Source organism: Schistocerca gregaria, chromosome 8 (genome assembly GCF_023897955.1).
Source record: "Schistocerca gregaria isolate iqSchGreg1 chromosome 8, iqSchGreg1.2, whole genome shotgun sequence".
Lineage (NCBI taxonomy): Eukaryota > Metazoa > Arthropoda > Insecta > Orthoptera > Acrididae > Schistocerca > Schistocerca gregaria.
In genome coordinates this window covers 34,489,626-34,633,804 of record NC_064927.1, presented here as the reverse complement: position 1 = coordinate 34,633,804, position 144,179 = coordinate 34,489,626, and the positions used below count along the sequence as shown (strand labels likewise).

General features: G+C 47.0%; 1 protein-coding gene across 1 annotated transcript; it reads left to right on the top strand.

Annotated features, from left to right (window-relative positions):
* Positions 1-48,568: 48,568 nt before the first annotated feature.
* On the top strand, positions 48,569-128,024 carry LOC126284487 (uncharacterized). The gene is made up of 6 exons (XM_049983447.1): positions 48,569-49,704; positions 50,170-50,612; positions 60,974-61,919; positions 62,385-62,827; positions 82,539-83,225; positions 127,294-128,024. Exons 1-6 carry the CDS (start codon positions 48,569-48,571, stop codon positions 128,022-128,024), a joined length of 4,386 nt encoding a protein of 1,461 aa, XP_049839404.1.
* The last annotated feature ends 16,155 nt before the right edge of the window (positions 128,025-144,179 follow it).

The window sequence follows — 144,179 nt, the reverse complement described above, 5'->3', positions numbered from 1 at the left end:
AAAAAAAAAAAAAAAAAAGTGGTAGAGCACTGGTCTAATAAACGAGGGGTCGTAAGTTCCATCCTCACAGGAGAAAGATGAATTTTGGAAATCAGTTGCGCGTCGTGGCCGTATAGCAAACAGTATCTGTGATGACGAACAATTAGCGACAGGCGTTTTTTTAAGAATTACTCTCAGATGCGATTAAGGCGAATGCCGCAGATAAAGCATTTGCCAAAGCGGTACAGCATAAGGTGGGACGAGGCAGTCTGAATTACATTTTATAGATGTATTTCTCACATATCTCAAAGCCTCTCGCGATATTCGTCGTCGTCGTCGTCGTCGTCGTCGCCGCTTCTGCAGAAGTAGCAAATGGCAATCGTAGCAAATGCGGCGAGGGACGCCCTGCCTTCGATTCCGAATGCACAAAGTGTGTGGTCTTGTTTCTCAGTCATTATTTGGTCGGTCTCGTCAGAGGTTGAATGTAACGAATGGGTGGGAAAGAGCAAGGGGCAGCGGCTGTGTAGAACGAAAACACAAGTCCTCAGGGGTGTGAGCGTTTCGAGATGAGTCGTATACATGTAAATGTTGGTCGTCAGTGACCGTGTGGCCTAATGGATAAGGCGTCGGATTTCGGATCTGAAGATTACAGGTTCGAATGCTGTCACGCTTGTGTTTTTCCAGTTCTGAAAAAGAAACATAACGTTTTAATGTAGCAATTGAGCAGTACGAAACCGTCTGAATGTTGCTGTTGACCATTTTTTGCTTGGAGATGCTCTTGAGCTTGAAACACACACAACAAGACCGGTGTTAACTAGCGAAATGGTCGGCAGAGTGCCGACACCGCGAGTTTTGACTATCACTTGCACATCTAAAACAACGTCGGAAAGTAACTCGTTCGGCTTTTGAGTCACATAAAGTATGTGTGTTAATTTTGACGCCACTAGCTCTGCATGTTGTCATGCAATTTCTTTACCTCTCAGAAATGATTATGACATAAAAGTGAAGTACGTGACGAGTGTGACGTTAGGAAAACATTAGGCACCATGGAGAGATTCTGTATGGGACCACCCAACCCAAACGAGTACTGTGTGACGTGCTACCCGGCAGGTATTCACCGAGGTAGCCGGCTAGCTCAGTCGGTAGAGTATCAGACTCGTAATCCCAGGGTCGTGGGTTCGAGCCAGGCGCTGGGCGGAACGGAATTCTGTTCCGCTGCAGGTGTAAATTACCGTTTTTCTGATTAACGAGATTTAATGGAAATAGCAACTTTAAACTTTGCCTACGTCTCTGTCAGTCGGAAGGAAACTGTATTTGAAGGTGAAGGTGATTTTGTAGACATGTGTGAAAGACATGTTCTGAAATGCAAGTGTTGTTGTTTGGAGAGCACATCGGTTACGTGTCAGATGTGTAGCCAAGCAGTAATTTGTCGAAATAGCTGCAAATATTAGCCGGTAATATGAAGTGTTGTCAGCTAAAGTCTGATGATGCAGACGACCGTAAGGACGAAGTACCCAAGAGTACCACTAGGCCGCGCGTCTTTAGCTCAGTGGTAGAGCACTGGTCTAATAAACGAGGGGTCGTAAGTTCCATCCTCACAGGAGAAAGATGAATTTTGGAAATCAGTTGCGCGTCGTGGCCGTATAGCAAACAGTATCTGTGATGACGAACAATTAGGGACAGGCGTTTTTTTTAAGAATTACTCTCAGATGCGATTAAGGCGAATGGCGCAGATAAAGCATTTGCCAAAGCGGTACAGCATAAGGTGGGACGAGGCAGTCTGAATTACATTTTATAGATGTATTTCTCACATATCTCAAAGCCTCTCGCGATATTCGTCGTCGTCGTCGTCGTCGTCGTCGTCGTCGTCGTCGCCGCCGCCGCCGCTTCTGCAGAAGTAGCAAATGGCAATCGTAGCAAATGCGGCGAGGGACGCCCTGCCTTCGATTCCGAATGCACAAAGTGTGTGGTCTTGTTTCTCAGTCTATATTTGGTCGGTCTCGTCAGAGGTTGAATGTAACGAATGGGTGGGAAAGAGCAAGGGGCAGCGGCTGTGTAGAAAGAAAACACAAATCCTCAGGGGTGTGAGCGTTTCGAGATGAGTCGTATACATGTAAAAGTTGGTCGTCAGTGACCGTGTGGCCTAATGGATAAGGCGTCGGATTTCGGATCTGAAGATTACAGGTTCGAATGCTGTCACGCTTGTTTTTTTCCAGTTCTGAAAAAGAAACATAACGTTTTAATGTAGCAATTGAGCAGTACGAAACCGTCTGAATGTTGCTGTTGACCATTTTTTGCTTGGAGATGCTCTTGAGCTTGAAACACACACAACAAGACCGGTGTTAACTAGCGAAATGGTCGGCAGAGTGCCGACACCGCGAGTTTTGACTGGCACTTGCACATATAAAACAAGGTCGTAAAGTAACTCGTTCGGCTTTTGAGTCACATAAGGTATGTGTGGTAATTTTGACGCCACTAGCTCTGCATGTTGTCATGCAATTTCTTTACCTCTCAGAAATGATTATGACATAAAAGTGAAGTACGTGACGAGTGTGACGTTAGGAAAACATTAGGCATCATGGAGAGATTCTGTATGGGACCATCCAACCCAAACGAGTACTGTGTGTCGTGCTACCCTATAGGTATTCACCGAGGTAGCCGGCTAGCTCAGTCGGTAGAGTGTCAGACTCTTAATCCTAGGGTCGTGGGTTCGAGCCAGGCGCTGGGCGGAACGGAATTTTGTTCCGCTGCAGGTGTAAATTACCGTTTTTCTGATTAACGAGATTTAATGGGAATAGCAACTTTAAACTTTGCCTACGTCTCTGTCAGTCGCAAGGAAACTGTATTTGAAGGTGAAGGTGATTTTGTAGACATGTGTGAAAGACATGTTCTGAAATGCAAGTGTTGTTGTTTGGAGAGCACATCGGTTACGTGTCAGATGTGTAGCCAAGCAGTAATTTGTCGAAATAGCTGCAAGTATTAGCCGGTAATATGAAGTGTTGTCAGCTAAAGTCTGATGATGCAGACGACCGTAAGGACGAAGTACCCAAGAGTACCGCTAGGCCGCGCGTCTTTAGCTCAGTGGTAGAGCACTGGTCTAATAAACGAGGGGTCGTAAGTTCCATCCTCACAGGAGAAAGATGAATTTTGGAAATCAGTTGCGCGTCGTGGCCGTATAGCAAACAGTATCTGTGATGACGAACAATTAGCGACAGGCGTTTTTTTAAGAATTACTCTCAGATGCGATTAAGGCGAATGGCGCAGATAAAGCATTTGCCAAAGCGGTACAGCATAAGGTGGGACGAGGCAGTCTGAATTACATTTTATAGATGTATTTCTCACATATCTCAAAGCCTCTCGCGATATTCGTCGTCGTCGTCGTCGTCGTCTTCGTCGTCGCCGCCGCCGCCGCTTCTGCAGAAGTAGCAAATGGCAATCGTAGCAAATGCGGCGAGGGACGCCCTGCCTTCGATTCCGAATGCACAAAGTGTGTGGTCTTGTTTCTCAGTCTATATTTGGTCGGTCTCGTCAGAGGTTGAATGTAACGAATGGGTGGGAAAGAGCAAGGGCAGCGGCTGTGTAGAACGAAAACACAAATCCTCAGGGGTGTGAGCGTTTCGAGATGAGTCGTATACATGTAAATGTTGGTCGTCAGTGACCGTGTGGCCTAATGGATAAGGCGTCGGTTTTCGGATCTGAAGATTACAGGTTCGTATGCTGTCATGCTTGCGTTTTTCCAGTTCTGAAAACGAAACATAACGTTTTAATGTAGCAATTGAGCAGTACGAAACCGTCTGAAAGTTGCTGTTGACCATTTTTTGCTTGGAGATGCTCTTGAGCTTGAAACACACACAACAAGACCGGTGTTAACTAGCGAAATGGTCGGCAGAGTGCCGACACCGCGAGTTTTGACTATCACTTGCACATCTAAAACAACGTCCTAAAGTAACTCGTTCGGCTTTTGAGTCACATAAAGTATGTGTGTTAATTTTGACGCCACTAGCTCTGCATGTTGTCATGCAATTTCTTTACCTCTCAGAAATGATTATGACATAAAAGTGAAGTACGTGACGAGTGTGACGTTAGGAAAACATTAGGCACCATGGAGAGATTCTGTATGGGACCACCCAACCCAAACGAGTACTGTGTGACGTGCTACCCGGCAGGTATTCACCGAGGTAGCCGGCTAGCTCAGTCGGTAGAGTGTCAGACTCTTAATCCTAAGGTCGTGGGTTCGAACCAGGCGCTGGGCGGAACGGAATTTTGTTCCGCTGCAGGTGTAAATTACCGTTTTTCTGATTAACGAGATTTAATGGAAATAGCAACTTTAAACTTTGCCTACGTCTCTGTCAGTCGCAAGGAAACTGTATTTGAAGGTGAAGGTGATTTTGTAGACATGTGTGAAAGACATGTTCTGAAATGCAAGTGTTGTTGTTTGGAGAGCACATCGGTTACGTGTCAGATGTGTAGCCAAGCAGTAATTTGTCGAAATAGCTGCAAGTATTAGCCGGTAATATGGAGTGTTGTCAGCTAAAGTCTGATGATGCAGACGACCGTAAGGACGAAGTACCCAAGAGTACCGCTAGGCCGCGCGTCTTTAGCTCAGTGGTAGAGCACTGGTCTAATAAACGAGGGGTCGTAAGTTCCATCCTCACAGGAGAAAGATGAATTTTGGAAATCAGTTGCGCGTCGTGGCCGTATAGCAAACAGTATCTGTGATGACGAACAATTAGCGACAGGCGTTTTTTTAAGAATTACTCTCAGATGCGATTAAGGCGAATGGCGCAGATAAAGCATTTGCCAAAGCGGTACAGCATAAGGTGGGACGAGGCACTCTGAATTACCTTTTATAGATGTATTTCTCACATATCTCAAAGCCTCTCGCGATATTCGTCGTCGTCGTCGTCGCCGCCGCCGCTTCTGCAGAAGTAGCAAATGGCAATCGTAGCAAATGCGACGAGGGACGCCCTGCCTTCGATTCCGAATGCACAAAGTGTGTGGTCTTGTTTCTCAGTCTATATTCGGTCGGTCTCGTCAGAGGTTGAATGTAACGAATGGGTGGGAAAGAGCAAGGGGCAGCGGCTGTGTAGAACGAAAACACAAATCCTCAGGGGTGTGAGCGTTTCGAGATGAGTCGTATACATGTAAATGTTGGTCGTCAGTGATCGTGTGGCCTAATGGATAAGGCGTCGGATTTCGGATCTGAAGATTACAGGTTCGAATGCTGTCACGCTTGTGTTTTTCCAGTTCTGAAAAAGAAACATAACGTTTTAATGTAGCAATTGAGCAGTACGAAACCGTCTGAATGTTGCTGTTGACCATTTTTTGCTTGGAGATGCTCTTGAGCTTGAAACACACACAACAAGACCGGTGTTAACTAGCGAAATGGTCGGCAGAGTGCCGACAGAGCGAGTTTTGACTATCACTTGCACATCTAAAACAACGTCGGAAAGTAACTCGTTCGGCTTTTGAGTCACATAAAGTATGTGTGTTAATTTTGACGCCACTAGCTCTGCATGTTGTCATGCAATTTCTTTACCTCTCAGAAATGATTATGACATAAAAGTGAAGTACGTGACGAGTGCGACGTTAGGAAAACATTAGGCATCATGGAGAGATTCTGTATGGGACCACCCAACCCAAACGAGTACTGTGTGACGTGCTACCCGGCAGATATTCACCGAGGTAGCCGGTTAGCTCAGTCGGTAGAGTGTCAGACTCTTAATCCCAGGGTCGTGGGTTCGAGGCAGGCGCTGGGCGGAACGGAATTTTGTTCCGTTGCAGGTGTAAATTACCGTTTTTCTGATTAACGAGATTTAATGGAAATAGCAACTTTAAACTTTGCCTACGTCTCTGTCAGTCGCAATGAAACTGTATTTGAAGGTGAAGGTGATTTTGTAGACATGTGTGAAAGACATGTTCTGAAATGCAAGTGTTGTTGTTTGGAGAGCACATCGGTTACGTGTCAGATGTGTAGCCAAGCAGTAATTTGTCGAAATAGCTGCAAATATTAGCCCGTAATATGAAGTGTTGTCAGCTAAAGTCTGATGATGCAGACGACCGTAAGGACGAAGTACCCAAGAGTATCGCTAAGCCGCGCGTCTTTAGCTCAGTGGTAGAGCACTGGTCTAATAAACGAGGGGTCGTAAGTTCCATCCTCACAGGAGAAAGATGAATTTTGGAAATCAGTTGCGCGTCGTGGCCGTATAGCAAACAGTATCTGTGATGACGAACAATTAGCGACAGGCGTTTTTTTAAGAATTACTCTCAGATGCGATTAAGGCGAATGGCGCAGATAAAGCATTTGCCAAAGCGGTACAGCATAAGGTGGGACGAGGCAGTCTGAATTACATTTTATAGATGTATTTCTCACATATCTCAAAGCCTCTCGCGATATTCGTCGTCGTCGTCGTCGTCGTCGTCGTCGTCGTCGCCGCCGCCGCCGCCGCTTCTGCAGAAGTAGCAAATGGCAATCGTAGCAAATGCGGCGAGGGACGCCCTGCCTTCGATTCCGAATGCACAAAGTGTGTGGTCTTGTTTCTCAGTCTATATTCGGTCGGTCTCGTCAGAGGTTGAATGTAACGAATGGGTGGGAAAGAGCAAGGGGCAGCGGCTGTGTAGAACGAAAACACAAATCCTCAGGGGTGTGAGCGTTTCGAGGTGAGTCGTATACATGTAAATGTTGGTCGTCAGTGACCGTGTGGCCTAATGGATAAGGCGTCGGATTTCGGATCTGAAGATTACAGGTTCGAATGCTGTCACGCTTGTGTTTTTCCAGTTCTGAAAAAGAAACATAACGTTTTAATGTAGCAATTGAGCAGTACGAAACCGTCTGAATGTTGCTGTTGACCATTTTTTGCTTGGAGATGCTCTTGAGCTTGAAACACACACAACAAGACCGGTGTTAACTAGCGAAATGGTCGGCAGAGTGCCGACACAGCGAGTTTTGACTATCACTTGCACATCTAAAACAACGTCGGAAAGTAACTCGTTCGGCTTTTGAGTCACATAAAGTATGTGTGTTAATTTTGACGCCACTAGCTCTGCATGTTGTCATGGAATTTCTTTACCTCTCAGAAATGATTATGACATAAAAGTGAAGTACGTGACGAGTGTGACGTTAGGAAAACATTAGGCATCATGGAGAGATTCTGTATGGGACCACCCAACCCAAACGAGTACTGTGTGACGTGCTACTCGGCAGATATTCACCGAGGTAGCCGGTTAGCTCAGTCGGTAGAGTGTCAGACTCTTAATCCCAGGGTCGTGGGTTCGAGCCAGGCGCTGGGCGGAACGGAATTTTGTTCCGTTGCAGGTGTAAATTACCGTTTTTCTGATTAACGAGATTTAATGGAAATAGCAACTTTAAACTTTGCCTACGTCTCTGTCAGTCGCAAGGAAACTGTATTTGAAGGTGATTTTGTAGACATGTGTGAAAGACATGTTCTGAAATGCAAGTGTTGTTGTTTGGAGAGCACATCGGTTACGTGTCAGATGTGTAGCCAAGCAGTAATTTGTCGAAATAGCTGCAAATATTAGCCGGTAATATGAAGTGTTGTCAGCTAAAGTCTGATGATGCAGACGACCGTAAGGACGAAGTACCCAAGAGTATCGCTAAGCCGCGCGTCTTTAGCTCAGTGGTAGAGCACTGGTCTAATAAACGAGGGGTCGTAAGTTCCATCCTCACAGGAGAAAGATGAATTTTGGAAATCAGTTGCGCGTCGTGGCCGTATAGCAAACAGTATCTGTGATGACGAACAATTAGCGACAGGCGTTTTTTTAAGAATTACTCTCAGATGCGATTAAGGCGAATGGCGCAGATAAAGCATTTGCCAAAGCGGTACAGCATAAGGTGGGACGAGGCAGTCTGAATTACATTTTGTAGATGTATTTCTCACATATCTGAAAGCCTCTCGCGATATTCGTCGTCGTCGTCGTCGTCGTCGTCGTCGTCGTCGTCGCCGCCGCCGCCGCCGCTTCTGCAGAAGTAGCAAATGGCAATCGTAGCAAATGCGGCGAGGGACGCCCTGCCTTCGATTCCGAATGCACAAAGTGTGTGGTCTTGTTTCTCAGTCTATATTTGGTCGGTCTCGTCAGAGGTTGAATGTAACGGATGGGTGGGAAAGAGCAAGGGGCAGCGGCTGTGTAGAACGAAAACACAAATCCTCAGGGGTGTGAGCGTTTCGAGATGAGTCGTATACATGTAAATGTTGGTCGTCAGTGACCGTGTGGCCTAATGGATAAGGCGTCGGATTTCGGATCTGAAGATTACAGGTTCGAATGCTGTCACGCTTGTGTTTTTCCAGTTCTGAAAAAGAAACATAACGTTTTAATGTAGCAATTGAGCAGTACGAAACCGTCTGAATGTTGCTGTTGACCATTTTTTGCTTGGAGATGCTCTTGAGCTTGAAACACACACAACAAGACCGGTGTTAACTATCGAAATGGTCGGCAGAGTGCCGACACCGCGAGTTTTGACTGGCACTTGCACATATAAAACAAGGTCGTAAAGTAACTCGTTCGGCTTTTGAGTCACATAAAGTATGTGTGTTAATTTTGACGCCACTAGCTCTGCATGTTGTCATGCAATTTCTTTACCTCTCAGAAATGATTATGACATAAAAGTGAAGTACGTGACGAGTGTGACGTTAGGAAAACATTAGGCATCATGGAGAGATTCTGTATGGGACCACCCAACCCAAACGAGTACTGTGTGACGTGCTACCCGGCAGGTATTCACCGAGGTAGCCGGCTAGCTCAGTCGGTAGAGTGTCAGACTCTTAATCCTAGGGTCGTGGGTTCGAGCCAGGCGCTGGACGGAACGGAATTTTGTTCCGCTGCAGGTGTAAATTACCGTTTTTCTGATTAACGAGATTTAATGGAAATAGCAACTTTAAACTTTGCCTACGTCTCTGTCAGTCGCAAGGAAACTGTATTTGAAGGTGAAGGTGATTTTGTAGACATGTGTGAAAGACATGTTCTGAAATGCAAGTGTTGTTGTTTGGAGAGCACATCGGTTACGTGTCAGATGTGTAGCCAAGCAGTAATTCGTCGAAATAGCTGCAAGTATTAGCCGGTAATATGAAGTGTTGTCAGCTAAAGTCTGATGATGCAGACGACCGTAAGGACGAAGTACCCAAGAGTACCGCTAGGCCGCGCGTCTTTAGCTCAGTGGTAGAGCACTGGTCTAATAAACGAGGGGTCGTAAGTTACATCCTCACAGGAGAAAGATGAATTTTGGAAATCAGTTGCGCGTCGTGGCCGTATAGCAAACAGTATCTGTGATGACGAACAATTAGCGACAGGCGTTTTTTTAAGAATTACTCTCAGATGCGATTAAGGCGAATGGCGCAGATAAAGCATTTGCCAAAGCGGTACAGCATAAGGTGGGACGAGGCAGTCTGAATTACATTTTATAGATGTATTTCTCACATATCTCAAAGCCTCTCGCGATATTCGTCGCCGTCGTCGTCGCCGCCGCCGCTTCTGCAGAAGTAGCAAATGGCAATCGTAGCAAATGCGGCGAGGGACGCCCTGCCTTCGATTCCGAATGCACAAAGTGTGTGGTCTTGTTTCTCAGTCTATATTTGGTCGGTCTCGTCAGAGGTTGAATGTAACGAATGGGTGGGAAAGAGCAAGGGGCAGCGGCTGTGTAGAAAGAAAACACAAATCCTCAGGGGTGTGAGCGTTTCGAGATGAGTCGTATACATGTAAATGTTGGTCGTCAGTGACCGTGTGGCCTAATGGATCAGGCGTCGGATTTCGGATCTGAAGATTACAGGTTCGAATGCTGTCACGCTTGTGTTTTTCCAGTTCTGAAAAAGAAACATAACGTTTTAATGTAGCAATTGAGCAGTACGAAACCGTCTGAATGTTGCTGTTGACCATTTTTTGCTTGGAGATGCTCTTGAGCTTGAAACACACACAACAAGACCGGTGTTAACTAGCGAAATGGTCGGCAGAGTGCCGACACAGCGAGTTTTGACTATCACTTGCACATCTAAAACAACGTCGGAAAGTAACTCGTTCGGCTTTTGAGTCACATAAAGTATGTGTGTTAATTTTGACGCCACTAGCTCTGCATGTTGTCATGCAATTTCTTTACCTCTCAGAAATGATTATGACATAAAAGTGAAGTACGTGACGAGTGTGACGTTAGGAAAACATTAGGCATCATGGAGAGATTCTGTATGGGACCACCCAACCCAAACGAGTACTGTGTGACGTGCTACCCGGCAGATATTCACCGAGGTAGCCGGTTAGCTCAGTCGGTAGAGTGTCAGACTCTTAATCCCAGGGTCGTGGGTTCGAGCCAGGCGCTGGGCGGAACGGAATTTTGTTCCGTTGCAGGTGTAAATTACCGTTTTTCTGATTAACGAGATTTAATGGAAATAGCAACTTTAAACTTTGCCTACGTCTCTGTCAGTCGCAAGGAAACTGTATTTGAAGGTGAAGGTGATTTGTAGACATGTGTGAAAGACATGTTCTGAAATGCAAGTGTTGTTGTTTGGAGAGCACATCGGTTACGTGTCAGATGTGTAGCCAAGCAGTAATTTGTCGAAATAGCTGCAAATATTAGCCGGTAATATGAAGTGTTGTCAGCTAAAGTCTGATGATGCAGACGACCGTAAGGACGAAGTACCCAAGAGTATCGCTAAGCCGCGCGTCTTTAGCTCAGTGGTAGAGCACTGGTCTAATAAACGAGGGGTCGTAAGTTCCATCCTCACAGGAGAACGATGAATTTTGGAAATCAGTTGCGCGTCGTGGCCGTATAGCAAACAGTATCTGTGATGACGAACAATTAGCGACAGGCGTTTTTTTAAGAATTACTCTCAGATGCGATTAAGGCGAATGGCGCAGATAAAGCATTTGCCAAAGCGGTACAGCATAAGGTGGGACGAGGCAGTCTGAATTACATTTTATAGATGTATTTCTCACATATCTCAAAGCCTCTCGCGATATTCGTCGTCGTCGTCGTCGCCGCCGCCGCTTCTGCAGAAGTAGCAAATGACAATCGTAGCAAATGCGGCGAGGGACGCCCTGCCTTCGATTCCGAATGCACAAAGTGTGTGGTCTTGTTTCTCAGTCTATATTTGGTCGGTCTCGTCAGAGGTTGAATGTAACGAATGGGTGGGAAAGAGCAAGGGGCAGCGGCTGTGTAGAACGAAAACACAAATCCTCAGGGGTGTGAGCGTTTTTGAGATGAGTCGTATACATGTAAATGTTGGTCGTCAGTGACCGTGTGGCCTAATGGATAAGGCATCGGATTTCGGATCTGAAGATTACAGGTTCGAATGCTGTCACGCTTGTGTTTTTCCAGTTCTGAAAAAGAAACATAACGTTTTAATGTAGCAATTGAGCAGTACGAAACCGTCTGAATGTTGCTGTTGACCATTTTTTGCTTGGAGATGCTCTTGAGCTTGAAACACACACAACAAGACCGGTGTTAACTAGCGAAATGGTCGGCAGAGTGCCGACACAGCGAGTTTTGACTATCACTTGCACATCTAAAACAACGTCGTAAAGTAACTCGTTCGGCTTTTGAGTCACATAAAGTATGTGTGTTAATTTTGACGCCACTAGCTCTGCATGTTGTCATGCAATTTCTTTACCTCTCAGAAATGATTATGACATAAAAGTGAAGTACGTGACGAGTGTGACGTTAGGAAAACATTAGGCATCATGGAGAGATTCTGTATGGGACCACCCAACCCAAACGAGTACTGTGTGACGTGCTACCCGGCAGGTATTCACTGAGGTAGCCGGCTAGCTCAGTCGGTAGAGTGTCAGACTCTTAATCCCAGGGTCGTGGGTTCGAGCCAGGCGCTGGGCGGAACGGGATTTTGTTCCGCTGCAGGTGTAAATTACCGTTTTTCTGATTAACGAGATTTAATGGAAATAGCAACTTTAAACTTTGCCTACGTCTCTGTCAGTCGCAAGGAAACTGTATTTGAAGGTGAAGGTGATTTTGTAGACATGTGTGAAAGACATGTTCTGAAATGCAAGTGTTGTTGTTTGGAGAGCACATCGGTTACGTGTCAGATGTGTAGCCAAGCAGTAATTTGTCGAAATAGCTGCAAATATTAGCCGGTAATATGAAGTGTTGTCAGCTAAAGTCTGATGATGCAGACGACCGTAAGGACGAAGTACCCAAGAGTACCGCTAGGCCGCGCGTCTTTAGCTCAGTGGTAGAGCACTGGTCTAATAAACGAGGGATCGTAAGTTCCATCCTCACAGGAGAAAGATGAATTTTGGAAATCAGTTGCGCGTCGTGGCCGTATAGCAAACAGTATCTGTGATGACGAACAATTAGCGACAGGCGTTTTTTTAAGAATTACTCTCAGATGCGATTAAGGCGAATGGCGCAGATAAAGCATTTGCCAAAGCGGTACAGCATAAGGTGGGACGAGGCAGTCTGAATTACATTTTATAGATGTATCTCTCACATATCTCAAAGCCTCTCGCGATATTCGTCGTCGTCGTCGTCGTCGTCGTCGTCGCCGCCGCCGAAGCTTCTGCAGAAGTAGCAAATGGCAATCGTAGCAAATGCGGCGAGGGACGCCCTGCCTTCGATTCCGAATGCACAAAGTGTGTGGTCTTGTTTCTCAGTCTATATTTGGTCGGTCTCGTCAGAGGTTGAATGTAACGAATGGGTGGGAAAGAGCAAGGGGCAGCGGCTGTGTAGAACGAAAACACAAATCCTCAGGGGTGTGAGCGTTTCGAGATGAATCGTATACATGTAAATGTTGGTCGTCAGTGACCGTGTGGCCTAATGGATAAGGCGTCGGATTTCGGATCTGAAGATTACAGGTTCGAATGCTGTCACGCTTGTGTTTTTCCAGTTCTGAAAAAGAAACATAACGTTTTAATGTAGCAATTGAGCAGTACGAAACCGTCTGAATGTTGCTGTTGACCATTTTTTGCTTGGAGATGCTCTTGAGCTTGAAACACACACAACAAGACCGGTGTTAACTAGCGAAATGGTCGGCAGAGTGCCGACACAGCGAGTTTTGACTATCACTTGCACATCTAAAACAACGTCGTAAAGTAACTCGTTCGGCTTTTGAGTCACATAAAGTATGTGTGTTAATTTTGACGCCACTAGCTCTGCATGTTGTCATGCAATTTCTTTACCTCTCAGAAATGATTATGACATAAAAGTGAAGTACGTGACGAGTGTGACGTTAGGAAAACATTAGGCATCATGGAGAGATTCTGTATGGGACCACCCAACCCAAACGAGTACTGTGTGACGTGCTACCCGGCAGGTATTCACTGAGGTAGCCGGCTAGCTCAGTCGGTAGAGTGTCAGACTCTTAATCCCAGGGTCGTGGGTTCGAGCCAGGCGCTGGGCGGAACGGAATTTTGTTCCGCTGCAGGTGTAAATTACCGTTTTTCTGATTAACGAGATTTAATGGAAATAGCAACTTTAAACTTTGCCTACGTCTCTGTCAGTCGCAAGGAAACTGTATTTGAAGGTGAAGGTGATTTTGTAGACATGTGTGAAAGACATGTTCTGAAATGCAAGTGTTGTTGTTTGGAGAGCACATCGGTTACGTGTCAGATGTGTAGCCAAGCAGTAATTTGTCGAAATAGCTGCAAATATTAGCCGGTAATATGAAGTGTTGTCAGCTAAAGTCTGATGATGCAGACGACCGTAAGGACGAAGTACCCAAAAGTACCGCTAGGCCGCGCGTCTTTAGCTCAGTGGTAGAGCACTGGTCTAATAAACGAGGGATCGTAAGTTCCATCCTCACAGGAGAAAGATGAATTTTGGAAATCAGTTGCGCGTCGTGGCCGTATAGCAAACAGTATCTGTGATGACGAACAATTAGCGACAGGCGTTTTTTTAAGAATTACTCTCAGATGCGATTAAGGCGAATGGCGCAGATAAAGCATTTGCCAAAGCGGTACAGCATAAGGTGGGACGAGGCAGTCTGAATTACATTTTATAGATGTATCTCTCACATATCTCAAAGCCTCTCGCGATATTCGTCGTCGTCGTCGTCGTCGTCGTCGTCGTCGCTGCCGCCGCTTCTGCAGAAGTAGCAAATGGCAATCGTAGCAAATGCGGCGAGGGACGCCCTGCCTTCGATTCCGAATGCACAAAGTGTGTGGTCTTGTTTCTCAGTCTATATTTGGTCGGTCTCGTCAGAGGTTGAATGTAACGGATGGGTGGGAAAGAGCAAGGGGCAGCGGCTGTGTAGAACGAAAACACAAATCCTCAGGGGTGTGAGCGTTTCGAGATGAGTCGTATACATGTAAATGTTGGTCGTCAGTGACCGTGTGGCCTAATGGATAAGGCGTCGGATTTCGGATCTGAAGATTACAGGTTCGAATGCTGTCACGCTTGTGTTTTTCCAGTTCTGAAAAAGAAACATAACGTTTTAATGTAGCAATTGAGCAGTACGAAACCGTCTGAATGTTGCTGTTGACCATTTTTTGCTTGGAGATGCTCTTGAGCTTGAAACACACACAACAAGACCGGTGTTAACTAGCGAAATGGTCGGCAGAGTGCCGACACCGCGAGTTTTGACTGGCACTTGCACATATAAAACAAGGTCGTAAAGTAACTCGTTCGGCTTTTGTGTCACATAAAGTATGTGTGTTAATTTTGACGCCACTAGCTCTGCATGTTGTCATGCAATTTCTTTACCTCTCAGAAATGATTATGACATAAAAGTGAAGTACGTGACGAGTGTGACGTTAGGAAAACATTAGGCACCATGGAGAGATTCTGTATGGGACCACCCAACCCAAACGAGTACTGTGTGACGTGCTACCCGGCAGGTATTCACCGAGGTAGCCGGCTAGCTCAGTCGGTAGAGTGTCAGACTCTTAATCCCAGGGTCGTGGGTTCGAGCCAGGCGCTGGGCGGAACGGAATTCTGTTCCGCTGCAGGTGTAAATTACCGTTTTTCTGATTAACGAGATTTAATGGAAATAGCAACTTTAAACTTTGCCTACGTCTCTGTCAGTCGCAAGGAAACTGTATTTGAAGGTGAAGGTGATTTTGTAGACATGTGTGAAAGACATGTTCTGAAATGTGAGTGTTGTTGTTTGGAGAGCACATCGGTTACGTGTCAGAAGTGTAGCCAAGCAGTAATTTGTCGCCATAGCTGCAAATATTAGCCGGTAATATGAAGTGTTGTCAGCTAAAGTCTGATGATGCAGACGACCGTAAGGACGAAGTACCCAAGAGTACCGCTAGGCCGCGCCTCTTTAGCTCAGTGGTAGAGCACTGGTCTAATAAACGAGGGGTCGTAAGTTCCATCCTCACAGGAGAAAGATGAATTTTGGAAATCAGTTGCGCGTCGTGGCCGTATAGCAAACAGTATCTGTGATGACGAACAATTAGCGACAGGCGTTTTTTTAAGAATTACTCTCAGATGCGATTAAGGCGAATGGCGCAGATAAAGCATTTGCCAAAGCGGTACAGCATAAGGTGGGACGAGGCAGTCTGAATTACATTTTATAGATGTATTTCTCACATATCTGAAAGCCTCTCGCGATATTCGTCGTCGTCGTCGTCGTCGTCGTCGTCGTCGTCGTCGTCGTCGTCGCCGCCGCCGCTTCTGCAGAAGTAGCAAATGGCAATCGTAGCAAATGCGGCGAGGGACGCCCTGCCTTCGATTCCGAATGCACAAAGTGTGTGGTCTTGTTTCTCAGTCTATATTTGGTCGGTCTCGTCAGAGGTTGAATGTAACGGATGGGTGGGAAAGAGCAAGGGGCAGCGGCTGTGTAGAACGAAAACACAAATCCTCAGGGGTGTGAGCGTTTTGAGATGAGTCGTATACATGTAAATGTTGGTCGTCAGTGACCGTGTGGCCTAATGGATAAGGCGTCGGATTTCGGATATGAAGATCACAGGTTCGAATGCTGTCACGCTTGTTTTTTTCCAGTTCTGAAAAAGAAACATAACGTTTTAATGTAGCAATTGAGCAGTACGAAACCGTCTGAATGTTGCTGTTGACCATTTTTTGCTTGGAGATGCTCTTGAGCTTGAAACACACACAACAAGACCGGTGTTAACTAGCGAAATGGTCGGCAGAGTGCCGACACCGCGAGTTTTGACTGGCACTTGCACATATAAAACAAGGTCGTAAAGTAACTCGTTCGGCTTTTGAGTCACATAAAGTATGTGTGTTAATTTTCACGCCACTAGCTCTGCATGTTGTCATGCAATTTCTTTACCTCTCAGAAATGATTATGACATAAAAGTGAAGTACGTGACGAGTGTGACGTTAGGAAAACATTAGGCACCATGGAGAGATTCTGTATGGGACCACCCAACCCAAACGAGTACTGTGTGACGTGCTACCCGGCAGGCATTCACCGAGGTAGCCGGCTAGCTCAGTCGGTAGAGTGTCAGACTCTTAATCCCAGGGTCGTGGGTTCGAGCCAGGCGCTGGGCGGAACGGAATTCTGTTCCGCTGCAGGTGTAAATTACCGTTTTTCTGATTAACGAGATTTAATGGAAATAGCAACTTTAAACTTTGCCTACGTCTCTGTCAGTCGCAAGGAAACTGTATTTGAAGGTGAAGGTGATTTTGTAGACATGTGTGAAAGACATGTTCTGAAATGTGAGTGTTGTTGTTTGGAGAGCACATCGGTTACGTGTCAGAAGTGTAGCCAAGCAGTAATTTGTCGCCATAGCTGCAAATATTAGCCGGTAATATGAAGTGTTGTCAGCTAAAGTCTGATGATGCAGACGACCGTAAGGACGAAGTACCCAAGAGTACCGCTAGGCCGCGCCTCTTTAGCTCAGTGGTAGAGCACTGGTCTAATAAACGAGGGGTCGTAAGTTCCATCCTCACAGTAGAAAGACGAATTTTGGAAATCAGTTGCGCGTCGTGGCCGTATAGCAAACAGTATCTGTGATGACGAACAATTAGCGACAGGCGTTTTTTTAAGAATTACTCTCAGATGCGATTAAGGCGAATGGCGCAGATAAAGCATTTGCCAAAGCGGTACAGCATAAGGTGGGACGAGGCAGTCTGAATTACATTTTATAGATGTATTTCTCACATATCTGAAAGCCTCTCGCGATATTCGTCGTCGTCGTCGTCGTCGTCGTCGTCGTCGTCGCCGCCGCCGCTTCTGCAGAAGTAGCAAATGGCAATCGTAGCAAATGCGGCGAGGGACGCCCTGCCTTCGATTCCGAATGCACAAAGTGTGTGGTCTTGTTTCTCAGTCTATATTTGGTCGGTCTCGTCAGAGGTTGAATGTAACGGATGGGTGGGAAAGAGCAAGGGGCAGCGGCTGTGTAGAACGAAAACACAAATCCTCAGGGGTGTGAGCGTTTTGAGATGAGTCGTATACATGTAAATGTTGGTCGTCAGTGACCGTGTGGCCTAATGGATAAGGCGTCGGATTTCGGATATGAAGATCACAGGTTCGAATGCTGTCACGCTTGTTTTTTTCCAGTTCTGAAAAAGAAACATAACGTTTTAATGTAGCAATTGAGCAGTACGAAACCGTCTGAATGTTGCTGTTGACCATTTTTTGCTTGGAGATGCTCTTGAGCTTGAAACACACACAACAAGACCGGTGTTAACTAGCGAAATGGTCGGCAGAGTGCCGACACCGCGAGTTTTGACTGGCACTTGCACATATAAAACAAGGTCGTAAAGTAACTCGTTCGGCTTTTGAGTCACATAAAGTATGTGTGTTAATTTTGACGCCACTAGCTCTGCATGTTGTCATGCAATTTCTTTACCTCTCAGAAATGATTATGACATAAAAGTGAAGTACGTGACGAGTGTGACGTTAGGAAAACATTAGGCACCATGGAGAGATTCTGTATGGGACCACCCAACCCAAACGAGTACTGTGTGACGTGCTACCCGGCAGGCATTCACCGAGGTAGCCGGCTAGCTCAGTCGGTAGAGTGTCAGACTCTTAATCCCAGGGTCGTGGGTTCGAGCCAGGCGCTGGGCGGAACGGAATTCTGTTCCGCTGCAGGTGTAAATTACCGTTTTTCTGATTAACGAGATTTAATGGAAATAGCAACTTTAAACTTTGCCTACGTCTCTGTCAGTCGCAAGGAAACTGTATTTGAAGGTGAAGGTGATTTTGTAGACATGTGTGAAAGACATGTTCTGAAATGTGAGTGTTGTTGTTTGGAGAGCACATCGGTTACGTGTCAGAAGTGTAGCCAAGCAGTAATTTGTCGCCATAGCTGCAAATATTAGCCGGTAATATGAAGTGTTGTCAGCTAAAGTCTGATGATGCAGACGACCGTAAGGACGAAGTACCCAAGAGTACCGCTAGGCCGCGCCTCTTTAGCTCAGTGGTAGAGCACTGGTCTAATAAACGAGGGGTCGTAAGTTCCATCCTCACAGGAGAAAGATGAATTTTGGAAATCAGTTGCGCGTCGTGGCCGTATAGCAAACAGTATCTGTGATGACGAACAATTAGCGACAGGCGTTTTTTTAAGAATTACTCTCAGATGCGATTAAGGCGAATGGCGCAGATAAAGCATTTGCCAAAGCGGTACAGCATAAGGTGGGACGAGGCAGTCTGAATTACATTTTATAGATGTATTTCTCACATATCTCAAAGCCTCTCGCGATATTCGTCGTCGTCGTCGTCGTCGCCGCCGCCGCTTCTGCAGAAGTAGCAAATGACAATCGTAGCAAATGCGGCGAGGGACGCCCTGCCTTCGATTCCGAATGCACAAAGTGTGTGGTCTTGTTTCTCAGTCTATATTTGGTCGGTCTCGTCAGAGGTTGAATGTAACGAATGGGTGGGAAAGAGCAAGGGGCAGCGGCTGTGTAGAACGAAAACACAAATCCTCAGGGGTGTGAGCGTTTTTGAGATGAGTCGTATACATGTAAATGTTGGTCGTCAGTGACCGTGTGGCCTAATGGATAAGGCATCGGATTTCGGATCTGAAGATTACAGGTTCGAATGCTGTCACGCTTGTGTTTTTCCAGTTCTGAAAAAGAAACATAACGTTTTAATGTAGCAATTGAGCAGTACGAAACCGTCTGAATGTTGCTGTTGACCATTTTTTGCTTGGAGATGCTCTTGAGCTTGAAACACACACAACAAGACCGGTGTTAACTAGCGAAATGGTCGGCAGAGTGCCGACACAGCGAGTTTTGACTATCACTTGCACATCTAAAACAACGTCGTAAAGTAACTCGTTCGGCTTTTGAGTCACATAAAGTATGTGTGTTAATTTTGACGCCACTAGCTCTGCATGTTGTCATGCAATTTCTTTACCTCTCAGAAATGATTATGACATAAAAGTGAAGTACGTGACGAGTGTGACGTTAGGAAAACATTAGGCATCATGGAGAGATTCTGTATGGGACCACCCAACCCAAACGAGTACTGTGTGACGTGCTACCCGGCAGGTATTCACTGAGGTAGCCGGCTAGCTCAGTCGGTAGAGTGTCAGACTCTTAATCCCAGGGTCGTGGGTTCGAGCCAGGCGCTGGGCGGAACGGAATTTTGTTCCGCTGCAGGTGTAAATTACCGTTTTTCTGATTAACGAGATTTAATGGAAATAGCAACTTTAAACTTTGCCTACGTCTCTGTCAGTCGCAAGGAAACCGTATTTGAAGGTGAAGGTGATTTTGTAGACATGTGTGAAAGACATGTTCTGAAATGCAAGTGTTGTTGTTTGGAGAGCACATCGGTTACGTGTCAGATGTGTAGCCAAGCAGTAATTTGTCGAAATAGCTGCAAATATTAGCCGGTAATATGAAGTGTTGTCAGCTAAAGTCTGATGATGCAGACGACCGTAAGGACGAAGTACCCAAGAGTACCGCTAGGCCGCGCGTCTTTAGCTCAGTGGTAGAGCACTGGTCTAATAAACGAGGGATCGTAAGTTCCATCCTCACAGGAGAAAGATGAATTTTGGAAATCAGTTGCGCGTCGTGGCCGTATAGCAAACAGTATCTGTGATGACGAACAATTAGCGACAGGCGTTTTTTTAAGAATTACTCTCAGATGCGATTAAGGCGAATGGCGCAGATAAAGCATTTGCCAAAGCGGTACAGCATAAGGTGGGACGAGGCAGTCTGAATTACATTTTATAGATGTATCTCTCACATATCTCAAAGCCTCTCGCGATATTCGTCGTCGTCGTCGTCGTCGTCGTCGTCGCCGCCGCCGAAGCTTCTGCAGAAGTAGCAAATGGCAATCGTAGCAAATGCGGCGAGGGACGCCCTGCCTTCGATTCCGAATGCACAAAGTGTGTGGTCTTGTTTCTCAGTCTATATTTGGTCGGTCTCGTCAGAGGTTGAATGTAACGAATGGGTGGGAAAGAGCAAGGGGCAGCGGCTGTGTAGAACGAAAACACAAATCCTCAGGGGTGTGAGCGTTTCGAGATGAATCGTATACATGTAAATGTTGGTCGTCAGTGACCGTGTGGCCTAATGGATAAGGCGTCGGATTTCGGATCTGAAGATTACAGGTTCGAATGCTGTCACGCTTGTGTTTTTCCAGTTCTGAAAAAGAAACATAACGTTTTAATGTAGCAATTGAGCAGTACGAAACCGTCTGAATGTTGCTGTTGACCATTCTTTGCTTGGAGATGCTCTTGAGCTTGAAACACACACAACAAGACCGGTGTTAACTAGCGAAATGGTCGGCAGAGTGCCGACACAGCGAGTTTTGACTATCACTTGCACATCTAAAACAACGTCGTAAAGTAACTCGTTCGGCTTTTGAGTCACATAAAGTATGTGTGTTAATTTTGACGCCACTAGCTCTGCATGTTGTCATGCAATTTCTTTACCTCTCAGAAATGATTATGACATAAAAGTGAAGTACGTGACGAGTGTGACGTTAGGAAAACATTAGGCATCATGGAGAGATTCTGTATGGGACCACCCAACCCAAACGAGTACTGTGTGACGTGCTACCCGGCAGGTATTCACTGAGGTAGCCGGCTAGCTCAGTCGGTAGAGTGTCAGACTCTTAATCCCAGGGTCGTGGGTTCGAGCCAGGCGCTGGGCGGAACGGAATTTTGTTCCGCTGCAGGTGTAAATTACCGTTTTTCTGATTAACGAGATTTAATGGAAATAGCAACTTTAAACTTTGCCTACGTCTCTGTCAGTCGCAAGGAAACTGTATTTGAAGGTGAAGGTGATTTTGTAGACATGTGTGAAAGACATGTTCTGAAATGCAAGTGTTGTTGTTTGGAGAGCACATCGGTTACGTGTCAGATGTGTAGCCAAGCAGTAATTTGTCGAAATAGCTGCAAATATTAGCCGGTAATATGAAGTGTTGTCAGCTAAAGTCTGATGATGCAGACGACCGTAAGGACGAAGTACCCAAGAGTACCGCTAGGCCGCGCGTCTTTAGCTCAGTGGTAGAGCACTGGTCTAATAAACGAGGGATCGTAAGTTCCATCCTCACAGGAGAAAAATGAATTTTGGAAATCAGTTGCGCGTCGTGGCCGTATAGCAAACAGTATCTGTGATGACGAACAATTAGCGACAGGCGTTTTTTTAAGAATTACTCTCAGATGCGATTAAGGCGAATGGCGCAGATAAAGCATTTGCCAAAGCGGTACAGCATAAGGTGGGACGAGGCAGTCTGAATTACATTTTATAGATGTATCTCTCACATATCTCAAAGCCTCTCGCGATATTCGTCGTCGTCGTCGTCGTCGTCGTCGTCGTCGCCGCCGCCGCTTCTGCAGAAGTAGCAAATGACAATCGTAGCAAATGCGGCGAGGGACGCCCTGCCTTCGATTCCGAATGCACAAAGTGTGTGGTCTTGTTTCTCAGTCTATATTTGGTCGGTCTCGTCAGAGGTTGAATGTAACGAATGGGTGGGAAAGAGCAAGGGGCAGCGGCTGTGTAGAACGAAAACACAAATCCTCAGGGGTGTGAGCGTTTCGAGATGAGTCGTATACATGTAAATGTTGGTCGTCAGTGACCGTGTGGCCTAATGGATAAGGCGTCGGATTTCGGATCTGAAGATTACAGGTTCGAATGCTGTCACGCTTGTGTTTTTCCAGTTCTGAAAAAGAAACATAACGTTTTAATGTAGCAATTGAGCAGTACGAAACCGTCTGAATGTTGCTGTTGACCATTTTTTGCTTGGAGATGCTCTTGAGCTTGAAACACACACAACAAGACCGGTGTTAACTAGCGAAATGGTCGGCAGAGTGCCGACACAGCGAGTTTTGACTATCACTTGCACATCTAAAACAACGTCGTAAAGTAACTCGTTCGGCTTTTGAGTCACATAAAGTATGTGTGTTAATTTTGACGCCACTAGCTCTGCATGTTGTCATGCAATTTCTTTACCTCTCAGAAATGATTATGACATAAAAGTGAAGTACGTGACGAGTGTGACGTTAGGAAAACATTAGGCATCATGGAGAGATTCTGTATGGGACCACCCAACCCAAACGAGTACTGTGTGACGTGCTACCCGGCAGGTATTCACTGAGGTAGCCGGCTAGCTCAGTCGGTAGAGTGTCAGACTCTTAATCCCAGGGTCGTGGGTTCGAGCCAGGCGCTGGGCGGAACGGAATTTTGTTCCGCTGCAGGTGTAAATTACCGTTTTTCTGATTAACGAGATTTAATGGAAATAGCAACTTTAAACTTTGCCTACGTCTCTGTCAGTCGCAAGGAAACTGTATTTGAAGGTGAAGGTGATTTTGTAGACATGTGTGAAAGACATGTTCTGAAATGTGAGTGTTGTTGTTTGGAGAGCACATCGGTTACGTGTCAGAAGTGTAGCCAAGCAGTAATTTGTCGCCATAGCTGCAAATATTAGCCGGTAATATGAAGTGTTGTCAGCTAAAGTCTGATGATGCAGACGACCGTAAGGACGAAGTACCCAAGAGTACCGCTAGGCCGCGCGTCTTTAGCTCAGTGGTAGAGCACTGGTCTAATAAACGAGGGATCGTAAGTTCCATCCTCACAGGAGAAAGATGAATTTTGGAAATCAGTTGCGCGTCGTGGCCGTATAGCAAACAGTATCTGTGATGACGAACAATTAGCGACAGGCGTTTTTTTAAGAATTACTCTCAGATGCGATTAAGGCGAATGGCGCAGATAAAGCATTTGCCAAAGCGGTACAGCATAAGGTGGGACAAGGCAGTCTGAATTACATTTTATAGATGTATTTCTCACATATCTCAAAGCCTCTCGCGATATTCGTCGTCGTCGTCGTCGTCGTCGTCGTCGTCGTCGTCGTCGTCGTCGTCGTCGTCGTCGCCGCCGCCGCTTCTGCAGAAGTAGCAAATGGCAATCGTAGCAAATGCGGCGAGGGACGCCCTGCCTTCGATTCCGAATGCACAAAGTGTGTGGTCTTGTTTCTCAGTCTATATTTGGTCGGTCTCGTCAGAGGTTGAATGTAACGGATGGGTGGGAAAGAGCAAGGGGCAGCGGCTGTGTAGAACGAAAACACAAATCCTCAGGGGTGTGAGCGTTTCGAGATGAGTCGTATACATGTAAATGTTGGTCGTCAGTGACCGTGTGGCCTAATGGCATAGTTGCGAGTCAGCCGCCGAGCGGGACGGACGTGTGGCGGAGCTGGACGTCTGGCTGTAGTAAACACAGGCTGAGTCGCTGCGTTTGAGGTTAGTGGTGCTGCTAAGCCGCTATTCGTGTTGCACTTGTATTCATGAAGTTCTAGAATGAATAGGTCGAATTATTTGAGGAAAGACACAATCAAGTTTACTTTCGATCGAAATTTCGTTCGACCTAAAGCATTTGAAATTAAAGCATGGTTTATCGAAAAAGTATTGATTAACGGTGATGATGTTGTCGGAGTTTATCTCTCGTTTGTGACAAATGCTGTGTATCTGAAGATGAAAAGTCCAGAATTATGTAGTTCCATTGTGGATCGTTGCGGAGGTAGCGTGAAGTTTAATCATTCTGATGGGAATGTGAGTGACGTTGCTGTTAGTCATGCTGGGTACGGGATTCGTACGATCAGAGTGTTTGAGCTCCCTTTTGAAATTCCGCCCGAAGAACTTAATGTTGCCCTTCGGCCTTATGGCAGAATTATTTCCAATGTGGCAGAAAGGTGGTCTGAAGCTCATATGTTTCCTGTCTTGAATGGCGTAAGGCAAATTAAGATTGAATTACAGAAGCATGTCCCCTCTTATCTTAATATTTGTGGGTATCGTGCTTTGATTATCTATGATGGGCAACCGCGGACTTGCGCTTTATGCAATTCCACGGAACACATTCGTGCAGAATGTTCACGGAGGCGTGTCCCGCAGTTACCGCGTGACGAGATGCCGAGTTCCGGCCCTGTTGTTGGTATGAAGTTGTCATACGCTGCCGCTGCTGACTTCCGCAGCCGAGGCGAGTCGGTGCCGCCTGTGCGCGGGGAGCCTGCTGCCTCGCGGGCGGTTGTCGATGATACTCCGGCTTCAAGCTCTAGATTTGCGGATGGTCTGCCGATCAGCTCCGCGCCCCTCGAATCTATGCCGACGCCAACTTTTTCCAACTCTCCCACTGTGGTTGCTCGTTCTTCCGCGGACTCGGCCGAAGATCCCCAAATACCCGCAACGGAGGTTTCCTTGCGTCGTCAGGATTCCCACCAACGTGAGGATATTGCCACTAGCTTCCGAGGAGTGGACGCTCCAGGCATCCACTCTGCGGGAACTATGAACGAAGATAGCAATCTGGACATTGGTTTCACGTTGGCGCCCACAGAAGACACTTGCGTCAAGGAAACCACAACGAGCGATAGTGTAGAATTGGAGACTGGGTTGCTACCAGTGGGAGCCATGGAAAAAGATGCGCCTCCTTCTGCCGTTGTGGAATGCGATACGCGGACTTTTGTCCGAAAAAAGGAACAGGCGACGTCAGACGTATCATCCGGTACTTCTCCTGACAGGTCGCAAACTTCATCTCCTGCTAGATCGCCGAAGAGATCTTCGAAGAAAGGCAAGAAGAGGAGATTGGCACACAAAGCAGCAGAGAGTTTAGCTCCTGCATTGCGGGAAAAGTTAAAACATTTAAGGGATAATGAACGACTACGAGAACAATGCCCAGTAGCACGAGTTAACGAGTGTACTGAAGCGGAGATGAGTCGTGCCGATGCAGATGATCTTCAACAACAACCTCGCGCACCGCTTGGCGTCGCAGGTTTGCAGACCGGCACTACTATGGATTTAGACCGAACTGTCTCAGGAAAAGGACTTGATTGGGCCGATGCCCAAGAAGATCGCACCGACCACGGAATGGAGATGGACCTGACACATGCTAGTGGCATTTAATTTTTTTTTTTTAATGTCTATTTTTCTTTCTGACAGACAGAATGGAATGGTACAGACGTGACTCTGCATGGGGTATACTTCATTAGCCAATTTCTTTTACCTGCACCTATGCCAACGGAACTGACATATAATGTGACCACGATCAATATCAATCGGATTCGCAGTGAAACGAAAGTCGCTTCTTTAAAAGATTTCCTTTACCAGTCGGATACTGATATAGCCCTCCTACAGGAATTTAATGTCCACAACTTTTATGTCCCAGGTTTTCAAGAGATTTTAAATATTGCACCGGAAGCCACATGTGGGACTGCGATCCTTGTCAAAGATGGTATTGATGTGAAGGATATCTGTCTGTTAGAAAATGGGAGGGGCATCAGTTGTAAAATTTTTACTACTACTGTTTTAAATGTATATGTCCCCTCTGGTAACAACGCTAGAGATGATAGGGCTAATTTTTTTAAGAACGATATGGTCTATTTACTTAAGGGGAATCCGGCGGAAGCTTTAATCGGTGGTGACTTTAATTGTGTACTTCACAAAAAGGATCAGCGACCAAATTTTAACTTCTCCAGGGAACTGGCGGCTTTGGTGACAAACATGAAGTGGACAGACGTGTGGGAAAGCAAATACCCCACGTTAGTCAAATTTACGTACATCAGTAGTCGCTCGCAAAGCAGAATAGACAGAATATACGTCACAGCAAACCTGGAAAATAAAATCAGTAGTATCGAAGTAATTCCCACTACCTTTTCGGACCATCTCGCAGTGAAATGCAGCATTCGGTTTCAGAAGCAAGGAACGTATTGGGGTCGCCCCTTATGGAAGCTGAATACCCATATGTTGTTCGAGGGTGCCCTCTCAAGAACAGTAGCGGAGGTATGGCAGGCTGCTCTACGTATGCGCCATAAATACAGCTCTCGCCTTGCGTGGTGGACCTCATGTGCTAAAAAGAAATTGAGATCATCCCTAATAGCTTACGGGAGGGAGCGAGCGATGTGGTCTCGCAATACCGTTGAATTTTACTATACATGCTTAAGGGAACTATCAGCTCAGCAGATGACTGATGAGGTTTTCATTGAAATAAAGAAGATCAAGGCTCACCTCATAAGTCTCAAGCGACAACAGCTGGAGGGTTTAAAAATTAAATCTCGTGTCCCGACAACGGTGGAGGACGAAAACGCATCGCTGTACCACTTACTCGAACATGAAAGAAATAGAAGACGAGCGTTTATTGCTTGTCTTAGAGTGGGCGATAACCGGGTGCTGACGGAACACTCTGACATTTTAAATGCAGTTTATGGATTTTATCGTACGTTATATACTGATACCCGGTATAATCTAGACTGTGCGAACGATTTGCTACGAACTACAGGTATCGACAACGTTATCAATGACGAGGACAATGTGTCCCTTACCACTGCGATCACATGTGAGGAGGTGTTTGATATACTTAAATATTCGCCTACCCGTAAGTCCCCAGGGCCTGATGGCTTGCCTGTAGAGTTTTATTGTAAATTTTGGCCTCTCATCGGTAATCAATTCACAGAAGTGATCAATGAAGTGTTGCAAGGTGTTACTGTTCCACGCGAGTTCAAAGAAAGCGTAACTGTGCTAATACCAAAGGGAAGGAACGCGACAGTTAAAGATCTCAATCAATTGAGACCAATATGTTTGATGAACTCGGATTATAAAATAATTGCACGTGTACTGAAGGAAAGACTGAGACCTCTAATGGAGAAGATCATAGGTGACCACCAAACCTGTCTCTCGGGGCGGAATATTTTTAAAACTGTTTGTGAATATAGGGATGTCTCTGCAATTTTTGCAACGTCATCCTCACAAGGAGGCCTTGCCTTTATCGACTTCTCAAAGGCTTTTGACAGGGTCAACCACTTATTTTTGTTAAGAACGTTGACCTATGTGGGTTTTAGTCAACATTTTGTGCAAGTTTTAATTAACATTGTTGAAGGCATCCAAACACAAGTGTCTGTAAATGGGCATTTCACTCCACCCATTGAAATTCGCAACGGCGTCCCGCAGGGAAGTCCTTTGTCAATGCTCCTGTATGTTGTTGCACTGGAGCCTTTACTAAGGAGACTCGATGTCGATCTTGAGGGCATCACGATATCTGGCGTTAACAACGTCACCAATGCATATGCTGATGACGTTGGAGTGGTTATTCGTAGTAACGAAGATTTAGAGAAATTAACTACGAATATTCAGATCTTTTGTGAAGCTACAGGCGCTAGGGTTAACGAGGTGAAGAGTTCGTTTTTAAATCTTAAAGGTCTTCAAGATGTCCGTTTGGAATGGGCACGCTCCGTCGATCGTCACACCGCTCTGGGTGTCACCTTTTACCGATGTCCGCTTCAGACCATGACCTACAATTGGAAGAAAGTACTGGATACAATCAGAGGAGCCACAATACTCAATCAGACCAGACATCTGAACATTAAACAACGAATCAGAATAATTAATTGGTCCATTTTATCAAAAGCTCTATATATAGGTCAAATATTGCCAGTTTCGAAACCCATTGCCAAACGTATAATGAGTATCATTTGCCGATTTATATGGACAGGGAATATTTTTAGAGTAGCAGTCGGTACAGTTACGTTACCTTCCGCTGAAGGTGGCCTAGGTTTAACAGATATATGGCGGAAGACTACGGCGTTATATATAAAGAGGACCCTACAAATTATAGAAAAACATCCACATAGTATTACAGCCAGGCTGTATCGACTCCTACAGCCAGAAAATTTACGTCCACCCATAAATATAGGCGGAATTAATTATAAATTGAAATATATTCGCCAGTTCTTTTTAGAGATTAGCTACATGGACAGTATTGTCACGAATCCACAATCAAGGAATTGCAGGAAATTAATGGAACTCTTAACAACGAAAGAACATGTCAACAAAATGGAGTGCAGATATCCCGACAAAGACTGGAAAAGAATTTGGGAAAATATTAGTAATCGTGAACTGTCTTCCGACATTCAGGCAACCTGGTACCGAGTTGTTAATAACGTAGTTTCCACTAACGAAAAGTTGCACTCCATTGGTCTTAGTGACACGATTGTGTGCACCCGATGTGACGCAGTTGACACATTGATCCACCGCTTTCTCTGTGGCGGATACGCCGAAATATGGAAGGGACTCCAACGGCGGGTAGCCTTTATAACCAGAACTGTTAGTACTGAGATCAATGTTGAAAAATTACTCTTCCCCGATGGTGTTTTCTTCCCTGTCCAGAAAACCAATGCTGTGTTGTGGTTGTTTGGCAATTATGTACATTACGTTATATCTGAACACGGCAATGACCGTGTTTTAGAATACGAATTATACGAACGAGCAAAATATTATCAGATATGTACGCGCAGGGACCACAAAAAAACTTTTGGTAACATGTTACACATTCTGTTTCAGAGACAAGGGATTGGATAATCATCTTAATAGCCCTCGTCTACGAAAAATGTAGTCACAGGCCAAAGTAGGGGATCGCTGTTGAGGGTGAAGTACGGTGGGGACTTCGTGTGCCCCAGGGCCGCTACGGTAGCCGTGAAGGCCTCGGACAGAACCCCGAAACGGCACTGCGGCTTCACACTTACTGCTGGATGAACCCCATATCTCCAGCAACTACTTTCATCTATGATGATTTTCCAGGATCTCGGTAATATCGGAAGGTGGTTTCGTTGCATACAATGCAGTGGAAGCTTCTTGCACGTGTTCCTCAGTTACAATCTTTCTATTGTTGTTTAATTTTTTCAGTATGAAGCAAGAGTGACAATTTATTAATTCCCAAGAAGCCTTAATTTTTCAATTTTTAGTTCTACGGAGGAGAAGCCTCACATGGCGAAGAAGCCAAACATCATTTCATTTCCCTAACTGTCACAGTAAATTTGAAAAAAAAAAAATCAGTCGATATAGCATAGAAGCTCGCCGAAGAAGGCATAAAAGGAGAGCGAATGGATGGGCTGTGTGGGGAGAAGGGAGGCCCAAAAAAAAATAAAAAAAAAAAAAAAAAAAAATGGATAAGGCGTCGGATTTCGGATATGAAGATCACAGGTTCGAATGCTGTCACGCTTGTTTTTTTCCAGTTCTGAAAAAGAAACATAACGTTTTAATGTAGCAATTGAGCAGTACGAAACCGTCTGAATGTTGCTGTTGACCATTTTTTGCTTGGAGATGCTCTTGAGCTTGAAACACACACAACAAGACCGGTGTTAACTAGCGAAATGGTCGGCAGAGTGCCGACACCGCGAGTTTTGACTGGCACTTGCACATATAAAACAAGGTCGTAAAGTAACTCGTTCGGCTTTTGAGTCACATAAAGTATGTGTGTTAATTTTCACGCCACTAGCTCTGCATGTTGTCATGCAATTTCTTTACCTCTCAGAAATGATTATGACATAAAAGTGAAGTACGTGACGAGTGTGACGTTAGGAAAACATTAGGCACCATGGAGAGATTCTGTATGGGACCACCCAACCCAAACGAGTACTGTGTGACGTGCTACCCGGCAGGCATTCACCGAGGTAGCCGGCTAGCTCAGTCGGTAGAGTGTCAGACTCTTAATCCCAGGGTCGTGGGTTCGAGCCAGGCGCTGGGCGGAACGGAATTCTGTTCCGCTGCAGGTGTAAATTACCGTTTTTCTGATTAACGAGATTTAATGGAAATAGCAACTTTAAACTTTGCCTACGTCTCTGTCAGTCGCAAGGAAACTGTATTTGAAGGTGAAGGTGATTTTGTAGACATGTGTGAAAGACATGTTCTGAAATGTGAGTGTTGTTGTTTGGAGAGCACATCGGTTACGTGTCAGAAGTGTAGCCAAGCAGTAATTTGTCGCCATAGCTGCAAATATTAGCCGGTAATATGAAGTGTTGTCAGCTAAAGTCTGATGATGCAGACGACCGTAAGGACGAAGTACCCAAGAGTACCGCTAGGCCGCGCGTCTTTAGCTCAGTGGTAGAGCACTGGTCTAATAAACGAGGGGTCGTAAGTTCCATCCTCACAGGAGAAAGATGAATTTTGGAAATCAGTTGCGCGTCGTGGCCGTATAGCAAACAGTATCTGTGATGACGAACAATTAGCGACAGGCGTTTTTTTAAGAATTACTCTCAGATGCGATTAAGGCGAATGGCGCAGATAAAGCATTTGCCAAAGCGGTACAGCATAAGGTGGGACGAGGCAGTCTGAATTACATTTTATAGATGTATCTCTCACATATCTCAAAGCCTCTCGCGATATTCGTCGTCGTCGTCGTCGTCGTCGTCGTCGTCGCTGCCGCCGCTTCTGCAGAAGTAGCAAATGGCAATCGTAGCAAATGCGGCGAGGGACGCCCTGCCTTCGATTCCGAATGCACAAAGTGTGTGGTCTTGTTTCTCAGTCTATATTTGGTCGGTCTCGTCAGAGGTTGAATGTAACGGATGGGTGGGAAAGAGCAAGGGGCAGCGGCTGTGTAGAACGAAAACACAAATCCTCAGGGGTGTGAGCGTTTCGAGATGAGTCGTATACATGTAAATGTTGGTCGTCAGTGACCGTGTGGCCTAATGGATAAGGCGTCGGATTTCGGATCTGAAGATTACAGGTTCGAATGCTGTCACGCTTGTGTTTTTCCAGTTCTGAAAAAGAAACATAACGTTTTAATGTAGCAATTGAGCAGTACGAAACCGTCTGAATGTTGCTGTTGACCATTTTTTGCTTGGAGATGCTCTTGAGCTTGAAACACACACAACAAGACCGGTGTTAACTAGCGAAATGGTCGGCAGAGTGCCGACACCGCGAGTTTTGACTGGCACTTGCACATATAAAACAAGGTCGTAAAGTAACTCGTTCGGCTTTTGTGTCACATAAAGTATGTGTGTTAATTTTGACGCCACTAGCTCTGCATGTTGTCATGCAATTTCTTTACCTCTCAGAAATGATTATGACATAAAAGTGAAGTACGTGACGAGTGTGACGTTAGGAAAACATTAGGCACCATGGAGAGATTCTGTATGGGACCACCCAACCCAAACGAGTACTGTGTGACGTGCTACCCGGCAGGTATTCACCGAGGTAGCCGGCTAGCTCAGTCGGTAGAGTGTCAGACTCTTAATCCCAGGGTCGTGGGTTCGAGCCAGGCGCTGGGCGGAACGGAATTCTGTTCCGCTGCAGGTGTAAATTACCATTTTTCTGATTAACGAGATTTAATGGAAATAGCAACTTTAAACTTTGCCTACGTCTCTGTCAGTCGCAAGGAAACTGTATTTGAAGGTGAAGGTGATTTTGTAGACATGTGTGAAAGACATGTTCTGAAATGTGAGTGTTGTTGTTTGGAGAGCACATCGGTTACGTGTCAGAAGTGTAGCCAAGCAGTAATTTGTCGCCATAGCTGCAAATATTAGCCGGTAATATGAAGTGTTGTCAGCTAAAGTCTGATGATGCAGACGACCGTAAGGACGAAGTACCCAAGAGTACCGCTAGGCCGCGCCTCTTTAGCTCAGTGGTAGAGCACTGGTCTAATAAACGAGGGGTCGTAAGTTCCATCCTCACAGGAGAAAGATGAATTTTGGAAATCAGTTGCGCGTCGTGGCCGTATAGCAAACAGTATCTGTGATGACGAACAATTAGCGACAGGCGTTTTTTTAAGAATTACTCTCAGATGCGATTAAGGCGAATGGCGCAGATAAAGCATTTGCCAAAGCGGTACAGCATAAGGTGGGACAAGGCAGTCTGAATTACATTTTATAGATGTATTTCTCACATATCTGAAAGCCTCTCGCGATATTCGTCGTCGTCGTCGTCGTCGTCGTCGTCGTCGTCGCCGCCGCCGCTTCTGCAGAAGTAGCAAATGGCAATCGTAGCAAATGCGGCGAGGGACGCCCTGCCTTCGATTCCGAATGCACAAAGTGTGTGGTCTTGTTTCTCAGTCTATATTTGGTCGGTCTCGTCAGAGGTTGAATGTAACGGATGGGTGGGAAAGAGCAAGGGGCAGCGGCTGTGTAGAACGAAAACACAAATCCTCAGGGGTGTGAGCGTTTTGAGATGAGTCGTATACATGTAAATGTTGGTCGTCAGTGACCGTGTGGCCTAATGGATAAGGCGTCGGATTTCGGATATGAAGATCACAGGTTCGAATGCTGTCACGCTTGTTTTTTTCCAGTTCTGAAAAAGAAACATAACGTTTTAATGTAGCAATTGAGCAGTACGAAACCGTCTGAATGTTGCTGTTGACCATTTTTTGCTTGGAGATGCTCTTGAGCTTGAAACACACACAACAAGACCGGTGTTAACTAGCGAAATGGTCGGCAGAGTGCCGACACCGCGAGTTTTGACTGGCACTTGCACATATAAAACAAGGTCGTAAAGTAACTCGTTCGGCTTTTGAGTCACATAAAGTATGTGTGTTAATTTTCACGCCACTAGCTCTGCATGTTGTCATGCAATTTCTTTACCTCTCAGAAATGATTATGACATAAAAGTGAAGTACGTGACGAGTGTGACGTTAGGAAAACATTAGGCACCATGGAGAGATTCTGTATGGGACCACCCAACCCAAACGAGTACTGTGTGACGTGCTACCCGGCAGGCATTCACCGAGGTAGCCGGCTAGCTCAGTCGGTAGAGTGTCAGACTCTTAATCCCAGGGTCGTGGGTTCGAGCCAGGCGCTGGGCGGAACGGAATTCTGTTCCGCTGCAGGTGTAAATTACCGTTTTTCTGATTAACGAGATTTAATGGAAATAGCAACTTTAAACTTTGCCTACGTCTCTGTCAGTCGCAAGGAAACTGTATTTGAAGGTGAAGGTGATTTTGTAGACATGTGTGAAAGACATGTTCTGAAATGTGAGTGTTGTTGTTTGGAGAGCACATCGGTTACGTGTCAGAAGTGTAGCCAAGCAGTAATTTGTCGCCATAGCTGCAAATATTAGCCGGTAATATGAAGTGTTGTCAGCTAAAGTCTGATGATGCAGACGACCGTAAGGACGAAGTACCCAAGAGTACCGCTAGGCCGCGCCTCTTTAGCTCAGTGGTAGAGCACTGGTCTAATAAACGAGGGGTCGTAAGTTCCATCCTCACAGTAGAAAGATGAATTTTGGAAATCAGTTGCGCGTCGTGGCCGTACAGCAAACAGTATCTGTGATGACGAACAATTAGCGACAGGCGTTTTTTTAAGAATTACTCTCAGATGCGATTAAGGCGAATGGCGCAGATAAAGCATTTGCCAAAGTGGTACAGCATAAGGTGGGACGAGGCAGTCTGAATTACATTTTATAGATGTATTTCTCACATATCTGAAAGCCTCTCGCGATATTCGTCGTCGTCGTCGTCGTCGTCGTCGTCGTCGTCGTCGTCGTCGTCGCCGCCGCCGCTTCTGCAGAAGTAGCAAATGGCAATCGTAGCAAATGCGGCGAGGGACGCCCTGCCTTCGATTCCGAATGCACAAAGTGTGTGGTCTTGTTTCTCAGTCTATATTTGGTCGGTCTCGTCAGAGGTTGAATGTAACGGATGGGTGGGAAAGAGCAAGGGGCAGCGGCTGTGTAGAACGAAAACACAAATCCTCAGGGGTGTGAGCGTTTTGAGATGAGTCGTATACATGTAAATGTTGGTCGTCAGTGACCGTGTGGCCTAATGGATAAGGCGTCGGATTTCGGATATGAAGATCACAGGTTCGAATGCTGTCACGCTTGTTTTTTTCCAGTTCTGAAAAAGAAACATAACGTTTTAATGTAGCAATTGAGCAGTACGAAACCGTCTGAATGTTGCTGTTGACCATTTTTTGCTTGGAGATGCTCTTGAGCTTGAAACACACACAACAAGACCGGTGTTAACTAGCGAAATGGTCGGCAGAGTGCCGACACCGCGAGTTTTGACTGGCACTTGCACATATAAAACAAGGTCGTAAAGTAACTCGTTCGGCTTTTGAGTCACATAAAGTATGTGTGTTAATTTTGACGCCACTAGCTCTGCATGTTGTCATGCAATTTCTTTACCTCTCAGAAATGATTATGACATAAAAGTGAAGTACGTGACGAGTGTGACGTTAGGAAAACATTAGGCACCATGGAGAGATTCTGTATGGGACCACCCAACCCAAACGAGTACTGTGTGACGTGCTACCCGGCAGGCATTCACCGAGGTAGCCGGCTAGCTCAGTCGGTAGAGTGTCAGACTCTTAATCCCAGGGTCGTGGGTTCGAGCCAGGCGCTGGGCGGAACGGAATTCTGTTCCGCTGCAGGTGTAAATTACCGTTTTTCTGATTAACGAGATTTAATGGAAATAGCAACTTTAAACTTTGCCTACGTCTCTGTCAGTCGCAAGGAAACTGTATTTGAAGGTGAAGGTGATTTTGTAGACATGTGTGAAAGACATGTTCTGAAATGTGAGTGTTGTTGTTTGGAGAGCACATCGGTTACGTGTCAGAAGTGTAGCCAAGCAGTAATTTGTCGCCATAGCTGCAAATATTAGCCGGTAATATGAAGTGTTGTCAGCTAAAGTCTGATGATGCAGACGACCGTAAGGACGAAGTACCCAAGAGTACCGCTAGGCCGCGCCTCTTTAGCTCAGTGGTAGAGCACTGGTCTAATAAACGAGGGGTCGTAAGTTCCATCCTCACAGGAGAAAGATGAATTTTGGAAATCAGTTGCGCGTCGTGGCCGTATAGCAAACAGTATCTGTGATGACGAACAATTAGCGACAGGCGTTTTTTTAAGAATTACTCTCAGATGCGATTAAGGCGAATGGCGCAGATAAAGCATTTGCCAAAGCGGTACAGCATAAGGTGGGACGAGGCAGTCTGAATTACATTTTATAGATGTATTTCTCACATATCTCAAAGCCTCTCGCGATATTCGTCGTCGTCGTCGTCGTCGCCGCCGCCGCTTCTGCAGAAGTAGCAAATGACAATCGTAGCAAATGCGGCGAGGGACGCCCTGCCTTCGATTCCGAATGCACAAAGTGTGTGGTCTTGTTTCTCAGTCTATATTTGGTCGGTCTCGTCAGAGGTTGAATGTAACGAATGGGTGGGAAAGAGCAAGGGGCAGCGGCTGTGTAGAACGAAAACACAAATCCTCAGGGGTGTGAGCGTTTCGAGATGAATCGTATACATGTAAATGTTGGTCGTCAGTGACCGTGTGGCCTAATGGATAAGGCGTCGGATTTCGGATCTGAAGATTACAGGTTCGAATGCTGTCACGCTTGTGTTTTTCCAGTTCTGAAAAAGAAACATAACGTTTTAATGTAGCAATTGAGCAGTACGAAACCGTCTGAATGTTGCTGTTGACCATTCTTTGCTTGGAGATGCTCTTGAGCTTGAAACACACACAACAAGACCGGTGTTAACTAGCGAAATGGTCGGCAGAGTGCCGACACAGCGAGTTTTGACTATCACTTGCACATCTAAAACAACGTCGTAAAGTAACTCGTTCGGCTTTTGAGTCACATAAAGTATGTGTGTTAATTTTGACGCCACTAGCTCTGCATGTTGTCATGCAATTTCTTTACCTCTCAGAAATGATTATGACATAAAAGTGAAGTACGTGACGAGTGTGACGTTAGGAAAACATTAGGCATCATGGAGAGATTCTGTATGGGACCACCCAACCCAAACGAGTACTGTGTGACGTGCTACCCGGCAGGTATTCACTGAGGTAGCCGGCTAGCTCAGTCGGTAGAGTGTCAGACTCTTAATCCCAGGGTCGTGGGTTCGAGCCAGGCGCTGGGCGGAACGGAATTTTGTTCCGCTGCAGGTGTAAATTACCGTTTTTCTGATTAACGAGATTTAATGGAAATAGCAACTTTAAACTTTGCCTACGTCTCTGTCAGTCGCAAGGAAACTGTATTTGAAGGTGAAGGTGATTTTGTAGACATGTGTGAAAGACATGTTCTGAAATGCAAGTGTTGTTGTTTGGAGAGCACATCGGTTACGTGTCAGATGTGTAGCCAAGCAGTAATTTGTCGAAATAGCTGCAAATATTAGCCGGTAATATGAAGTGTTGTCAGCTAAAGTCTGATGATGCAGACGACCGTAAGGACGAAGTACCCAAGAGTACCGCTAGGCCGCGCGTCTTTAGCTCAGTGGTAGAGCACTGGTCTAATAAACGAGGGATCGTAAGTTCCATCCTCACAGGAGAAAAATGAATTTTGGAAATCAGTTGCGCGTCGTGGCCGTATAGCAAACAGTATCTGTGATGACGAACAATTAGCGACAGGCGTTTTTTTAAGAATTACTCTCAGATGCGATTAAGGCGAATGGCGCAGATAAAGCATTTGCCAAAGCGGTACAGCATAAGGTGGGACGAGGCAGTCTGAATTACATTTTATAGATGTATCTCTCACATATCTCAAAGCCTCTCGCGATATTCGTCGTCGTCGTCGTCGTCGTCGTCGTCGTCGTCGTCGTCGTCGTCGCCGCCGCCGCTTCTGCAGAAGTAGCAAATGACAATCGTAGCAAATGCGGCGAGGGACGCCCTGCCTTCGATTCCGAATGCACAAAGTGTGTGGTCTTGTTTCTCAGTCTATATTTGGTCGGTCTCGTCAGAGGTTGAATGTAACGAATGGGTGGGAAAGAGCAAGGGGCAGCGGCTGTGTAGAACGAAAACACAAATCCTCAGGGGTGTGAGCGTTTCGAGATGAGTCGTATACATGTAAATGTTGGTCGTCAGTGACCGTGTGGCCTAATGGATAAGGCGTCGGATTTCGGATCTGAAGATTACAGGTTCGAATGCTGTCACGCTTGTGTTTTTCCAGTTCTGAAAAAGAAACATAACGTTTTAATGTAGCAATTGAGCAGTACGAAACCGTCTGAATGTTGCTGTTGACCATTTTTTGCTTGGAGATGCTCTTGAGCTTGAAACACACACAACAAGACCGGTGTTAACTAGCGAAATGGTCGGCAGAGTGCCGACACAGCGAGTTTTGACTATCACTTGCACATCTAAAACAACGTCGTAAAGTAACTCGTTCGGCTTTTGAGTCACATAAAGTATGTGTGTTAATTTTGACGCCACTAGCTCTGCATGTTGTCATGCAATTTCTTTACCTCTCAGAAATGATTATGACATAAAAGTGAAGTACGTGACGAGTGTGACGTTAGGAAAACATTAGGCATCATGGAGAGATTCTGTATGGGACCACCCAACCCAAACGAGTACTGTGTGACGTGCTACCCGGCAGGTATTCACTGAGGTAGCCGGCTAGCTCAGTCGGTAGAGTGTCAGACTCTTAATCCCAGGGTCGTGGGTTCGAGCCAGGCGCTGGGCGGAACGGAATTTTGTTCCGCTGCAGGTGTAAATTACCGTTTTTCTGATTAACGAGATTTAATGGAAATAGCAACTTTAAACTTTGCCTACGTCTCTGTCAGTCGCAAGGAAACTGTATTTGAAGGTGAAGGTGATTTTGTAGACATGTGTGAAAGACATGTTCTGAAATGTGAGTGTTGTTGTTTGGAGAGCACATCGGTTACGTGTCAGAAGTGTAGCCAAGCAGTAATTTGTCGCCATAGCTGCAAATATTAGCCGGTAATATGAAGTGTTGTCAGCTAAAGTCTGATGATGCAGACGACCGTAAGGACGAAGTACCCAAGAGTACCGCTAGGCCGCGCGTCTTTAGCTCAGTGGTAGAGCACTGGTCTAATAAACGAGGGATCGTAAGTTCCATCCTCACAGGAGAAAGATGAATTTTGGAAATCAGTTGCGCGTCGTGGCCGTATAGCAAACAGTATCTGTGATGACGAACAATTAGCGACAGGCGTTTTTTTAAGAATTACTCTCAGATGCGATTAAGGCGAATGGCGCAGATAAAGCATTTGCCAAAGCGGTACAGCATAAGGTGGGACAAGGCAGTCTGAATTACATTTTATAGATGTATTTCTCACATATCTCAAAGCCTCTCGCGATATTCGTCGTCGTCGTCGTCGTCGTCGTCGTCGTCGCCGCCGCCGCTTCTGCAGAAGTAGCAAATGGCAATCGTAGCAAATGCGGCGAGGGACGCCCTGCCTTCGATTCCGAATGCACAAAGTGTGTGGTCTTGTTTCTCAGTCTATATTTGGTCGGTCTCGTCAGAGGTTGAATGTAACGGATGGGTGGGAAAGAGCAAGGGGCAGCGGCTGTGTAGAACGAAAACACAAATCCTCAGGGGTGTGAGCGTTTCGAGATGAGTCGTATACATGTAAATGTTGGTCGTCAGTGACCGTGTGGCCTAATGGATAAGGCGTCGGATTTCGGATATGAAGATCACAGGTTCGAATGCTGTCACGCTTGTTTTTTTCCAGTTCTGAAAAAGAAACATAACGTTTTAATGTAGCAATTGAGCAGTACGAAACCGTCTGAATGTTGCTGTTGACCATTTTTTGCTTGGAGATGCTCTTGAGCTTGAAACACACACAACAAGACCGGTGTTAACTAGCGAAATGGTCGGCAGAGTGCCGACACCGCGAGTTTTGACTGGCACTTGCACATATAAAACAAGGTCGTAAAGTAACTCGTTCGGCTTTTGAGTCACATAAAGTATGTGTGTTAATTTTCACGCCACTAGCTCTGCATGTTGTCATGCAATTTCTTTACCTCTCAGAAATGATTATGACATAAAAGTGAAGTACGTGACGAGTGTGACGTTAGGAAAACATTAGGCACCATGGAGAGATTCTGTATGGGACCACCCAACCCAAACGAGTACTGTGTGACGTGCTACCCGGCAGGCATTCACCGAGGTAGCCGGCTAGCTCAGTCGGTAGAGTGTCAGACTCTTAATCCCAGGGTCGTGGGTTCGAGCCAGGCGCTGGGCGGAACGGAATTCTGTTCCGCTGCAGGTGTAAATTACCGTTTTTCTGATTAACGAGATTTAATGGAAATAGCAACTTTAAACTTTGCCTACGTCTCTGTCAGTCGCAAGGAAACTGTATTTGAAGGTGAAGGTGATTTTGTAGACATGTGTGAAAGACATGTTCTGAAATGTGAGTGTAGTTGTTTGGAGAGCACATCGGTTACGTGTCAGAAGTGTAGCCAAGCAGTAATTTGTCGCCATAGCTGCAAATATTAGCCGGTAATATGAAGTGTTGTCAGCTAAAGTCTGATGATGCAGACGACCGTAAGGACGAAGTACCCAAGAGTACCGCTAGGCCGCGCCTCTTTAGCTCAGTGGTAGAGCACTGGTCTAATAAACGAGGGGTCGTAAGTTCCATCCTCACAGGAGAAAGATGAATTTTGGAAATCAGTTGCGCGTCGTGGCCGTATAGCAAACAGTATCTGTGATGACGAACAATTAGCGACAGGCGTTTTTTTAAGAATTACTCTCAGATGCGATTAAGGCGAATGGCGCAGATAAAGCATTTGCCAAAGCGGTACAGCATAAGGTGGGACGAGGCAGTCTGAATTACATTTTATAGATGTATTTCTCACATATCTGAAAGCCTCTCGCGATATTCGTCGTCGTCGTCGTCGTCGTCGTCGTCGTCGTCGTCGTCGTCGCCGCCGCCGCTTCTGCAGAAGTAGCAAATGGCAATCGTAGCAAATGCGGCGATTGACGCCCTGCCTTCGATTCCGAATGCACAAAGTGTGTGGTCTTGTTTCTCAGTCTATATTTGGTCGGTCTCGTCAGAGGTTGAATGTAACGGATGGGTGGGAAAGAGCAAGGGGCAGCGGCTGTGTAGAACGAAAACACAAATCCTCAGGGGTGTGAGCGTTTTGAGATGAGTCGTATACATGTAAATGTTGGTCGTCAGTGACCGTGTGGCCTAATGGATAAGGCGTCGGATTTCGGATATGAAGATCACAGGTTCGAATGCTGTCACGCTTGTGTTTTTCCAGTTCTGAAAAAGAAACATAACGTTTTAATGTAGCAATTGAGCAGTACGAAACCGTCTGAATGTTGCTGTTGACCATTTTTTGCTTGGAGATGCTCTAGAGCTTGAAACACACACAACAAGACCGGTGTTAACTAGCGAAATGGTCGGCAGAGTGCCGACACCGCGAGTTTTGACTGGCACTTGCACATATAAAACAAGGTCGTAAAGTAACTCGTTCGGCTTTTGAGTCACATAAAGTATGTGTGTTAATTTTGACGCCACTAGCTCTGCATGTTGTCATGCAATTTCTTTACCTCTCAGAAATGATTATGACATAAAAGTGAAGTACGTGACGAGTGTGACGTTAGGAAAACATTAGGCATCATGGAGAGATTCTGTGTGGGACCACCCAAACCCAAACGAGTACTGTGTGACGTGCTACCCGGCAGGTATTCACCGAGGTAGCCGGCTACCTCAGTCGGTAGAGTGTCAGACTCTTAATCCCAGGGTCGTGGGTTCGAGCCAGGCGCTGGGCGGAACGGAATTCTTTTCCGCTGCAGGTGTAAATTACCGTTTTTCTGATTAACGAGATTTAATGGAAATAGCAACTTTAAACTTTGCCTACGTCTCTGTCAGTCGCAAGGAAACTGTATTTGAAGGTGAAGGTGATTTTGTAGACATGTGTGAAAGACATGTTCTGAAATGTAAGTGTTGTTGTTTGGAGAGCACGTCGGTTACGTGTCAGAAGTGTAGCCAAGCAGTAATTTGTCGCCATAGCTGCAAATATTAGCCGGTAATATGAAGTGTTGTCAGCTAAAGTCTGATGATGCAGACGACCGTAAGGACGAAGTACCCAAGAGTACCGCTAGGCCGCGCCTCTTTAGCTCAGTGGTAGAGCACTGGTCTAATAAACGAGGGGTCGTAAGTTCCATCCTCACAGGAGAAAGATGAATTTTGGAAATCAGTTGCGCGTCGTGGCCGTATAGCAAACAGTATCTGTGATGACGAACAATTAGCGACAGGCGTTTTTTTAAGAATTACTCTCAGATGCGATTAAGGCGAATGGCGCAGATAAAGCATTTGCCAAAGCGGTACAGCATAAGGTGGGACGAGGCAGTCTGAATTACATTTTATAGATGTATTTCTCACATATCTGAAAGCCTCTCGCGATATTCGTCGTCGTCGTCGTCGTCGTCGTCGCCGCCGCCGCTTCTGCAGAAGTAGCAAATGGCAATCGTAGCAAATGCGGCGATTGACGCCCTGCCTTCGATTCCGAATGCACAAAGTGTGTGGTCTTGTTTCTCAGTCTATATTTGGTCGGTCTCGTCAGAGGTTGAATGTAACGGATGGGTGGGAAAGAGCAAGGGGCAGCGGCTGTGTAGAACGAAAACACAAATCCTCAGGGGTGTGAGCGTTTCGAGATGAGTCGTATACATGTAAATGTTGGTCGTCAGTGACCGTGTGGCCTAATGGATAAGGCGTCGGATTTCGGATATGAAGATTACAGGTTCGAATGCTGTCACGCTTGTGTTTTTCCAGTTCTGAAAAAGAAACATAACGTTTTAATGTAGCAATTGAGCAGTACGAAACCGTCTGAATGTTGCTGTTGACCATTTTTTGCTTGGAGATGCTCTTGAGCTTGAAACACACACAACAAGACCGGTGTTAACTAGCGAAATGGTCGGCAGAGTGCCGACACCGCGAGTTTTGACTGGCACTTGCACATATAAAACAAGGTCGTAAAGTAACTCGTTCGGCTTTTGAGTCACATAAAGTATGTGTGTTAATTTTGACGCCACTAGCTCTGCATGTTGTCATGCAATTTCTTTACCTCTCAGAAATGATTATGACATAAAAGTGAAGTACGTGACGAGTGTGACGTTAGGAAAACATTAGGCACCATGGAGAGATACTGTATGGGACCACCCAACCCAAACGAGTACTGTGTGACGTGCTACCCGGCAGGTATTCACCGAGGTAGCCGGCTAGCTCAGTCGGTAGAGTGTCAGACTCTTAATCCCAGGGTCGTGGGTTCGAGCCAGGCGCTGGGCGGAACGGAATTCTGTTCCGCTGCAGGTGTAAATTACCGTTTTTCTGATTAACGAGATTTAATGGAAATAGCAACTTTAAACTTTGCCTACGTCTCTGTCAGTCGCAAGGAAACTGTATTTGAAGGTGAAGGTGATTTTGTAGACATGTGTGAAAGACATGTTCTGAAATGTAAGTGTTGTTGTTTGGAGAGCACATCGGTTACGTGTCAGAAGTGTAGCCAAGCAGTAATTTGTCGCCATAGCTGCAAATATTAGCCGGTAATATGAAGTGTTGTCAGCTAAAGTCTGATGATGCAGACGACCGTAAGGACGAAGTACCCAAGAGTACCGCTAGGCCGCGCCTCTTTAGCTCAGTGGTAGAGCACTGGTCTAATAAACGAGGGGTCGTAAGTTCCATCCTCACAGGAGAAAGATGAATTTTGGAAATCAGTTGCGCGTCGTGGCCGTATAGCAAACAGTATCTGTGATGACGAACAATTAGCGACAGGCGTTTCTTTAAGAATTACTCTCAGATGCGATTAAGGCGAATGGCGCAGATAAAGCATTTGCCAAAGCGGTACAGCATAAGGTGGGACGAGGCAGTCTGAATTACATTTTATAGATGTATTTCTCACATATCTGAAAGCCTCTCGCGATATTCGTCGTCGTCGTCGTCGTCGTCGTCGTCGTCGTCGTCGTCGTCGTCGCCGCCGCCGCTTCTGCAGAAGTAGCAAATGGCAATCGTAGCAAATGCGGCGATTGACGCCCTGCCTTCGATTCCGAATGCACAAAGTGTGTGGTCTTGTTTCTCAGTCTATATTTGGTCGGTCTCGTCAGAGGTTGAATGTAACGGATGGGTGGGAAAGAGCAAGGGGCAGCGGCTGTGTAGAACGAAAACACAAATCCTCAGGGGTGTGAGCGTTTCGAGATGAGTCGTATACATGTAAATGTTGGTCGTCAGTGACCGTGTGGCCTAATGGATAAGGCGTCGGATTTCGGATATGAAGATCACAGGTTCGAATGCTGTCACGCTTGTGTTTTTCCAGTTCTGAAAAAGAAACATAACGTTTTAATGTAGCAATTGAGCAGTACGAAACCGTCTGAATGTTGCTGTTGACCATTTTTTGCTTGGAGATGCTCTTGAGCTTGAAACACACACAACAAGACCGGTGTTAACTAGCGAAATGGTCGGCAGAGTGCCGACACCGCGAGTTTTGACTGGCACTTGCACATATAAAACAAGGTCGTAAAGTAACTCGTTCGGCTTTTGAGTCACATAAAGTATGTGTGTTAATTTTGACGCCACTAGCTCTGCATGTTGTCATGCAATTTCTTTACCTCTCAGAAATGATTATGACATAAAAGTGAAGTACGTGACGAGTGTGACGTTAGGAAAACATTAGGCACCATGGAGAGATTCTGTATGGGACCACCCAACCCAAACGAGTACTGTGTGACGTGCTACCCGGCAGGTATTCACCGAGGTAGCCGGCTAGCTCAGTCGGTAGAGTGTCAGACTCTTAATCCCAGGGTCGTGGGTTCGAGCCAGGCGCTGGGCGGAACGGAATTCTGTTCCGCTGCAGGTGTAAATTACCGTTTTTCTGATTAACGAGATTTAATGGAAATAGCAACTTTAAACTTTGCCTACGTCTCTGTCAGTCGCAAGGAAACTGTATTTGAAGGTGAAGGTGATTTTGTAGACATGTGTGAAAGACATGTTCTGAAATGTAAGTGTTGTTGTTTGGAGAGCACATCGGTTACGTGTCAGAAGTGTAGCCAAGCAGTAATTTGTCGCCATAGCTGCAAATATTAGCCGGTAATATGAAGTGTTGTCAGCTAAAGTCTGATGATGCAGACGACCGTAAGGACGAAGTACCCAAGAGTACCGCTAGGCCGCGCCTCTTTAGCTCAGTGGTAGAGCACTGGTCTAATAAACGAGGGGTCGTAAGTTCCATCCTCACAGGAGAAAGATGAATTTTGGAAATCAGTTGCGCGTCGTGGCCGTATAGCAAACAGTATCTGTGATGACGAACAATTAGCGACAGGCGTTTTTTTAAGAATTACTCTCAGATGCGATTAAGGCGAATGGCGCAGATAAAGCATTTGCCAAAGCGGTACAGCATAAGGTGGGACGAGGCAGTCTGAATTACATTTTATAGATGTATTTGTCACATATCTCAGAGCCTCTCGCGATATTCGTCGTCGTCGTCGTCGTCGTCGTCGTCGTCGTCGTCGTCGCCGCCGCCGCTTCTGCAGAAGTAGCAAATGGCAATCGTAGCAAATGCGGCGATTGACGCCCTGCCTTCGATTCCGAATGCACAAAGTGTGTGGTCTTGTTTCTCAGTCTATATTTGGTCGGTCTCGTCAGAGGTTGAATGTAACGGATGGGTGGGAAAGAGCAAGGGGCAGCGGCTGTGTAGAACGAAAACACAAATCCTCAGGGGTGTGAGCGTTTCGAGATGAGTCGTATACATGTAAATGTTGGTCGTCAGTGACCGTGTGGCCTAATGGATAAGGCGTCGGATTTCGGATATGAAGATCACAGGTTCGAATGCTGTCACGCTTGTGTTTTTCCAGTTCTGAAAAAGAAACATAACGTTTTAATGTAGCAATTGAGCAGTACGAAACCGTCTGAATGTTGCTGTTGACCATTTTTTGCTTGGAGATGCTCTTGAGCTTGAAACACACACAACAAGACCGGTGTTAACTAGCGAAATGGTCGGCAGAGTGCCGACACCGCGAGTTTTGACTGGCACTTGCACATATAAAACAAGGTCGTAAAGTAACTCGTTCGGCTTTTGAGTCACATAAAGTATGTGTGTTAATTTTGACGCCACTAGCTCTGCATGTTGTCATGCAATTTCTTTACCTCTCAGAAATGATTATGACATAAAAGTGAAGTACGTGACGAGTGTGACGTTAGGAAAACATTAGGCACCATGGAGAGATTCTGTATGGGACCACCCAACCCAAACGAGTACTGTGTGACGTGCTACCCGGCAGGTATTCACGGAGGTAGCCGGCTAGCTCAGTCGGTAGAGTGTCAGACTCTTAATCCCAGGGTCGTGGGTTCGAGCCAGGCGCTGGGCGGAACGGAATTCTTTTCCGCTGCAGGTGTAAATTACCGTTTTTCTGATTAACGAGATTTAATGGAAATAGCAACTTTAAACTTTGCCTACGTCTCTGTCAGTCGCAAGGAAACTGTATTTGAAGGTGAAGGTGATTTTGTAGACATGTGTGAAAGACATGTTCTGAAATGTAAGTGTTGTTGTTTGGAGAGCACATCGGTTACGTGTCAGAAGTGTAGACAAGCAGTAATTTGTCGCCATAGCTGCAAATATTAGCCGGTAATATGAAGTGTTGTCAGCTAAAGTCTGATGATGCAGACGACCGTAAGGACGAAGTACCCAAGAGTACCGCTAGGCCGCGCCTCTTTAGCTCAGTGGTAGAGCACTGGTCTAATAAACGAGGGGTCGTAAGTTCCATCCTCACAGGAGAAAGATGAATTTTGGAAATCAGTTGCGCGTCGTGGCCGTATAGCAAACAGTATCTGTGATGACGAACAATTAGCGACAGGCGTTTTTTTAAGAATTACTCTCAGATGCGATTAAGGCGAATGGCGCAGATAAAGCATTTGCCAAAGCGATACAGCATAAGGTGGGACGAGGCAGTCTGAATTACATTTTATAGATGTATTTCTCACATATCTCAAAGCCTCTCGCGATATTCGTCGTCGTCGTCGTCGTCGTCGTCGTCGTCGTCGTCGCCGCCGCCGCTTCTGCAGAAGTAGCAAATGGCAATCGTAGCAAATGCGGCGAGGGACGCCCTGCCTTCGATTCCGAATGCACAAAGTGTGTGGTCTTGTTTCTCAGTCTATATTTGGTCGGTCTCGTCAGAGGTTGAATGTAACGGATGGGTGGGAAAGAGCAAGGGGCAGCGGCTGTGTAGAACGAAAACACAAATCCTCAGGGGTGTGAGCGTTTCGAGATGAGTCGTATACATGTAAATGTTGGTCGTCAGTGACCGTGTGGCCTAATGGATAAGGCGTCGGATTTCGGATATGAAGATCACAGGTTCGAATGCTGTCACGCTTGTTTTTTTCCAGTTCTGAAAAAGAAACATAACGTTTTAATGTAGCAATTGAGCAGTACGAAACCGTCTGAATGTTGCTGTTGACCATTTTTTGCTTGGAGATGCTCTTGAGCTTGAAACACACACAACAAGACCGGTGTTAACTAGCGAAATGGTCGGCAGAGTGCCGACACCGCGAGTTTTGACTGGCACTTGCACATATAAAACAAGGTCGTAAAGTAACTCGTTCGGCTTTTGAGTCACATAAAGTATGTGTGTTAATTTTCACGCCACTAGCTCTGCATGTTGTCATGCAATTTCTTTACCTCTCAGAAATGATTATGACATAAAAGTGAAGTACGTGACGAGTGTGACGTTAGGAAAACATTAGGCACCATGGAGAGATTCTGTATGGGACCACCCAACCCAAACGAGTACTGTGTGACGTGTTACCCGGCAGGTATTCACGGAGGTAGCCGGCTAGCTCAGTCGGTAGAGTGTCAGACTCTTAATCCCAGGGTCGTGGGTTCGAGCCAGGCGCTGGGCGGAACGGAATTCTTTTCCGCTGCAGGTGTAAATTACCGTTTTTCTGATTAACGAGATTTAATGGAAATAGCAACTTTAAACTTTGCCTACGTCTCTGTCAGTCGCAAGGAAACTGTATTTGAAGGTGAAGGTGATTTTGTAGACATGTGTGAAAGACATGTTCTGAAATGTAAGTGTTGTTGTTTGGAGAGCACATCGGTTACGTGTCAGAAGTGTAGCCAAGCAGTAATTTGTCGCCATAGCTGCAAATATTAGCCGGTAATATGAAGTGTTGTCAGCTAAAGTCTGATGATGCAGACGACGTAAGGACGAAGTACCCAAGAGTACCGCTAGGCCGCGCCTCTTTAGCTCAGTGGTAGAGCACTGGTCTAATAAACGAGGGGTCGTAAGTTCCATCCTCACAGGAGAAAGATGAATTTTGGAAATCAGTTGCGCGTCGTGGCCTTATAGCAAACAGTATCTGTGATGACGAACAATTAGCGACAGGCGTTTTTTTAAGAATTACTCTCAGATGCGATTAAGGCGAATGGCGCAGATAAAGCATTTGCCAAAGCGGTACAGCATAAGGTGGGACGAGGCAGTCTGAATTACATTTTATAGATGTATTTCTCACATACCTGAAAGCCTCTCGCGATATTCGTCGTCGTCGTCGTCGTCGTCGTCGTCGTCGTCGTCGTCGCCGCCGCCGCCGCTTCTGCAGAATTAGCAAATGGCAATCGTAGCAAATGCGGCGAGGGACGCCCTGCCTTCGATTCCGAATGCACAAAGTGTGTTGTCTTGTTTCTCAGTCTATATTTGGTCGGTCTCGTCAGAGGTTGAATGTAACGAATGGGTGGGAAAGAGCAAGGGGCAGCGGCTGTGTAGAACGAAAACACAAATCCTCAGGGGTGTGAGCGTTTCGAGATGAGTCGTATACATGTAAATGTTGGTCGTCAGTGACCGTGTGGCCTAATGGATAAGGCGTCGGATTTCGGATATGAAGATTACAGGTTCGAATGCTGTCACGCTTGTGTTTTTCCAGTTCTGAAAAAGAAACATAACGTTTTAATGTAGCAATTGAGCAGTACGAAACCGTCTGAATGTTGCTGTTGACCATTTTTTGCTTGGAGATGCTCTTGAGCTTGAAACACACACAACAAGACCGGTGTTAACTAGCGAAATGGTCGGCAGAGTGCCGACACCGCGAGTTTTGACTGGCACTTGCACATATAAAACAAGGTCGTAAAGTAACTCGTTCGGCTTTTGAGTCACATAAAGTATGTGTGTTAATTTTGACGCCACTAGCTCTGCATGTTGTCATGCAATTTCTTTACCTCTCAGAAATGATTATGACATAAAAGTGAAGTACGTGACGAGTGTGACGTTAGGAAAACATTAGGCACCATGGAGAGATTCTGTATGGGACCACCCAACCCAAACGAGTACTGTGTGACGTGCTACCCGGCAGGTATTCACTGAGGTAGCCGGCTAGCTCAGTCGGTAGAGTGTCAGACTCTTAATCCCAGGGTCGTGGGTTCGAGCCAGTCGCTGGGCGGAACGGAATTCTGTTCCGCTGCAGGTGTAAATTACCGTTTTTCTGATTAACGAGATTTAATGGAAATAGCAACTTTAAACTTTGCCTACGTCTCTGTCAGTCGCAAGGAAACTGTATTTGAAGGTGAAGGTGATTTTGTAGACATGTGTGAAAGACATGTTCTGAAATGTAAGTGTTGTTGTTTGGAGAGCACATCGGTTACGTGTCAGAAGTGTAGACAAGCAGTAATTTGTCGCCATAGCTGCAAATATTAGCCGGTAATATGAAGTGTTGTCAGCTAAAGTCTGATGATGCAGACGACCGTAAGGACGAAGTACCCAAGAGTACCGCTAGGCCGCGCCTCTTTAGCTCAGTGGTAGAGCACTGGTCTAATAAACGAGGGGTCGTAAGTTCCATCCTCACACGACGCACGCACGACGCGAGTGCTGTTCGAGATGTCGTTGAGAGAGGTTGCTTTACCTGCGAAGGGTGTGGCGGATCGACGCCCGTCGGGGCCAGCTCGGGCGACTGAGCTGATCCCGGTGGCGGCCCCATCCGGCCCCCCACTTATGACGAACCGGCTTACGACAACTGACCACGACAGGAATGACTCTTCGGATTCTGATGTGCTCTCTCGTGATCGAGTGTTCATCCTTATGAACAAACTCGCTCACGGGGATTCCTACCCGGGTCGAAAGGACGACGAGGCGACTATACTCGCCTTCTGTAACATTCGGAAGGGTGCCACTCTGCCGTACACGAGGCAGCAAGTGTCGGGTGTGCCACCGAGAGCCCCGCCGGTTGAATCGCGCGAGTCTGCGGTCCCGGCGGTGGCGGCCTCGGCGGGAGTTGCGCCGCTGGCCTCGACCACTGAAGAGGTCGATGTGCCCCCGGCTGCACCCCTGGTCCCCAAGACACGAGAAGAGCCCGTGGCTACGCTAGCTGCGGCCGCCGAGATGCAGGATATCGACCTGCCTGACGCAAATTTGGCTGAGGCCATTGCCGAGTCAGAGCGCCGTGACACTGACTCTGACGCTGCCCGTGCGCCCAGAAAGCGCCGGGCTATGACGCATGACGACTCCGACACTCCCTCTCAGACGTCCGACACAGCGAGGCCGCGGAAGAAGGCCTCGAGGGCTTCCCGCCCTTCCACCACGGAGTCTGGGACGACTATCGCGGGCTCCTCCGCGAGCGCCGCCTCGCCGAGACCGACGAAGACGCGGCGGCCCACTCGTCCACCTGCCACCTCCCGGCAGCCGGATGAGGATGGTTTTGTCGCCCCTCCCAGGCGGCGCACTGCCAGGGCTGCTGCGCTGCAGCAACCGACGCCTCTGCCGACCGCCAACGCGTTCGCGGGGGCCAGTGTGGACGCGACTGAAGATGGTGCCTCGCCTCCTGTGTCGGCCCAAAAGAAGCCCCCGCCCATCGTCATCCAATGGGCGGGAGGGTACAAGGAGTTCCAGCAAAAACTAGACAGGGCGGCCACGTCCGCCACTGTCAAGACTGCTGGCCGTGACCTCTACAAGGTCACGGTGTCCTCCAACGAGGAGTACCGCGCGGTGATGGACACCATCTCCAGAGATGGCCTCCCGTGCTACACGCACCCCTCTGAGACGCTCAAACTTCTGAAGGTGGTGTTCCGCCACCTTCCACTCAAGTTTGGGGCAGACTATCTTAGAGAAGAACTCGAAGACATGGGCTTCGGCGTCCGGTCCACCGGACTGATGAAGTCCCCGCGCACGCACCGCGACATGCCACTGTACCAGGTTGTCCTCGTCGACAACCTGGAAAATCGGAAGATTTTCCAGGTGCAGCGAGTCGGCCGGGTCAGGGTCGCGGTGGAACCTCTCCGAGCCAAAGGCAAGAGGGCCCAGTGCTTTTCCTGCCAGAGGCTCGACCATGTCTCCCGCTACTGCTCTATGTTGCCCCGCTGCGTCAAATGCGCGGGACAGCACGAGAGCAAGTCTTGCGGACTTGCCAAGGAAGAGAAGCCGACGTGCTGCAACTGCGGCGGCGCGCACGTTGCCAGCTACAGAGGCTGTTCGGCCTTTAAAAGGGGCCGAAACCACCGGAGCGGAGGGGCTGCTCCCTCTCGTAAGGTGCACCCATCCACCAGCTTTGCTGCCGCCACCAAGGGCGGACCATCAACCGCCACCGCCCGACGTTCGGAACTGGCGGCGGGCGAGACGAGGCAACCGGCCGCGCCGTCCCCGGCTTCGCCCGGGGGGGAGGCCAACCCAACACCCACGCAGAGCGCGCGTGTTGCCGCCCCGCGCAGGCGTCGCCGGCGCGCGGGCCGGGCCACCCATGCCGCTGCACGCCGGACTGCCGATGACACACTGCCGCAACAGACGACAGCACCTCGTGCTACGCCGCAACCGGCTGCCGACACTCCGCGGCAGTCGTCTACTACGGAGTTGCCGCAACCGGCCTCCCCAGTGGCGGAGGCCGCCCCAGCGGCCAACGCCGCCCCCTCGGCCACCGATGCAGCCGAGCTCCGTTCGCTCTTGCGGTCGTTGAGCCAGCTGCTAGAGCAGCTACCGGTGCTCGTCACCGCGGTCACGTCGGCCCTTCAGGCCGGCGTTGCAACCCCGCCGCGTCATGGATAATCGCCACATCCATGGCCTCACCGTTTGCGCTTTCAACGCAAACAGTTTGGTCCCCCAACAAGGGGAATTCAGGGAGTTCTTGCGCGACGAGGCAATTGACATCTGCCTCGTGTGCGAGACCTTTCTGAAGCCGGGGATACATGTCAAGGTGGCCAACTATCGGTGCTACCGCACCGACAGGTTGACGCATGGCGGGGGGACGGCTATTTATATCAAGGCGTCCCTCAAGCACCATGACGTCCCGCTTCCGCCCCTCACTGCAGTGGAGGCCACTGGGGTGGCTGTCACCACGACGGCAGGGGTGATCACCTTCGTTGCGGCCTACAGGCCGCCGAGGGGACTGCTTCAGGAGGCCGACATCGACGCCCTGCTGGCTCTGCGCGGGAAAGTCTTCATTGCGGGTGACTTGAATGCCAAGCCCACGCAGTGGAACTCCCGCGTTACCAATGCCAGCGGCCGCCGACTCCTCCGCGCCACACAGCGGCATGGCGCGATAGTACTGGGGCCTTATGATCACACTGTCTTCCCCCATCGAGGCCAGTCAGATGTGCTCGACATCGCCGTGCTCAAAGGTGTTGGGCACTTCACTTCGGCCACCGTTCGATGTGCCATGTCGTCCGATCACCTCCCGGTGGTCTTCGACATGGACGTCATCGGTGCATCTCTGCCGTCCGTCCGCCGCAACTTCCGTGGCATCGACGAGACGCGCTTCCGTGACGAGGTCCTTGCCCGACTCGAGGGCGCGCCAGATCCCGCTGTGCATGGGGCTGAAGAAGCGTTAGCCTACTTCACGCGGCACACACTAGCTGCGGCGGAGGCGGCCACCTCCAGGCGGCCGGACCGGCCGCGAGACATGTCGCGCCAACTCCCGCCGCCTATCCTGGAGGCGATAACAAACACGAATCGCCTCTTCCGGGAGTGGCAGCTCACACGGCAGCCAGAAACGAAGCGCCGCCTCAACAGGGCGCGACGCGAGATTCGGGCAGCCATCGATGAACATCGGAATCGGGACTGGGCGGGCTTGGTGGCCACCCTAACTACGACGGATGGTAGTGCCTGGCGGACCGCCAAGCGCTTCCTTCGTCGTCGCCAGCGAGTCCCGCCTCTCCATGCGGGCGCGGACGTTGTCTGCGAGCCGGATGCTAAAGCCAGCATCCTCGCGGACACGTTCGCAGAAAATTTTCGTCCTGTTGATGGTGTGCTCGATCCCGATCATGTTCGTCTGGTGGAGGATCGCCTGCCGGTCTTCCTCGCTGCAAGGGAGGCTGACGATGTGATCGAGGAGATAACACCCGAGGAAGTGGACCTGCAGCTCCGTCGCCTCAATCCGAGGAAGGCGGGTGGCACCGATGGTGTCACCAACCACCTGTTGAGGATGATACCGCCGGAGGTACACCAATCTCTGGCGGACATCTTTAACAGTATCCTCCGCACTGGGACCTTCCCTTCCGCATGGAAACATGCGGAAGTGGTTGCCATCCCCAAGAGCGGCAAGGATCCGCGACTGGCAGCGCACTACAGGCCGATCAGTCTGCTCCCGTCCCTCTCAAAAGTGTTTGAGAGGTTGTACGTGGAGCGGCTGCTGCGCATCGTGACAGAGCAGCAACTCCTTCCCGAGGAGCAGTTTGGTTTCCGGCGGGGCCACTCTACCACACAGCAGCTGTTGCGCCTCGTGGAGCAGGCGATGCGTGCGCTGGAGACGCGAGAGTACCTAGGGGCGGTACTTCTCGACGTCTCCAAAGCCTTCGACTGCGTGTGGCACGACGGCCTCGTGTACAAACTTTTTGTGCACGGGGTACCGACGTCGCACGTGGTCCTGCTGCGCTCGTATCTCTCGGGGCGCACTTTCCACGTCCGAGCTGATGAGGGCACATCCACCGACCGGCAGATTCGGGCGGGAGTGCCGCAGGGGTCGGTCCTCGGTCCCCTGCTGTACTCCCTGTACACCGCCGACGCCCCGCGGGTGGCACACGTGGAGTTGGCGCTTTATGCTGACGACACGGCGCTGTTCACCCGCAGCATGAACGCGGCCGAGATGCGCCGCCGCCTCCAGCTCGGATGTGACGTCCTGGGTGCCTGGTCCACGAAATGGCGCCTTAAGTTTAACGCTGCGAAGAGCCAGGCTGTCATCTTCAGCAGAAGGATGATGCCGCCGGACCTACCGCCGGTCACGATCATGGGGGGCCCCATTCCATGGTTGCGGACCGGCAAATATCTCGGGGTGACATTGGACAGACACCTGACGTGGCTGCCACACATCCGCGACGTCAGAGGGCGGGCAGTGGGGCGCCTTCGTGCGCTTTACCCATTCCTCAATCCCTCATCGACGCTTCCTCCACGCTACGGCCTCACCATGTATCTGTCCCTCGTCCGACCGGTACTGGAATATGCGGCCGTGGTGTGGGGTAACGCAGCAGCGACGCACATTGCGACGCTTCAACGCGTGCAAAATAGGGCGCTGCGACTTGCGCTCCACAAGCCGCCTCGCTACCCAGCAAGGCTGCTCCATGAGGAAGCGGGCATCCCTTTCCTGCGGGATCGCTTCCGGCAAATCGCCAGGGTGTTCTACAGCGATGCAGAACACTCTGCCAGTCGCCTGATTCGTGGTCTGGGCCGCCAGGTCCACCACAGGCCAACGACTCGATGGCCAGATCTACTGCGAGAGTAATTTCTCTCGCAGCACGATGTCGGTAACAAATATGGCGTCGCAATGACTGACGCCTAGTGAGGACAGCTCACTCTGTTAGGAATAAAAGCACCCTGAAGATGTCACTGCAGGAACAGCAGCACCGCTGCTTAACCTGCCCCTACACCTGGCATATGAAGCCAGCGTTTTACAGCCAGCCAGCCAGCCATCCTCACAGGAGAAAGATGAATTTTGGAAATCAGTTGCGCGTCGTGGCCGTATAGCAAACAGTATCTGTGATGACGAACAATTAGCGACAGGCGTTTTTTTAAGAATTACTCTCAGATGCGATTAAGGCGAATGGCGCAGATAAAGCATTTTTTTTTTTTTTTTAAAAAAACAAACTTTATTAATAATACAACATTAATTTAATTATACAACATCTTAATATATAACTAAGTATGATACAAAAGTCAAATACAGGAAACTATTCCCATACTATTAACCCACCACCTCAAATAATTAGTGGGTCCTTATTACAAACTACTAATTGGCAGTGTATTACTTGTGTGGCACTAACTACGGGCATGATTAATAAGTTACTTGTTAGACTACCTTACATGACTATTCTAGTGTGATCTGCAGTGTTACAGTATGTGCCAGCAGTTATGCATACAAACCTACTGTTATATAGCCTGCCCACCGAGCTAACCCCAGTGGGCGTGCCCCTGGCACTGGGCTGGCTACGACTTTTACTTCACTGCAGTCCCTACCTTGTTAGTATGTTAGTATTTCTAGTTCTTACTTAAGCTACTTTCTACTCAAAAAATAGTTGTGCGATAATTCCAATTCCGGGTAGTGCACCTGCCATCCTTGTCCGAAGACGCGGCGGATTCCAGCCATGAAATGGCTGGCCAGATCCGCGCCTGGCGGTAGTGCAGGTGCAACTCGGTCAAGTTCGGTTTGGTACTTGATTAGTTCCTTGCCCTAATAAAGTCCCTCATGACTTTCATCGAGATCTCATTTGCCAGACTGTTGAGGACTCTGAAAGTGTCGGCACGCCGCAGCAAGGTATATGTATCTTGGCTAGGAAGTTGCGCTCTAAGTTCACTTGCCACTCCATCATACAACGTGCAGTTGTAGATGACGTGTTCGGGAGTTCCTTCCGGAGCACCACAGTCACACGCTGGTGTCGCCTGTTTACCAAATCGGCAAAGGTATGCCGGATATGGCCCATGTCCTGTCAGGAAGTGCAGCAGACCCCTACTTGGCTGAAAGTATCCCATTTTTAATCTTTCTGCAACATCTGGAAGTAGCTCAAAAACTCGTCTCCCAGTTCCTTCCCCTTCCCACTGACTCTGCCATAGTTCCTCCCCCCTTCTCTTGATTGCGTATTTGTCCCCTACTTGCACACCCATGATTTCCCTAGTCTTTTCAAGCATTTGCCAAAGCGGTACAGCATAAGGTGGGACGAGGCAGTCTGAATTACATTTTATAGATGTATTTCTCACATATCTCAAAGCCTCTCGCGATATTCGTCGTCGTCGTCGTCGTCGTCGTCGTCGTCGCCGCCGCCGCTTCTGCAGAAGTAGCAAATGGCAATCGTAGCAAATGCGGCGAGGGACGCCCTGCCTTCGATTCCGAATGCACAAAGTGTGTGGTCTTGTTTCTCAGTCTATATTTGGTCGGTCTCGTCAGAGGTTGAATGTAACGAATGGGTGGGAAAGAGCAAGGGGCAGCGGCTGTGTAGAACGAAAACACAAATCCTCAGGGGTGTGAGCGTTTCGAGATGAGTCGTATACATGTAAATGTTGGTCGTCAGTGACCGTGTGGCCTAATGGATAAGGCGTCGGATTTCGGATATGAAGATTACAGGTTCGAATGCTGTCACGCTTGTGTTTTTCCAGTTCTGAAAAAGAAACATAACGTTTTAATGTAGCAATTGAGCAGTACGAAACCGTCTGAATGTTGCTGTTGACCATTTTTTGCTTGGAGATGCTCTTGAGCTTGAAACACACACAACAAGACCGGTGTTAACTAGCGAAATGGTCGGCAGAGTGCCGACACCGCGAGTTTTGACTGGCACTTGCACATATAAAACAAGGTCGTAAAGTAACTCGTTCGGCTTTTGAGTCACATAAAGTATGTGTGTTAATTTTGACGCCACTAGCTCTGCATGTTGTCATGCAATTTCTTTACCTCTCAGAAGTGACTATGACATAAAAGTGAAGTACGTGACGAGTGTGACGTTAGGAAAACATTAGGCACCATGGAGAGATTCTGTATGGGACCACCCAACCCAAACGAGTACTGTGTGACGTGCTACCCGGCAGGTATTCACCGAGGTAGCCGGCTAGCTCAGTCGGTAGAGTGTCAGACTCTTAATCCCAGGGTCGTGGGTTCGAGCCAGGCGCTGGGCGGACCGGAATTCTGTTCCGCTGCAGGTGTAAATTACCGTTTTTCTGATTAACGAGATTTAATGGAAATAGCAACTTTAAACTTTGCCTACGTCTCTGTCAGTCGCAAGGAAACTGCATTTGAAGGTGAAGGTGATTTTGTAGACATGTGTGAAAGACGTGTTCTGAAATGTAAGTGTTGTTGTTTGGAGAGCACATCGGTTACGTGTCAGAAGTGTAGCCAAGCAGTAATTTGTCGCCATAGCTGCAAATATTAGCCGGTAATATGAAGTGTTGTCAGCTAAAGTCTGATGATGCAGACGACCGTAAGGACGAAGTACCCAAGAGTACCGCTAGGCCGCGCCTCTTTAGCTCAGTGGTAGAGCACTGGTCTAATAAACGAGGGGTCGTAAGTTCCATCCTCACAGGAGAAAGATGAATTTTGGAAATCAGTTGCGCGTCGTGGCCGTATAGCAAACAGTATCTGTGATGACGAACAATTAGCGACAGGCGTTTCTTTAAGAATTACTCTCAGATGCGATTAAGGCGAATGGCGCAGATAAAGCATTTGCCAAAGCGGTACAGCATAAGGTGGGACGAGGCAGTCTGAATTACATTTTATAGATGTATTTCTCACATATCTGAAAGCCTCTCGCGATATTCGTCGTCGTCGTCGTCGTCGTCGTCGTCGTCGCCGCTTCTGCAGAAGTAGCAAATGGCAATCGTAGCAAATGCGGCGAGGGACGCCCTGCCTTCGATTCCGAATGCACAAAGTGTGTGGTCTTGTTTCTCAGTCTATATTTGGTCGGTCTCGTCAGAGGTTGAATGTAACGGATGGGTGGGAAAGAGCAAGGGGCAGCGGCTGTGTAGAACGAAAACACAAATCCTCGGGGGTGTGAGCGTTTTGAGATGAGTCGTATACATGTAAATGTTGGTCGTCAGTGACCGTGTGGCCTAATGGATAAGGCGTCGGATTTCGGATATGAAGATTACAGGTTCGAATGCTGTCACGCTTGTGTTTTTCCAGTTCTGAAAAAGAAACATAACGTTTTAATGTAGCAATTGAGCAGTACGAAACCGTCTGAATGTTGCTGTTGACCATTTTTTGCTTGGAGATGCTCTTGAGCTTGAAACACACACAACAAGACCGGTGTTAACTAGCGAAATGGTCGGCAGAGTGCCGACACCGCGTGTTTTGACTATCACTTGCACATCTAAAACAAGGTCGTAAAGTAACTCGTTCGGCTTTTGAGTCACATAAAGTATGTGTGTTAATTTTGACGCCACTAGCTCTGCATGTTGTCATGCAATTTCTTTACCTCTCAGAAATGATTATGACATAAAAGTGAAGTACGTGACGAGTGTGACGTTAGGAAAACATTAGGCACCATGGAGAGATTCTGTATGGGACCACCCAACCCAAACGAGTACTGTGTGACGTGCTACCCGGCAGGTATTCACCGAGGTAGCCGGCTAGCTCAGTCGGTAGAGTGTCAGACTCTTAATCCCAGGGTCGTGGGTTCGAGCCAGGCGCTGGGCGGAACGGAATTCTGTTCCGCTGCAGGTGTAAATTACCGTTTTTCTGATTAACGAGATTTAATGGAAATAGCAACTTTAAACTTTGCCTACGTCTCTGTCAGTCGCAAGGAAACTGTATTTGAAGGTGAAGGTGATTTTGTAGACATGTGTGAAAGACATGTTCTGAAATGTAAGTGTTGTTGTTTGGAGAGCACATCGGTTACGTGTCAGAAGTGTAGCCAAGCAGTAATTTGTCGCCATAGCTGCAAATATTAGCCGGTAATATGAAGTGTTGTCAGCTAAAGTCTGATGATGCAGACGACCGTAAGGACGAAGTACCCAAGAGTACCGCTAGGCCGCGCCTGTTTAGCTCAGTGGTAGAGCACTGGTCTAATAAACGAGGGGTCGTAAGTTCCATCCTCACAGGAGAAAGATGAATTTTGGAAATCAGTTGCGCGTCGTGGCCGTATAGCAAACAGTATCTGTGATGACGAACAATTAGCGACAGGCGTTTTTTTAAGAATTACTCTCAGATGCGATTAAGGCGAATGGCGCAGATAAAGCATTTGCCAAAGCGGTACAGCATAAGGTGGGACGAGGCAGTCTGAATTACATTTTATAGATGTATTTCTCACATATCTCAAAGCCTCTCGCAATATTCGTCGTCGTCGTCGTCGTCGTCGTCGTCGTCGTCGTCGCCGCCGCCGCTTCTGCAGAAGTAGCAAATGGCAATCGTAGCAAATGCGGCGAGGGACGCCCTGCCTTCGATTCCGAATGCACAAAGTGTGTGGTCTTGTTTCTCAGTCTATATTTGGTCGGTCTCGTCAGAGGTTGAATGTAACGAATGGGTGGGAAAGAGCAAGGGGCAGCGGCTGTGTAGAACGAAAACACAAATCCTCAGGGGTGTGAGCGTTTCGAGATGAGTCGTATACATGTAAATGTTGGTCGTCAGTGACCGTGTGGCCTAATGGATAAGGCGTCGGATTTCGGATATGAAGATTACAGGTTCGAATGCTGTCACGCTTGTGTTTTTCCAGTTCTGAAAAAGAAACATAACGTTTTAATGTAGCAATTGAGCAGTACGAAACCGTCTGAATGTTGCTGTTGACCATTTTTTGCTTGGAGATGCTCTTGAGCTTGAAACACACACAACAAGACCGGTGTTAACTAGCGAAATGGTCGGCAGAGTGCCGACACCGCGAGTTTTGACTGGCACTTGCACATATAAAACAAGGTCGTAAAGTAACTCGTTCGGCTTTTGAGTCACATAAAGTATGTGTGTTAATTTTGACGCCACTAGCTCTGCATGTTGTCATGCAATTTCTTTACCTCTCAGAAATGATTATGACATAAAAGTGAAGTACGTGACGAGTGTGACGTTAGGAAAACATTAGGCACCATGGAGAGATTCTGTATGGGACCACCCAACCCAAACGAGTACTGTGTGACGTGCTACCCGGCAGGTATTCACCGAGGTAGCCGGCTAGCTCAGTCGGTAGAGTGTCAGACTCTTAATCCCAGGGTCGTGGGTTCGAGCCAGGCGCTGGGCGGAACGGAATTCTGTTCCGCTGCAGGTGTAAATTACCGTTTTTCTGATTAACGAGATTTAATGGAAATAGCAACTTTAAACTTTGCCTACGTCTCTGTCAGTCGCAAGGAAACTGTATTTGAAGGTGAAGGTGATTTTGTAGACATGTGTGAAAGACATGTTCTGAAATGTAAGTGTTGTTGTTTGGAGAGCACATCGGTTACGTGTCAGAAGTGTAGCCAAGCAGTAATTTGTCGCCATAGCTGCAGATATTAGCCGGTAATATGAAGTGTTGTCAGCTAAAGTCTGATGATGCAGACGACCGTAAGGACGAAGTACCCAAGAGTACCACTAGGCCGCGCCTCTTTAGCTCAGTGGTAGAGCACTGGTCTAATAAACGAGGGGTCGTAAGTTCCATCCTCACAGGAGAAAGATGAATTTTGGAAATCAGTTGCGCGTCGTGGCCGTATAGCAAACAGTATCTGTGATGACGAACAATTAGCGACAGGCGTTTTTTTAAGAATTACTCTCAGATGCGATTAAGGCGAATGGCGCAGATAAAGCATTTGCCAAAGCGGTACAGCATAAGGTGGGACGAGGCAGTCTGAATTACATTTTATAGATGTATTTCTCACATATCTGAAAGCCTCTCGCGATATTCGTCGTCGTCGTCGTCGTCGTCGTCGTCGTCGTCGTCGTCGTCGTCGCCGCCGCCGCTTCTGCAGAAGTAGCAAATGGCAATCGTAGCAAATGCGGCGAGGGACGCCCTGCCTTCGATTCCGAATGCACAAAGTGTGTGGTCTTGTTTCTCAGTCTATATTTGGTCGGTCTCGTCAGAGGTTGAATGTAACGGATGGGTGGGAAAGAGCAAGGGGCAGCGGCTGTGTAGAACGAAAACACAAATCCTCAGGGGTGTGAGCGTTTCGAGATGAGTCGTATACATGTAAATGTTGGTCGTCAGTGACCGTGTGGCCTAATGGATAAGGCGTCGGATTTCGGATATGAAGATTACAGGTTCGAATGCTGTCACGCTTGTGTTTTTCCAGTTCTGAAAAAGAAACATAACGTTTTAATGTAGCAATTGAGCAGTACGAAACCGTCTGAATGTTGCTGTTGACCATTTTTTGCTTGGAGATGCTCTTGAGCTTGAAACACACACAACAAGACCGGTGTTAACTAGCGAAATGGTCGGCAGAGTGCCGACACCGCGAGTTTTGACTGGCACTTGCACATATAAAACAAGGTCGTAAAGTAACTCGTTCGGCTTTTGAGTCACATAAAGTATGTGTGTTAATTTTGACGCCACTAGCTCTGCATGTTGTCATGCAATTTCTTTACCTCTCAGAAATGATTATGACATAAAAGTGAAGTACGTGACGAGTGTGACGTTAGGAAAACATTAGGCACCATGGAGAGATTCTGTATGGGACCACCCAACCCAAACGAGTACTGTGTGACGTGCTACCCGGCAGGTATTCACTGAGGTAGCCGGCTAGCTCAGTCGGTAGAGTGTCAGACTCTTAATCCCAGTGTCGTGGGTTCGAGCCAGTCGCTGGGCGGAACGGAATTCTGTTCCGCTGCAGGTGTAAATTACCGTTTTTCTGATTAACGAGATTTAATGGAAATAGCAACTTTAAACTTTGCCTACGTCTCTGTCAGTCGCAAGGAAACTGTATTTGAAGGTGAAGGTGATTTTGTAGACATGTGTGAAAGACATGTTCTGAAATGTAAGTGTTGTTGTTTGGAGAGCACATCGGTTACGTGTCAGAAGTGTAGACAAGCAGTAATTTGTCGCCATAGCTGCAAATATTAGCCGGTAATATGAAGTGTTGTCAGCTAAAGTCTGATGATGCAGACGACCGTAAGGACGAAGTACCCAAGAGTACCGCTAGGCCGCGCCTCTTTAGCTCAGTGGTAGAGCACTGGTCTAATAAACGAGGGGTCGTAAGTTCCATCCTCACACGACGCACGCACGACGCGAGTGCTGTTCGAGATGTCGTTGAGAGAGGTTGCTTTACCTGCGAAGGGTGTGGCGGATCGCCGCCCGTCGGGGCCAGCTCGGGCGACTGAGCTGATCCCGGTGGCGGCCCCATCCGGCCCCCCACTTATGACGAACCGGCTTACGACAACTGACCACGACAGGAATGACTCTTCGGATTCTGATGTGCTCTCTCGTGATCGAGTGTTCATCCTTATGAACAAACTCGCTCACGGGGATTCCTACCCGGGTCGAAAGGACGACGAGGCGACTATACTCGCCTTCTGTAACATTCGGAAGGGTGCCACTCTGCCGTACACGAGGCAGCAAGTGTCGGGTGTGCCACCGAGAGCCCCGCCGGTTGAATCGCGCGAGTCTGCGGTCCCGGCGGTGGCGGCCTCGGCGGGAGTTGCGCCGCTGGCCTCGACCACTGAAGAGGTCGATGTGCCCCCGGCTGCACCCCTGGTCCCCAAGACACGAGAAGAGCCCGTGGCTACGCTAGCTGCGGCCGCCGAGATGCAGGATATCGACCTGCCTGACGCAAATTTGGCTGAGGCCATTGCCGAGTCAGAGCGCCGTGACACTGACTCTGACGCTGCCCGTGCGCCCAGAAAGCGCCGGGCTATGACGCATGACGACTCCGACACTCCCTCTCAGACGTCCGACACAGCGAGGCCGCGGAAGAAGGCCTCGAGGGCTTCCCGCCCTTCCACCACGGAGTCTGGGACGACTATCGCGGGCTCCTCCGCGAGCGCCGCCTCGCCGAGACCGACGAAGACGCGGCGGCCCACTCGTCCACCTGCCACCTCCCGGCAGCCGGATGAGGATGGTTTTGTCGCCCCTCCCAGGCGGCGCACTGCCAGGGCTGCTGCGCTGCAGCAACCGACGCCGCTGCCGACCGCCAACGCGTTCGCGGGGGCCAGTGTGGACGCGACTGAAGATGGTGCCTCGCCTCCTGTGTCGGCCCAAAAGAAGCCCCCGCCCATCGTCATCCAATGGGCGGGAGGGTACAAGGAGTTCCAGCAAAAACTAGACAGGGCGGCCACGTCCGCCACTGTCAAGACTGCTGGCCGTGACCTCTACAAGGTCACGGTGTCCTCCAACGAGGAGTACCGCGCGGTGATGGACACCATCTCCAGAGATGGCCTCCCGTGCTACACGCACCCCTCTGAGACGCTCAAACTTCTGAAGGTGGTGTTCCGCCACCTTCCACTCAAGTTTGGGGCAGACTATCTTAGAGAAGAACTCGAAGACATGGGCTTCGGCGTCCAGTCCACCGGACTGATGAAGTCCCCGCGCACGCACCGCGACATGCCACTGTACCAGGTTGTCCTCGTCGACAACCTGGAAAATCGGAAGATTTTCCAGGTGCAGCGAGTCGGCCGGGTCAGGGTCGCGGTGGAACCTCTCCGAGCCAAAGGCAAGAGGGCCCAGTGCTTTTCCTGCCAGAGGCTCGACCATGTCTCCCGCTACTGCTCTATGTTGCCCCGCTGCGTCAAATGCGCGGGACAGCACGAGAGCAAGTCTTGCGGACTTGCCAAGGAAGAGAAGCCGACGTGCTGCAACTGCGGCGGCGCGCACGTTGCCAGCTACAGAGGCTGTTCGGCCTTTAAAAGGGGCCGAAACCACCGGAGCGGAGGGGCTGCTCCCTCTCGTAAGGTGCACCCATCCACCAGCTTTGCTGCCGCCACCAAGGGCGGACCATCAACCGCCACCGCCCGACGTTCGGAACTGGCGGCGGGCGAGACGAGGCAACCGGCCGCGCCGTCCCCGGCTTCGCCCGGGGGGGAGGCCAACCCAACACCCACGCAGAGCGCGCGTGTTGCCGCCCCGCGCAGGCGTCGCCGGCGCGCGGGCCGGGCCACCCATGCCGCTGCACGCCGGACTGCCGATGACACACTGCCGCAACAGACGACAGCACCTCGTGCTACGCCGCAACCGGCTGCCGACACTCCGCGGCAGTCGTCTACTACGGAGTTGCCGCAACCGGCCTCCCCAGTGGCGGAGGCCGCCCCAGCGGCCAACGCCGCCCCCTCGGCCACCGATGCAGCCGAGCTCCGTTCGCTCTTGCGGTCGTTGAGCCAGCTGCTAGAGCAGCTACCGGTGCTCGTCACCGCGGTCACGTCGGCCCTTCAGGCCGGCGTTGCAACCCCGCCGCGTCATGGATAATCGCCACATCCATGGCCTCACCGTTTGCGCTTTCAACGCAAACAGTTTGGTCCCCCAACAAGGGGAATTCAGGGAGTTCTTGCGCGACGAGGCAATTGACATCTGCCTCGTGTGCGAGACCTTTCTGAAGCCGGGGATACATGTCAAGGTGGCCAACTATCGGTGCTACCGCACCGACAGGTTGACGCATGGCGGGGGGACGGCTATTTATATCAAGGCGTCCCTCAAGCACCATGACGTCCCGCTTCCGCCCCTCACTGCAGTGGAGGCCACTGGGGTGGCTGTCACCACGACGGCAGGGGTGATCACCTTCGTTGCGGCCTACAGGCCGCCGAGGGGACTGCTTCAGGAGGCCGACATCGACGCCCTGCTGGCTCTGCGCGGGAAAGTCTTCATTGCGGGTGACTTGAATGCCAAGCCCACGCAGTGGAACTCCCGCGTTACCAATGCCAGCGGCCGCCGACTCCTCCGCGCCACACAGCGGCATGGCGCGATAGTACTGGGGCCTTATGATCACACTGTCTTCCCCCATCGAGGCCAGTCAGATGTGCTCGACATCGCCGTGCTCAAAGGTGTTGGGCACTTCACTTCGGCCACCGTTCGATGTGCCATGTCGTCCGATCACCTCCCGGTGGTCTTCGACATGGACGTCATCGGTGCATCTCTGCCGTCCGTCCGCCGCAACTTCCGTGGCATCGACGAGACGCGCTTCCGTGACGAGGTCCTTGCCCGACTCGAGGGCGCGCCAGATCCCGCTGTGCATGGGGCTGAAGAAGCGTTAGCCTACTTCACGCGGCACACACTAGCTGCGGCGGAGGCGGCCACCTCCAGGCGGCCGGACCGGCCGCGAGACATGTCGCGCCAACTCCCGCCGCCTATCCTGGAGGCGATAACAAACACGAATCGCCTCTTCCGGGAGTGGCAGCTCACACGGCAGCCAGAAACGAAGCGCCGCCTCAACAGGGCGCGACGCGAGATTCGGGCAGCCATCGATGAACATCGGAATCGGGACTGGGCGGGCTTGGTGGCCACCCTAACTACGACGGATGGTAGTGCCTGGCGGACCGCCAAGCGCTTCCTTCGTCGTCGCCAGCGAGTCCCGCCTCTCCATGCGGGCGCGGACGTTGTCTGCGAGCCGGATGCTAAAGCCAGCATCCTCGCGGACACGTTCGCAGAAAATTTTCGTCCTGTTGATGGTGTGCTCGATCCCGATCATGTTCGTCTGGTGGAGGATCGCCTGCCGGTCTTCCTCGCTGCAAGGGAGGCTGACGATGTGATCGAGGAGATAACACCCGAGGAAGTGGACCTGCAGCTCCGTCGCCTCAATCCGAGGAAGGCGGGTGGCACCGATGGTGTCACCAACCACCTGTTGAGGATGATACCGCCGGAGGTACACCAATCTCTGGCGGACATCTTTAACAGTATCCTCCGCACTGGGACCTTCCCTTCCGCATGGAAACATGCGGAAGTGGTTGCCATCCCCAAGAGCGGCAAGGATCCGCGACTGGCAGCGCACTACAGGCCGATCAGTCTGCTCCCGTCCCTCTCAAAAGTGTTTGAGAGGTTGTACGTGGAGCGGCTGCTGCGCATCGTGACAGAGCAGCAACTCCTTCCCGAGGAGCAGTTTGGTTTCCGGCGGGGCCACTCTACCACACAGCAGCTGTTGCGCCTCGTGGAGCAGGCGATGCGTGCGCTGGAGACGCGAGAGTACCTAGGGGCGGTACTTCTCGACGTCTCCAAAGCCTTCGACTGCGTGTGGCACGACGGCCTCGTGTACAAACTTTTTGTGCACGGGGGTACCGACGTCGCACGTGGTCCTGCTGCGCTCGTATCTCTCGGGGCGCACTTTCCACGTCCGAGCTGATGAGGGCACATCCACCGACCGGCAGATTCGGGCGGGAGTGCCGCAGGGGTCGGTCCTCGGTCCCCTGCTGTACTCCCTGTACACCGCCGACGCCCCGCGGGTGGCACACGTGGAGTTGGCGCTTTATGCTGACGACACGGCGCTGTTCACCCGCAGCATGAACGCGGCCGAGATGCGCCGCCGCCTCCAGCTCGGATGTGACGTCCTGGGTGCCTGGTCCACGAAATGGCGCCTTAAGTTTAACGCTGCGAAGAGCCAGGCTGTCATCTTCAGCAGAAGGATGATGCCGCCGGACCTACCGCCGGTCACGATCATGGGGGGCCCCATTCCATGGTTGCGGACCGGCAAATATCTCGGGGTGACATTGGACAGACACCTGACGTGGCTGCCACACATCCGCGACGTCAGAGGGCGGGCAGTGGGGCGCCTTCGTGCGCTTTACCCATTCCTCAATCCCTCATCGACGCTTCCTCCACGCTACGGCCTCACCATGTATCTGTCCCTCGTCCGACCGGTACTGGAATATGCGGCCGTGGTGTGGGGTAACGCAGCAGCGACGCACATTGCGACGCTTCAACGCGTGCAAAATAGGGCGCTGCGACTTGCGCTCCACAAGCCGCCTCGCTACCCAGCAAGGCTGCTCCATGAGGAAGCGGGCATCCCTTTCCTGCGGGATCGCTTCCGGCAAATCGCCAGGGTGTTCTACAGCGATGCAGAACACTCTGCCAGTCGCCTGATTCGTGGTCTGGGCCGCCAGGTCCACCACAGGCCAACGACTCGATGGCCAGATCTACTGCGAGAGTAATTTCTCTCGCAGCACGATGTCGGTAACAAATATGGCGTCGCAATGACTGACGCCTAGTGAGGACAGCTCACTCTGTTAGGAATAAAAGCACCCTGAAGATGTCACTGCAGGAACAGCAGCACCGCTGCTTAACCTGCCCCTACACCTGGCATATGAAGCCAGCGTTTTACAGCCAGCCAGCCAGCCATCCTCACAGGAGAAAGATGAATTTTGGAAATCAGTTGCGCGTCGTGGCCGTATAGCAAACAGTATCTGTGATGACGAACAATTAGCGACAGGCGTTTTTTTAAGAATTACTCTCAGATGCGATTAAGGCGAATGGCGCAGATAAAGCATTTGCCAAAGCGGTACAGCATAAGGTGGGACGAGGCAGTCTGAATTACATTTTATAGATGTATTTCTCACATATCTCAAAGCCTCTCGCGATATTCGTCGTCGTCGTCGTCGTCGTCGTCGTCGTCGTCGTCGTCGTCGTCGTCGTCGTCGTCGTCGTCGTCGCCGCCGCCGCTTCTGCAGAAGTAGCAAATGGCAATCGTAGCAAATGCGGCGAGGGACGCCCTGCCTTCGATTCCGAATGCACAAAGTGTGTGGTCTTGTTTCTCAGTCTATATTTGGTCGGTCTCGTCAGAGGTTGAATGTAACGAATGGGTGGGAAAGAGCAAGGGGCAGCGGCTGTGTAGAACGAAAACACAAATCCTCAGGGGTGTGAGCGTTTCGAGATGAGTCGTATACATGTAAATGTTGGTCGTCAGTGACCGTGTGGCCTAATGGATAAGGCGTCGGATTTCGGATCTGAAGATTACAGGTTCGAATGCTGTCACGCTTGTGTTTTTCCAGTTCTGAAAAAGAAACATAACGTTTTAATGTAGCAATTGAGCAGTACGAAACCGTCTGAATGTTGCTGTTGACCATTTTTTGCTTGGAGATGCTCTTGAGCTTGAAACACAGACAACAAGACCGGTGTTAACTAGCGAAATGGTCGGCAGAGTGCCGACACCGCGAGTTTTGACTGGCACTTGCACATATAAAACAAGGTCGTAAAGTAACTCGTTCGGCTTTTGAGTCACATAAAGTATGTGTGTTAATTTTGACGCCACTAGCTCTGCATGTTGTCATGCAATTTCTTTACCTCTCAGAAATGACTATGACATAAAAGTGAAGTACGTGACGAGTGTGACGTTAGGAAAACATTAGGCACCATGGAGAGATTCTGTATGGGACCACCCAACCCAAACGAGTACTGTGTGACGTGCTACCCGGCAGGTATTCACCGAGGTAGCCGGCTAGCTCAGTCGGTAGAGTGTCAGAATCTTAATCCCAGGGTCGTGGGTTCGAGCCAGGCGCTGGGCGGAACGGAATTCTGTTCCGCTGCAGGTGTAAATTACCGTTTTTCTGATTAACGAGATTTAATGGAAATAGCAACTTTAAACTTTGCCTACGTCTCTGTCAGTCGCAAGGAAACTGCATTTGAAGGTGAAGGTGATTTTGTAGACATGTGTGAAAGACATGTTCTGAAATGTAAGTGTTGTTGTTTGGAGAGCACATCGGTTACGTGTCAGAAGTGTAGCCAAGCAGTAATTTGTCGCCATAGCTGCAAATATTAGCCGGTAATATGAAGTGTTGTCAGCTAAAGTCTGATGATGCAGACGACCGTAAGGACGAAGTACCCAATAGTACCGCTAGGCCGCGCCTCTTTAGCTCAGTGGTAGAGCACTGGTCTAATAAACGAGGGGTCGTAAGTTCCATCCTCACAGGAGAAAGATGAATTTTGGAAATCAGTTGCGCGTCGTGGCCGTATAGCAAACAGTATCTGTGATGACGAACAATTAGCGACAGGCGTTTCTTTAAGAATTACTCTCAGATGCGATTAAGGCGAATGGCGCAGATAAAGCATTTGCCAAAGCGTGACAGCATGAGGTGGGACGAGGCAGTCTGAATTACATTTTATAGATGTATTTCTCACATATCTGAAAGCCTCTCGCGATATTCGTCGTCGTCGTCGTCGTCGTCGTCGTCGCCGCTTCTGCAGAAGTAGCAAATGGCAATCGTAGCAAATGCGGCGAGGGACGCCCTGCCTTCGATTCCGAATGCACAAAGTGTGTGGTCTTGTTTCTCAGTCTATATTTGGTCGGTCTCGTCAGAGGTTGAATGTAACGGATGGGTGGGAAAGAGCAAGGGGCAGCGGCTGTGTAGAACGAAAACACAAATCCTCGGGGGTGTGAGCGTTTCGAGATGGGTCGTATACATGTAAATGTTGGTCGTCAGTGACCGTGTGGCCTAATGGATAAGGCGTCGGATTTCGGATATGAAGATTACAGGTTCGAATGCTGTCACGCTTGTGTTTTTCCAGTTCTGAAAAAGAAACATAACGTTTTAATGTAGCAATTGAGCAGTACGAAACCGTCTGAATGTTGCTGTTGACCATTTTTTGCTTGGAGATGCTCTTGAGCTTGAAACACACACAACAAGACCGGTGTTAACTAGCGAAATGGTCGGCAGAGTGCCGACACCGCGTGTTTTGACTATCACTTGCACATCTAAAACAAGGTCGTAAAGTAACTCGTTCGGCTTTTGAGTCACATAAAGTATGTGTGTTAATTTTGACGCCACTAGCTCTGCATGTTGTCATGCAATTTCTTTACCTCTCAGAAATGATTATGACATAAAAGTGAAGTACGTGACGAGTGTGACGTTAGGAAAACATTAGGCACCATGGAGAGATTCTGTATGGGACCACCCAACCCAAACGAGTACTGTGTGACGTGCTACCCGGCAGGTATTCACCGAGGTAGCCGGCTAGCTCAGTCGGTAGAGTGTCAGACTCTTAATCCCAGGGTCGTGGGTTCGAGCCAGGCGCTGGGCGGAACGGAATTCTGTTCCGCTGCAGGTGTAAATTACCGTTTTTCTGATTAACGAGATTTAATGGAAATAGCAACTTTAAACTTTGCCTACGTCTCTGTCAGTCGCAAGGAAACTGTATTTGAAGGTGAAGGTGATTTTGTAGACATGTGTGAAAGACATGTTCTGAAATGTAAGTGTTGTTGTTTGGAGAGCACATCGGTTACGTGTCAGAAGTGTAGCCAAGCAGTAATTTGTCGCCATAGCTGCAAATATTAGCCGGTAATATGAAGTGTTGTCAGCTAAAGTCTGATGATGCAGACGACCGTAAGGACGAAGTACCCAAGAGTACCGCTAGGCCGCGCCTCTTTAGCTCAGTGGTAGAGCACTGGTCTAATAAACGAGGGGTCGTAAGTTCCATCCTCACAGGAGAAAGATGAATTTTGGAAATCAGTTGCGCGTCGTGGCCGTATAGCAAACAGTATCTGTGATGACGAACAATTAGCGACAGGCGTTTTTTTAAGAATTACTCTCAGATGCGATTAAGGCGAATGGCGCAGATAAAGCATTTGACAAAGCGGTACAGCATAAGGTGGGACGAGGCAGTCTCAATTACATTTTATAGATGTATTTCTCACATATCTCAAAGCCTCTCGCGATATTCGTCGTCGTCGTCGTCGTCGTCGTCGTCGTCGTCGTCGCCGCCGCCGCTTCTGCAGAAGTAGCAAATGGCAATCGTAGCATATGCGGCGAGGGACGCCCTGCCTTCGATTCCAAATGCACAAAGTGTGTGGTCTTGTTTCTCAGTCTATATTTGGTCGGTCTCGTCAGAGGTTGAATGTAACGAATGGGTGGGAAAGAGCAAGGGGCAGCGGCTGTGTAGAACGAAAACACAAATCCTCAGGGGTGTGAGCGTTTCGAGATGAGTTGTATACATGTAAATGTTGGTCGTCAGTGACCGTGTGGCCTAATGGATAAGGCGTCGGATTTCGGATCTGAAGATTACAGGTTCGAATGCTGTCACGCTTGTGTTTTTCCAGTTCTGAAAAAGAAACATAACGTTTTAATGTAGCAATTGAGCAGTACGAAACCGTCTGAATGTTGCTGTTGACCATTTTTTGCTTGGAGATGCTCTTGAGCTTGAAACACACACAACAAGACCGGTGTTAACTAGCGAAATGGTCGGCAGAGTGCCGACACCGCGAGTTTTGACTGGCACTTGCACATATAAAACAAGGTCGTAAAGTAACTCGTTCGGCTTTTGAGTCACATAAAGTATGTGTGTTAATTTTGACGCCACTAGCTCTGCATGTTGTCGTGCAATTTCTTTACCTCTCAGAAATGATTATGACATAAAAGTGAAGTACGTGACGAGTGTGACGTTAGGAAAACATTAGGCACCATGGAGAGATTCTGTATGGGACCACCCAACCCAAACGAGTACTGTGTGACGTGCTACCCGGCAGGTATTCACCGAGGTAGCCGGCTAGCTCAGTCGGTAGAGTGTCAGACTCTTAATCCCAGGGTCGTGGGTTCGAGCCAGGCGCTGGGCGGAACGGAATTCTGTTCCGCTGCAGGTGTAAATTACCGTTTTTCTGATTAACGAGATTTAATGGAAATAGCAACTTTAAACTTTGCCTACGTCTCTGTCAGTCGCAAGGAAACTGTATTTGAAGGTGAAGGTGATTTTGTAGACATGTGTGAAAGACATGTTCTGAAATGTAAGTGTTGTTGTTTGGAGAGCACATCGGTTACGTGTCAGAAGTGTAGCCAAGCAGTAATTTGTCGCCATAGCTGCAAATATTAGCCGGTAATATGAAGTGTTGTCAGCTAAAGTCTGATGATGCAGACGACCGTAAGGACGAAGTACCCAAGAGTACCGCTAGGCCGCGCCTCTTTAGCTTAGTGGTAGAGCACTGGTCTAATAAACGAGGGGTCGTAAGTTCCATCCTCACAGGAGAAAGATGAATTTTGGAAATGAGTTGCGCGTCGTGGCCGTATAGCAAACTGTATCTGTGATGACGAACAATTAGCGACAGGCGTTTTTTTAAGAATTACTCTCAGATGCGATTAAGGCGAATGGCGCAGATAAAGCATTTGCCAAAGCGGTACAGCATAAGGTGGGACGAGGCAGTCTGAATTACATTTTATAGATGTATTTCTCACATATCTCAAAGCCTCTCGCGATATTCGTCGTCGTCGTCGTCGTCGTCGTCGTCGTCGCCGCCGCCGCCGCTTCTGCAGAAGTAGCAAATGGCAATCGTAGCAAATGCGGCGAGGGACGCCCTGCCTTCGATTCCAAATGCACAAAGTGAGTGGTCTTGTTTCTCAGTCTATATTTGGTCGGTCTCGTCAGAGGTTGAATGTAACGAATGGGTGGGAAAGAGCAAGGGGCAGCGGCTGTGTAGAACGAAAACACAAATCCTCAGGGGTGTGAGCGTTTCGAGATGAGTCGTATACATGTAAATGTTGGTCGTCAGTGACCGTGTGGCCTAATGGATAAGGCGTCGGATTTCGGATCTGAAGATTACAGGTTCGAATGCTGTCACGCTTGTGTTTTTCCAGTTCTGAAAAAGAAACATAACGTTTTAATGTAGCAATTGAGCAGTACGAAACCGTCTGAATGTTGCTGTTGACCATTTTTTGCTTGGAGATGCTCTTGAGCTTGAAACACACACAACAAGACCGGTGTTAACTAGCGAAATGGTCGGCAGAGTGCCGACACCGCGAGTTTTGACTGGCACTTGCACATATAAAACAAGGTCGTAAAGTAACTCGTTCGGCTTTTGAGTCACATAAAGTATGTGTGTTAATTTTGACGCCACTAGCTCTGCATGTTGTCATGCAATTTCTTTACCTCTCAGAAATGACTATGACATAAAAGTGAAGTACGTGACGAGTGTGACGTTAGGAAAACATTAGGCACCATGGAGAGATTCTGTATGGGACCACCCAACCCAAACGAGTACTGTGTGACGTGCTACCCGGCAGGTATTCACCGAGGTAGCCGGCTAGCTCAGTCGGTAGAGTGTCAGACTCTTAATTCCAGGGTCGTGGGTTCGAGCCAGGCGCTGGGCGGAACGGAATTCTGTTCCGCTGCAGGTGTAAATTACCGTTTTTCTGATTAACGAGATTTAATGGAAATAGCAACTTTAAACTTTGCCTACGTCTCTGTCAGTCGCAAGGAAACTGCATTTGAAGGTGAAGGTGATTTTGTAGACATGTGTGAAAGACATGTTCTGAAATGTAAGTGTTGTTGTTTGGAGAGCACATCGGTTACGTGTCAGAAGTGTAGCCAAGCAGTAATTTGTCGCCATAGCTGCAAATATTAGCCGGTAATATGAAGTGTTGTCAGCTAAAGTCTGATGATGCAGACGACCGTAAGGACGAAGTACCCAAGAGTACCGCTAGGCCGCGCCTCTTTAGCTCAGTGGTAGAGCACTGGTCTAATAAACGAGGGGTCGTAAGTTCCATCCTCACAGGAGAAAGATGAATTTTGGAAATCAGTTGCGCGTCGTGGCCGTATAGCAAACAGTATCTGTGATGACGAACAATTAGCGACAGGCGTTTTTTTAAGAATTACTCTCAGATGCGATTAAGGCGAATGGCGCAGATAAAGCATTTGCCAAAGCGGTACAGCATAAGGTGGGACGAGGCAGTCTGAATTACATTTTATAGATGTATTTCTCACATATCTGAAAGCCTCTCGCGATATTCGTCGTCGTCGTCGTCGTCGTCGTCGTCGCCGCCGCCGCTTCTGCAGAAGTAGCAAATGGCAATCGTAGCAAATGCGGCGAGGGACGCCCTGCCTTCGATTCCGAATGCACAAAGTGTGTGGTCTTGTTTCTCAGTCTATATTTGGTCGGTCTCGTCAGAGGTTGAATGTAACGGATGGGTGGGAAAGAGCAAGGGGCAGCGGCTGTGTAGAACGAAAACACAAATCCTCAGGGGTGTGAGCGTTTCGAGATGAGTCGTATACATGTAAATGTTGGTCGTCAGTGACCGTGTGGCCTAATGGATAAGGCGTCGGATTTCGGATCTGAAGATTACAGGTTCGAATGCTGTCACGCTTGTGTTTTTCCAGTTCTGAAAAAGAAACATAACGTTTTAATGTAGCAATTGAGCAGTACGAAACCGTCTGAATGTTGCTGTTGACCATTTTTTGCTTGGAGATGCTCTTGAGCTTGAAACACACACAACAAGACCGGTGTTAACTAGCGAAATGGTCGGCAGAGTGCCGACACCGCGAGTTTTGACTGGCACTTGCACATATAAAACAAGGTCGTAAAGTAACTCGTTCGGCTTTTGAGTCACATAAAGTATGTGTGTTAATTTTGACGCCACTAGCTCTGCATGTTGTCATGCAATTTCTTTACCTCTCAGAAATGATTATGACATAAAAGTGAAGTACGTGACGAGTGTGACGTTAGGAAAACATTAGGCACCATGGAGAGATTCTGTATGGGACCACCCAACCCAAACGAGTACTGTGTGACGTGCTACCCGGCAGGTATTCACCAAGGTAGCCGGCTAGCTCAGTCGGTAGAGTGTCAGACTCTTAATCCCAGGGTCGTGGGTTCGAGCCAGGCGCTGGGCGGAACGGAATTCTGTTCCGCTGCAGGTGTAAATTACCGTTTTTCTGATTAACGAGATTTAATGGAAATAGCAACTTTAAACTTTGCCTACGTCTCTGTCAGTCGCAAGGAAACTGTATTTGAAGGTGAAGGTGATTTTGTAGACATGTGTGAAAGACATGTTCTGAAATGTAAGTGTTGTTGTTTGGAGAGCACATCGGTTACGTGTCAGAAGTGTAGCCAAGCAGTAATTTGTCGCCATAGCTGCAAATATTAGCCGGTAATATGAAGTGTTGTCAGCTAAAGTCTGATGATGCAGACGACCGTAAGGACGAAGTACCCAAGAGTACCGCTAGGCCGCGCCTCTTTAGCTCAGTGGTAGAGCACTGGTCTAATAAACGAGGGGTCGTAAGTTCCATCCTCACAAGAGAAAGATTAATTTTGGAAATCAGTTGCGCGTCGTGGCCGTATAGCAAACAGTATCTGTGATGACGAACAATTAGCGACAGGCGTTTTTTTAAGAATTACTCTCAGATGCGATTAAGGCGAATGGCGCAGATAAAGCATTTGCCAAAGCGGTACAGCATAAGGTGGGACGAGGCAGTCTGAATTACATTTTATAGATGTATTTCTCACATATCTGAAAGCCTCTCGCGATATTCGTCGTCGTCGTCGTCGTCGTCGTCGTCGTCGTCGTCGTCGTCGCCGCCGCCGCTTCTGCAGAAGTAGCAAATGGCAATCGTAGCAAATGCGGCGAGGGACGCCCTGCCTTCGATTCCGAATGCACAAAGTGTGTGGTCTTGTTTCTCAGTCTATATTTGGTCGGTCTCGTCAGAGGTTTAATGTAACGGATGGGTGGGAAAGAGCAAGGGGCAGCGGCTGTGTAGAACGAAAACACAAATCCTCAGGGGTGTGAGCGTTTCGAGATGAGTTGTATACATGTAAATGTTGGTCGTCAGTGACCGTGTGGCCTAATGGATAAGGCGTCGGATTTCGGATCTGAAGATTACAGGTTCGAATGCTGTCACGCTTGTGTTTTTCCAGTTCTGAAAAAGAAACATAACGTTTTAATGTAGCAATTGAGCAGTACGAAACCGTCTGAATGTTGCTGTTGACCATTTTTTGCTTGGAGATGCTCTTGAGCTTGAAACACACACAACAAGACCGGTGTTAACTAGCGAAATGGTCGGCAGAGTGCCGACACCGCGTGTTTTGACTATCACTTGCACATCTAAAACAAGGTCGTAAAGTAACTCGTTCGGCTTTTGAGTCACATAAAGTATGTGTGTTAATTTTGACGCCACTAGCTCTGCATGTTGTCGTGCAATTTCTTTACCTCTCAGAAATGATTATGACATAAAAGTGAAGTACGTGACGAGTGTGACGTTAGGAAAACATTAGGCACCATGGAGAGATTCTGTATGGGACCACCCAACCCAAACGAGTACTGTGTGACGTGCTACCCGGCAGGTATTCACCGAGGTAGCCGGCTAGCTCAGTCGGTAGAGTGTCAGACTCTTAATCCCAGGGTCGTGGGTTCGAGCCAGGCGCTGGGCGGAACGGAATTCTGTTCCGCTGCAGGTGTAAATTACCGTTTTTCTGATTAACGAGATTTAATGGAAATAGCAACTTTAAACTTTGCCTACGTCTCTGTCAGTCGCAAGGAAACTGTATTTGAAGGTGAAGGTGATTTTGTAGACATGTGTGAAAGACATGTTCTGAAATGTAAGTGTTGTTGTTTGGAGAGCACATCGGTTACGTGTCAGAAGTGTAGCCAAGCAGTAATTTGTCGCCATAGCTGCAAATATTAGCCGGTAATATGAAGTGTTGTCAGCTAAAGTCTGATGATGCAGACGACCGTAAGGACGAAGTACCCAAGAGTACCGCTAGGCCGCGCCTCTTTAGCTTAGTGGTAGAGCACTGGTCTAATAAACGAGGGGTCGTAAGTTCCATCCTCACAGGAGAAAGATGAATTTTGGAAATGAGTTGCGCGTCGTGGCCGTATAGCAAACTGTATCTGTGATGACGAACAATTAGCGACAGGCGTTTTTTTAAGAATTACTCTCAGATGCGATTAAGGCGAATGGCGCAGATAAAGCATTTGCCAAAGCGGTACAGCATAAGGTGGGACGAGGCAGTCTGAATTACATTTTATAGATGTATTTCTCACATATCTCAAAGCCTCTCGCGATATTCGTCGTCGTCGTCGTCGTCGTCGTCGTCGTCGCCGCCGCCGCCGCTTCTGCAGAAGTAGCAAATGGCAATCGTAGCAAATGCGGCGAGGGACGCCCTGCCTTCGATTCCAAATGCACAAAGTGAGTGGTCTTGTTTCTCAGTCTATATTTGGTCGGTCTCGTCAGAGGTTGAATGTAACGAATGGGTGGGAAAGAGCAAGGGGCAGCGGCTGTGTAGAACGAAAACACAAATCCTCAGGGGTGTGAGCGTTTCGAGATGAGTCGTATACATGTAAATGATGGTCGTCAGTGACCGTGTGGCCTAATGGATAAGGCGTCGGATTTCGGATCTGAAGATTACAGGTTCGAATGCTGTCACGCTTGTGTTTTTCCAGTTCTGAAAAAGAAACATAACGTTTTAATGTAGCAATTGAGCAGTACGAAACCGTCTGAATGTTGCTGTTGACCATTTTTTGCTTGGAGATGCTCTTGAGCTTGAAACACACACAACAAGACCGGTGTTAACTAGCGAAATGGTCGGCAGAGTGCCGACACCGCGAGTTTTGACTGGCACTTGCACATATAAAACAAGGTCGTAAAGTAACTCGTTCGGCTTTTGAGTCACATAAAGTATGTGTGTTAATTTTGACGCCACTAGCTCTGCATGTTGTCATGCAATTTCTTTACCTCTCAGAAATGACTATGACATAAAAGTGAAGTACGTGACGAGTGTGACGTTAGGAAAACATTAGGCACCATGGAGAGATTCTGTATGGGACCACCCAACCCAAACGAGTACTGTGTGACGTGCTACCCGGCAGGTATTCACCGAGGTAGCCGGCTAGCTCAGTCGGTAGAGTGTCAGACTCTTAATTCCAGGGTCGTGGGTTCGAGCCAGGCGCTGGGCGGAACGGAATTCTGTTCCGCTGCAGGTGTAAATTACCGTTTTTCTGATTAACGAGATTTAATGGAAATAGCAACTTTAAACTTTGCCTACGTCTCTGTCAGTCGCAAGGAAACTGCATTTGAAGGTGAAGGTGATTTTGTAGACATGTGTGAAAGACATGTTCTGAAATGTAAGTGTTGTTGTTTGGAGAGCACATCGGTTACGTGTCAGAAGTGTAGCCAAGCAGTAATTTGTCGCCATAGCTGCAAATATTAGCCGGTAATATGAAGTGTTGTCAGCTAAAGTCTGATGATGCAGACGACCGTAAGGACGAAGTACCCAAGAGTACCGCTAGGCCGCGCCTCTTTAGCTCAGTGGTAGAGCACTGGTCTAATAAACGAGGGGTCGTAAGTTCCATCCTCACAGGAGAAAGATGAATTTTGGAAATCAGTTGCGCGTCGTGGCCGTATAGCAAACAGTATCTGTGATGACGAACAATTAGCGACAGGCGTTTTTTTAAGAATTACTCTCAGATGCGATTAAGGCGAATGGCGCAGATAAAGCATTTGCCAAAGCGGTACAGCATAAGGTGGGACGAGGCAGTCTGAATTACATTTTATAGATGTATTTCTCACATATCTGAAAGCCTCTCGCGATATTCGTCGTCGTCGTCGTCGTCGTCGTCGTCGCCGCCGCCGCTTCTGCAGAAGTAGCAAATGGCAATCGTAGCAAATGCGGCGAGGGACGCCCTGCCTTCGATTCCGAATGCACAAAGTGTGTGGTCTTGTTTCTCAGTCTATATTTGGTCGGTCTCGTCAGAGGTTGAATGTAACGGATGGGTGGGAAAGAGCAAGGGGCAGCGGCTGTGTAGAACGAAAACACAAATCCTCAGGGGTGTGAGCGTTTCGAGATGAGTCGTATACATGTAAATGTTGGTCGTCAGTGACCGTGTGGCCTAATGGATAAGGCGTCGGATTTCGGATCTGAAGGTTACAGGTTCGAATGCTGTCACGCTTGTGTTTTTCCAGTTCTGAAAAAGAAACATAACGTTTTAATGTAGCAATTGAGCAGTACGAAACCGTCTGAATGTTGCTGTTGACCATTTTTTGCTTGGAGATGCTCTTGAGCTTGAAACACACACAACAAGACCGGTGTTAACTAGCGAAATGGTCGGCAGAGTGCCGACACCGCGAGTTTTGACTGGCACTTGCACATATAAAACAAGGTCGTAAAGTAACTCGTTCGGCTTTTGAGTCACATAAAGTATGTGTGTTAATTTTGACGCCACTAGCTCTGCATGTTGTCATGCAATTTCTTTACCTCTCAGAAATGATTATGACATAAAAGTGAAGTACGTGACGAGTGTGACGTTAGGAAAACATTAGGCACCATGGAGAGATTCTGTATGGGACCACCCAACCCAAACGAGTACTGTGTGACGTGCTACCCGGCAGGTATTCACCAAGGTAGCCGGCTAGCTCAGTCGGTAGAGTGTCAGACTCTTAATCCCAGGGTCGTGGGTTCGAGCCAGGCGCTGGGCGGAACGGAATTCTGTTCCGCTGCAGGTGTAAATTACCGTTTTTCTGATTAACGAGATTTAATGGAAATAGCAACTTTAAACTTTGCCTACGTCTCTGTCAGTCGCAAGGAAACTGTATTTGAAGGTGAAGGTGATTTTGTAGACATGTGTGAAAGACATGTTCTGAAATGTAAGTGTTGTTGTTTGGAGAGCACATCGGTTACGTGTCAGAAGTGTAGCCAAGCAGTAATTTGTCGCCATAGCTGCAAATATTAGCCGGTAATATGAAGTGTTGTCAGCTAAAGTCTGATGATGCAGACGACCGTAAGGACGAAGTACCCAAGAGTACCGCTAGGCCGCGCCTCTTTAGCTCAGTGGTAGAGCACTGGTCTAATAAACGAGGGGTCGTAAGTTCCATCCTCACAAGAGAAAGATTAATTTTGGAAATCAGTTGCGCGTCGTGGCCGTATAGCAAACAGTATCTGTGATGACGAACAATTAGCGACAGGCGTTTTTTTAAGAATTACTCTCAGATGCGATTAAGGCGAATGGCGCAGATAAAGCATTTGCCAAAGCGGTACAGCATAAGGTGGGACGAGGCAGTCTGAATTACATTTTATAGATGTATTTCTCACATATCTTAAAGCCTCTCGCGATATTCGTCGTCGTCGTCGTCGTCGTCGTCGTCGTCGCCGCCGCCGCTTCTGCAGAAGTAGCAAATGGCAATCGTAGCAAATGCGGCGAGGGACGCCCTGCCTTCGATTCCGAATGCACAAAGTGTGTGGTCTTGTTTCTCAGTCTATATTTGGTCGGTCTCGTCAGAGGTTTAATGTAACGGATGGGTGGGAAAGAGCAAGGGGCAGCGGCTGTGTAGAACGAAAACACAAATCCTCAGGGGTGTGAGCGTTTCGAGATGAGTCGTATACATGTAAATGTTGGTCGTCAGTGACCGTGTGGCCTAATGGATAAGGCGTCGGATTTCGGATATGAAGATCACAGGTTCGAATGCTGTCACGCTTGTGTTTTTCCAGTTCTGAAAAAGAAACATAACGTTTTAATGTAGCAATTGAGCACTACGAAACCGTCTGAATGTTGCTGTTGACCATTTTTTGCTTGGAGATGCTCTTGAGCTTGAAACACACACAACAAGACCGGTGTTAACTAGCGAAATGGTCGGCAGAGTGCCGACACCGCGAGTTTTGACTGGCACTTGCTCATATAAAACAAGGTCGTAAAGTAACTCGTTCGGCTTTTGAGTCACATAAAGTATGTGTGTTAATTTTGACGCCACTAGCTCTGCATGTTGTCGTGCAATTTCTTTACCTCTCAGAAATGATTATGACATAAAAGTGAAGTACGTGACGAGTGTGACGTTAGGAAAACATTAGGCACCATGGAGAGATTCTGTATGGGACCACCCAACCCAAACGAGTACTGTGTGACGTGCTACCCGGCAGGTATTCACCGAGGTAGCCGGCTAGCTCAGTCGGTAGAGTGTCAGACTCTTAATCCCAGGGTCGTGGGTTCGAGCCAGGCGCTGGGCGGAACGGAATTCTGTTCCGCTGCAGGTGTAAATTACCGTTTTTCTGATTAACGAGATTTAATGGAAATAGCAACTTTAAACTTTGCCTACGTCTCTGTCAGTCGCAAGGAAACTGTATTTGAAGGTGAAGGTGATTTTGTAGACATGTGTGAAAGACATGTTCTGAAATGTAAGTGTTGTTGTTTGGAGAGCACATCGGTTACGTGTCAGAAGTGTAGACAAGCAGTAATTTGTCGCCATAGCTGCAAATATAAGCCGGTAATATGAAGTGTTGTCAGCTAAAGTCTGATGATGCAGACGACCGTAAGGACGAAGTACCCAAGAGTACCGCTAGGCCGCGCCTCTTTAGCTCAGTGGTAGAGCACTGGTCTAATAAACGAGGGGTCGTAAGTTCCATCCTCACAGGAGGAAGATGAATTTTGGAAATCAGTTGCGCGTCGTGGCCCTATAGCAAACAGTATCTGTGATGACTAACAATTAGCGACAGGCGTTTTTTTAAGAATTACTCTCAGATGCGATTAAGGCGAATGGCGCAGATAAAGCATTTGCCAAAGCGGTACAGCATAAGGTGGGACGAGGCAGTCTGAATTACATTTTATAGATGTATTTCTCACATATCTCAAAGCCTCTCGCGATATTCGTCGTCGTCGTCGTCGTCGTCGTCGTCGTCGTCGTCGCCGCCGCCGCCGCTTCTGCAGAAGTAGCAAATGGCAATCGTAGCAAATGCGGCGAGGGACGCCCTGCCTTCGATTCCGAATGCACAAAGTGTGTGGTCTTGTTTCTCAGTCTATATTTGGTCGGTCTCGTCAGAGGTTGAATGTAACGAATGGGTGGGAAAGAGCAAGGGGCAGCGGCTGTGTAGAACGAAAACACAAATCCTCAGGGGTGTGAGCGTTTCGAGATGAGTCGTATACATGTAAATGTTGGTCGTCAGTGACCGTGTGGCCTAATGGATAAGGCGTCGGATTTCGGATCTGAAGATTACAGGTTCGAATGCTGTCACGCTTGTGTTTTTCCAGTTCTGAAAAAGAAACATAACGTTTTAATGTAGCAATTGAGCAGTACGAAACCGTCTGAATGTTGCTGTTGACCATTTTTTGCTTGGAGATGCTCTTGAGCTTGAAACACACTCAACAAGACCGGTGTTAACTAGCGAAATGGTCGGCAGAGTGCCGACACCGCGTGTTTTGACTATCACTTGCACATCTAAAACAAGGTCGTAAAGTAACTCGTTCGGCTTTTGAGTCACATAAAGTATGTGTGTTAATTTTGACGCCACTAGCTCTGCATGTTGTCATGCAATTTCTTTACCTCTCAGAAATGATTATGACATAAAAGTGAAGTACGTGACGAGTGTGACGTTAGGAAAACATTAGGCACCATGGAGAGATTCTGTATGGGACCACCCAACCCAAACGAGTACTGTGTGACGTGCTACCCGGCAGGTATTCACCGAGGTAGCCGGCTAGCTCAGTCGGTAGAGTGTCAGACTCTTAATCTCAGGGTCGTGGGTTCGAGCCAGGCGCTGGGCGGAACGGAATTCTGTTCCGCTGCAGGTGTAAATTACCGTTTTTCTGATTAACGAGATTTAATGGAAATAGCAACTTTAAACTTTGCCTACGTCTCTGTCAGTCGCAAGGAAACTGTATTTGAAGGTGAAGGTGATTTTGTAGACATGTGTGAAAGACATGTTCTGAAATGTAAGTGTTGTTGTTTGGAGAGCACATCGGTTACGTGTCAGAAGTGTAGACAAGCAGTAATTTGTCGCCATAGCTGCAAATATTAGCCGGTAATATGAAGTGTTGTCAGCTAAAGTCTGATGATGCAGACGACCGTAAGGACGAAGTACCCAAGAGTACCGCTAGGCCGCGCCTCTTTAGCTCAGTGGTAGAGCACTGGTCTAATAAACGAGGGGTCGTAAGTTCCATCCTCACAGGAGAAAGATGAATTTTGGAAATCAGTTGCGCGTCGTGGCCGTATAGCAAACAGTATCTGTGATGACTAACAATTAGCGACAGGCGTTTTTTTAAGAATTACTCTCAGATGCGATTAAGGCGAATGGCGCAGATAAAGCATTTGCCAAAGCGGTACAGCATAAGGTGGGACGAGGCAGTCTGAATTACATTTTATAGATGTATTTCTCACATATCTGAAAGCCTCTCGCGTTATTCGTCGTCGTCGCCGCCGGCGCCGCCGCCGCCGCCGCCGCCGCCGCCGCTTCTGCAGAAGTAGCAAATGGCAATCGTAGCAAATGCGGCGAGGGACGCCCTGCCTTCGATTCCGAATGCACAAAGTGTGTGGTCTTGTTTCTCAGTCTATATTTGGCCGGTCTCGTCAGAGGTTGAATGTAACGAATGGGTGGGAAAGAGCAAGGGGCAGCGGCTGTGTAGAACGAAAACACAAATCCTCAGGGGTGTGAGCGTTTCGAGATGAGTCGTATACATGTAAATGTTGGACGTCAGTGACCGTGTGGCCTTTATTCTGGCTTTAGCCGTCGCCGCGGTCGGACGTGCTTGTTGTTTACTCCGCGTACGTTAGCGCTATCGCCGGTGTTTGGTGTTTACGTGAAGTTAGCTGTACATTTTCGCTGTTATTTTTTGAGTGGTGTCTCTGATAAGTGTTTTTATAGTGCTTTCGTCCGTTCCACGTTTCGTGCTTCGCCGCAATTTCGGTTGTTGCCGGAATTTCGTCGGAACCGACGACCATGTCTGACACCGTCAGGAAGAATACTTTAGTCTTCTCGTTCGAGAAAGGAACACGGCCGGTCCAACCCACTGCGCTGGAAATCCACGATTGGCTGACTGAGGTAATCGGTATTAATTCTGACTCTGTTCATACCACGCAATTAGATGCTGAAAAATACTGTGTCTTTGTTAAATTTCTGAACTCAGTGACAGTCGATAAGTTGCTTGCAAAATGGGGTAATTCCGTCGAATTTGTTCATCGAGACGGTTCAAAAAGTAATGTCTCTGTACGAAAAGCTGATATCATGTACACCAATGTCAGGATTTTGAATGTTCCAATTGAAATTGATAATCAGTTGATCAAGGACGCTCTATCTAAATATGGCGAAGTTAAATCTATCTATAACGAAAGATGGTCGAAGCTATACAAGATACAGTGTTTTAATGGCATTAGATCCGTTGAAATGGAGGTGAAAGCCAACATTCCGTCCCATATATCCGTTGCAGGCCATAAAGCACATGTTGTGTATTCTGGTCAGGAGCGCACGTGCAATATTTGCAATGAGACAGGTCATTTCCGACAAGATTGTCCGCGCCGTGTTTTTGTTCTTAGGAACAATCTAACACAGCGTCAAAAACTGACCCTCAGCGATGTCTTACCAAATAGCACTTCCCTTCTTTCGGTTAACGACAGTGGTGCATGTACTTCTGCAGTGCCCGCCATAACTACTACGGAGTTCCCTCCCCTGAGCGTCATTACATCACACCCTTCTGTTCCCGATTGCGATCTCCAGAATAAGAAGCGACCGTTGGAAACGACCGATGACGGCTCGGACGGCGAGTCCGCCCGTAATTCGCCTTCCACCCGCAAGCAGAAGCAGTGTAATGCGGATGTGCTCGAGGAAACAAACAGTACATGTATTGACGTGACGACAGCCGCTGAGGCAACCCGGCCGCTGTCGGCGGCTGAACAGGTACAAACGGTCCACGGAGGGGACGCAGTAACGATTGTCGCGGAGACGGAAGAGGCGCACTCCGAAGCACAAGAGGTGACGGAGCGGAACCCAACTCAAGAACTTACAGACCCACAAACCGCCGACTCAGTCAGTGCTCTGGAGCTAGTGACGGAAGAACAAGGAAATGGCACTCGTAAAAAGGACGCTGTTGAGGCAGCTTCGGTCACAACGGTGGTAAAGATAGACAATCCGAATGACGGCGCGTTGAACCAAGATGTCCGAAGACGCCGACTCAAACCGCTACCTACTCTCAAAGCTTCCCGTAACCAAAGCAAACAACAACCAGCACAAGAGGAAGCGACGGCCAAGAACGTCTTGTATGAAATCATCACGGAAAGACCTAAGGAGGTACCTTCAAGTGACATTAGTGATGCAAAGCCCCTCGGTAAAACTAAAACCCGAGATGTTCGGAATCCTGCACCAAAATGAGGCTGTAAGATGAAAAAAAAAGGGATTTTGTTGAACCAGTTTCATTTCTAATTGTACTACTGTCTTAGTCATATTTCAGAGGAACCAGATGAAGTGTTTACCGAGCTTCAAATACTGACTATTCTTTTAGATGTTTGTTTAAGCGGAGTCGTTTCTCTCTTTCTAGAAGCTGCACATCTCTTTTCTTTTTTTTATTAATATTTTGTTATCTTTTTAATCACTTATTTACTTTTTATGCAAACTAAATGTCCCAGGCATATACAATTACGACTATCAATATTAACAGGATTACATCCGTGACTAAAGTTACAGCGCTCAAGGATTATTTATATGAGTCAGGGACGGACATTGCTTTCCTACAGGAAGTAGTGCTGACTAATCTTACAGTGCCTGGATATTTGGCGATTTTAAATGTCTCACTTGACACCAACGTCGGTACAGCAATTTTAGTCAGGGAGGGGATTCCTGTCTCGGATATCGAGAGGTTGGACTCCGGCAGAGCGATAGGTATAAAAGTCTTTGGTTCTACCCTTATCAATCTGTATGCCCCTTCTGGCACATCCAATAGAATGGAAAGAGCACAGTTCTATAAAGAAGAAATCATTTATTTATTACGGAAAAACCCAAAAGATCATATAATAGGCGGTGATTTTAATTGTGTGATAAATAAGAAAGACCAGGTTCCGAATTTTAATAACTGCAGTGAACTGAAGCGTTTCGTCACTGTTTTACAGCTTAAAGATGCTTGGGAAATAATGTATCCCACTTTTGTGGCATTTACATTCCTAGGTCCTCACTCACGTAGCAGGATCGACAGACTCTACATATCGCAAAGTCTAGTTAGCTCCTTCATTAAAGCAGAGACGATTCCAGTTTACTTTTCTGATCATAGCTCCGTGCTAGCTTCCATCAACCTTACTGCGCAACCCACTCGCCGTTTTAGAAGTTCATGGCACCTTAATACGTCACTGATGCAGGACGACGGATTAGAAGAAAGTTTGACAGAAGCGTGGGCATTGTGCCTCCGCTCTGCAGATAGACACGTCTCAGTACTAGACTGGTGGTGCAACAGGGCAAAGCCTAAACTGAGAAAAGTTCTCATCCAGTATAGTGTACAACGATCGAAAGACTTGAAAAATTCCATCGAATTTTATTATACCATGCTGCGAAATTTATATGAGCAGGCAAACACTTCCAACGTCCGTCTGGCAGATATCAAGCAAACTAAGGCCAAATTGCTCAGTCTTAAAAGACAGCAGATGGAGGGTCTGAAATTAAAATCCAAGGCTAAGACAGTCGTGGAGGATGAACATGCTTCCTTGTACCATCTACTGAAGCACGAAAGAAACAGGAGACGCACCTTCATTGATGGACTTCAGTCTGAAACTGGCGAGACACTCACGACTCAGAGAGACATGGTCAATGCAGTGCACAAATATTACGAAGACCTATACACTGCCAACCCGGTATGTGAAGAGTCCTTCGATGAGTTCCTTAGTTACATAGCTCCACAGGTCTCGGACGAGGAAAACGAAGACCTTCTCGTTGAGTGTACTAACGAAGATATCCACAGAATCATCTGCAAATCTCCTCTGAGGAAATCGCCGGGACCGGATGGTTTGCCTGTTGAATTTTATAAACGATACTGGCCACTGATTGGTGACATGTTTACCCGAATGACGAACGAGGTGCTTCAGGGAAAGCATTTACCTGCTGTTTTTAAAGAGAGCACAATAGTACTAATCCCAAAAAATGCTGCAAAAAGAAACCTCAACAACTTTCGTCCTATCTCCCTGTTAAACTCTGATTATAAAATCATCGGCAGAATTTTAAACAACAGACTCTCTCAGTTGGCCAAAAAGATAGTAAGTCCATACCAGTCCTGTGTGCCTACCAAGAGCATTTTCAAAAGTATAGCTGAATATAGAGATATAATTGCCATCACTGCTGTGACCACCATAAAATGTGCTATCATGTTTATTGACTTCCAGAAAGCATTTGATCGTGTGGATCATAGATTCCTTAGTGCCACACTGAACAAAATAGGTTTTAGTGAGCGAGTCGTAAGTGTGATCAGCAATGTTGCAACAGGCATCAGCGCTTGTATATCAGTTAACTGCCAGAGGACAAAGCAGATTCAGATCAGGCGCGGCGTTCCTCAAGGAAGCCCCCTCTCCATGTTCCTATTCGTGCTTTCATTAGAACCTTTCCTCCGCAGTGTTCATGCCACTCTAACTGGCATCACATTATCTGGTCACCGAACAGTCATAAACGCCTATGCCGATGATGTCGGAGTCGTCCTGCGAAATCCCGACGACATTTTGAAATTGGAAACGCTAATTAAAAAGTACTGTAGAGTCTCCGGAGCAGGTGTCAACGCAAACAAAAGCAAACTCCTAAACCTGCGGGGTTTTCAACATACCACCTTAGCCTGGGCCACAATGGTCACCCAATGCAAAGCACTAGGAATAACACTGACACCTTGTCCGTTAAAAATGGCAGCTATCAATTGGAGAAATACGTCGGGACAACTTCTTGGAACAACAAGAGAAAACCTCCACCGTAACTTGAACCAAGTTCAGAGGGTGATTTTCATTAACCACTGCATTCTCTCCAGGAGTTACTTTATAGCACAGATCTTCCCACTACCGAAAATGATTGGAAAAAAGATAATGTCTACCATTGCCAGCTATCTTTGGAGAGGGGATATATTCAGAGTCGACGCAAAAACTGCGACCTTAGATCCCAGGAATGGAGGTTTGGGGTTAGTTGACATCAGAAATAAGGCGTCTGCGCTTTTTATAAAAAGGACCGCCACTATCCTTAGCGACCACGCTGATAGCATTACAACTAAATTATTTGAAGTTGTCAGGCCTGCCAGTTTACAGGCGCCGGTGAATGTGCAAAAAATAAATAACCGGCTCCAGTACGTTCGTGTATATTTTGTGGAATTCAGCTATCTCGGCGGTGTCATCATCAACTCACGACGGATCACGGCCCGCGATATTCTGTCCCATCGAAAGAAAATGGAGGGGAGAAACAAATTGGAAAGTAAATACCCACACACTGATTGGGACGCCATATGGAAAAATATTAATATGCGTGGTCTACCATCGGACGTCAAGTCAGCGTGGTATAAAACAGTGAATGAGACCGTAAGCACCAATGAAAGGTTACATGCAATCGGCGTTAGCGACACTAACCTATGTCTCAAATGTAAATTGATCGACACGTTAGTGCACAGATTCACGTGCGGTGGCAATCTACAACTCTGTAATTGGATTAGGGAACAACTGGCTTTTCTTACGAGATCTTCGGTGGAAAATTTTCCCCCTGTTACATTCCTCAGGCCTCAGACTTGCTATTTTCCAGCAGCAAAAAACAACTCGGTCCATTGGTTAATGGGACACTATGTGAATTACGTAATTAATCACCTGGGAAATGACAATTCCACTGATTTTTACATGTACTTGAAGTGTGCTTTTTATAACGCCCTGAAATATAAAGACCACAAGAAAAACTACGGCAATATGCTTAAAATTGTATTCGAGCGACTGGGCATTGGTTGACAAGCCAACGAGATAAACAAAAATCGTTTATTTAAGCGAAACGACGCTTAAACAAAAACAATTGGGGAGGAGTACACTTTTACAGTTTCATATTACAATCACTTATCTTCTGCTGGCAAAGAAGGCTATTTTGTTTATTGCACAGAAGAAGCCGAAGCCGAAAGCCAGTATCGCAGGGTTAAAGATAAATTGTTTTCTTATACATTCATTTTATGACTGAGAAGGAAGTCTCATTTGTTTCCATGGAAGGGAACATACTTTTTTATTATTATTATTAATCTCAAGAAGGAAAGGAGGCTATGGAATTAGTGCCTTAACATAAAATTCCTTCTTCACATTCCATGAAGATTTTTCTTTTACAATAAAAAAATAACAAACAAACAAAAATAATAATAATAACAATAAAAAAAACTAAACAGAAATTAAAAAAATAATATACAGGTTCAGGGTCCACTACTTCCCACAACTTTATTATATATTACAAAGAAGTATGCTAGGTTGCCGAGAAGCAGTGGATGAAAAAAAAAAAAAAAAAAAAAAATGATAAAGACACGCCTCAGCAACAGGACTGGGTGGAGACATCGCGGCCAGGCCTCGAGATTTTGACCCCTGCCCGCTTTGCCTCCGCCTGCCTCATGCTGCCAAGTTCCTTACAAAAAAAAAAAAAAAAAAAAATGGATAAGGCGTCGTAAAAAAAAAAAAAAAGTGGTTAAGGAGTCTGACTCGAAATCAGATTCCCTCTGGGAGCGTAGGTTCGTATCCTACCGGCTGCGTGCGATTTTGCGTAAAGAGGAGCAAATATTTTCACACACGTGAACGCGGTTGCAAACCAATGACGCCATCCTCAACAAGACGAAAATTTCCGTTTAACAATACTGAGTGTCGCGACGGCCGCTGCTTTCTGTGGCTACCGGTTCTCCTCTCACTGACGCTGGGACTGCAGAAAGCCGTCGCAGGCCCACGAGTGCGCTCCCGTCATTTTCTCGCGTCGACGCCGAGTTCGTGAGTACACAGACGTGCTTGGAAGCGTTGGACAGAGCCAACATTCATTTCTCTCTTTTTTAAGAATCGCAATTCAGTCATTCGAGTGCGGAAAAAGCAATGGTGCAGCGTTTCTTTTCTTAAGATCTCGCAGCTACTTGCAAGTAAGTCGACCACTTAAGACGACAGTAAACTAGCGTCAGCGGTAAGTCGGTGAAGTCGCCATTGGAGCCATAAGCCAGTAATTACGTCATGAGAATCACTCGCCCGCCACGCAGCTGTACGATAGCTCAGTCGGTAGAGCGTTTGATTTTCAACCAAAGGGTGTTGGGTTCAACGCCATGTCTAGGCGAAAATTAATACACTTTCGTAACGGCTAATGTGCTGGAAATGGAAACACTACAGAAGAGAGTGAGGCCACGCCGGTTAAAAAAAAAAAAAAAAAAAAAAAAAAAATGGATAAGGCGTCGGATTTCGGATCTGAAGATTACAGGTTCGAATGCTGTCACGCTTGTGTTTTTCCAGTTCTGAAAAAGAAACATAACGTTTTAATGTAGCAATTGAGCAGTACGAAACCGTCTGAATGTTGCTGTTGACCATTTTTTGCTTGGAGATGCTCTTGAGCTTGAAACACACACAACAAGACCGGTGTTAACTAGCGAAATGGTCGGCAGAGTGCCGACACCGCGAGTTTTGACTGGCACTTGCACATATAAAACAAGGTCGTAAAGTAACTCGTTCGGCTTTTGAGTCACATAAAGTATGTGTGTTAATTTTGACGCCACTAGCTCTGCATGTTGTCATGCAATTTCTTTACCTCTCAGAAATGATTATGACATAAAAGTGAAGTACGTGACGAGTGTGACGTTAGGAAGACATTAGGCACCATGGAGAGATTCTGTATGGGACCACCCAACCCAAACGAGTACTGTGTGACGTGCTACCCGGCAGGTATTCCCCGAGGTAGCCGGCTAGCTCAGTCGGTAGAGTGTCAGACTCTTAATCCCAGGGTCGTGGGTTCGAGCCAGGCGCTGGGCGGAACGGAATTCTGTTCCGCTGCAGGTGTAAATTACCGTTTTTCTGATTAACGAGATTTAATGGAAATAGCAACTTTAAACTTTGCCTACGTCTCTGTCAGTCGCAAGGAAACTGTATTTGAAGGTGAAGGTGATTTTGTAGACATGTGTGAAAGACATGTTCTGAAATGGAAGTGTTGTTGTTTGGAGAGCACATCGGTTACGTGTCAGATGTGTAGCCAAGCAGTAATTTGTCGAAATAGCTGCAAATATTAGCCGGTAATATGAAGTGTTGTCAGCTAAAGTCTGATGATGCAGACGACGGTAAGGACGAAGTACCCAAGAGTACCGCTAGGCCGCGCGTCTTTAGCTCAGTGGTAGAGCACTGGTCTAATAAACGAGGGGTTGTAAGTTCCATTCTCACAGGAGAAAGATGGATTTTGGAAATAAGTTGCGCGTCGTGGCCGTATAGCAAACAGTATCTGTGATGACGAACAATTAGCGACAGGCGTTTTTTTAAGAATTACTCTCAGATGCGATTAAGGCGAATGGCGCAGATAAAGCATTTGCCAAAGCGGTACAGCATAAGGTGGGACGAGGCAGTCTGAATTACATTTTGTAGATGTATTTCTCACATATCTCAAAGCCTCTCGCGATATTCGTCGTCGTCGTCGTCGTCGTCGTCGTCGTCGTCGTCGTCGTCGCCGCCGCTTCTGCAGAAGTAGCAAATGGCAATCGTAGCAAATGCGGCGAGGGACGCCCTGCCTTCGATTCCGAATGCACAAAGTGTGTGGTCTTGTTTCTCAGTCTATATTTGGTCGGTCTCGTCAGAGGTTGAATGTAACGAATGGGTGGGAAAGAGCAAGGGGCAGCGGCTGTGTAGAACGAAAACACAAATCCTCAGGTTTGTGAGCGTTTCGAGATGAGTCGTATACATGTAAATGTTGGCCGTCAGTGACCGTGTGGCCTAATGGATAAGGCGTCGGATTTCGGATCTGAAGATTACAGGTTCGAATGCTGTCACGCTTGTGTTTTTCCAGTTCTGAAAAAGAAACATAACGTTTTAATGTAGCAATTGAGCAGTACGAAACCGTCTGAATGTTGCTGTTGACCATTTTTTGCCTGGAGATGCTCTTGAGCTTGAAACACACACAACAAGACCGGTGTTAACTAGCGAAATGGTCGGCAGAGTGCCGACACCGTGAGTTTTGACTGGCACTTGCACATATAAAACAAGGTCGTAAAGTATCTCGTTCGGCTTTTGAGTCACATAAAGTATGTGTGTTAATTTTGACGCCACTAGCTCTGCATGTTGTCATGCAATTTCTTTACCTCTCAGAAATGATTATGACATAAAAGTGAAGTACGTGACGAGTGTGACGTTAGGAAGACATTAGGCACCATGGAGAGATTCTGTATGGGACCACCCAACCCAAACGAGTACTGTGTGACGTGCTACCCGGCAGGTATTCCCCGAGGTAGCCGGCTAGCTCAGTCGGTAGAGTGTCAGACTCTTAATCCCAGGGTCGTGGGTTCGAGCCAGGCGCTGGGCGGAACGGAATTCTGTTCCGCTGCAGGTGTAAATTACCGTTTTTCTGATTAACGAGATTTAATGGAAATAGCAACTTTAAACTTTGCCTACGTCTCTGTCAGTCGCAAGGAAACTGTATTTGAAGGTGAAGGTGATTTTGTAGACATGTGTGAAAGACATGTTCTGAAATGGAAGTGTTGTTGTTTGGAGAGCACATCGGTTACGTGTCAGATGTGTAGCCAAGCAGTAATTTGTCGAAATAGCTGCAAATATTAGCCGGTAATATGAAGTGTTGTCAGCTAAAGTCTGATGATGCAGACGACGGTAAGGACGAAGTACCCAAGAGTACCGCTAGGCCGCGCGTCTTTAGCTCAGTGGTAGAGCACTGGTCTAATAAACGAGGGGTTGTAAGTTCCATCCTCACAGGAGAAAGATGGATTTTGGAAATAAGTTGCGCGTCGTGGCCGTATAGCAAACAGTATCTGTGATGACGAACAATTAGCGACAGGCGTTTTTTTAAGAATTACTCTCAGATGCGATTAAGGCGAATGGCGCAGATAAAGCATTTGCCAAAGCGGTACAGCATAAGGTGGGACGAGGCAGTCTGAATTACATTTTATAGATGTATTTCTCACATATCTCAAAGCCTCTCGCGATATTCGTCGTCGTCGTCGTCGTCGTCGTCGTCGTCGTCGTCGTCGTCGTCGTCGCCGCCGCTTCTGCAGAAGTAGCAAATGGCAATCGTAGCAAATGCGGCGAGGGACGCCCTGCCTTCGATTCCGAATGCACAAAGTGTGTGGTCTTGTTTCTCAGTCTATATTTGGTCGGTCTCGTCAGAGGTTGAATGTAACGAATGGGTGGGAAAGAGCAAGGGGCAGCGGCTGTGTAGAACGAAAACACAAATCCTCAGGTTTGTGAGCGTTTCGAGATGAGTCGTATACATGTAAATGTTGGTCGTCAGTGACCGTGTGGCCTAATGGATAAGGCGTCGGATTTCGGATCTGAAGATTACAGGTTCGAATGCTGTCACGCTTGTGTTTTTCCAGTTCTGAAAAAGAAACATAACGTTTTAATGTAGCAATTGAGCAGTACGAAACCGTCTGAATGTTGCTGTTGACCATTTTTTGCTTGGAGATGCTCTTGAGCTTGAAACACACACAACAAGACCGGTGTTAACTAGCGAAATGGTCGGCAGAGTGCCGACACCGTGAGTTTTGACTGGCACTTGCACATATAAAACAAGGTCGTAAAGTAACTCGTTCGGCTTTTGAGTCACATAAAGTATGTGTGTTAATTTTGACGCCACTAGCTCTGCATGTTGTCATGCAATTTCTTTACCTCTCAGAAATGATTATGACATAAAAGTGAAGTACGTGACGAGTGTGACGTTAGGAAAACATTAGGCACCATGGAGAGATTCTGTATGGGACCACCCAACCCAAACGAGTACTGTGTGACGTGCTACCCGGCAGGTATTCACCGAGGTAGCCGGCTAGCTCAGTCGGTAGAGTGTCAGGCTCTTAATCCTAGGGTCGTGGGTTCGAGCCAGACGCTGGGCGGAACGGAATTTTGTTCCGCTGCAGGTGTAAATTACCGTATTTCTGATTAACGAGATTTAATGGAAATAGCAACTTTAAACTTTGCCTACGTCTCTGACAGTCGCAAGGAAACTGTATTTGAAGGTGAAGGTGATTTTGTAGACATGTGTGAAAGACATGTTCTGAAATGTAAGTGTTGTTGTTTGGAGAGCACATCGGTTACGTGTCAGATGTGTAGCCAAGCAGTAATTTGTCGAAATAGCTGCAAATATTAGCCGGTAATATGAAGTGTTGTCAGCTAAAGTCTGATGATGCAGACGACGGTAAGGACGAAGTACCCAAGAGTACCGCTAGGCCGCGCGTCCTTAGCTCAGTGGTAGAGCACTGGTCTAATAAACGAGGGGTTGTACGTTCCATCCTCACAGGAGAAAGATGGATTTTGGAAATAAGTTGCGCGTCGTGGCCGTATAGCAAACAGTATCTGTGATGACGAACAATTAGCGACAGGCGTTATTTTAAGAATTACTCTCAGATGCGATTAAGGCGAATGGCGCAGATAAAGCATTTGCCAAAGCGGTACAGCATAAGGTGGGACGAGGCAGTCTGAATTACATTTTATAGATGTATTTCTCACATATCTCAAAGCCTCTCGCGATATTCGTCGTCGTCGTCGTCGTCGTCGTCGTCGTCGTCGTCGTCGTCGTCGTCGCCGCCGCCGCCGCTTCTGCAGAAGTAGCAAATGGCAATCGTAGCAAATGCGGCGAGGGACGCCCTGCCTTCGATTCCGAATGCACAAAGTGTGTGGTCTTGTTTCTCAGTCTATATTTGGTCGGTCTCGTCAGAGGTTGAATGTAACGAATGGGTGGGAAAGAGCAAGGGGCAGCGGCTGTGTAGAACGAAAACACAAATCCTCAGGTTTGTGAGCGTTTCGAGATGAGTCGTATACATGTAAATGTTGGTCGTCAGTGACCGTGTGGCCTAATGGATAAGGCGTCGGATTTCGGATCTGAAGATTACAGGTTCGAATGCTGTCATGCTTGTGTTTTTCCAGTTCTGAAAAAGAAACATAACGTTTTAATGTAGCAATTGAGCAGTACGAAACCGTCTGAATGTTGCTGTTGACCATTTTTTGCTTGGAGATGCTCTTGAGCTTGAAACACACACAACAAGACCGGTGTTAACTAGCGAAATGGTCGGCAGAGTGCCGACACCGCGAGTTTTGACTGGCACTTGCACATATAAAACAAGGTCGTAAAGTAACTCGTTCGGCTTTTGAGTCACATAAAGTATGTGTGTTAATTTTGACGCCACTAGCTCTGCATGTTGTCATGCAATTTCTTTACCTCTCAGAAATGATTATGACATAAAAGTGAAGTACGTGACGAGTGTGACGTTAGGAAGACATTAGGCACCATGGAGAGATTCTGTATGGGACCACCCAACCCAAACGAGTACTGTGTGACGTGCTACCCGGCAGGTATTCACCGAGGTAGCCGGCTAGCTCAGTCGGTAGAGTGTCAGACTCTTAATCCCAGGGTCGTGGGTTCGAGCCAGGCGCTGGGCGGAACGGAATTCTGTTCCGCTGCAGGTGTAAATTACCGTTTTTCTGATTAACGAGATTTAATGGAAATAGCAACTTTAAACTTTGCCTACGTCTCTGTCAGTCGCAAGGAAACTGTATTTGAAGGTGAAGGTGATTTTGTAGACATGTGTGAAAGACATGTTCTGAAATGTAAGTGTTGTTGTTTGGAGAGCACATCGGTTACGTGTCAGAAGTGTAGCCAAGCAGTAATTTGTCGCCATAGCTGCAAATATTAGCCGGTAATATGAAGTGTTGTCAGCTAAAGTCTGATGATGCAGACGACCGTAAGGACGAAGTACCCAAGAGTACCGCTAGGCCGCGCCTCTTTAGCTCAGTGGTAGAGCACTGGTCTAATAAACGAGGGGTCGTAAGTTCCATCCTCACAGGAGAAAGATGAATTTTGGAAATCAGTTGCGCGTCGCGGCCGTATAGCAAACAGTATCTGTGATGACGAACAATTAGCGACAGGCGTTTTTTTAAGAATTACTCTCAGATGCGATTAAGGCGAATGGCGCAGATAAAGCATTTGCCAAAGCGGTACAGCATAAGGTGGGACGAGGCAGTCTGAATTACATTTTATAGATGTATTTCTCACATATCTCAAAGCCTCTCGCGATATTCGTCGTCGTCGTCGTCGTCGTCGCCGCCGCCGCTTCTGCAGAAGTAGCAAATGGCAATCGTAGCAAATGCGGCGAGGGACGCCCTGCCTTCGATTCCGAATGCACAAAGTGTGTGGTCTTGTTTCTCAGTCTATATTTGGTCGGTCTCGTCAGAGGTTGAATGTAACGAATGGGTGGGAAAGAGCAAGGGGCAGCGGCTGTGTAGAACGAAAACACAAATCCTCAGGGGTGTGAGCGTTTCGAGATGAGTCGTATACATGTAAATGTTGGTCGTCAGTGACCGTGTGGCCTAATGGATAAGGCGTCGGATTTCGGATCTGAAGATTACAGGTTCGAATGCTGTCACGCTTGTGTTTTTCCAGTTCTGAAAAAGAAACATAACGTTTTAATGTAGCAATTGAGCAGTACGAAACCGTCTGAATGTTGCTGTTGACCATTTTTTGCTTGGAGATGCTCTTGAGCTTGAAACACACACAACAAGACCGGTGTTAACTAGCGAAATGGTCGGCAGAGTGCCGACACAGCGAGTTTTGATAATCACTTGCACATCTAAAACAACGTCGTAAAGTAACTCGTTCGGCTTTTGAGTCACATAAAGTATGTGTGTTAATTTTGACGCCACTAGCTCTGCATGTTGTCATGCAATTTCTTTATCTCTCAGAAATGATTATGACATAAAAGTGAAGTACGTGACGAGTGTGACGTTAGGAAAACATTAGGCATCATCGAGAGATTCTGTATGGGACCACCCAACCCAAACGAGTACTGTGTGACGTGCTACCCGGCAGGTATCCACCGAGGTAGCCGGCTAGCACAGTCGGTAGAGTGTCAGTCTCTTAATCCTAGGGTCGTGGGTTCGAGCCAGGCGCTGGGCGGAACGGAATTTTGTTCCGCTGCAGGTGTAAATTACCGTTTTTCTGATTAACGAGATTTAATGGAAATAGCAACTTTAAACTTTGCCTACGTCTCTGTCAGTCGCAAGGAAACTGTATTTGAAGGTGAAGGTGATTTTGTAGACATGTGTGAAAGACATGTTCTGAAAAGCAAGTGTTGTTGTTTGGAGAGCACATCGGTTACGTGTCAGATTCGTAGCCAAGCAGTAATTTGTCGAAATAGCTGCAAATATTAGCCGGTAATATGAAGTGTTGTCAGCTGAAGTCTGATGATGCAGACGACCGTAAGGACAAAGTACCCAAGAGTACCGCTAGGCCGCGCGTCTTTAGCTCAGTGGTAGAGCACTGGTCTAATAAACGAGGGGTTGTAAGTTCCATCCTCACAGGAGAAAGATGGATTTTGGAAATCAGTTGCGCGTCGTGGCCGTATAGCAAACAGTATCTGTGATGACGAACAATTAGCGACAGGCGTTTTTTTAAGAATTACTCTCAGATGCGATTAAGGCGAATGGCGCAGATAAAGCATTTGCCAAAGCGGTACAGCATAAGGTGGGACGAGGCAGTCTGAATTACATTTTATAGATGTATTTCTCACATATCTGAAAGCCTCTCGCGATATTCGTCGTCGTCGTCGTCGTCGTCGTCGTCGTCGTCGCCGCCGCCGCTTCTGCAGAAGTAGCAAATGGCAATCGTAGCAAATGCGGCGAGGGACGCCCTGCCTTCGATTCCGAATGCACAAAGTGTGTGGTCTTGTTTCTCAGTCTATATTTGGTCGGTCTCGTCAGAGGTTGAATGTAACGGATGGGTGGGAAAGAGCAAGGGGCAGCGGCTGTGTAGAACGAAAACACAAATCCTCAGGGGTGTGAGCGTTTCGAGATGAGTCGTATACATGTAAATGTTGGTCGTCAGTGATCGTGTGGCCTAATGGATAAGGCGTCGGATTTCGGATATGATGATTACAGGTTCGAATGCTGTCACGCTTGTGTTTTTCCAGTTCTGAAAAAGAAACATAACGTTTTAATGTAGCAATTGAGCAGTACGAAACCGTCTGAATGTTGCTGTTGACCATTTTTTGCTTGGAGATGCTCTTGAGCTTGAAACACACACAACAAGACCGGTGTTAACTAGCGAAATGGTCGGCAGAGTGCCGACACCGCGAGTTTTGACTGGCACTTGCACATATAAAACAAGGTCGTAAAGTAACTCGTTCGGCTTTTGAGTCACATAAAGTATGTGTGTTAATTTTGACGCCACTAGCTCTGCATGTTGTCATGCAATTTCTTTACCTCTCAGAAATGATTATGACATAAAAGTGAAGTACGTGACGAGTGTGACGTTAGGAAAACATTAGGCACCATGGAGAGATTCTGTATGGGACCACCCAACCCAAACGAGTACTGTGTGACGTGCTACCCGGCAGGTATTCACCGAGGTAGCCGGCTAGCTCAGTCGGTAGAGTGTCAGACTCTTAATCCCAGGGTCGTGGGTTCGAGCCAGGCGCTGGGCGGAACGGAATTCTGTTCCGCTGCAGGTGTAAATTACCGTTTTTCTGATTAACGAGATTTAATGGAAATAGCAACTTTAAACTTTGCCTACGTCTCTGTCAGTCGCAAGGAAACTGTATTTGAAGGTGAAGGTGATTTTGTAGACATGTGTGAAAGACATGTTCTGAAATGTAAGTGTTGTTGTTTGGAGAACACATCGGTTACGTGTCAGAAGTGTAGACAAGCAGTAATTTGTCGCCATAGCTGCAAATATTAGCCAGTAATATGAAGTGTTGTCAGCTAAAGTCTGATGATGCAGACGACCGTAAGGACGAAGTACCCAAGAGTACCGCTAGGCCGCGCCTCTTTAGCTCAGTGGTAGAGCACTGGTCTAATAAACGAGGGGTCGTAAGTTCCATCCTCACAGGAGAAAGATGGATTTTGGAAATCAGTTGCGCGTCGTGGCCGTATAGCAAACAGTATCTGTGATGACGAACAATTAGCGACAGGCGTTTTTTTAAGAATTACTCTCAGATGCGATTAAGGCGAATGGCGCAGATAAAGCATTTGCCAAAGCGGTACAGCATAAGGTGGGACGAGGCAGTCTGAATTACATTTTATAGATGTATTTCTCACATATCTCAAAGCCTCTCGCGATATTCGTCGTCGTCGTCGTCGTCGTCGTCGCCGCTGCCGCCGCTTCTGCAGAAGTAGCAAATGGCAATCGTAGCAAATGCGGCGAGGGACGCCCTGCCTTCGATTCCGAATGCACAAAGTGTGTGGTCTTGTTTCTCAGTCTATATTTGGTCGGTCTCGTCAGAGGTTGAATGTAACGAATGGGTGGGAAAGAGCAAGGGGCAGCGGCTGTGTAGAACGAAAACACAAATCCTCAGGAGTGTGAGCGTTTCGAGATGAGTCGTATACATGTAAATGTTGGTCGTCAGTGACCGTGTGGCCTAATGGATAAGGCGTCGGATTTCGGATCTGAAGATTACAGGTTCGAATGCTGTCACGCTTGTGTTTTTCCAGTTCTGAAAAAGAAACATAACGTTTTAATGTAGCAATTGAGCAGTACGAAACCTTCTGAATGTTGCTGTTGACCATTTTTTGCTTGGAGATGCTCTTGAGCTTGAAACACACACAACAAGACCGGTGTTAACTAGCGAAATGGTCGGCAGAGTGCCGACACAGCGAGTTTTGACTATCACTTGCACATCTAAAACAACGTCGGAAAGTAACTCGTTCGGCTTTTGAGTCACATAAAGTATGTGTGTTAATTTTGACGCCACTAGCTCTGCATGTTGTCATGCAATTTCTTTACCTCTCAGAAATGATTATGACATAAAAGTGAAGTACGTGACGAGTGTGACGTTAGGAAAACATTAGGCATCATGGAGAGATTCTGTATGGGACCACCCAACCCAAACGAGTACTGTGTGACGTGCTACCCGGCAGGTATTCACCGAGGTAGCCGGCTAGCTCAGTCGGTAGAGTGTCAGACTCTTAATACCAGGTTCGTGGGTTCGAGCCAGGCGCTGGGCGGAACGGAATTTTGTTCCGCTGCAGGTGTAATATACCGTTTTTCTGATTAACGCGATTTAATGGAAATAGCAACTTTAAACTTTGCCTACGTCTGTGTCAGTCGCAAGGAAACTGTATTTGAAGGTGAAGGTGATTTTGTAGACATGTGTGAAAGACATGTTCTGAAATGCAAGTGTTGTTGTTTGGAGAGCACATCGGTTACGTGTCAGATGTGTAGCCAAGCAGTAATTTGTCGAAATAGCTGCAAATATTAGCCGGTAATATGAAGTGTTGTCAGCTAAAGTCTGATGATGCAGACGACCGTAAGGACGAAGTACCCAAGAGTACCGCTAGGCCGTGCGTCTTTAGCTCAGTGGTAGAGCACTGGTGTAATAAACGAGGGGTCGTAAGTTCCATCCTCACAGGAGAAAGATGAATTTTGGAAATCAGTTGCGCGTCGTGGCCGTATAGCAAACAGTATCTGTGATGACGAACAATTAGCGACAGGCGTTTTTTTAAGAATTACTCTCAGATGCGATTAAGGCGAATGGCGCAGATAAAGCATTTGCCAAAGCGGAACAGCATAAGGTGGGACGAGGCAGTCTGAATTACATTTTATAGATGTATTTCTCACATATCTCAAAGCCTCTCGCGATATTCGTCGTCGTCGTCGTCGTCGTCGTCGTCGTCGCCGCCGCCGCTTCTGCAGAAGTAGCAAATGGCAATCGTAGCAAATGCGGCGAGGGACGCCCTGCCTTCGATTCCGAATGCACAAAGTGTGTGGTCTTGTTTCTCAGTCTATATTTGGTCGGTCTCGTCAGAGGTTGAATGTAACGAATGGGTGGGAAAGAGCAAGGGGCAGCGGCTGTGTAGAACGAAAACACAAATCCTCAGGTTTGTGAGCGTTTCGAGATGAGTCGTATACATGTAAATGTTGGTCGTCAGTGACCTTGTGGCCTAATGGATAAGGCGTCGGATTTCGGATCTGAAGATTACAGGTTCGAATGCTGTCACGCTTGTGTTTTTCCAGTTCTGAAAGAGAAACATAACGTTTTAATGTAGCAATTGAGCAGTACGAAACCGTCTGAATGTTGCTGTTGACCATTTTTTGCTTGGAGATGCTCTTGAGCTTGAAACACACACAACAAGACCGGTGTTAACTAGCGAAATGGTCGGCAGAGTGCCGACACCGCGAGTTTTGACTGGCACTTGCACATATAAAACAAGGTCGTAAAGTAACTCGTTCGGCTTTTGAGTCACATAAAGTATGTGTGTTAATTTTGACGCCACTAGCTCTGCATGTTGTCATGCAATTTCTTTACCTCTCAGAAATGATTATGACATAAAAGTGAAGTACGTGACGAGTGTGACGTTAGGAAAACATTAGGCACCATGGAGAGATTCTGTATGGGACCACCCAACCCAAACGAGTACTGTGTGACGTGCTACTCGGCAGGTATTCACCGAGGTAGCCGGCTAGCTCAGTCGGTAGAGTGTCAGACTCTTAATCCCAGGGTCGTGGGTTCGAGCCAGGCGCTGGGCGGAACGGAATTCTGTTCCGCTGCAGGTGTAAATTACCGTTTTTCTGATTAACGAGATTTAATGGAAATAGCAACTTTAAACTTTGCCTACGTCTCTGTCAGTCGCAAGGAAACTGTATTTGAAGGTGAAGGTGATTTTGTAGACATGTGTGAAAGACATGTTCTGAAATGTAAGTGTTGTTGTTTGGAGAGCACATCGGTTACGTGTCAGAAGTGTAGCCAAGCAGTAATTTGTCGCCATAGCTGCAAATATTAGCCGGTAATATGAAGTGTTGTCAGCTAAAGTCTGATGATGCAGACGACCGTAAGGACGAAGTACCCAAGAGTACCGCTAGGCCGCGCGTCTTTAGCTCAGTGGTAGAGCACTGGTCTAATAAACGAGGGGTCGTAAGTTCCATCCTCACAGGAGAAAGATGAATTTTGGAAATCAGTTGCGCGTCGTGGCCGTATAGCAAACAGTATCTGTGATGACGAACAATTAGCGACAGGCGTTTTTTTAAGAATTACTCTCAGATGCGATTAAGGCGAATGGCGCAGATAAAGCATTTGCCAAAGCGGTACAGCATAAGGTGGGACGAGGCAGTCTGAATTACATTTTATAGATGTATTTCTCACATATCTGAAAGCCTCTCGCGATATTCGTCGTCGTCGTCGTCGTCGTCGTCGTCGCCGCCGCCGCTTCTGCAGAAGTAGCAAATGGCAATCGTAGCAAATGCGGCGAGGGACGCCCTGCCTTCGATTCCGAATGCACAAAGTGTGTGGTCTTGTTTCTCAGTCTATATTTGGTCGGTCTCGTCAGAGGTTGAATGTAACGGATGGGTGGGAAAGAGCAAGGGGCAGCGGCTGTGTAGAACGAAAACACAAATCCTCAGGGGTGTGAGCGTTTCGAGATGAGTCGTATACATGTAAATGTTGGTCGTCAGTGACCGTGTGGCCTAATGGATAAGGCGTCGGATTTCGGATATGATGATTACAGGTTCGAATGCTGTCACGCTTGTGTTTTTCCAGTTCTGAAAAAGAAACATAACGTTTTAATGTAGCAATTGAGCAGTACGAAACCGTCTGAATGTTGCTGTTGACCATTTTTTGCTTGGAGATGCTCTTGAGCTTGAAACACACACAACAAGACCGGTGTTAACTAGCGAAATGGTCGGCAGAGTGCCGACACCGCGAGTTTTGACTGGCACTTGCACATATAAAACAAGGTCGTAAAGTAACTCGTTCGGCTTTTGAGTCACATAAAGTATGTGTGTTAATTTTGACGCCACTAGCTCTGCATGTTGTCATGCAATTTCTTTACCTCTCAGAAATGATTATGACATAAAAGTGAAGTACGTGACGAGTGTGACGTTAGGAAAACATTAGGCACCATGGAGAGATTCTGTATGGGACCACCCAACCCAAACGAGTACTGTGTGACGTGCTACCCGGCAGGTATTCACCGAGGTAGCCGGCTAGCTCAGTCGGTAGAGTGTCAGACTCTTAATCCCAGGGTCGTGGGTTCGAGCCAGGCGCTGGGCGGAACGGAATTCTGTTCCGCTGCAGGTGTAAATTACCGTTTTTCTGATTAACGAGATTTAATGGAAATAGCAACTTTAAACTTTGCCTACGTCTCTGTCAGTCGCAAGGAAACTGTATTTGAAGGTGAAGGTGATTTTGTAGACATGTGTGAAAGACATGTTCTGAAATGTAAGTGTTGTTGTTTGGAGAGCACATCGGTTACGTGTCAGAAGTGTAGACAAGCAGTAATTTGTCGCCATAGCTGCAAATATTAGCCAGTAATATGAAGTGTTGTCAGCTAAAGTCTGATGATGCAGACGACCGTAAGGACGAAGTACCCAAGAGTACCGCTAGGCCGCGCCTCTTTAGCTCAGTGGTAGAGCACTGGTCTAATAAACGAGGGGTCGTAAGTTCCATCCTCACAGGAGAAAGATGAATTTTGGAAATCAGTTGCGCGTCGTGGCCGTATAGCAAACAGTATCTGTGATGACGAACAATTAGCGACAGGCGTTTTTTTAAGAATTACTCTCAGATGCGATTAAGGCGAATGGCGCAGATAAAGCATTTGCCAAAGCGGTACAGCATAAGGTGGGACGAGGCAGTCTGAATTACATTTTATAGATGTATTTCTCACATATCTCAAAGCCTCTCGCGATATTCGTCGTCGTCGCCGCTGCCGCCGCTTCTGCAGAAGTAGCAAATGGCAATCGTAGCAAATGCGGCGAGGGACGCCCTGCCTTCGATTCCGAATGCACAAAGTGTGTGGTCTTGTTTCTCAGTCTATATTTGGTCGGTCTCGTCAGAGGTTGAATGTAACGAATGGGTGGGAAAGAGCAAGGGGCAGCGGCTGTGTAGAACGAAAACACAAATCCTCAGGAGTGTGAGCGTTTCGAGATGAGTCGTATACATGTAAATGTTGGTCGTCAGTGACCGTGTGGCCTAATGGATAAGGCGTCGGATTTCGGATCTGAAGATTACAGGTTCGAATGCTGTCACGCTTGTGTTTTTCCAGTTCTGAAAAAGAAACATAACGTTTTAATGTAGCAATTGAGCAGTACGAAACCTTCTGAATGTTGCTGTTGACCATTTTTTGCTTGGAGATGCTCTTGAGCTTGAAACACACACAACAAGACCGGTGTTAACTAGCGAAATGGTCGGCAGAGTGCCGACACAGCGAGTTTTGACTATCACTTGCACATCTAAAACAACGTCGGAAAGTAACTCGTTCGGCTTTTGAGTCACATAAAGTATGTGTGTTAATTTTGACGCCACTAGCTCTGCATGTTGTCATGCAATTTCTTTACCTCTCAGAAATGATTATGACATAAAAGTGAAGTACGTGACGAGTGTGACGTTAGGAAAACATTAGGCATCATGGAGAGATTCTGTATGGGACCACCCAACCCAAACGAGTACTGTGTGACGTGCTACCCGGCAGGTATTCACCGAGGTAGCCGGCTAGCTCAGTCGGTAGAGTGTCAGACTCTTAATACCAGGTTCGTGGGTTCGAGCCAGGCGCTGGGCGGAACGGAATTTTGTTCCGCTGCAGGTGTAATATACCGTTTTTCTGATTAACGCGATTTAATGGAAATAGCAACTTTAAACTTTGCCTACGTCTGTGTCAGTCGCAAGGAAACTGTATTTGAAGGTGAAGGTGATTTTGTAGACATGTGTGAAAGACATGTTCTGAAATGCAAGTGTTGTTGTTTGGAGAGCACATCGGTTACGTGTCAGATGTGTAGCCAAGCAGTAATTTGTCGAAATAGCTGCAAATATTAGCCGGTAATATGAAGTGTTGTCAGCTAAAGTCTGATGATGCAGACGACCGTAAGGACGAAGTACCCAAGAGTACCGCTAGGCCGTGCGTCTTTAGCTCAGTGGTAGAGCACTGGTCTAATAAACGAGGGGTCGTAAGTTCCATCCTCACAGGAGAAAGATGAATTTTGGAAATCAGTTGCGCGTCGTGGCCGTATAGCAAACAGTATCTGTGATGACGAACAATTAGCGACAGGCGTTTTTTTAAGAATTACTCTCAGATGCGATTAAGGCGAATGGCGCAGATAAAGCATTTGCCAAAGCGGTACAGCATAAGGTGGGACGAGGCAGTCTGAATTACATTTTATAGATGTATTTCTCACATATCTCAAAGCCTCTCGCGATATTCGTCGTCGTCGTCGTCGTCGTCGTCGTCGTCGTCGCCGCCGCCGCTTCTGCAGAAGTAGCAAATGGCAATCGTAGCAAATGCGGCGAGGGACGCCCTGCCTTCGATTCCGAATGCACAAAGTGTGTGGTCTTGTTTCTCAGTCTATATTTGGTCGGTCTCGTCAGAGGTTGAATGTAACGAATGGGTGGGAAAGAGCAAGGGGCAGCGGCTGTGTAGAACGAAAACACAAATCCTCAGGTTTGTGAGCGTTTCGAGATGAGTCGTATACATGTACATGTTGGTCGTCAGTGACCTTGTGGCCTAATGGATAAGGCGTCGGATTTCGGATCTGAAGATTACAGGTTCGAATGCTGTCACGCTTGTGTTTTTCCAGTTCTGAAAGAGAAACATAACGTTTTAATGTAGCAATTGAGCAGTACGAAACCGTCTGAATGTTGCTGTTGACCATTTTTTGCTTGGAGATGCTCTTGAGCTTGAAACACACACAACAAGACCGGTGTTAACTAGCGAAATGGTCGGCAGAGTGCCGACACCGCGAGTTTTGACTGGCACTTGCACATATAAAACAAGGTCGTAAAGTAACTCGTTCGGCTTTTGAGTCACATAAAGTATGTGTGTTAATTTTGACGCCACTAGCTCTGCATGTTGTCATGCAATTTCTTTACCTCTCAGAAATGATTATGACATAAAAGTGAAGTACGTGACGAGTGTGACGTTAGGAAAACATTAGGCACCATGGAGAGATTCTGTATGGGACCACCCAACCCAAACGAGTACTGTGTGACGTGCTACTCGGCAGGTATTCACCGAGGTAGCCGGCTAGCTCAGTCGGTAGAGTGTCAGACTCTTAATCCCAGGGTCGTGGGTTCGAGCCAGGCGCTGGGCGGAACGGAATTCTGTTCCGCTGCAGGTGTAAATTACCGTTTTTCTGATTAACGAGATTTAATGGAAATAGCAACTTTAAACTTTGCCTACGTCTCTGTCAGTCGCAAGGAAACTGTATTTGAAGGTGAAGGTGATTTTGTAGACATGTGTGAAAGACATGTTCTGAAATGTAAGTGTTGTTGTTTGGAGAGCACATCGGTTACGTGTCAGAAGTGTAGCCAAGCAGTAATTTGTCGCCATAGCTGCAAATATTAGCCGGTAATATGAAGTGTTGTCAGCTAAAGTCTGATGATGCAGACGACCGTAAGGACGAAGTACCCAAGAGTACCGCTAGGCCGCGCCTCTTTAGCTCAGTGGTAGAGCACTGGTCTAATAAACGAGGGGTCGTAAGTTCCATCCTCACAGGAGAAAGATGAATTTTGGAAATCAGTTGCGCGTCGTGGCCGTATAGCAAACAGTATCTGTGATGACGAACAATTAGCGACAGGCGTTTTTTTAAGAATTACTCTCAGATGCGATTAAGGCGAATGGCGCAGATAAAGCATTTGCCAAAGCGGTACAGCATAAGGTGGGACGAGGCAGTCTCAATTACATTTTATAGATGTATTTCTCACATATCTCAAAGCCTCTCGCGATATTCGTCGTCGTCGTCGTCGTCGTCGTCGTCGCCGCCGCCGCTTCTGCAGAAGTAGCAAATGGCAATCGTAGCAAATGCGGCGAGGGACGCCCTGCCTTCGATTCCGAATGCACAAAGAGTGTGGTCTTGTTTCTCAGTCTATATTTGGTCGGTCTCGTCAGAGGTTGAATGTAACGAATGGGTGGGAAAGAGCAAGGGGCAGCGGATGTGTAGAACGAAAACACAAATCCTCAGGGGTGTGAGCGTTTCGAGATGAGTCGTATACATGTAAATGTTGGTCGTCAGTGACCGTGTGGCCTAATGGATAAGGCGTCGGATTTCGGATCTGAAGATTACAGGTTCGAATGCTGTCACGCTTGTGTTTTTCCAGTTCTGAAAAAGAAACATAACGTTTTAATGTAGCAATTGAGCAGTACGAAACCTTCTGAATGTTGCTGTTGACCATTTTTTGCTTGGAGATGCTCTTGAGCTTGAAACACACACAACAAGACCGGTGTTAACTAGCGAAATGGTCGGCAGAGTGCCGACACAGCGAGTTTTGACTATCACTTGCACATCTAAAACAACGTCGGAAAGTAACTCGTTCGGCTTTTGAGTCACATAAAGTATGTGTGTTAATTTTGACGCCACTAGCTCTGCATGTTGTCATGCAATTTCTTTACCTCTCAGAAATGATTATGACATAAAAGTGAAGTACGTGACGAGTGTGACGTTAGGAAAACATTAGGCATCATGGAGAGATTCTGTATGGGACCACCCAACCCAAACGAGTACTGTGTGACGTGCTACCCGGCAGGTATTCACCGAGGTAGCCGGCTAGCTCAGTTGGTAGAGTGTCAGACTCTTAATACCAGGTTCGTGGGTTCGAGCCAGGCGCTGGGCGGAACGGAATTTTGTTCCGCTGCAGGTGTAATATACCGTTTTTCTGATTAACGCGATTTAATGGAAATAGCAACTTTAAACTTTGCCTACGTCTGTGTCAGTCGCAAGGAAACTGTATTTGAAGGTGAAGGTGATTTTGTAGACATGTGTGAAAGACATGTTCTGAAATGCAAGTGTTGTTGTTTGGAGAGCACATCGGTTACGTGTCAGATGTGTAGCCAAGCAGTAATTTGTAGAAATAGCTGCAAATATTAGCCGGTAATATGAAGTGTTGTCAGCTAAAGTCTGATGATGCAGGCGACCGTAAGGACGAAGTACCCAAGAGTACCGCTAGGCCGTGCGTCTTTAGCTCAGTGGTAGAGCACTGGTCTAATAAACGAGGGGTCGTAAGTTCCATCCTCACAGGAGAAAGATGAATTTTGGAAATCAGTTGCGCGTCGTGGCCGTATAGCAAACAGTATCTGTGATGACGAACAATTAGCGACAGGCGTTTTTTTAAGAATTACTCTCAGATGCGATTAAGGCGAATGGCGCAGATAAAGCATTTGCCAAAGCGGTACAGCATAAGGTGGGACGAGGCAGTCTGAATTACATTTTATAGATGTATTTCTCACATATCTCAAAGCCTCTCGCGATATTCGTCGTCGTCGTCGTCGTCGTCGTCGTCGTCGCCGCCGCCGCCGCCGCCGCCGCTTCTGCAGAAGTAGCAAATGGCAATCGTAGCAAATGCGGCGTGGGACGCCCTGCCTTCGATTCCGAATGCACAAAGTGTGTGGTCTTGTTTCTCAGTCTATATTTGGTCGGTCTCGTCAGAGGTTGAATGTAACGAATGGGTGGGAAAGAGCAAGGGGCAGCGGCTGTGTAGAACGAAAACACAAATCCTCAGGTTTGTGAGCGTTTCGAGATGAGTCGTATACATGTACATGTTGGTCGTCAGTGACCGTGTGGCCTAATGGATAAGGCGTCGGATTTCGGATCTGAAGATTACAGGTTCGAATGCTGTCACGCTTGTGTTTTTCCAGTTCTGAAAGAGAAACATAACGTTTTAATGTAGCAATTGAGCAGTACGAAACCGTCTGAATGTTGCTGTTGACCATTTTTTGCTTGGAGATGCTCTTGAGCTTGAAACACACACAACAAGACCGGTGTTAACTAGCGAAATGGTCGGCAGAGTGCCGACACCGCGAGTTTTGACTGGCACTTGCACATATAAAACAAGGTCGTAAAGTAACTCGTTCGGCTTTTGAGTCACATAAAGTATGTGTGTTAATTTTGACGCCACTAGCTCTGCATGTTGTCATGCAATTTCTTTACCTCTCAGAAATGATTATGACATAAAAGTGAAGTACGTGACGAGTGTGACGTTAGGAAAACATTAGGCACCATGGAGAGATTCTGTATGGGACCACCCAACCCAAACGAGTACTGTGTGACGTGCTACTCGGCAGGTATTCACCGAGGTAGCCGGCTAGCTCAGTCGGTAGAGTGTCAGACTCTTGATCCCAGGGTCGTGGGTTCGAGCCAGGCGCTGGGCGGAACGGAATTCTGTTCCGCTGCAGGTGTAAATTACCGTTTTTCTGATTAACGAGATTTAATGGAAATAGCAACTTTAAACTTTGCCTACGTCTCTGTCAGTCGCAAGGAAACTGTATTTGAAGGTGAAGGTGATTTTGTAGACATGTGTGAAAGACATGTTCTGAAATGTAAGTGTTGTTGTTTGGAGAGCACATCGGTTACGTGTCAGAAGTGTAACCAAGCAGTAATTTGTCGCCATAGCTGCAAATATTAGCCGGTAATATGAAGTGTTGTCAGCTAAAGTCTGATGATGCAGACGACCGTAAGGACGAAGTACCCAAGAGTACCGCTAGGCCGCGCCTCTTTAGCTCAGTGGTAGAGCACTGGTCTAATAAACGAGGGGTCGTAAGTTCCATCCTCACAGGAGAAAGATGAATTTTGGAAATCAGTTGCGCGTCGTGGCCCTATAGCAAACAGTATCTGTGATGACGAACAATTAGCGACAGGCGTTTTTTTAAGAATTACTCTCAGATGCGATTAAGGCGAATGGCGCAGATAAAGCATTTGCCAAAGCGGTACAGCATAAGGTGGGACGAGGCAGTCTGAATTACATTTTATAGATGTATTTCTCACATATCTCAAAGCCTCTCGCGATATTCGTCGTCGTCGTCGTCGTCGTCGCCGCCGCCGCTTCTGCAGAAGTAGCAAATGGCAATCGTAGCAAATGCGGCGAGGGACGCCCTGCCTTCGATTCCGAATGCACAAAGTGTGTGGTCTTGTTTCTCAGTCTATATTTGGTCGGTCTCGTCAGAGGTTGAATGTAACGAATGGGTGGGAAAGAGCAAGGGGCAGCGGCTGTGTAGAACGAAAACACAAATCCTCAGGTTTGTGAGCGTTTCGAGATGAGTCGTATACATGTAAATGTTGGTCGTCAGTGACCGTGTGGCCTAATGGATAAGGCGTCGGGTTTCGGATCTGCAGATTACAGGTTCGAATGCTGTCACTCTTGTGTTTTTCCAGTTCTGAAAAAGAAACATAACGATTTAATGTAGCAATTGAGCAGTACGAAACCGTCTGAATGTTGCTGTTGACCATTTTTTGCTTGGAGATGCCCTTGAGCTTGAAACACACACAACAAGACCGGTGTTAACTAGCGAAATGGTCGGCAGAGTGCCGACACCGCGAGTTTTGACTGGCACTTGCACATATAAAACAAGGTCGTAAAGTAACTCGTTCGGCTTTTGAGTCACATAAAGTATGTGTGTTAATTTTGACGCCACTAGCTCTGCATGTTGTCATGCAATTTCTTTACCTCTCAGAAATGATTATGACATAAAAGTGAAGTACGTGACGAGTGTGACGTTAGGAAAACATTAGGCACCATGGAGAGATTCTGTATGGGACCACCCAACCCAAACGAGTACTGTGTGACGTGCTACCCGGCAGGTATTCACCGAGGTAGCCGGCTAGCTCAGTCGGTAGAGTGTCAGACTCTTAATCCCAGGGTCGTGGGTTCGAGCCAGGCGCTGGGCGGAACGGAATTCTGTTCCGCTGCAGGTGTAAATTACCGTTTTTCTGATTAACGAGATTTAATGGAAATAGCAACTTTAAACTTTGCCTACGTCTCTGTCAGTCGCAAGGAAACTGTATTTGAAGGTGAAGGTGATTTTGTAGACATGTGTGAAAGACATGTTCTGAAATGTAAGTGTTGTTGTTTGGAGAGCACATCGGTTACGTGTCAGAAGTGTAGCCAAGCAGTAATTTGTCGCCATAGCTGCAAATATTAGCCGGTAATATGAAGTGTTGTCAGCTAAAGTCTGATGATGCAGACGACCATAAGGACGAAGTACCCAAGAGTACCGCTAGGCCGCGCCTCTTTAGCTCAGTGGTAGAGCACTGGTCTAATAAACGAGGGGTCGTAAGTTCCATCCTCACAGGAGAAAGATGAATTTTGGAAATCAGTTGCGCGTCGTGGCCGTATAGCAAACAGTACCTGTGATGACGAACAATTAGCGACAGGCGTTTTTTTAAGAATTACTCTCAGATGCGATTAAGGCGAATGGCGCAGATAAAGCATTTGCCAAAGCGGTACAGCATAAGGTGGGACGAGGCAGTCTGAATTACATTTTATAGATGTATTTCTCACATATCTCAAAGCCTCTCGCGATATTCGTCGTCGTCGTCGTCGTCGTCGTCGTCGTCGCCGCTGCCGCCGCTTCTGCAGAAGTAGCAAATGGCAATCGTAGCAAATGCGGCGAGGGACGCCCTGCCTTCGATTCCGAATGCACAAAGTGTGTGGTCTTGTTTCTCAGTCTATATTTGGTCGGTCTCGTCAGAGGTTGAATGTAACGAATGGGTGGGAAAGAGCAAGGGGCAGCGGCTGTGTAGAACGAAAACACAAATCCTCAGGGGTGTGAGCGTTTCGAGATGAGTCGTATACATGTAAATGTTGGTCGTCAGTGACCGTGTGGCCTAATGGATAAGGCGTCGGATTTCGGATCTGAAGATTACAGGTTCGAATGCTGTCACTCTTGTGTTTTTCCAGTTCTGAAAAAGAAACATAACGTTTTAATGTAGCAATTGAGCAGTACGAAACCGTCTGAATGTTGCTGTTGACCATTTTTTGCTTGGAGATGCTCTTGAGCTTGAAACACACACAACAAGACCGGTGTTAACTAGCGAAATGGTCGGCAGAGTGCCGACACAGCGAGTTTTGATAATCACTTGCACATCTAAAACAACGTCGGAAAGTAACTCGTTCGGCTTTTGAGTCACATAAAGTATGTGTGTTAATTTTGACGCCACTAGCTCTGCATGTTGTCATGCAATTTCTTTATCTCTCAGAAATGATTATGACATAAAAGTGAAGTACGTGACGAGTGTGACGTTAGGAAAACATTAGGCATCATCGAGAGATTCTGTATGGGACCACCCAACCCAAACGAGTACTGTGTGACGTGCTACCCGGCAGGTATCCACCGAGGTAGCCGGCTAGCACAGTCGGTAGAGTGTCAGACTCTTAATCCTAGGGTCGTGGGTTCGAGCCAGGCGCTGGGCGGAACGGAATTTTGTTCCGCTGCAGGTGTAAATTACCGTTTTTCTGATTAACGAGATTTAATGGAAATAGCAACTTTAAACTTTGCCTACGTCTCTGTCAGTCGCAAGGAAACTGTATTTGAAGGTGAAGGTGATTTTGTAGACATGTGTGAAAGACATGTTCTGAAAAGCAAGTGTTGTTGTTTGGAGAGCACATCGGTTACGTGTCAGAAGTGTAGCCAAGCAGTAATTTGTCGAAATAGCTGCAAATATTAGCCGGTAATATGAAGTGTTGTCAGCTAAAGTCTGATGATGCAGACGACCGTAAGGACGAAGTACCCAAGAGTACCGCTAGGCCGCGCCTCTTTAGCTCAGTGGTAGAGCACTGGTCTAATAAACGAGGGGTCGTAAGTTCCATCCTCACAGGAGAAAGATGAATTTTGGAAATCAGTTGCGCGTCGTGGCCGTATAGCAAACAGTATCTGTGATGACGAACAATTAGCGACAGGCGTTTTTTTAAGAATTACTCTCAGATGCGATTAAGGCGAATGGCGCAGATAAAGCATTTGCCAAAGCGGTACAGCATAAGGTGGGACGAGGCAGTCTGAATTACATTTTATAGATGTATTTCTCACATATCTCAAAGCCTCTCGCGATATTCGTCGTCGTCGTCGTCGTCGTCGTCGTCGTCGTCGCCGCCGCCGCTTCTGCAGACGTAGCAAATGGCAATCGTAGCAAATGCGGCGAGGGACGCCCTGCCTTCGATTCCGAATGCACAAAGTGTGTGGTCTTGTTTCTCAGTCTATATTCGGTCGGTCTCGTCAGAGGTTGATTGTAACGAATGGGTGGGAAAGAGCAAGGGGCAGCGGCTGTGTAGAACGAAAACACAAATCCTCAGGGGTGTGAGCGTTTCGAGATGAGTCGTATACATGTAAATGTTGGTCGTCAGTGACCGTGTGGCCTAATGGATAAGGCATCGGATTTCGGATCTGAAGATTACAGGTTCGAATGCTGTCACGCTTGTAGTTCTGAAAAAGAAACATAACGTTTTAATGTAGCAATTGAGCAGTACGAAACCGTCTGAATGTTGCTGTTGACCATTTTTTGCTTGGAGATGCTCTTGAGCTTGAAACACACACAACAAGACCGGTGTTAACTAGCGAAATGGTCGGCAGAGTGCCGACACCGCGAGTTTTGACTGGCACTTGCACATATAAAACAAGGTCGTAAAGTAACTCGTTCGGCTTTTGAGTCACATAAAGTATGTGTGTTAATTTTGACGCCACTAGATCTGCATGTTGTCATGCAATTTCTTTACCTCTCAGAAATGATTATGACATAAAAGTGAAGTACGTGACGAGTGTGACGTTAGGAAAACATTAGTCACCATGGAGAGATTCTGTATGGGACCACCCAACCCAAACGAGTACTGTGTGACGTGCTACCCGGCAGGTATTCACCGAGGTAGCCGGCTAGCTCAGTCGGTAGAGTGTCAGACTCTTAATCCCAGGGTCGTGGGTTTGAGCCAGGCGCTGGGCGGAACGGAATCCTGTTCCGCTGCAGGTGTAAATTACCGTTTTTCTGATTAACGAGATTTAATGGAAATAGCAACCTTAAACTTTGCCTACGTCTCTGTCAGTCGCAAGGAAACTGTATTTGAAGGTGAAGGTGATTTTGTAGACATGTGTGAAAGACATGTTCTGAAATGTAAGTGTTGTTGTTTGGAGAGCACATCGGTTACGTGTCAGAAGTGTAGCCAAGCAGTAATTTGTCGCCATAGCTGCAAATATTAGCCGGTAATATGAAGTGTTGTCAGCTAAAGTCTGATGATGCAGACGACCGTAAGGACGAAGTACCCAAGAGTACCGCTAGGCCGCGCCTGTTTAGCTCAGTGGTAGAGCACTGATCTAATAAACGAGGGGTCGTAAGTTCCATCCTCACAGGAGAAAGATGAATTTTGGAAATCAGTTGCGCGTCGTGGCCGTATAGCAAACAGTATCTGTGATGACGAACAATTAGCGACAGGCGTTTTTTTAAGAATTACTCTCAGATGCGATTAAGGCGAATGGCGCAGATAAAGCATTTGCCAAAGCGGTACAGCATAAGGTGGGACGAGGCAGTCTGAATTACATTTTATAGATGTATTTCTCACATATCTCAAAGCCTCTCGCGATATTCGTCGTCGTCGTCGTCGTCGTCGTCGTCGTCGTCGTCGTCGCCGCCGCCGCTTCTGCAGAAGTAGCAAATGGCAATCGTAGCAAATGCGGCGAGGGACGCCCTGCCTTCGATTCCGAATGCACAAAGTGTGTGGTCTTGTTTCTCAGTCTATATTTGGTCGGTCTCGTCAGAGGTTGAATGTAACGAATGGGTGGGAAAGAGCAAGGGGCAGCGGCTGTGTAGAACGAAAACACAAATCCTCAGGGGTGTGAGCGTTTCGAGATGAGTCGTATACATGTAAATGTTGGTCGTCAGTGACCGTGTGGCCTAATGGATAAGGCGTCGGATTTCGGATCTGAAGATCACAGGTTCGAATGCTGTCACGCTTGTGTTTTTCCAGTTCTGAAAAAGAAACATAACGTTTTAATGTAGCAATTGAGCAGTACGAAACCTTCTGAATGTTGCTGTTGACCATTTTTTGCTTGGAGATGCTCTTGAGCTTGAAACACACACAACAAGACCGGTGTTAACTAGCGAAATGGTCGGCAGAGTGCCGACACCGCGAGTTTTGACTGGCACTTGCACATATAAAACAAGGTCGTAAAGTAACTCGTTCGGCTTTTGAGTCACATAAAGTATGTGTATTAATTTTGACGCCACTAGCTCTGCATGTTGTCATGCAATTTCTTTACCTCTCAGAAATGATTATGACATAAAAGTGAAGTACGTGACGAGTGTGACGTTAGGAAAACATTAGGCACCATGGAGAGATTCTGTATGGGACCACCCAACCCAAACGAGTACTGTGTGACGTGCTACCCGGCAGGTATTCACCGAGGTAGCCTTCTAGCTCAGACGGTAGAGTGTCAGACTCTTAATCCCAGGGTCGTGGGTTCGAGCCAGGCGCTGGGCGGAACGGAATTCTGTTCCGCTGCAGGTGTAAATTACCGTTTTTCTGATTAACGAGATTTAATGGAAATAGCAACTTTAAACTTTGCCTACGTCTCTGTCAGTCGCAAGGAAACTGTATTTGAAGGTGAAGGTGATTTTGTAGACATGTGTGAAAGACATGTTCTGAAATGTAAGTGTTGTTGTTTGGAGAGCACATCGGTTACGTGTCAGAAGTGTAGCCAAGCAGTAATTTGTCGCCATAGCTGCAAATATTAGCCGGTAATATGAAGTGTTGTCAGCTAAAGTCTGATGATGCAGACGACCGTAAGGACGAAGTACCCAAGAGTACCGCTAGGCCGCGCCTGTTTAGCTCAGTGGTAGAGCACTGGTCTAATAAACGAGGGGTCGTAAGTTCCATCCTCACAGGAGAAAGATGAATTTTGGAAATCAGTTGCGCGTCGTGGCCGTATAGCAAACAGTATCTGTGATGACGAACAATTAGCGACAGGCGTTTTTTTAAGAATTACTCTCAGATGCGATTAAGGCGAATGGCGCAGATAAAGCATTTGCCAAAGCGGTACAGCATAAGGTGGGACGAGACAGTCTGAATTACATTTTATAGATGTATTTCTCACATATCACAGAGCCTATCGCGATATTCGTCGTCGTCGTCGTCGTCGTCGTCGTCGTCGTCGTCGTCGTCGTCGTCGCCGCCGCCGCTTCTGCAGAAGTAGCAAATGGCAATCGTAGCAAATGCGGCGAGGGACGCCCTGCCTTCGATTCCGAATGCACAAAGTGTGTGGTCTTGTTTCTCAGTCTATATTTGGTCGGTCTCGTCAGAGGTTGAATGTAACGAATGGGTGGGAAAGAGCAAGGGGCAGCGGCTGTGTAGAACGAAAACACAAATCCTCAGGGGTGTGAGCGTTTCGAGATGAGTCGTATACATGTAAATGTTGGTCGTCAGTGACCATGTGGCCTAATGGATAAGGCGTCGGATTTCGGATCTGAAGATTACAGGTTCGAATGCTGTCACGCTTGTGTTTTTCCAGTTCTGAAAAAGAAACATAACGTTTTAATGTAGCAATTGAGCAGTACGAAACCGTCTGAATGTTGCTGTTGACCATTTTTTGCTTGGAGATGCTCTTGAGCTTGAAACACACACAACAAGACCGGTGTTAACTAGCGAAATGGTCGGCAGAGTGCCGACACCGCGAGTTTTGACTGGCACTTGCACATATAAAACAACGTCGGAAAGTAACTCGTTCGGCTTTTGAGTCACATAAAGTATGTGTGTTAATTTTGACGCCACTAGCTCTGCATGTTGTCATGCAATTTCTTTACCTCTCAGAAATGATTATGACATAAAAGTGAAGTACGTGACGAGTGTGACGTTAGGAAAACATTAGGCACCATGGAGAGATTCTGTATGGGACCACCCAACCCAAACGAGTACTGTGTGACGTGCTACCCGGCAGGTATTCACCGAGGTAGCCGGCTAGCTCAGTCGGTAGAGTGTCAGACTCTTAATCCCATGGTCGTGGGTTCGAGCCAGGCGCTGGGCGGAACGGAATCCTGTTCCGCTGCAGGTGTAAATTACCGTTTTTCTGATTAACGAGATTTAATGGAAATAGCAACTTTAAACATTGCCTACGTCTCTCTCAGTCGCAAGGAAACTGTATTTGAAGGTGAAGGTGAATTTGTAGACATGTGTGATAGACATGTTCTGAAATGTAAGTGTTGTTGTTTGGAGAGCACTTCGGTTACGTGTCAGAAGTGTAGCCAAGCAGTAATTTGTCGCCATAGCTGCAAATATTAGCCGGTAATATGAAGTGTTGTCAGCTAAAGTCTGATGATGCAGACGACCGTAAGGACGAAGTACCCAAGAGTACCGCTAGGCCGCGCCTCTTTAGCTCAGTGGTAGAGCACTGGTCTAATAAACGAGGGGTCGTATGTTCCATCCTCACAGGAGAAAGATGAATTTTGGAAATCAGTTGCGCGTCGTGGCCGTATAGCAAACAGTATCTGTGATGACGAACAATTAGCGACAGGCGTTTTTTTAAGAATTACTCTCAGATGCGATTAAGGCGAATGGCGCAGATAAAGCATTTGCCAAAGCGGTACAGCATAAGGTGGGACGAGGCAGTCTGAATTACATTTTATAGATGTATTTCTCACATATCTCAAAGCCTCTCGCGATATTCGTCGTCGTCGTCGTCGTCGCCGCCGCTGCCGCCGCTTCTGCAGAAGTAGCAAATGGCAATCGTAGCAAATGCGGCGAGGGACGCCCTGCCTTCGATTCCGAATGCACAAAGTGTGTGGTCTTGTTTCTCAGTCTATATTTGGTCCGTCTCGTCAGAGGTTGAATGTAACGAATGGGTGGGAAAGAGCAAGGGGCAGCGGCTGTGTAGAACGGAAACACAAATCCTCAGGGGTGTGAGCGTTTCGAGATGAGTCGTATACATGTAAATGTTGGTCGTCAGTGACCGTGTGGCCTAATGGATAAGGCGTCGGATTTCGGATCTGAAGATCACAGGTTCGAATGATGTCACGCTTGTGTTTTTCCAGTTCTGAAAAAGAAACATAACGTTTTAATGTAGCAATTGAGCAGTACGAAACCGTCTGAATGTTGATGTTGACCATTTTTTGCTTGGAGATGCTCTTGAGCTTGAAACACACACAACAAGACCGGTGTTAACTAGCGAAATGGTCGGCAGAGTGCCGACACCGCGAGTTTTGACTGGCACTTGCACATATAAAACAAGGTCGTAAAGTAACTCGTTCGGCTTTTGAGTCACATAAAGTATGTGTGTTAATTTTGACGCCACTAGCTCTGCATGTTGTCATGCAATTTCTTTACTCTCAGAAATGATTATGACATAAAAGTGAAGTACGTGACGAGTGTGACGTTAGGAAAACATTAGGCACCATGGAGAGATTCTGTATGGGACCACCCAACCCAAACGAGTACTGTGTGACGTGCTACCCGGCAGGTATTCACCGAGGTAGCCGGCTAGCTCAGTCGGTAGAGTGTTAGACTCTTAATCCCAGGGTCGTGGGTTCGAGCCAGGCGCTGGGCGGAACGGAATTTTGTTCCGCTGCAGGTGTAAATTACCGTTTTTCTGGTTAACGAGATTTAATGGAAATATCAACTTTAAACTTTGCCTACGTCTCTGTCAGTCGCAAGGAAACTGTATTTGAAGGTGAAGGTGATTTTGTAGACATGTGTGAAAGACCTGTTCTGAAATGTAAGTGTTGTTGTTTGGAGAGCACATCGGTTACGTGTCAGAAGTGTAGCCAAGCAGTAATTTGTCGCCATAGCTGCAAATATTAGCCGGTAATATGAAGTGTTGTCAGCTAAAGTCTGATGATGCAGACGACCGTAAGGACGAAGTACCCAAGAGTACCGCTAGGCCACGCCTGTTTAGCTCAGTGGTAGAGCACTGGTCTAATAAACGAGGGGTCGTAAGTTCCATCCTCACAGGAGAAAGATGAATTTTGGAAATCAGTTGCGCGTCGTGGCCGTATAGCAAACAGTATCTGTGATGACGAACAATTAGCGACAGGCGTTTATTTAAGAATTACTCTCAGATGCGATTAAGGCGAATGGCGCAGATAAAGCATTTGCCAAAGCGGTACAGCATAAGGTGGGACGAGACAGTCTGAATTACATTTTATAGATGTATTTCTCACATATCACAGAGCCTCTCGCGATATTCGTCGTCGTCGTCGTCGTCGTCGTCGTCGTCGTCGTTGCCGCCGCCGCTTCTGCAGAAGTAGCAAATGGCAATCGTAGCAAATGCGGCGAGGGACGCCCTGCCTTCGATTCCGAATGCACAAAGTGTGTGGTCTTGTTTCTCAGTCTATATTTGGTCGGTCTCGTCAGAGGTTGAATGTAACGAATGGGTGGGAAAGAGCAAGGGGCAGCGGCTGTGTAGAACGAAAACACAAATCCTCAGGGGTGTGAGCGTTTCGAGATGAGTCGTATACATGTAAATGTTGGTCGTCAGTGACCATGTGGCCTAATGGATAAGGCGTCGGATTTCGGATTTGAAGATTACAGGTTCGAATGCTGTCACGCTTGTGTTTTTCCAGTTCTGAAAAAGAAACATAACGTTTTAATGTAGCAATTGAGCAGTACGAAACCGTCTGAATGTTGCTGTTGACCATTTTTTGCTTGGAGATGCTCTTGAGCTTGAAACACACACAACAAGACCGGTGTTAACTAGCGAAATGGTCGGCAGAGTGCCGACACCGCGAGTTTTGACTGGCACTTGCACATATAAAACAAGGTCGTAAAGTAACTCGTTCGGCTTTTGAGTCACATAAAGTATGTGTGTTAATTTTGACGCCACTAGCTCTGCATGTTGTCATGCAATTTCTTTACCTCTCAGAAATGATTATGACATAAAAGTGAAGTACGTGACGAGTGTGACGTTAGGAAAACATTAGGCACCATGGAGAGATTCTGTATGGGACCACCCAACCCAAACGAGTACTGTGTGACGTGCTACCCGGCAGGTATTCACCGAGGTAGCCGGCTAGCTCAGTCGGTAGAGTGTCAGACTCTTAATCCCAGGGTCGTGGGTTCGAGCCAGGCGCTGGGCGGAACGGAATCCTGTTCCGCTGCAGGTGTAAATTACCGTTTTTCTGATTAACGAGATTTAATGGAAATAGCAACTTTAAACTTTGCCTACGTCTCTCTCAGTCGCAAGGAAACTGTATTTGAAGGTGAAAGTGATTTTGTAGACATGTGTGAAAGACATGTTCTGAAATGTAAGTGTTGTTGTTTGGAGAGCACATCGGTTACGTGTCTGAAGTGTAGCCAAGCAGTAATTTGTCGCCATAGCTGCAAATATTAGCCGGTAATATGAAGTGTTGTCAGCTAAAGTCTGATGATGCAGACGACCGTAAGGACGAAGTACCCAAGAGTACCGCTAGGCCGCGCCTGTTTAGCTCAGTGGTAGAGCACTGGTCTAATAAACGAGGGGTCGTAAGTTCCATCCTCACAGGAGAAAGATGAATTTTGGAAATCGGTTGCGCGTCGTGGCCGTATAGCAAACAGTATCTGTGATGACGAACAATTAGCGACAGGCGTTTTTTTAAGAATTACTCTCAGATGCGATTAAGGCGATTGGCGCAGATAAAGCATTTGCCAAAGCGGTACAGCATAAGGTGGGACGAGGCAGTCTGAATTACATTTTATAGATGTATTTCTCACATATCTCAAAGCCTCTCGCGATATTCGTCGTCGTCGTCGTCGTCGTCGTCGTCGTCGTCGTCGCCGCCGCCGCTTCTGCAGATGTAGCAAATGGCAGTCGTAGCAAATGCGGCGAGGGACGCCCTGCCTTCGATTCCGAATGCACAAAGTGTGTGGTCTTGTTTCTCAGTCTATATTTGGTCGGTCTCGTCAGAGGTTGAATGTAACGAATGGGTGGGAAAGAGCAAGGGGCAGCGGCTGTGTAGAACGAAAACACAAATCCTCAGGGGTGTGAGCGTTTCGAGATGAGTCGTATACATGTAAATGTTTGTCGTCAGTGACCGTGTGGCCTAATGGATAAGGCGTCGGATTTCGGATCTGAAGATCACAGGTTCGAATGCTGTCACGCTTGTGTTTTTCCAGTTCTGAAAAAGAAACATAACGTTTTAATGTAGCAATTGAGCAGTACGAAACCGTCTGAATGTTGATGTTGACCATTTTTTGCTTGGAGATGCTCTTGAGCTTGAAACACACACAACAAGACCGGTGTTAACTAGCGAAATGGTCGGCAGAGTGCCGACACCGCGAGTTTTGACTGGCACTTGCACATATAAAACAAGGTCGTAAAGTAACTCGTTCGGCTTTTGAGTCACATAAAGTATGTGTGTTAATTTTGTCGCCACTAGCTCTGCATGTTGTCATGCAATTTCTTTACCTCTCAGAAATGATTATGACATAAAAGTGAAGTACGTGACGAGTGTGACGTTAGGAAAACATTAGGCACCATGGAGAGATTCTGTATGGGACCACCCAACCCAAACGAGTACTGTGTGACGTGCTACCCGGCAGGTATTCACCGAGGTAGCCTTCTAGCTCAGACGGTAGAGTGTCAGACTCTTAACCCCAGGGTCGTGGGTTCGAGCCAGGCGCTGGGCGGAACGGAATTTTGTTCCGCTGCAGGTGTAAATTACCGTTTTTCTGGTTAACGAGATTTAATGGAAATAGCAACTTTAAACTTTGCCTACGTCTCTGTCAGTCGCAAGGAAACTGTATTTGAAGGTGAAGGTGATTTTGTAGACATGTGTGAAAGACATGTTCTGAAATGTAAGTGTTGTTGTTTGGAGAGCACATCGGTTACGTGTCAGAAGTGTAGCCAAGCAGTAATTTGTCGCCATAGCTGCAAATATTAGCCGGTAATATGAAGTGTTGTCAGCTAAAGTCTGATGATGCAGACGACCGTAAGGACGAAGTACCCAAGATTACCGCTAGGCCGCGCCTCTTTAGCTCAGTGGTAGAGCACTGGTCTAATAAACGAGGGGTCGTAAGTTCCATCCTCACAGGAGAATGATGAATTTTGGAAATCAGTTGCGCGTCGTGGCCGTATAGCAAACAGTATCTGTGATGACGAACAAGTAGCGACAGGCGTTTTTTTAAGAATTACTCTCAGATGCGATTAAGGCGAATGGCGCAGATAAAGCATTTGCCAAAGCGGTACAGCATAAGGTGGGACGAGGCAGTCTGAATTACATTTTATAGATGTATTTCTCACATATCTCAAAGCCTCTCGCGATATTCGTCGTCGTCGTCGTCGTCGTCGTCGTCGCCGCCGCCGCTTCTGCAGAAGTAGCAAATGGCAATCGTAGCAAATGCGGCGAGGGACGCCCTGCCTTCGATTCCGAATGCACAAAGTGTGTGGTCTTGTTTCTCAGTCTATATTCGGTCGGTCTCGTCAGAGGTTGAATGTAACGAATGGGTGGGAAAGAGCAAGGGGCAGCGGCTGTGTAGAACGAAAACACAAATCCTCAGGGGTGTGAGCGTTTCGAGATGAGTCGTATACATGTAAATGTTGGTCGTCAGTGACCGTGTGGCCTAATGGATAAGGTGTCGGATTTCGGATCTGAAGATTACAGGTTCGAATGCTGTCACGCTTGTGTTTTTCCAGTTCAGAAAAAGAAACATAACGTTTTAATGTAGCAATTGAGCAGTACGAAACCGTCTGAATGTTGCTGTTGACCATTTTTTGCTTGGAGATGCTCTTGAGCTTGAAACACACACAACAAGACCGGTGTTAACTAGCGAAATGGTCGGCAGAGTGCCGACACCGCGAGTTTTGACTGGCACTTGCACATATAAAACAAGGTCGTAAAGTAACTCGTTCGGCTTTTGAGTCACATAAAGTATGTGTGTTAATTTTGACGCCACTAGCTCTGCATGTTGTCATGCAATTTCTTTACCTCTCAGAAATGATTATGACATAAAAGTGAAGTACGTGACGAGTGTGACGTTAGGAAAACATTAGGCACCATGGAGAGATTCTGTATGGGACCACCCAACCCAAACGAGTACTGTGTGACGTGCTACCCGGCAGGTATTCACCGAGGTAGCCGGCTAGCTCAGTCGGTAGAGTGTCAGACTCTTAATCCCAGGGTCGTGGGTTCGAGCCAGGCGCTGGGCGGAACGGAATCCTGTTCCGCTGCAGGTGTAAATTACCGTTTTTCTGATTAACGAGATTTAATGGAAATAGCAACTTTAAACTTTGCCTACGTCTCTCTCAGTCGCAAGGAAACTGTATTTGAAGGTGAAAGTGATTTTGTAGACATGTGTGAAAGACATGTTCTGAAATGTAAGTGTTGTTGTTTGGAGAGCACATCGGTTACGTGTCTGAAGTGTAGCCAAGCAGTAATTTGTCGCCATAGCTGCAAATATTAGCCGGTAATATGAAGTGTTGTCAGCTAAAGTCTGATGATGCAGACGACCGTAAGGACGAAGTACCCAAGAGTACCGCTAGGCCGCGCCTGTTTAGCTCAGTGGTAGAGCACTGGTCTAACAAACGAGGGGTCGTAAGTTCCATCCTCACAGGAGAAAGATGAATTTTGGAAATCAGTTGCGCGTCGTGGCCGTATAGCAAACAGTATCTGTGATGACGAACAATTAGCGACAGGCGTTTTTTTAAGAATTACTCTCAGATGCGATTAAGGCGATTGGCGCAGATAAAGCATTTGCCAAAGCGGTACAGCATAAGGTGGGACGAGGCAGTCTGAATTACATTTTATAGATGTATTTCTCACATATCTCAAAGCCTCTCGCGATATTCGTCGTCGTCGTCGTCGTCGTCGTCGTCGTCGTCGCCGCCGCCGCTTCTGCAGATGTAGCAAATGGCAGTCGTAGCAAATGCGGCGAGGGACGCCCTGCCTTCGATTCCGAATGCACAAAGTGTGTGGTCTTGTTTCTCAGTCTATATTTGGTCGGTCTCGTCAGAGGTTGAATGTAACGAATGGGTGGGAAAGAGCAAGGGGCAGCGGCTGTGTAGAACGAAAACACAAATCCTCAGGGGTGTGTTTCGAGATGAGTCGTATACATGTAAATGTTTGTCGTCAGTGACCGTGTGGCCTAATGGATAAGGCGTCGGATTTCGGATCTGAAGATCACAGGTTCGAATCCTGTCACGCTTGTGTTTTTCCAGTTCTGAAAAAGAAACATAACGTTTTAATGTAGCAATTGAGCAGTACGAAACCGTCTGAATGTTGATGTTGACCATTTTTTGCTTGGAGATGCTCTTGAGCTTGAAACACACACAACAAGACCGGTGTTAACTAGCGAAATGGTCGGCAGAGTGCCGACACCGCGAGTTTTGACTGGCACTTGCACATATAAAACAAGGTCGTAAAGTAACTCGTTCGGCTTTTGAGTCACATAAAGTATGTGTGTTAATTTTGTCGCCACTAGCTCTGCATGTTGTCATGCAATTTCTTTACCTCTCAGAAATGATTATGACATAAAAGTGAAGTACGTGACGAGTGTGACGTTAGGAAAACATTAGGCACCATGGAGAGATTCTGTATGGGACCACCCAACCCAAACGAGTACTGTGTGACGTGCTACCCGGCAGGTGTTCACCGAGGTAGCCTTCTAGCTCAGACGGTAGAGTGTCAGACTCTTAATCCCAGGGTCGTGGGTTCGAGCCAGGCGCTGGGCGGAATGGAATTTTGTTCCGCTGCAGGTGTAAATTACCGTTTTTCTGGTTAACGAGATTTAATGGAAATAGCAACTTTAAACTTTGCCTACGTCTCTGTCAGTCGCAAGGAAACTGTATTTGAAGGTGAAGGTGATTTTGTAGACATGTGTGAAAGACATGTTCTGAAATGTAAGTGTTGTTGTTTGGAGAGCACATCGGTTACGTGTCAGAAGTGTAGCCAAGCAGTAATTTGTCGCCATAGCTGCAAATATTAGCCTGTAATATGAAGTGTTGTCAGCTAAAGTCTGATGATGCAGACGACCGTAAGGACGAAGTACCCAAGATTACCGCTAGGCCGCGCCTCTTTAGCTCAGTGGTAGAGCACTGGTCTAATAAACGAGGGGTCGTAAGTTCCATCCTCACAGGAGAATGATGAATTTTGGAAATCAGTTGCGCGTCGTGGCCGTATAGCAAACAGTATCTGTGATGACGAACAAGTAGCGACAGGCGTTTTTTTAAGAATTACTCTCAGATGCGATTAAGGCGAATGGCGCAGATAAAGCATTTGCCAAAGCGGTACAGCATAAGGTGGGACGAGGCAGTCTGAATTACATTTTATAGATGTATTTCTCACATATCTCAAAGCCTCTCGCGATATTCGTCGTCGTCGTCGTCGTCGTCGTCGCCGCCGCCGCTTCTGCAGAAGTAGCAAATGGCAATCGTAGCAAATGCGGCGAGGGACGCCCTGCCTTCGATTCCGAATGCACAAAGTGTGTGGTCTTGTTTCTCAGTCTATATTCGGTCGGTCTCGTCAGAAGTTGAATGTAACGAATGGGTGGGAAAGAGCAAGGGGCAGCGGCTGTGTAGAACGAAAACACAAATCCTCAGGGGTGTGAGCGTTTCGAGATGAGTCGTATACATGTAAATGTTGGTCGTCAGTGACCGTGTGGCCTAATGGATAAGGCGTCGGATTTCGGATGTGAAGATTACAGGTTCGAATGCTGTCACGCTTGTGTTTTTCCAGTTCTGAAAAAGAAACATAACGTTTTAATGTAGCAATTGAGCAGTACGAAACCGTCTGAATGTTGCTGTTGACCAATTTTTGCTTGGAGATGCTCTTGAGCTTGAAACACACACAACAAGACCGGTGTTAACTAGCGAAATGGTCGGCAGAGTGCCGACACCGCGAGTTTTGACTGGCACTTGCACATATAAAACAAGGTCGTAAAGTAACTCGTTCGGCTTTTGAGTCACATAAAGTATGTGTGTTAATTTTGACGCCACTAGATCTGCATGTTGTCATGCAATTTCTTTACCTCTCAGAAATGATTATGACATAAAAGTGAAGTACGTGACGAGTGTGACGTTAGGAAAACATTAGGCACCATGGAGAGATTCTGTATGGGACCACCCAACCCAAACGAGTACTGTGTGACGTGCTACCCGGCAGGTATTCACCGAGGTAGCCGGCTAGCTCAGTCGGTAGAGTGTCAGACTCTTAATCCCAGGGTCGTGGGTTCGAGCCAGGCGCTGGGCGGAACGGAATTCTGTTCCGCTGCAGGTGTAAATTACCGTTTTTCTGATTAACGAGATTTAATGGAAATAGCAACTTTAAACTTTGCCTACGTCTCTGTCAGTCGCAAGGAAACTGTATTTGAAGGTGTAGGTGATTTTGTAGACATGTGTGAAAGACATGTTCTGAAATGTAAGTGTTGTTGTTTGGAGAGCACATCGGTTACGTGTCAGAAGTGGAGCCAAGCAGTAATTTGTCGCCATAGCTGCAAATGTTAGCCGGTAATAAGAAGTGTTGTCAGCTAAATTCTGATGATGCAGACGACCGTAAGGACGAAGTACCCAAGAGTACCGCTAGGCCGCGCCTCTTTAGCTCAGTGGTAGAGCACTGGTCTAATAAACGAGGGGTCGTAAGTTCCATCCTCACAGGAGAAAGATGAATTTTGGAAATCAGTTGCGCGTCGTGGCCGTATAGCAAACAGTATCTGTGATGACGAACAAGTAGCGACAGGCGTTTTTTTAAGAATTACTCTCAGATGCGATTAAGGCGAATGGCGCAGATAAAGCATTTGCCAAAGCGGTACAGCATAAGGTGGGACGAGGCAGTCTGAATTACATTTTATAGATGTATTTCTCACATATCTCAAAGCCTCTCGCAATATTCGTCGTCGTCGTCGTCGTCGTCGTCGTCGTCGTCGTCGTCGTCGCCGCCGCCGCTTCTGCAGAAGTAGCAAATGGCAATCGTAGCAAATGCGGCGAGGGACGCCCTGCCTTCGATTCCGAATGCACAAAGTGTGTGGTCTTGTTTCTCAGTCTATATTCGGTCGGTCTCGTCAGAGGTTGAATGTAACGAATGGGTGGGAAAGAGCAAGGGGCAGCGGCTGTGTAGAACGAAAACACAAATCCTCAGGGGTGTGAGCGTTTCGAGATGAGTCGTATACATGTAAATGTTGGTCGTCAGTGACCGTGTGGCCTAATGGATAAGGTGTCGGATTTCGGATCTGAAGATTACAGGTTCGAATGCTGTCACGCTTGTGTTTTTCCAGTTCAGAAAAAGAAACATAACGTTTTAATGTAGCAATTGAGCAGTACGAAACCGTCTGAAAGTTGCTGTTGACCATTTTTTGCTTGGAGATGCTCTTGAGCTTGAAACACACACAACAAGACCGGTGTTAACTAGCGAAATGGTCGGCAGAGTGCCGACACAGCGAGTTTTGACTATCACTTGCACATCTAAAACAACGTCGGAAAGTAACTCGTTCGGCTTTTGAGTCACATAAAGTATGTGTGTTAATTTTGACGCCACTAGCTCTGCATGTTGTCATGCAATTTCTTTACCTCTCAGAAATGATTATGACATAAAAGTGAAGTACGTGACGAGTGTGACGTTAGGAAAACATTAGGCATCATGGAGAGATTCTGTATGGGACCACCCAACCCAAACGAGTACTGTGTGACGTGCTACCCGGCAGGTATTCACCGAGGTAGCCGGCTAGCTCAGTCGGTAGAGTGTCAGACTCTTAATCCCAGGGTCGTGGGTTCGAGCCAGGCGCTGGGCGGAACGGAATTTTGTTCCGCTGCAGGTGTAAATTACCGTTTTTCTGATTAACGAGATTTAATGGAAATAGCAACTTTAAACTTTGCCTACGTCTCTGTCAGTCGCAAGGAAACTGTATTTGAAGGTGAAGGTGATTTTGTAGACATGTGTGAAAGACATGATCTGAAATGCAAGTGTTGTTGTTTGGAGAGCACATCGGTTACGTGTCAGATGTGTAGCCAAGCAGTAATTTGTCGAAATAGCTGCAAATATTAGCCGGTAATATGAAGTGTTGTCAGCTAAAGTCTGATGATGCAGACGACCGTAAGGACGAAGTACCCAAGAGTACCGCTAGGCCGCGCCTGTTTAGCTCAGTGGTAGACCTCTGTTCTAATAAACGAGGGGTCGTAAGTTCCATCCTCACAGGAGAAAGATGAATTTTGGAAATCAGTTGCGCGTCGTGGCCGTATAGCAAACAGTATCTGTGATGACGAACAATTAGCGACAGGCGTTTTTTTAAGAATTACTCTCAGATGCGATTAAGGCGAATGGCGCAGATAAAGCATTTGCCAAAGCGGTACAGCATAAGGTGGGACGAGGCAGTCTGAATTACATTTTATAGATGTATTTCTCACATATCTCAAAGCCTCTCGCGATATTCGTCGTCGTCGTCGTCGTCGTCGTCGCCGCCGCCGCTTCTGCAGAAGTAGCAAATGGCAATCGTAGCAAATGCGGCGAGGGACGCCCTGCCTTCGATTCCGAATGCACAAAGTGTGTAGTCTTGTTTCTCAGTCTATATTTGGTCGGTCTCGTCAGAGGTTGAATGTAACGAATGGGTGGGAAAGAGCAAGGGGCAGCGGCTGTGTAGAACGAAAACACAAATCCTCAGGGGTGTGAGCGTTTCGAGATGAGTCGTATACATGTAAATGTTGGTCGTCAGTGACCGTGTGGCCTAATGCCATTCTGGCTTTAGCCGTCGCCGCGGTCGGACGTGCTTGTTGTTTACTCCGCGTACGTTAGCGCTATCGCCGGTGTTTGGTGTTTACGTGAAGTTAGCTGTACATTTTCGCTGTTATTTTTTGAGTGGTGTCTCTGATAAGTGTTTTTATAGTGCTTTCGTCCGTTCCACGTTTCGTGCTTCGCCGCAATTTCGGTTGTTGCCGGAATTTCGTCGGAACCGACGACCATGTCTGACACCGTCAGGAAGAATACTTTAGTCTTCTCGTTCGAGAAAGAAACACGGCCGGTCCAACCCACTGCGCTGGAAATCCACGATTGGCTGACTGAGGTAATCGGTATAAATTCTGACTCTGTTCATACCACGCAATTAGATGCTGAAAAATACTGTGTTTTTGTTAAATTTCTGAACTCAGTGACAGTCGATAAGTTGCTTGCAAAATGGGGTAATTCCGTCGAATTTGTTCATCGAGACGGTTCAAAAAGTAATGTCTCTGTACGAAAAGCTGATATCATGTACACCAATGTCAGGATTTTGAATGTTCCAATTGAAATTGATAATCAGTTGATCAAGGACGCTCTATCTAAATATGGCGAAGTTAAATCTATCTATAACGAAAGATGGTCGAAGCTATACAAGATACAGTGTTTTAATGGCATTAGATCCGTTGAAATTTAGGTGAAAGCCAACATTCCGTCCCATATATCCGTTGCAGGCCATAAAGCACATGTTGTGTATTCTGGTCAGGAGCGCACGTGCAATATTTGCAATGAGACAGGTCATTTCCGACAAGATTGTCCGCGCCGTGTTTTTGTTCTTCGGAACAATCTAACACAGCGTCAAAAACTGACCCTCAGCGATGTCTTACCAAATAGCACTTCCCTTCTTTCGGTCAACGACAGTGGTGCATGTACTTCTGCAGTGCCCGCCATAACTACTACGGAGTTCCCTCCCCTGAGCGTCATTACATCACACCCTTCTGTTCCCGATTGCGATCTCCAGACTAAGAAGCGACCGTTGGAAACGACCGATGACGGCTCGGACGGCGAGTCCGCCCGTAATTCGCCTTCCACCCGCAAGCAGAAGCAGTGTAATGCGGATGTGCTCGAGGAAACAAACAGTACATGTATTGACGTGACGACAGCCGCTGAGGCAACCCGGCCGCTGTCGGCGGCTGAACAGGTACAAACGGTCCACGGAGGGGACGCCGTAACGATTGTCGCGGAGACGGAAGAGGCGCACTCCGAAGCACAAGAGGTGACGGAGCGGAACCCAACTCAAGAACTTACAGACCCACAAACCGCCGACTCAGTCAGTGCTCTGGAGCAAGTGACGGAAGAACAAGGAAATGGCACTCGTAAAAAGGACGCTGTTGAGGCAGCTTCGGTCACAACGGTGGTAAAGATAGACAATCCGAATGACGGCGCGTTGAACCAAGATGTCCGAAGACGCCGACTCAAACCGCAACCTACTCTCAAAGCTTCCCGTAACCAAAGCAAACAACAACCAGCACAAGAGGAAGCGACGGCCAAGAACGTCTTGTATGAAATCATCACGGAAAGACCTAAGGAGGTACCTTCAAGTGACATTAGTGATGCAAAGCCCCTCGGTAAAACTAAAACCCGAGATGTTCGGAATCCTGCACCAAAATGAGGCTGTAAGATGAAAAAAAAAAAAGGATTTTGTTGAACCAGTTTCATTTCTAATTCTACTACTGTCTTAGTCATATTTCAGAGGAACCAGATGAAGTGTTTACCGAGCTTCAAATACTGACTATTCTTTTAGATGTTTGTTTAAGCGGAGTCGTTTCTCCCTTCTAGAAGCTGCACATCTCTTTTCTTTTTTTTTTATTAATATTTTGTTATCTTTTTAACCACTTATTTACTTTTTATGCAAACTAAATGTCCCAGGCATATACAATTACGACTATCAATATTAACAGGATTACATCCGTGACTAAAGTTACAGCGCTCAAGGATTATTTATATGAGTCAGGGACGGACATTGCTTTCCTACAGGAAGTAGTGCTGACTAATCTTACAGTGCCTGGATATTTGGCGATTTTAAATGTCTCACTTGACACCAACGTCGGTACAGCAATTTTAGTCAGGGAGGGGATTCCTGTCTCGGATATCGAGAGGTTGGACTCCGGCAGAGCGATAGGTATAAAAGTCTTTGGTTTTACCCTTATCAATCTGTATGCCCCTTCTGGCACATCCAATAGAATGGAAAGAGCACAGTTCTATAAAGAAGAAATCATTTATTTATTACGGAAAAACCCAAAAGATCTTATAATAGGCGGTGATTTTAATTGTGTGATAAATAAGAAAGACCAGTTTCCGAATTTTAATAACTGCAATGAACTGAAGCGTTTCGTCACTGTTTTACAGCTTAAAGATGCTTGGGAACTAATGTATCCCACATTTGTGGCATTTACATTCCTAGGTCCTCACTCACGTAGCAGGATCGACAGACTCTACATATCGCAAAGTCTAGTTAGCTCCTTCATTAAAGCAGAGACGATTCCAGTTTACTTTTCTGATCATAGCTCCGTGCTAGCTTCCATCAACCTTACTGCGCAACCCACTCGCCGTTTTAGAAGTTCATGGCACCTTAATACGTCACTGATGCAGGACGACGGATTAGAAGAAAGTTTGACAGAAGCGTGGGCATTGTGCCTCCGCTCTGCAGATAGACACGTCTCAGTACTAGACTGGTGGTGCAACAGGGCAAAGCCTAAACTGAGAAAAGTTCTCATCCAGTATAGTGTACAACGATCGAAAGACTTGAAAAATTCCATAGAATTTTATTATACCATGCTGCGAAATTTATATGAGCAGGCAAACACTTCCAACGTCCGTCTGGCAGATATCAAGCAAACTAAGGCCAAATTGCTCAGTCTTAAAAGACAGCAGATGGAGGGTCTGAAATTAAAATCCAAGGCTAAGACAGTCGTGGAGGATGAACATGCTTCCTTGTACCATCTACTGAAGCACGAAAGAAACAGGAGACGCACCTTCATTGATGGACTTCAGTCTGAAACTGGCGAGACACTCACGACTCAGAGAGACATGGTCAATGCAGTGCACAAATATTACGAAGACCTATACACTGCCAACCCGGTATGTGAAGAGTCCTTCGATGAGTTCCTTAGTTTCATAGCTCCACAGGTCTCGGACGAGGAAAACGAAGACCTTCTCGTTGAGTGTACTAACGAAGATATCCACAGAATCATCTGCAAATCTCCTCTGAGGAAATCGCCGGGACCGGATGGTTTGCCTGTTGAATTTTATAAACGATACTGGCCACTGATTGGTGACATGTTTACCCGAATGACGAACGAGGTGCTTCAGGGAAAGCATTTACCTGCTGTTTTTAAAGAGAGCACAATAGTACTAATCCCAAAAAATGCTGCAAAAAGAAACCTCAACAACTTTCGTCCTATCTCCCTGTTAAACTCCGATTATAAAATCATCGGCAGAATTTTAAACAACAGACTCTCACAGTTGGCCAAAAAGATAGTAAGTCCATACCAGTCCTGTGTGCCTACCAAGAGCATTTTCAAAAGCATAGCTGAATATAGAGATATAATTGCAATCACTGCTGTGACCACCATAAAATGTGCTATCATGTTTATTGACTTCCAGAAAGCATTTGATCGTGTGGATCATAGATTCCTTAGTGCCACACTGAACAAAATAGGTTTTAATGAGCGAGTCGTAAGTGTGATCAGAAATGTTGCAACAGGCATCAGCGCTTGTATATCAGTTAACTGCCAGAGGACAAAGCAGATTCAGATCAGGCGCGGCGTTCCTCAAGGAAGCCCCCTCTCCATGTTCCTATTCGTGCTTTCATTAGAACCTTTCCTCCGCAGTGTTCATGCCACTCTAACTGGCATCACATTATCTGGTCACCGAACAGTCATAAACGCCTATGCCGATGATGTCGGAGTCGTCCTGCGAAATCCCGACGACATTTTGAAATTGGACACGCTAATTAAAAAGTACTGTAGAGTCTCCGGAGCAGGTGTCAACGCAAACAAAAGCAAACTCCTAAACCTGCGGGGTTTTCAACATACCACCTTAGCCTGGGCCACAATGGTCACCCAATGCAAAGCACTAGGAATAACACTGACACCTTGTCCGTTAAAAATGGCAGCTATCAATTGGAGAAATACGTCGGGACAACTTCTTGGAACAACAAGAGAAAACCTCCACCGTAACATGAACCAAGTTCAGAGGGTGATTTTCATTAACCACTGCATTCTCTCCAGGAGTTACTTTATAGCACAGATCTTCCCACTACCGAAAATGATTGGAAAAAAGATAATGTCTACCGTTGCCAGCTATCTTTGGAGAGGGGATATATTCAGAGTCGACGCAAAAACTGCGACCTTAGATCCCAGGAATGGAGGTTTGGGGTTAGTTGACATCAGAAATAAGGCGTCTGCGCTTTTTATAAAAAGGACCGCCACTATCCTTAGCGACCACGCTGATAGCATTACAACTAAATTATTTGAAGTTGTCAGGCCTGCCAGTTTACAGGCGCCGGTGAATGTGCAAAAAATAAATAACCGGCTCCAGTACGTTCGTGTATATTTTGTGGAATTCAGCTATCTCGGCGGTGTCATCATCAACTCACGACGGATCACGGCCCGCGATGTTCTGTGCCATCGAAAGAAAATGGAGGGGAGAAACAAATTGGAAAGTAAATACCCACACACTGATTGGGACGCCATATGGAAAAATATTAATATGCGTGGTCTACCATCGGACGTCAAGTCAGCGTGGTATAAAACAGTGAATGAGACCGTAAGCACCAATGAAAGGTTACATGCAATCGGCGTTAGCGACACGAACCTATGTCTCAAATGTAAATTGATCGACACGTTAGTGCACAGATTCACGTGCGGTGGCAATCTACAACTCTGTAATTGGATTAGGGAACAACTGGCTTTTCTTACGAGATCTTCGGTGGAAAATTTTCCCCCTGTTACATTCCTCAGGCCTCAGACTTGCTATTTTCCAGCAGCAAAAAACAACTCGGTCCATTGGTTAATGGGACACTATGTGAATTACGTAATTAATCACCTGGGAAATGACAATTCCACTGATTTTTACATGTACTTGAAGTGTGCTTTTTATAACGCCCTGAAATATAAAGACCACAAGAAAAACTACGGCAATATGCTGAAAATTGTATTCGAGCGACTGGGCATTGGTTGACAAGCCAACGAGATAAACAAAAATCGTTTATTTAAGCGCAACGACGCTTAAACAAAAACAATTGGGGAGAAGTACAATTTTACAGTTTCATATTACAATCACTTATCCTCTGCTGGCAAAGAAGGCTATTTTGTTTATTGCACAGAAGAAGCCGAAGCCGAAAGCCAGTATCGCAGGGTTAAAGATAAATTGTTTTCTTATACATTCATTTTATGACTGAGAAGGAAGTCTCATTTGTTTCCATGGAAGGGAACATACTTTTTTATTATTATTATTAATCTCAAGAAGGAAAGGAGGCTATGGAATTAGTGCCTTAACATAAAATTCCTTCTTCACATTCCATGAAGATTTTTCTTTTACAATAAAAAAATAACAAACAAACAAAAATAATAATAATAACAATTAAAAAACTAAACAGAAATTAAAAAAAAAATAATATACAGGTTCAGGGTCCACTACTTCCTACAACTTTATTATATATTACAAAGAAGTATGCTAGGTTGCCGAGAAGCAGTGGATGAGAAAAAAAAAAAAAAAAAAAAAAAAAAAAAAAAAAAAAAAAGCATTAAAGCTATAACCTTCAATCTCTATTGCCTCGGCATGACATAAATTTTTTGTTTCAAATGAAGCATCTTTTGGTTCAGGATTTCGAAGGCAAAACAGCATATATCTACGTATACACAAGATGTAAAATTTCTTATTGAAAACTATGATAAAGACACGCCTCAGCAACAGGACTGGGTGGAGACATCGCGGCCAGGCCTCGAGATTTTGACCCCTGCCCGCTTTGCCTCCGCCTGCCTCATGCTGCCAAGTAAAAAAAAAAAAAAAAAAAAAAAAAAAAAAAAAAAAAAAAAAAAAAAAAAAAAAGCAGAAGACCAGGGATCGAAATTCGGCAGAGATGAAGATTTTAATAGATTGTTCCAACCTCCATAACTCTTTTAAATACACGTGAGCCACAATATGACTCAGGAACAACTACTGTGTATGATTAATGCGTTGTGTGACAGTAAAAAAAAAAAAAAAAAAAACAAACAAAAAAAATGGATAAGGCGTCGGACTTCGTATCCGAAGATTGCGTGTTTGATTCCTCTCTCTTAAAAAAAAAAAAAAAAAAAAAAAAAACAAAAAAAAAAAAAGCAGAAGACCAGGGATCGAAACTCGGCAGAGGTGAAGATTTTAATAGATTGCTCCAACCTCCATAACTCTCGTAAATACACGTGAGACACAATATGACTCAGGAACAACTACTGTGTATGATTAATGCGTTGCGTGACAGTGTACAACTTTATGAATAGGGAACTAGCGTCTGGAAAGTGATCAATCAACTCCCCAACGAACAAAAAAAAAAAAAAAAAAAAAAAAAAATGGATCAGGCGTCGGAATTCGGATCTGAAGATTACAGGTTCGAATGCTGTCACTCTTGTGTTTTTCCAGTTCTGAAAAAGAAACATAACGTTTTAATGTAGCAATTGAGCAGTACGAAACCGTCTGAATGTTGATGTTGACCATTTTTTGCTTGGAGATGCTCTTGAGCTTGAAACACACACAACAAGACCGGTGTTAACTAGCGAAATGGTCGGCAGAGTGCCGACACCGGGAGTTTTGACTGGCACTTGCACATATAAAACAAGGTCGTAAAGTAACTCGTTCGGCTTTTGAGTCACATAAAGTATGTGTGTTAATTTTGACGCCACTAGCTCTGCATGTTGTCATGCAATTTCTTTACCTCTCAGAAATGATTATGACATAAAAGTGAAGTACGTGACGAGTGTGATGTTAGGAAAACATTAGGCATCATGGAGAGATTCTGTGTGGGACCACCCAACCCAAACGAGTACTGTGTGACGTGCTACCCGGCAGGTATTCAACGAGGTAGCCGGCTAGCTCAGTCAATAGAGTGTCAGACTCTTAATCCTAGGGTCGTGGGTTCGAGCCAGGCGCTGGGCGGAACGGAATTTTGTTCCGCTGCAGGTGTAAATTACCGTTTTTCTGATTAACGAGATTTAATGGAAATAGCAACTTTAAACTTTGCCTACGTCTCTGTCAGTCGCAAGGAAACTGTATTTGAAGGTGAAGGTGATTTTGTAGACATGTGTGAAAGACATGTTCTGAAATGCAAGTGTTGTTGTTTGGAGAGCACATCGGTTACGTGTCAGATGTGTAGCCAAGCAGTAATTTGTCGCCATAGCTGCAAATATTAGCCGGTAATATGAAGTGTTGTCAGCTAAAGTCTGATGATGCAGACGACGTAAGGACGAAGTACCCAAGAGTACCACTAGGCCGCGCGTCTTTAGCTCAGTGGTAGAGCACTGGTCTAATAAACGAGGGGTCGTAAGTTCCACCCTCACAGGAGAAAGATGAATTTTGGAAATCAGTTGCGCGTCGTGGCCGTATAGCAAACAGTATCTGTGATGACGAACAATTAGCGACAGGCGTTTTTTTAAGAATTACTCTCAGATGCGATTAAGGCGAATGGCGCAGATAAAGCATTTGCCAAAGCGGTACAGCATAAGGTGGGACAAGGCAGTCTGAATTACATTTTATAAATGTATTTCTCACATATCTCAAAGCCTCTCGCGATATTCGTCGTCGTCGTCGTCGTCGTCGTCGTCGTCGTCGCCGCCGCCGCCGCTTCTGGAGAAGTAGCAAGTGGCAATCGTAGCAAATGCGGCGAGGGACGCCCTGCCTTCGATTCCGAATGCACAAAGTGTGTGGTCTTGTTTCTCAGTCTATATTTGGTCGGTCTCGTCAGAGGTTGAATGTAACGAATGGGTGGGAAAGAGCAAGGGGCAGCGGCTGTGTAGAACGAAAACACAAATCCTCAGGGGTGTGAGCGTTTCGAGATGAGTCGTATACATGTAAATGGTGGTCGTCAGTGACCGTTCGGCCTAATGGATAAGGCGTCGGATTTCGGATGTGAAGATTACAGGTTCGAATGCTGTCACGCTTGTGTTTTTCCAGTTCTGAAAAAGAAACATAACGTTTTAATGTAGCAATTGAGCAGTACGAAACCGTCTGAATGTTGCTGTTGACCATATTTTGCTTGGAGATGCTCTTGAGCTTGAAACACACACAACAAGACCGGTGTTAACTAGCGAAATGGTCGGCAGAGTGCCGACACCGCGAGTTTTGACTGGCACTTGCACATATAAAACAAGGTCGTAAAGTAACTCGTTCGGCTTTTGAGTCACATAAAGTATGTGTGTTAATTTTGATGCCACTAGCTCTGCATGTTGTCATGCAATTTCTTTACCTCTCAGAAATGATTATGACATAAAAGTGAAGTACGTGACGAGTGTGACGTTAGGAAAACATTAGGCACCTTGGAGAGATTCTGTATGGGACCACCCAACCCAAACGAGTACTGTGTGACGTGCTACCCGGCAGGTAATCACCGAGGTAGCCGGGTAGCTCAGTCGGTAGAGTGTCAGACTCTTAATCCCAGGGTCGTGGGTTCGAGCCAGGCGCTGGGCGGAACGCAATTTTGTTCCGCTGCAGGTGTAAATTACCGTTTTTCTGATTAACGAGATTTAATGCAAATAGCAACTTTAAACTTTGCCTACGTCTCTGTCAGTCGCAAGGAAACTGTATTTGAAGGTGAAGGTGATTTTGTAGACATGTGTGAAAGACATGTTCTGAAATGCAAGTGTTGTTGTTTGGAGAGCACATCGGTTACGTGTCAGAAGTGTAGCCAAGCAGTAATTTGTCGCCATAGCTGCAAATATTAGCCGGTAATATGAAGTGTCAGCTAAAGTCTGATGATGCAGACGACCGTAAGGACGAAGTACCCAAGAGTACCGCTAGGCCGCGCCTCTTTAGCTCAGTGGTAGAGCACTGGTCTAATAAACGAGGGGTCGTAAGTTCCATCCTCACAGGAGAAAGATGAATTTTGGAAATCAGTTGCGCGTCGTGGCCGTATAGCAAACAGTATCTGTGATGACGAACAATTAGCGACAGGCGTTTTTTTAAGAATTACTCTCAGATGCGATTAAGGCGAATGGCGCAGATAAAGCATTTGCCAAAGCGGTACAGCATAGGGTGGGACGAGGCAGTCTGAATTACATTTTATAGATGTATTTCTCACATATCTCAAAGCCTCTCGCGATATTCGTCGTCGTCGTCGTCGTCGTCGTCGTCGAAGTCGTCGCCGCCGCCGCCGCCGCTTCTGGAGAAGTAGCAAGTGGCAATCGTAGCAAATGCGGCGAGGGACGCCCTGCCTTCGATTCCGAATGCACAAAGTGTGTGGTCTTGTTTCTCAGTCTATATTTGGTCGGTCTCGTCAGAGGTTGAATGTAACGAATGGGTGGGAAAGAGCAAGGGGCAGCGGCTGTGTAGAACGAAAACACAAATCCTCAGGGGTGTGAGCGTTTCGAGATGAGTCGTATACATGTAAATGTTGGTCGTCAGTGACCGTGTGGCCTAATGGATAAGGCGTCGGATTTCGGATCTGAAGATCACAGGTTCGAATGCTGTCACGCTTGTGTTTTTCCAGTTCTGAAAAAGAAACATAACGTTTTAATGTAGCAATTGAGCAGTACGAAACCGTCTGAATGTTGATGTTGACCATTTTTTGCTTGGAGATGCTCTTGAGCTTGAAACACACACAACAAGACCGGTGTTAACTAGCGAAATGGTCGGCAGAGTGCCGACACCGGGAGTTTTGACTGGCACTTGCACATATAAAACAAGGTCGTAAAGTAACTCGTTCGGCTTTTGAGTCACATAAAGTATGTGTGTTAATTTTGACGCCACTAGCTCTGCATGTTGTCATGCAATTTCTTTACCTCTCAGAAATGATTATGACATAAAAGTGAAGTACGTGACGAGTGTGACGTTAGGAAAACATTAGGCATCATGGAGAGATTCTGTGTGGGACCACCCAACCCAAACGAGTACTGTGTGACGTGCTACCCGGCAGGTATTCACCGAGGTAGCCGGCTAGCTCAGTCAATAGAGTGTCAGACTCTTAATCCTAGGGTCGTGGGTTCTAGTCAGGCGCTGGGCGGAACGGAATTTTGTTCCGCTGCAGGTGTAAATTACCGTTTTTCTGATTAACGAGATTTAATGGAAATAGCAACTTTAAACTTTGCCTACGTCTCTGTCAGTCGCAAGGAAACTGTATTTGAAGGTGAAGGTGATTTTGTAGACATGTGTGAAAGACATGTTCTGAAATGCAAGTGTTGTTGTTTGGAGAGCACATCGGTTACGTGTCAGATGTGTAGCCAAGCAGTAATTTGTCGCCATAGCTGCAAATATTAGCCGGTAATATGAAGTGTTGTCAGCTAAAGTCTGATGATGCAGACGACCGTAAGGACGAAGTACCCAAGAGTACCACTAGGCCGCGCGTCTTTAGCTCAGTGGTAGAGCACTGGTCTAATAAACGAGGGGTCGTAAGTTCCACCCTCACAGGAGAAAGATGAATTTTGGAAATCAGTTGCGCGTCGTGGCCGTATAGCAAACAGTATCTGTGATGACGAACAATTAGCGACAGGCGTTTTTTTAAGAATTACTCTCAGATGCGATTAAGGCGAATGGCGCAGATAAAGCATTTGCCAAAGCGGTACAGCATAAGGTGGGACAAGGCAGTCTGAATTACATTTTATAGATGTATTTCTCACATATCTCAAAGCCTCTCGCGATATTCGTCGTCGTCGTCGTCGTCGTCGTCGTCGTCGCCGCCGCCGCCGCTTCTGGAGAAGTAGCAAGTGGCAATCGTAGCAAATGCGGCGAGGGACGCCCATCCTTCGATTCCGAATGCACAAAGTGTGTGGTCTTGTTTCTCAGTCTATATTTGGTCGGTCTCGTCAGAGGTTGAATGTAACGAATGGGTGGGAAAGAGCAAGGGGCAGCGGCTGTGTAAAACGAAAACACAAATCCTCAGGGGTGTGAGCGTTTCGAGATGAGTCGTATACATGTAAATGTTGGTCGTCAGTGACCGTGTGGCCTAATGGATAAGGCGTCGGATTTCGGATCTGAAGATTACAGGTTCGAATGCTGTCACGCTTGTGTTTTTCCAGTTCTGAAAAAGAAACATAACGTTTTAATGTAGCAATTGAGCAGTACGAAACCGTCTGAATGTTGCTGTTGACCATATTTTGCTTGGAGATGCTCTTGAGCTTGAAACACACACAACAAGACCGGTGTTAACTAGCGAAATGGTCGGCAGAGTGCCGACACCGCGAGTTTTGACTGGCACTTGCACATATAAAACAAGGTCGTAAAGTAACTCGTTCGGCTTTTGAGTCACATAAAGTATGTGTGTTAATTTTGATGCCACTAGCTCTGCATGTTGTCATGCAATTTCTTTACCTCTCAGAAATGATTATGACATAAAAGTGAAGTACGTGACGAGTGTGACGTTAGGAAAACATTAGGCACCTTGGAGAGATTCTGTATGGGACCACCCAACCCAAACGAGTACTGTGTGACGTGCTACCCGGCAGGTATTCACCGAGGTAGCCGGCTAGCTCAGTTGGTAGAGTGTCAGACTCTTAATCCGAGGGTCGTGGGTTCGAGCCAGGCGCTGGGCGGAACGCAATTTTGTTCCGCTGCAGGTGTAAATTACCGTTTTTCTGATTAACGAGATTTAATGCAAATAGCAACTTTAAACTTTGCCTACGTCTCTGTCAGTCGCAAGGAAACTGTATTTGAAGGTGAAGGTGATTTTGTAGACATGTGTGAAAGACATGTTCTGAAATGCAAGTGTTGTTGTTTGGAGAGCACATCGGTTACGTGTCAGAAGTGTAGCCAAGCAGTAATTTGTCGCCATAGCTGCAAATATTAGCCGGTAATATGAAGTGTCAGCTAAAGTCTGATGATGCAGACGACCGTAAGGACGAAGTACCCAAGGGTACCGCTAGGCCGCGCCTCTTTAGCTCAGTGGTAGAGCACTGGTCTAATAAACGAGGGGTCGTAAGTTCCATCCTCACAGGAGAAAGATGAATTTTGGAAATCAGTTGCGCGTCGTGGCCGTATAGCAAACAGTATCTGTGATGACGAACAATTAGCGACAGGCGTTTTTTTAAGAATTACTCTCAGATGCGATTAAGGCGAATGGCGCAGATAAAGCATTTGCCAAAGCGGTACAGCATAGGGTGGGACGAGGCAGTCTGAATTACATTTTATAGATGTATTTCTCACATATCTCAAAGCCTCTCGCGATATTCGTCGTCGTCGTCGTCGTCGTCGTCGTCGTCGTCGTCGTCGTCGCCGCCGCCGCCGCCGCTTCTGGAGAAGTAGCAAGTGGCAATCGTAGCAAATGCGGCGAGGGACGCCCTGCCTTCGATTCCGAATGCACAAAGTGTGTGGTCTTGTTTCTCAGTCTATATTTGGTCGGTCTCGTCAGAGGTTGAATGTAACGAATGGGTGGGAAAGAGCAAGGGGCAGCGGCTGTGTAGAACGAAAACACAAATCCTCAGGGGTGTGAGCGTTTCGAGATGAGTCGTATACATGTAAATGTTGGTCGTCAGTGACCGTGTGGCCTAATGGATAAGGCGTCGGATTTCGGATCTGAAGATTACAGGTTCGAATGCTGTCACGCTTGTGTTTTTCCAGTTCTGAAAAAGAAACATAACGTTTTAATGTAGCAATTGAGCAGTACGAAACCGTCTGAATGTTGCTGTTGACCATATTTTGCTTGGAGATGCTCTTGAGCTTGAAACACACACAACAAGACCGGTGTTAACTAGCGAAATGGTCGGCAGAGTGCCGACACCGCGAGTTTTGACTGGCACTTGCACATATAAAACAAGGTCGTAAAGTAACTCGTTCGGCTTTTGAGTCACATAAAGTATGTGTGTTAATTTTGATGCCACTAGCTCTGCATGTTGTCATGCAATTTCTTTACCTCTCAGAAATGATTATGACATAAAAGTGAAGTACGTGACGAGTGTGACGTTAGGAAAACATTAGGCACCTTGGAGAGATTCTGTATGGGACCACCCAACCCAAACGAGTACTGTGTGACGTGCTACCCGGCAGGTATTCACCGAGGTAGCCGGCTAGCTCAGTCGGTAGAGTGTCAGACTCTTAATCCCAGGGTCGTGGGTTCGAGCCAGGCGCTGGGCGGAACGCAATTTTGTTCCGCTGCAGGTGTAAATTACCGTTTTTCTGATTAACGAGATTTAATGCAAATAGCAACTTTAAACTTTGCCTACGTCTCTGTCAGTCGCAAGGAAACTGTATTTGAAGGTGAAGGTGATTTTGTAGACATGTGTGAAAGACATGTTCTGAAATGCAAGTGTTGTTGTTAGGAGAGCACATCGGTTACGTGTCAGATGTGTAGCCAAGCAGTAATTTGTCGAAATAGCTGCAAATATTAGCCGGTAATATGAAGTGTTGTCAGCTAAAGTCTGATGATGCAGACGACCGTAAGGACGAAGTACCCAAGAGTACCGCTAGGCCGCGCGTCTTTAGCTCAGTGGTAGAGCACTGGTCTAATAAACGAGGGGTCGTAAGTTCCACCCTCACAGGAGAAAGATGAATTTTGGAAATCAGTTGCGCGTCGTGGCCGTATACAAACAGTATCTGTGATGACGAACAATTAGCGACAGGCGTTTTTTTAAGAATTACTCTCAGATGCGATTAAGGCGAATGGCGCAGATAAAGCATTTGCCAAAGCGGTACAGCATAAGGTGGGACGAGGCAGTCTGAATTACATTTTATAGATGTATTTCTCACATATCTCAAAGCCTCTCGCGATATTCGTCGTCGTCGTCGTCGTCGTCGTCGTCGTCGTCGTCGTCGTCGTCGTCGCCGCCGCCGCCGCTTCTGCAGAAGTAGCAAATGGCAATCGTAGCAAATGCGGCGAGGGACGCCCTGCCTTCGATTCCGAATGCACAAAGTGTGTGGTCTTGTTTCTCAGTCTATATTTGGTCGGTCTCGTCAGAGGTTGAATGTAACGAATGGGTGGGAAAGAGCAAGGGGCAGCGGCTGTGTAGAACGAAAACACAAATCCTCAGGGGTGTGAGCGTTTCGAGATGAGTCGTATACATGTAAATGTTGGTCGTCAGTGACCGTGTGGCCTAATGGATAAGGCGTCGGATTTCGGATGTGAAGATTACAGGTTCGAATGCTGTCACGCTTGTGTTTTTCCAGTTCTGAAAAAGAAACATAACGTTTTAATGTAGCAATTGAGCAGTACGAAACCGTCTGAATGTTGCTGTTGACCATATTTTGCTTGGAGATGCTCTTGAGCTTGAAACACACACAACAAGACCGGTGTTAACTAGCGAAATGGTCGGCAGAGTGCCGACACCGCGAGTTTTGACTGGCACTTGCACATATAAAACAAGGTCGTAAAGTAACTCGTTCGGCTTTTGAGTCACATAAAGTATGTGTGTTAATTTTGATGCCACTAGCTCTGCATGTTGTCATGCAATTTCTTTACCTCTCAGAAATGATTATGACATAAAAGTGAAGTACGTGACGAGTGTGACGTTAGGAAAACATTAGGCACCATGGAGAGATTCTGTATGGGACCACCCAACCCAAACGAGTACTGTGTGACGTGCTACCCGGCAGGTATTCACCGAGGTAGCCGGCTAGCTCAGTCGGTAGAGTGTCAGACTCTTAATCCCAGGGTCGTGGGTTCGAGCCAGGCGCTGGGCGGAACGCAATTTTGTTCCGCTGCAGGTGTAAATTACCGTTTTTCTTATTAACGAGATTTAATGCAAATAGCAACTTTAAACTTTGCCTACGTCTCTGTCAGTCGCAAGGAAACTGTATTTGAAGGTGAAGGTGATTTTGTAGACATGTGTGAAAGACATGTTCTGAAATGCAAGTGTTGTTGTTTGGAGAGCACATCGGTTACGTGTCAGAAGTGTAGCCAAGCAGTAATTTGTCGCCATAGCTGCAAATATTGGCCGGTAATATGAAGTGTCAGCTAAAGTCTGATGATGCAGACGACCGTAAGGACGAAGTACCCAAGAGTACCGCTAGGCCGCGCCTCTTTAGCTCAGTGGTAGAGCACTGGTCTAATAAACGAGGGGTCGTAAGTTCCATCCTCACAGGAGAAAGATGAATTTTGGAAATCAGTTGCGCGTCGTGGCCGTATAGCAAACAGTATCTGTGATGACGAACAATTAGCGACAGGCCCTTTTTTTTAAGAATTACTCTCAGATGCGATTAAGGCGAATGGCGCAGATAAAGCATTTGCCAAAGCGGTACAGCGTAAGGTGGGACGAGGCAGTCTGAATTACATTTTATAGATGTATTTCTCACATATCTCAAAGCCTCTCGCGATATTCGTCGTCGTCGTCGTCGTCGTCGTCGTCGTCGTCGACGCCGCCGCCGCCGCTTCTGCAGAAGTAGCAAATGGCAATCGTAGCAAATGCGGCGAGGGACGCCCTGCCTTCGATTCCGAATGCACAAAGTGTGTGGTCTTGTTTCTCAGTCTATATTTGGTCGGTCTCGTCAGAGGTTGAATGTAACGAATGGGTGGGAAAGAGCAAGGGGCAGCGGCTGTGTAGAACGAAAACACAAATCCTCAGGGGTGTGAGCGTTTCGAGATGAGTCGTATACATGTAAATGTTGGTCGTCAGTGACCGTGTGGCCTAATGGATAAGGCGTCGGACTTCGGATCTGAAGATTACAGGTTCGAATGCTGTCACGCTTGTGTTTTTCCAGTTCTGAAAAGAAACATAACGTTTTAATGTAGCAATTGAGCAGTACGAAACCGTCTGAATGTTGCTGTTGTCAATTTTTTGCTTGGAGATGCTCTTGAGCTTGAAACACACACAACAAGACCGGTGTTAACTAGCGAAATGGTCGGCAGAGTGCCGACACCGCGAGTTTTGACTGGCACTTGCACATATAAAACAAGGTCGTAAAGTAAATCGTTCGGCTTTTGAGTCACATAAAGTATGTGTGTTAATTTTGATGCCACTAGCTCTGCATGTTGTCATGCAATTTCTTTACCTCTCAGAAATGATTATGACATAAAAGTGAAGTACGTGAAGAGTGTGACGTTAGGAAAACATTAGGCACCATGGAGAGATTCTGTATGGGACCACCCAACCCAAACGAGTACTGTGTGACGTGCTACCCGGCAGGTATTCACCGAGGTAGCCGGCTAGCTCAGTCGGTAGAGTGTCAGACTCTTAATCCCAGGGTCGTGGGTTCGAGCCAGGCGCTGGGCGGAACGGAATTTTGTTCCGCTGCAGGTGTAAATTACCGTTTTTCTGATTAACGAGATTTAATGCAAATAGCAACTTTAAACTTTGCCTACGTCTCTGTCAGTCGCAAGGAAACTGTATTTGAAGGTGAAGGTGATTTTGTAGACATGTGTGAAAGACATGTTCTGAAATGCAAGTGTTGTTGTTTGGAGAGCACATCGGTTACGTGTCAGAAGTGTAGCCAAGCAGTAATTTGTCGCCATAGCTGCAAATATTAGCCGGTAATATGAAGTGTCAGCTAAAGTCTGATGATGCAGACGACCGTAAGGACGAAGTACCCCAGAGTACCGCTAGGCCGCGCCTCTTTAGCTCAGTGGTAGAGCACTGGTCTAATAAACGAGGGGTCGTAAGTTCCATCCTCACAGGAGAAAGATGAATTTTGGAAATCAGTTGCGCGTCGTGGCCGTATAGCAAACAGTATCTGTGATGACGAACAATTAGCGACAGGCGTTTTTTTAAGAATTACTCTCAGATGCGATTAAGGCGAATGGCGCAGATAAAGCATTTGCCAAAGCGGTACAGCGTAAGGTGGGACGAGGCAGTCTGAATTACATTTTATAGATGTATTTCTCACATATCTCAAAGCCTCTCGCGATATTCGTCGTCGTCGTCGTCGTCGTCGTCGTCGTCGTCGTCGTCGCCGCCGCCGCCGCCGCTTCTGCAGAAGTAGCAAATGGCAATCGTAGCAAATGCGGCGAGGGACGCCCTGCCTTCGATTCCGAATGCACAAAGTGTGTGGTCTTGTTTCTCAGTCTATATTTGGTCGGTCTCGTCAGAGGTTGAATGTAACGAATGGGTGGGAAAGAGCAAGGGGCAGCGGCTGTGTAGAACGAAAACACAAATCCTCAGGGGTGTGAGCGTTTCGAGATGAGTCGTATACATGTAAATGTTGGTCGTCAGTGACCGTGTGGCCTAATGGATAAGGCGTCGGATTTCGGATCTGAAGATTACAGGTTCGAATGCTGTCACGCTTGTGTTTTTCCAGTTCTGAAAAAGAAACATAACGTTTTAATGTAGCAATTGAGCAGTACGAAACCGTCTGAATGTTGCTGTTGACCATATTTTGCTTGGAGATGCTCTTGAGCTTGAAACACACACAACAAGACCGGTGTTAACTAGCGAAATGGTCGGCAGAGTGCCGACACCGCGAGTTTTGACTGGCACTTGCACATATAAAACAAGGTCGTAAAGTAACTCGTTCGGCTTTTGAGTCACATAAAGTATGTGTGTTAATTTTGACGCCACTAGCTCTGCACGTTGTCATGCAATTTCTTTACCTCTCAGAAATGATTATGACATAAAAGTGAAGTACGTGACGAGTGTGACGTTAGGAAAACATTAGGCACCATGGAGAGATTCTGTATGGGACCACCCAACCCAAACGAGTACTGTGTGACGTGCTACCC

What these genes read in the sequence shown, in the direction of transcription:
- LOC126284487 (XM_049983447.1), top strand. Translation starts at nt 48,569, where the DNA reads ATGTCGTTGAGAGAGGTTGCTTTACCTGCGAAGGGTGTGGCGGATCGA. An exon ending in CACCGATGCAGCCGAGCTCC is followed by an intron (nt 62,828 to 82,538) that starts GTTCGCTCTTGC and finishes GTACTTCTGCAG; the next exon opens with TGCCCGCCATAACTACTACG. An exon ending in TAGTGATGCAAAGCCCCTCG is followed by an intron (nt 83,226 to 127,293) that starts GTAAAACTAAAA and finishes GTACTTCTGCAG; the next exon opens with TGCCCGCCATAACTACTACG.